This window comes from Schistocerca cancellata, chromosome 3, assembly GCF_023864275.1.
Source record: "Schistocerca cancellata isolate TAMUIC-IGC-003103 chromosome 3, iqSchCanc2.1, whole genome shotgun sequence".
NCBI lineage: Eukaryota > Metazoa > Arthropoda > Insecta > Orthoptera > Acrididae > Schistocerca > Schistocerca cancellata.
This window is the reverse complement of record NC_064628.1, coordinates 714,275,294-714,380,987: the sequence shown is the minus strand read 5'-3', so window position 1 is coordinate 714,380,987 and position 105,694 is coordinate 714,275,294. Positions and strand designations below refer to the sequence as shown.

Here is a 105,694-nt window from a genome sequence, read left to right as displayed (position 1 = left end):
TACCTTGTAAGTGGATTAAGGATGAAAAAGACCCACCACAGTTTAACAACGAAATTTGGAAAATGCTGAGAAATCAGAGACTGTTGCACTCCCAATGCAAAAGAGAACACTCACATAATGACATGCAAAGGTTAGCAGAGATTCATAGGTCTTTGAAAAGATCTATGCTTGAAGCATACAACAAATACCATTGTCATACCTTAGCAAAAGATCTGGAAGAGAATCTGAGAAAATTCTGGTTCTATGTAGAATCACTAAGCAGGTCTAAGGCTTCCACTCAGTCCCTCATTGACCAGTCTGATGTAGCAGTTGAAATTGAAGTTTTAAATTTCGCATTCAAGAAATCATTCGTGCAGGTGAATCGTACAAACATACCACCATTTTACTATTGGAGAGACTCCAGTATGGATGACACAGTAATAATCATCCCTGGTGTAGAGAAACACTTAAAAGGTTTGAAAGAAAATCAGTCAGCTGGTCTGAACAGAATCCCAATTCAATTTGACAAAGAGTACTCTACAGCAGTGGCCCCTTACCTAGCTTGCATTTATTGTGAATCTCTCGACCAGTGCAAAGGCCTTGGAAAAAAGTGCAGGTTATTTCTGCATATAAGAATGGTATAAGAACGGACCCGGAAAATTACAGAGCAATATCACTAACTTCGGTTTGTGGCAGAAACCTTGAACATATTCTCAGTATGAATAGACAGTAAAACTTGATCAAAAAAGAAAGTGTAAAACTCAGAGCTCAGGCCAAATCGTACAAATATTTCAGTACCAGCGCATTCAGTACACTTTTATACGCTGATTTTTTGTATGAGGCGGAACACGTATAATGTGTTATAATAATTCTCTGTTAAAGAATAGTTTTACCTGGCAAGCCAAACATTCCAGTGAAATTCACTGTCTGCAATATGTTCTGCAAGTTTAAGTTAACTTGTAACACTTTAAGTGACAACATGATGTCAAACAAAAGGTATGCATTGCTAACACTTGACGAAAAGATTAAGCTAATCAAGACAAGTGAAAGAGACAAACTCTCAGTACATGAAATAATGTTGCATTTCATGTGTAGGAAAACTATGGGATGAATGGCAGAAAGGGAACAGGCAATTGAAAAGAAGGGTGAAGAAGATGGAACATGAAGAAACTAATGAAATAGTGTGGGAATGGTTCATAAGTGCATGGTCAAAAAACTTACCTTAGTCTGGACCCATGTTGTAGCATGAGGTTCCAAAAGTCACTAAAGAGCTCGGGAATATGGAATTTAAGGAATCCACAGGATGACAGAACAATTTCAAAGCTAGGCACAACATCATGTGGAATGAAATGTCTGGGGAAGTAAGGAGAGATGGTGCCTTTCTTCAGGAAGCATGCAATCTGGTCAACATGGTATCGATCATGTTCAAGTGATTCCTAGTGTGCTCCCTAGGTCTTTTTAGTATGAATTCAGTGGAAAGACAGAGCTGCAGAATAAATATACAAAGTGTGGCTATAAACTAATGAACTGATGCTGTCAAGGAGTAAGAACACAAGCATCAAAGACATAAGACCAATAGCTTTGAAGTGTGAAGCCCTTTCAGTCAAATGTGGCACCTCTGGTGCCTGCAGACAAATCAGTGTGACTGTGTCCTCTGTTTGTTGAAGAATTGTTATTTTGTTTTGCTGGAAAAATGATAAGTGTGATAATAGAACAATGAATTGTCATGAAGTTGCACATGAAAGTTGGAAGAACTGCTACTAAAATAAGTATATGGCTAAAACTGTTTATCATGTACACAAGTTTTTGGATGATTCAGACATTTCTAAGATGGCTGAGAAGACGTTGAAGATGACTCACATATGTAACACTCTTCAACATTGAAAACAGATGAAAATATTTAAAAAGTAGGTAATGTAATTTGATCTGACTTTCATTTGAGTATTTCATATACTTCTGAAACTGTAGAAATCGACAAATAATGTGTATGGCTACTTTTAAATAACCAGTTTAATGTGAGAATAGCGTGTGCAAAACTGGTGCTGAAAATTGTCATGATCAAACAAAAAGAAGCTTGTGAAAATGTTTGTACTGATACTTTGAATACTATTGAAAATTGTCCTAATTTCTTGGAAAGGGTGATTACATGTGACAAATCTTGGTTTTTCACTTACAATCCAGAAACTGAGTGCCAGTCCATCTACTGGAAAGGTCAAACTTTACCAAGAGCAAACAAAGCTGGAATGAGCAAATAAGAGTGATGATGATTCCTTTTTTTATTTATATTCATGGAACTGTGTATCTTCAGTGGTTTCCTGAAGGTCAAACTATTAACCAGCATTACTATCTTGAGATTCTTGCTCAACTCTGTGAGAAAAAAAAAAAAAAAAATACCCAACTTGTGGAAGAACAAGTCAAGAGTTCTACATCAAGACTAAATACCAGCTCATACCACATTGTCTCTTAAGAGGTTTCTAGCAAAGTATAGCATCCCAGTCTTAGATCACCCACCCTATTCACCAGACCAAGCACCATGTGACTTTTATCTATTCCCCAATGTTCAGTTTGCATTAAAATGAACAAAGTTTCAGTCCATTGAAGCAGTGAAAGAAGAAGGAGCTCACAAAGGAAGACTTTCAATGCTGTTCCCACTGAAGCGGTGAAAGAAGAAGGAGCTCACAAAGGAAGACTTTCGACGCTGTTTCCATCAATGGAAAATTTGCATGGTGCATCTTAGGTATAAAAGAGGGGAGTATATTGAAGGTGATAATAACTAAATATGTACATTTTTTAAAATAAAAAATTTTACAGCAATAGTCCCATTATTTTAAATCCACACCTTGTAAGTACTGTTGAAACAGCTATTGGTGAAACAAAATATTGCAGTTTGAACTAAGCCATAGATATTAAAGAAAACGCATTTAGTGTCTTCCACCAGAACAAGAGAAGCCTCATTAATTAAAAAAGGATGTAATTCCCACAAACACACAGGAAAAGGAAACAGCAGACAGAATTTCATCAGACATGGAAATCACTGGTATTGAACAGATTCATACTGGTGGATAAAAGCTAATATTATGCTACAGCAGACTCAGTAAAAAGAAAGGGAGAGTAGTTTCACATGCAAAAATGGAGTTAAGTTCCATGATCTTATGGTTAATGAATTTTGTGTAGAATGTCTCTTAGTATGCTGTGCTACAACAGCAGAGCAGGAAACACACAGGCTTCCAGTAACTCTATAGGACACCAGCAGGAAGCACCTTACAGGTTATGAAACTTCACTAGTACTGGTCGATGGCAGCTAGAGTTGTTGTTGTCCTGCTTTGCATTAATTATTTGCCATTATCATGAAAAAATTCCCAGTGATTATTGAACAACATAGTGCAACAGCCATTGACAATTTATTTGGCAATGAAGGAATGACTGAATGTTTTCAAACACAACAATCTGCAGTGATTTTGATATAAAATCAATAGATAAATGGTTTATCTCACCTAGATAGTCCAAAGTTTAAAATGCAAAATGGTGACCAGTTAGGTACAGATCATAGAAGAAAAGTATTGTATTGTAAATAATGATCCAATGTCAGATTTAAACAGAAATTCTGAGAAGATTGTAGAGATAAATTTATAAAGCAGCCAGTTAGATTAAATACTTAACTCTTTCTTAAACATCTTCCTTCAGCACTTTGTCTTGTTTTTGCCTAAATCAAACAAGGGTAAAGTACAACAGAAGCAAGGACAATGGCTGGATAAATTCTGGGGTTAAGTATTTGGTACTAGGAAGAGAGAAGTCTACCTAAGTCACAGACCAAGCTGTGGTCAACAGTTGAAACTCAGTTACCACTTTCATTGTAAAATCCTCCAGGCTATTATTAAAAAAGTTAAACATATGCATTATACTCAACAAAATGAAATGCTCCAAGAATAAGACATAAGCATTTTGGTATGTTATTAAACAAAAAACAAACAAAAATTACAATCCAATTGAAACTAACTCTGAGAGAAATGGTGACATTTTCAAAACAATCGCCTTTGAATTCAATTACCATTTCCTCACAATGGCAGCAGATATTTCAGCCACTAATAAACAACCAAATACAGATGCACTAGATTCTTTTATGAAGACACCACCTACTGACATTAGTTTGAAAAATGCAGCTCTAAGAAGATTACAAAGCTCATCACGTTACTAGTCATTCTCTGGGGTATGATACTGTTTCTACAAAGATATTAAAATCTTGTGGTGAATTGCTGCAATTATGCTTATGCTATCTTTGTAATCAATCAATGATGAGGGCATATACTTCACATCTCCAAGATTTTCAGACTCGTTTGAGAAATAGGCTATATTGCAGAATACTAATTCATTTAGATGAGCAGAACTTGTTTGGTTTTCTTACAGAATTCTCCACAGAGAAAGCAATACAACATCTCACAAATGTAGAGTTAAAAAGAAAAATATAGCACTAATAGCATCCCTCTTGCATGGATGGAGTTTAGTTTATTTTAATTATTTGCATGTTCTATGGACCATAATGGTAACCTGTCACTATGAAGTGAAACAAGTCAGTTTCACAATTATAATACACTTTCTCAGTGAAAAATATGCCAACATGCTGGCCATTTACATCATTGTCTTAAGCAACCTTTTTTCCTCTATAAAGTGATATATACTTAGCTATTTCCAATCTCTCTCTCTCTCTCTCTCTCTCTCTCTCTCTCTCTCTCTCTCTCTCTCTCTCTTTGTCTCTCTTAAAAAACACATACAGAATATTATTATGTACACAGGATGTTGTGACTCGCCGATTATTCAAAGTGCCGCCGCGCAATTACGCACGTCCACTACGTGCGGCGCTGTCTGCCAGCCACGCAGCAGCTGCGCCACCTAAGCGGCCAGCCGAGCAGCGGCTGCTAGACTGAGACTCAGTGTTTAATCGAATGCCGACTTGTACACAGGTCAACTTACTCAGTGACTTATATGTGTTGTTGTCCGAAATATGTGTTAAATTTGAAGATATAAAAATTGGCGACGAGGTAGTGGATTTTTCCTTTTCACCGTTGACTCACAGGGTTCCATGGCTACTGTCGAGCAGCTCTTGCAAAATCTCCTTGAACAGCAAACGCTTCTAACGACGGCGATTCGCGATCAGCATACGCTTCTAACGACGGCGATTCGCGATCAGCAAATGCTTCTAACAACGGCGATTCGCGATTTCGGCGCGGCATCAAATGCGGGGCGTTTCTTGTCGTTGGCTGTACCTCCTTTTCCACCTTACGACGAGACGGCGGAAGACTGGTCTGATTATGAAAAACGTCTTCGACAGCACTTCTTGGCATTTCATATCACGGACGAACAACCATGTAAGTCTCTGTTCCTTTCTTGGATTTTACCTCAAATGTATCGGTTGTTGTCACAATTGGCTCCTTTGAAGGATCCTGTGTCTTTATCCTTTGCTGAAATGTGCTCCCTTCTGTCTGTCTATTTTCAAAAGCAAACGCATGTGGTAGCCTCTCGTGTTGCCTTTTATCGTTGTCAAAAACAACCAAATCAGTCCTATCGCGCTTGGGCTGCTGAACTTCACGGCCTCAGTCGAAAGTGTCAATTTGTTACTGACGTTCACAAAGAATCCTATGTCGATTCCATGGTACGGGATGCTATTATCCGGTCGGCGCCTGACAAAGAAGTTCGGCAATGTGCCCTTCAGTTGGCGAATCCGACTCTAGATGAAGTTCTCTCCATTGCGCAGTCTTTTGAAATTTCTCGTGCCGCTGGGGCGCAAATAGAAGCGTGGGGTGACGTCAGGGAAATACAACCTCTGTGCGCTGTTGACGACGCGTGCGGCGTGTCCCCGCCGGCCGACGTGGCCGCAGTGCGCTCCCACGTGCAGCCTCGGCCTAGCCGTAAACAACCCACTAAGAAACTGCAGCAACATCCCCGGCAACTTCCTTCATGCCCGCGGTGTTTTACGAAACATTCACGCGAGGATTGTCCCCAACGTTGGGCTGTGTGTCACACTTGCAAAAAGAAAGGTCATGTGTCTTCCGTTTGTAAATCCGACCGCATACATGATGTTCATGAACATGACGCTGATTCTGATTCTGTGTTGTCTGCCAATTGCACTTCTTCCCTTTCAGGGAAGTTATTCCTCACTGTCCAAATCCTTGGTCGAGATGTTCGCATGCAAGTGGATACAGGTTCTGCTGCCACTATACTTAATTCTCAGGCGTATCTTCAGCTGTGTTCTCCACTCCTGTCCCCTGTCACTCGGCAATTACGGACGTACAATAAACAGAAGATTTCTCTCTTGGGACAGTTTAATGCTGAGGTATCTTACAAATCCGTCATTCGCACTGTTCCCATATTTGTGGTCGACCAGAGTACTGCAGAAAATCTTTTTGGTTTCGATGCCTTTCGCGTCTTTGGGTTCTCCATAGATGACTCTGTCAATATTGTCTCTGACGCTATTCCTTATGCTCAACTGGACTCCTTGTCGACGACATTTTCGTCCCTTTTTTCTCCTGGGTTAGGCCGTGCAAACGACTTTGAAGCTCATATCACGCTCAAACCCACTGCTCGGCCTAAGTTTTTTCGGGCCCGGCCCATTCCTGTGGCCCTTCGTGATCGGGTAAAACGGGAGTTGGATCGTCTCACTGCTTAAGGGGTCTTGCTTCCTGTCACTTCCAGTGAGTGGTCCTCTCCTGTCGTTGTAGTTGCTAAGCCCAATGGTGATATTCGTCTCTGTGGCGATATCAAAGCCACTGTAAATGCTCAATGCCTCATCGACACTTACCCTATACCCCGTCCTGAAGAACTGTTCACTAAACTCGCTGGAGGCCAGTATTTTTCTAAAATTGACCTGTCAGAAGCTTATCATCAACTTCCTCTCGACACTGCTTCCCGGCAGTTTCTGGTCCTTAACACGCCTTTCGGCCTCTATCAATACCAACGCTTGCCATTCGGGGTTGCTAGCGCCCCTGCTCTCTTTCAGCGATTCTTGGAACAATTATTGCTCCCTGTCCCGGGGTGTATCAATTACATGGACGACATTGTTGTCACTGGCTCCACCACTGAAGAACATCTTCAAAATCTCCGCGCACTTTTTAATGTCTTGCAGACTGCCGGTCTTAAGTGTAATCTTCAGAAATCACAATTTTTTCAGGCATCTATCACGTACTTGGGGTTTCAACGCTCTCGGGATGGTATTCGTCCGCTTCAACACACAGTTGCTGCGATCGATGCCCTTCCTCGCCCTACATCTGTTGAGGAACTGCAGGCTTTCTTGGGGAAAATAGCATACTATCACAAGTTTTTACCGTCTGCGGCGTCGGTGGCTCAGCCGTTGCATCGCCTGTTGCATAAAAACGTGCCTTTTCACTGGTCCGCGTCATGTGACGCGGCTTTCCAGAAATTAAAGGCTATGCTGAAACAGGCCCCGTGCCTGGCTACTTATCGACCTGGCCACCATCTTGTTCTTGCCACAGACGCCTCTCAATATGGGGTCGGTGCAGTCCTTGCGCACCGTTTTTCTGACGGTTTGGAACAACCCATCGCTTATGCCTCCAAAACACTCACGGATGCCCAACAAAAGTATTCTCAAATTGAGAAAGAAGCTTTGGCCATCATTTATGCTCTTCATAAGTTTGGTGTTTTTTCTCTATGGCTCAAAATTTCATCTTGTTACGGATCACAAACCGCTTGTTTCCTTGTTTCATCCATCAACATCACTTCCCGACAAGGCTGCACACCGCCTCCAGCGTTGGGCTCTTTACTTGTCCCATTTCTATTATGAGATTCACTTCCGGCCAACAGCTCAACATGCGAATGCTGATGCTTTGTCTCGCCTTCCCATGGGTCCTGATCAGGCATTCGATAGGGACGAACTTTTGTGTTTCCACCTGGATGTTGCCGAGCAGCGGGTTGTGGACGGGTTCCCCATCACTGGGGACAGGCTGGCGGCTGCTACGGGTTCTGACCCTACCCTGTCCCGGGTTTTACACTGTATTCAGAAGGGTTGGCCAGATCGTCCGTCTACTAAGACTTCTGATCCGTTGCGGAACTACTACACTTTGCGCTACCGCCTCACGGCTAGGGATGGTGTTATCCTCCTCTCCACTGACAATGCTTCGCCGCGTGTTGTGGTACCTGCGTCTTTGCGTGCTTCGGTATTGCGTCTCCTTCACCAGGGGCACCGGGGTGTGTCTCGCACAAAATCTCTGGCACGCCGTCATGTGTACTGGCCTGGCATCGACTCTGACATCGCACACATGGTCGCTGCCTGCCGCTGCCCCGAAGTCATCTTTGTCACCGTGGCCTTCGCCTGAGAAGCCCTGGGAGCGCATTCATGCTGACTTTGCGGGACCCTTTATAGGTACTTATTGGCTCCTCGTAATTGACGCCTATTCTAACTTTCCTTTCATTGTCCGTTGCACGTCGCCTACCACCGCGGCAACCACCAGTGCTCTGGCCCGCATTTTTTCTTTGGAAGGCCTCCCCTCTACTCTTGTTACTGATAATGGTCCGCAATTTGCCTCTTCCGACTTTGCGGATTTTTGTGCTCGTCACGGCGTTACGCATGTCACAGCCCCGCCGTTCCATCTACAATCCAACGGTGAGGCTGAACGACTGGTCCGCACATTTAAGGCTCAGATGCGGAAACTTCTGACTTCCTCTGCTGCTGATGACGTGCTTCTCCAGTTCCTGGCGTCTTACCATTTCACCCCCATGAGCAATCACAGCCCGGCTGAGCTCTTACATGGCCGACAGCCCCGCACGCTACTTCATCTTCTGCGGCCTCCCACCTCACGGCCGCGGGTGCCTTCACTTGGCCGGTTCACCGCCGATGACCTCGTCTGGGTGCGGCGATATGGCAGGCGGCCAAAATGGAGCCCGGGCTGCATCTTATGACACCGTGGCAGACGCCTGTATGAAATCCAGACGGACACGGGCGTTGCAGTGCGTCATTCGGACCAGCTTCGGCCTCGGGTGCCAGCAACGCCTGTTCCGAATGCCGCCACACCACCTTTGGCTCTACCTGATGCTCGGGATCTTGGCATCTCTCAATACTCACAATGCAGCCCTCTCACCGTCATTGCGATGCCAGCACCAGAACGGACGCCATCAGGAAACGTGCCCATGCAGGAACCGGAGGACCGTCCTCTGTCAGAGTACATCTACTCTCCTCCTCCTCCAACAGACGCCGACACATCGCCCATGTCTCCTGTCATATCAACTGGACTTGCCGCAACGGGCAGATTGGTGCAGGGGGCCCCAGCAGATTCAACCCCTACGTCTCCTGTCATCTCAACCCGTTATCATCGGGGACACTTCCGTCCGTACGGGAAGCCTCCTCCTCGAGACTTTATGGCGAGTCAAACAACGCCTATGGACGTTAGCCATCTCCAGGACACCTCCATCAAGACCAGTGCAACAATTTCAAAGGGGGGAAAAGTGTTGTGACTCGCCGATTATTCAAAGTGCTGCCGCGCAATTACGCACGTCCTCTACGTGCGGCGCTGTCTACCAGCCACGCAGCAGCTGCGCCACCTAAGCGGCCAGCCGAGCAGCGGCCGCTAGACTGAGACTCAGTGTTTAATTGAATGCCGACTTGTACACAGGTCAACTTACTCAGTGACTTATATGTGTTGTTGTCCGAAATATGTGTTAAATTTGAAAATATAAAACAGGAATTTGTACAAGACATAGAAGGAGTTATGAAGGACATACAATTTCAGTTTGTGTTTGAAGTCAACTTGACTATCTGTTACATTGTAGACAACAGTGGTCAAAGATTTTGTGTGTGGTTTTGTATGCAAGAAACGAAATGAAAGACCTAGTGATCTTACTCAATAGAAGGCTACATGAGCTCAGAAGCTCAAACAATGATCATTTTCCTGTTCCACATCGCCATGACTTGCCAATCTGGTCATGTGTAAATCAAGAAGTGTGTTGACATAAGCTGCATAGGAGAAAGATTCCACACATCCCATGGCTTACATGTCAAGAGACACAGATCCCAGAAGTTGTAAACAGCAAATTGAATGTGCAGTGTCAGGCTACAGAGGCCATCCCTCTCATGAACAAAAATAATGAATACTTGGGAGAATCAACCGCAAAATGCCAGGTCAGTGAAACAATACATCGACAGGACAAGAGTGATGTTTTTTTAGTACAATAAAACTTTCCACCAGTGCAACACCAGATGGAAGTGTGTGTGTTTCATATGTGTCTCAAACAGACTTCAGTCCACACAAGAATAATTTATCACTTTTGCATTATAATGTACAGGATTTAGAAAACAAAACAGATGCTTTTGAATTATTTATCAAGGGACTATCTTCACATGTGGTAATAGTTCCAGAACATCAGAAAACAGTGGAATACATTCAATATTGCAAATTAGAAGGCTACAACGTATCTACATGCTACTGTAGAACACATGATAAAGGTGGCGGTGTTGCCATCTACTCAAGAAAATTTAAGCCCAGAAGTGGTATGGGGGAACAACTTCTGTGTTGAGAGATTTCAAAATGCCAATTCTTAAAATCACATTTTTCACTGTTCCTTTCTATGTCATAGGTGTATATAGACCCCCCCCCCCCCCCCCCCCCCCCCTGTGGAAATTTTGATGCTCTTCTGAAATCATTTGATGGGTTTTAAGAAAATTAATGCCAGGTTGTGGAAGTGTAAATCTTGTCATACTGGGAGATCTCAACATCAACACTTTACCTGATGGTCAGGAAAACAAACATTTTACAGATTGTATCCTGTCTTATGGGGCTAAAGATCTTCTTGGACTGGTACCCACCAGAATAGCTAACACACATACACACATAGTAGTTCAGTTGATCATGTTATCACAAATTATGACCACATCATCTCAACAGACATCATAAATGGTCCCTTCTCAGATCATTTAGGCCAAACAGTACTGCTAAAATGTAATACCAAATTGAAAATAATGTAATCTATCATATTATTATTTCTTTTCTCTTTTTTCCTCCATATAAAGAAACTGAAAAATTGAAGAGCTTATATACAGGGTGGTCCATTGATCATGACCAGGCCAAATATCTCACAGAATAAGCATCAAACAAAAAAACTACAAAGAACAAAACTTGTCTAGCTTGAAGGGGGGGGAACCAGATGGCGCTATGGTTGGCCTGCTAGATGGCTCTATCATAGGTCAAATGGATATCAACTGTGTTTTTCTAAATAGGAACCCCCATTTTTTATTACATATTCATGTAGTACGTAAAGAAATATGAATGTTTTAGTTGGACCACTTTTTTCGCTTTGTGATAGATGGCACTGTAATAGTCACAAACATATGACTCACAATTTTAGACGAACAGTTGGTAACAGGTAGGTTTTTTAAATTAAAATAATAAACATTTTATTTTGGTTGTTCCAATGTGATACATGTACCTTTGTGAACTTATAATTTCTGAGAATGCATGCTGTTACAGCGTGATTGCCTGTAAATACCACATTAATGCAATAAATGCTCAAAATGATGTCCGTCAACCTCAATGCATTTGGCAATACGTGTAATGACATTCCTCTCAAGTGCATGTAGTTCGCCTTCCGTAATGTTCGCACACGCATTGACAATCCACTGACGCATGTTGTCAGGCGTTGTCGGTGGATTACGATAGCATATATCCTTCAACTTTCCCCACAGGAAGAAATCCGGGGACATTAGATCTGGTGAACGTGCAGGCCATGGTATGGTGCTTCGACGACCAGTCCACCTGTCATGAAGTATGCTATTCAATACTGCTTCAACCGCATGCCAGCTACATGCCGGACATCCATCATGTTGGAAGTACATCGCCATTCTGTCATGCAGTGAAACATCTTATAGTAACATCGGTAGAACATTACGTAGGAAATCAGCATACATTGCACCATTTAGATCGCCATTGATAAAGTGGGGCCAATTATCCTACCTCCCATAATGCCACACCATACATTAACCCGCCAACGCTGCTGATGTTCCACTTGTCACAGCCATCATGGATTTTCCGTTGCCCAATAGTGCATATTATGCCAGTTTATGCTACCGCTGTTGGTGAATGACGCTTCATCGCTAAATAGAACACATGCAAAAAACCTGTCATAATCCCGTAATTTCTCTTGTGCCCAGTGGCAGAACTGTACATGACGTTCAAAGTCGTCGCCATGCAATTCCTGGTGCATAGAAATATGGTACGGGTGCAATCGATGTTGATGTAGCATTCTCAAAACCGACGTTTTTGAGATTCACAATTCTCACGGACTGTGTCTGCTACCGATGTGCGGATGTGGCTGAACACTTCCTGTTTCCTTAAATAACGTAAATATCTGGTGAACAGTCCAAACACTTGGATGATGTCATCCAGGATACTGAGCAGCATACATAGCACACGCCCATTGGGCATTTTGATCACAATAGCCATACATCAACACCATATTGACCCTTTCCGCAATTAGTAAATGGTCCATTTTAACATGGGTAATGCATCACGAAGCAAATACCGTCCACACTGGCAGAATGTTATGTGATATCACATACTTATACGTTTGTGACTATTACAGTGCCATCTATTACAAAGCGGAAAAAGTCATCCAACTAAAACATTCATATTTCTTTATGTACTGCATGAATATGTAATAAAAATGAGGGTTCCTATTTTAAAACATGCAGTTGATATCCTTTTGACCTATGGCAGCGCCATCTAGCGGGCCAACCATAATGCCCATCTGGTTTCCCCCTTCAAGCTAGACAAGTTTCGTTCTTTGTAGTTTTTTGTTTGACACTTATTTCATGAGATATTTGGCCCGGTCACAATCAATGGACCACCCTGTATATATGTGCACTTCAATTTTTTAATTTCTTTATATTCATCTGTTCATCTCTATAACGACTGCGGGCAGATGCGTTGTGAGTTCCGCCGAGTCAGTATTGTTAAAAAAAAAAAAAAAATTGTTTGTCTCTATAAGTGGTAGCGGGCAGACGTACGATGAGTTCTGCCACATTAATATTGTTCAAATATGAGTATTGTAATCGGACATTAAAGAAGTATTAAAAATGTTATTTGGGAGACGACGTTTATTAAAAAAAAAAACATCTGTTCATCATTCCGCGATGCTCTGAGAATCCTGCATCAAGAGGATTGAAGCAAACAAGAGGAATCTGTGTGAGCAGTGGAGGGGTGATTGTTATAACCAGCTCTATGCACAATAGCAATAATGAGAAGTATGTAAATTTAAATGGCGAATGTTGATCTTAAATGTATTGAATATTGATGGTCTGTTGATATTAGTGTCAGTTCACTCAGGATATGTGTACCTCCCAATTTCTTTCAATCATTCTTTCAAAATTTACCTTTTCATTATTTAAACAGCAGTTTTTAATCAGTTTCCAATATATATATATATATATATATATATATATATATATATATATATATATATATATATATATATATTTTACATTTTATTTCCCCCTGTCAATATTCAATGGTGACCATTCAAAGGGCGGCACTGAGTGGAATATGAACAGACCTTTCAATTGTTGAGATAAAAATTTTTTGAGATAAATGATCCATTTTTTTTCATTACAAGAAACTAATGATGCCTTTGTTGCATTTGTTATATGTCCATGAGACTGGGACTATTAACAACTTGAAGGAGCAAATTAAAATTAAATTCTGCCTACAAATGAGACGTGCTGGGAATGTGGATTTTGCGGTTAATGTAGGAAGCTGCTACACTGTATGCTTATATGGTTGTGCTTGGCGCCATCTCTCTCATGGTAGATAATTTCTTTTCCTTCCAATTAATATCCTTCACGGAAAGTGCATTTCTATAGGAAAGAAGAAAATTTGTGTAAATTCAACATGAATGTGCAAAATAATTCATTCAAATTCTGTAAGACTGTATCACAGAATAATCAGGTTCATTAATGAATATGCATATTAAACTGCTTTAATTGAAAAGTACCAATACAAACAAAATTTCATTTTTGAAAGTCTTTTCTTTTCACAATTTTGTTAAACACTATTCACAATGGAGTCAAAGGAAATGGTCATTGTTGAAAACTCAGTACAAAATGCAATATGCCAAGATGTCGGAAATCCAAGCTTGGCAACAGTTGAAAGTAACATGCCAACTCGTAAACTGTCTGATGTCTACCAAAACAACCAGGTTGGCATCCCATTATTAAAAAATGATGACACTGGTAATATAACTAATCGTGATGTCACTTTTATGATGCTCGATGAGACAATTTCTCAGGTCTCAGCAGGAAACATTTTTTCAAATAGTGAAATTAAAGAGCGCGACAGTGAAAATTCCTTGATTATTTGCTCACAACATTGGGAATGCAAGCTCAGGAAACAGTTCACAAAAGCAATGCAAATACTAGTGAGACACACACTTTGACACAGCTCATGCAACTAATAACACAACAGTTTGCACAGCAAAATCAGGCATTTAACGATTTCAAGAATAGTTCAGTCAACAGTTCAGTGAGGTGAGAAAAACTATACACACTGAATTATCTGACATATTATTCAGTAAGTTCACAGAGCTTGGTAAGCAACTAAAACAAGAAATAATTACTGACATATCCCGCAATATAAATATGCTAATGGAAAAGGCAACATCCATAGCCTATAAACAGGAACAACTTGTAGGTGAGTTACAAAACCTTAGTGAAGCATATTCTCAAATACAGGAGACGCAATCCCAAGTGGATGCATCGGTAAAAAATGTGATGAACACAGCCAGCGAGCTGCAAGACATATGGAAAAACCTACCTACAGAAATACAAAAGTTAAGTCTAAGAGCAGATCAGTTAAGTTTAGCATCAGAATTTGCCAAAAAAACAGAGAGATCAGTTATGTGCAGATGAAAAGGAAATAACTGAAAAGGCTGAAGATGGGATGCTCGATAAGGACAGCACCCTTGCTGAAAAGGTAGTGTCAGAATACAAAATTTATGTAGATGCTGTATAAGAAGCTCTAAAAGAGAAAGAAAGTCAACTTCTAGCTAAAATAGACATGGGTTTAAAGGAAGCACAGGAAAGATTACGAGGTAGTGTTACTAAAACTACTGACATTCCAAAACAACATATGACAGAAAACAAACTTATGCTTTTAGAGACGGTAGATATCTTCACTAGTTACCCCCAACATGGGGTTAGCTCTTCGAAGGAAAATAGCGAAGGTTGCACAATGCACCAACACTTGCCGCCAGCTGCACCTGTTGAGCAAGCGCAGTTGCCATACCCTACCCCCCAAGCGAACATAAACATACCTGTCACTGACAGCACAGCATTACTTTCAGATGAGAGATTACTTAGACATTGACAATTCCCAATATTTACTTCTGAAGGGAAAAGAACACACCCTGTGGTCTTTATCAGAGCATTTCAAAACGTTTTACCTTGCACCTGGACCGAAGCCCAGAAAATTAGATTTGTTGTTGGATACACACAGGGTGACATTCTGCTATACGGTATGGACATGGCAGAATGCTGCCACTATTATGAACAGTTTGAGAGAGCGTTTCTGGATAAGTATTGGTCTGAGGCCATACAAGAGAGGCTCAGACATTAAGTATTCAACCCAGCTCCATTCAACAGCAAGTATGGAAGCTTAAGGGGCTATTTTTAAAAATGTTTGAATAAAACCAGATGCTGGATGAACCCGGTATCTCAAGTAGACATGCTCAAAATTTTAAAGAGCCATTTTCCTGCCCACATTAGGGAAAAACTCATTACCATCCCGGAACACGACACTGAATACTTTCTATCTGTACTGAACTCAATAGATTTACTATACAAAGAGAGACCAATACAACTGAAGCCTGTTAATACTCCAATGGTGATGCAGAGATTTACAGACCAACAAGCAAACAATCGATTCATAGTACAACACAGATGGCAACCTTACCCCACACAGACCTATGGTAATGGTAACGGTAACCACAACAGCAATGGAGAAAGCCATAAATACAAAGGTGGATATAAAATAAATGGGCAAAAATTTAGCAAGAAACAATTGCAATGGGTCAGTAGCGTATGGCCAGCCTGTACAATATGTGCAGACACAAGCTACGAGCAATAATCAGCCAATCGCTTGCAAATGCACAACAATAACAGGCAACCGAATAACCCACAGACGGCAGAATTTGGCCAGTAAAGTAACACACATATGTCGAATAACATGCAGAGGCAAAGAGAATTTCAGTTCAGAGCCTCTCTGGACACTAATTGATGTAAAACTCCAATGGTCTACATAGTGGAAGTAATGCCCAACCTAGAGATCAATGCCACCGCGACACCGGAAAACTTAAACCAGTCATGGTAGGCTCCCGTTCTGTGACCTTGGGGGGTGGGGGGAGGGGGGGGGGGGGGGGGGGCGGGGAGCGGGGGCACGAGCTTGATCAACACTTGTTTTGTCAGGTATGATCAAGGTTGATATACCCTATAAGTTGTATATATGAATAATAATATTAGATTTAGGATGCTGGAAAATCACATTCCAGAATTTATGTTGTTAGTTGATAAGGAAAATTTTGTTTATGTTTTTTTTTTCTTTTTCTTATATGTGAAATGTTTTAATGATAAGATAACTGGATGAAATAAGGAAGAATGTTACTTTTATGTGTCTAGATACGATGATACTTTAAACACAATGCTTCACCTTGCATGTAGCCTAGTTGTAAATGAATAAACGAACTTGTGAAACTCACAGTAGTGCGCAATGCACTACACAACTTGCCGTGACGTTGATGATGACAGAGCGACGCAATGCATGCACATTGAGGAGAAAGCTAGTCAACAAACCGCAGGCGTGTGTGCGCCAGACACAACTGAAAGTGTTGGAGCACCCAAAACAAACAAACCCTATGAGCTACAGCCTGCACTAACATTTTTAAAGCCTATTGCATAAACTGGGACATAGAAAATTCAAGGCGAATCTATACTACAACTACAACTATCTACAAAATACATACAAACGAGGATAAGCTAAGAGATTAGTATATACACAGAAAAGAATCCTAAACTATGAACATAGTTATGTTACTGTGTACATTATATCTATATATTTACAAATTTAAGTATTAAACGTACACACACTAATAGTAATTAAGAGACCAGAAAACCCTTGCTGCAGGTAAACAAGCAAGTACAATATGAGTGGCCAACTGAATAAGAGGTTGCACCACATTCATAACACACTTTATCTTTTAGATTTACAAGGTATGTAAAGATGCACACATGACATTAAATGAATTTATGATAACATGACTGCACACTGAAGTAAATGAATACATGGTTGAATATATGAAAGAGGTATTAGTGACCATCGAGCCACTATACACTTATCTATGAAGATTTAGTTTTAAGTTAGTATTAAGTTTTTTCTTCCAGGAAACAATGCATCGACACGTCCTAAAGTGAAGAAAGATAACTGCTTGTCGAGTGTTAGGTACCACATAAACATAAGAAAGAGCAGCACCACTAGTAAATTTAGTTGTAAATTTATGATATGAACGAATGTGATAGCGTGAAAATATGTGTAGAAGAATACAGTTGCAGTACATTGCATATTACAATGCTGAACTAAAGTGGAGCGCTAACAAATAATCAAGGGGTCGAAACCTAACTACTGGGAGCATCAACTACTCATGAAAGCATCAAACACCTGATTTACACGGAACTTTTTCTGCACGTTTGTTACTTAAACACTATTTTACGCTCATTGTACATAACATATAGTATTGATGATACAACTCTGTGTACCTCAGCATACGAAATGGTTATTGTTTATATGATGAACATAACAAGTAAATATTGATGTGCACTTTAAACACTGAATAAGTATTCGATAGTATTGGTATCATCAGGTTTGCATTGTGTTTATAAACAACAAACTGTTTTGTTATTAGGAACACAGTTAAGACCAGCAAGTGAGATAACTGAGCACATAAATCCCTTTCCCTGAAATTTACTCAACCATGTAGTGTGTAGATTCTTCCAGGAGAATGCTAGCAAGGCGAGGCCATGAGTAGTTATTTAAGCAGCGCATAGAATCTGTTGTAGCATCTACTGTTTGCTTCTTTAATTCTTTGAACTCGATAAATATGCTCCAACAAGAAGTCACTGTAAATTTAAATGAAATTTATGTCAATTTATGCCTTAAAGTTAAAAAAGAATCTATTATTCTATGGATGTTATGTAAAGAATATGAAACCAAATGGGAGTAAAAATTGTACTCATATAACTGGAATTGAACAATGTAACAAAATTATAATTTAACACAATGTACTAAAACAAAATGACAATCAGACTGCAATGTATATAAGTAGCAAAAATGGAATGTCAGCAAATGAATAGGATCAGTTTATTCTCGTAGTTGTATCTTTTTGTTATGCGTAAGTATGTGGAAAGGACAATATAGAAATTTTGTGTACTGCAACAGTATGAAAGCGCAAATAATAATAATAATAATAATAATAATAAAGATTTTATTGTCTTTAGGCCATTACAGCAATTGACAATGTCAAATGAAGTTACAATTTATAATACAGTGTGATAAGGTATTGACTACTGAAATATTTTAGCTTATATTACAATAAATGTACAGTGGGTCATCTGTTGGATTATTGCATTTTACAGTTGAAGAATTCATTGATATCATAGAACGGGTGGGCAATAAACCATTCATGCAGTCTTTCTTTGAATGTATGTTCAGGAAGATCCTGTATGGTATGTGGCAGCTTATTAAATAGTTTGTGCCCTGTGACTTCATAGCTATTTATTGATTTTGATAGTCTGTGGTAAGGCGTGTATACGTGTTTGATGCTTCTTGTGTTGTAACAATGTACATTTTCTCTACGTTTCACATCTTGTAGGTTCTTCTTCGTAAAGATTAAGACATTGTATACATAGAGGTTTATTACAGTCATAATTTTTTGTTTGGTAAATAAGGATTTGCAGTGAGCCTTATGTGAAGAACTTGTAATTATCCTAATGGCTTTCTTCTGCAATAATAGGATGTCATGTATATGACTACAGTTACCCCACAAGATAATGCCATAGGATATTATACTTTGGAAAAATGCAAAAAAAGATGATCTGATGTATGTTTCAGGTACACAATTTCTGAGTTGTCTTAATAAATAAATTACTCTAGATAGCTTACTACTAATATAGTTTACGTGTTGGCCCCAGGATAACTTTTCGTCTAAATAAACTCCCAGGAATTTAACAGAACTAGGGTCATCAGATAGTGGCTTTTCTCTTAGACTGAAGATTATCTGCTGAGTTTTATTTTCATTTAGCAGGAAACCATTTGCTCTGAACCAATATGCTGCAACAGTGAGTGTATTTTCAGCACAGGTTTTAAGATCATTAAGATTGTAACTGCTATGAAGAAAAGTCGTATCATCTGCATACAATACAGTGGTGGATCTAATAAACGAGGGGGGGTCATTGATCATTATCAGAAACAGGAAGGGCCCCAGTACAGATCCCTGAGGCACACCTACTTTAACATTTTCTATGTTTGACATTTCCTTACCAACACAAACTACCTGTTTATGGTTGTTGAGGTAAGCTTTTAATAGTCTGAGACTGTTTCCTTTGACGCCGTAGAATTCTAGTTTCCCTAGTAGTGGTGTGTGCTCAACACAGTCGAAGGCCTTGCTTAGGTCACACAATGAGACCTGAGCAAAGCCTTTGTTCTCAAAAACTTTGAGGATGTAACTGACTACCATGTTGATTGCATCAATGGTTGACAGATTCTTCCTAAACCCGTATTGTGTAGCATTAATTATTCCTAGATTCTCAAAGTGAGATGATAATTGTTGGTACATGATGCATTCTATTACCTTGGAGAATGCGGGTACTATTGAAATAGGCCTGTAACTAGATGGAGAGTCTTTATCTCCCTTTTTGTATACTGGGACAACCCTAGACAGTTTTAACTCATCAGGAAAATATCCCTCAAGTAAGCACTTGTTTATGCAATGGGTTAAAGGGTACAGAATGCAATCACACACTTTTTTTAGCAGGTTGCATGATATGCCATATATATCTACGCTATAAGATGATTTCAGTTGTTTTATGACCCCTTGTACATATCTAGGCGTTACTTCGGAGAAGGTTAGCATGCTTGTATTTAGTGACTGTCTTACCCCAATTTTGGGAGAGTAACTCAGATGGACTAATGTCTGGTTTGATAATTGTGTCTCCTATTTCTTTCACTGAATTAATAAAAAACTCATTGAGTGTTTGTGGTGGGATATTAATTTTGTCTTTTTTAGTATCTGTGGCAGCACTGTTAATTACTTTCCAAGCAGTTTTGCATTTATTGGTGGAATTATGTATGCTGTTGGCATTGTAGGTTTTTTTGGCTTGCAGGATGGCTTTTTTGTATTCATTCCTGCATTCCACATAGGCTGATTTGGCACAGTCAGACTTCATACTATTGTATATGTTGTACAGTAACAAAACTTGTTTCTTTAGATCTGTCAGCTGTTTAGTGTACCATATATTTTGTCTGTTTTGAGATCTGGATTTGTGGCTGCTGTCCATTATTTTGATTTTCTTTATGGGAATAATATAGTTAAATAGGGTCAAGAATGCATTAAAAAATCTATCAAATATTATTTTGGCTGGCAGGTCATTATTTGAAGTGTAATGTCGATCGACACTACAATGGCCAAACCAGTCTCTGTCAGCAAGGGAATTATGAAATGTGTTAATTTTATTCTCAGTTACGGGTCTGGTAATCACAACTGTTGGGACAGGTCTGTTTGCATTGCTCCTATTGATAGGAATTTTACTTGCATAATTTAGAGATACGGAGTCATGGTAAGAGAATGGGAACACTACAACTTCGCATGTGTTTTCAGTGGTCTTGAAGTTTACAAAGATGTTATCTAAACATGCTTTGTTTCTTGTGGGCCTGTTATTAACATGATGTAAATTGTATTGTCTTAGTAAGTTTTCCAGATCTGCAACACTACCCTTACATTTAGTAACATCAAAATCAGCATTCTAAACACCTCCTATTGCAATATCATAGTGTAGCCATTTAATATTACTTAATTCACTCAATAGCATGTCCATTTTTTCTAAAAATATGTTAATGCTTCCCTTTGGTGATCTGTACATGGATACTACTATTAGCTTATGACTATTAATGATTATACCCGTAACTTCAAAGTGCTGTTCATCACACAAGGAATTTAGGTCTAGTTTGGTTATTGTACAATTGAGTGACTGGTTGGAATAAATTGCCACACCACCTCTAATGTGCTTTTTCCTACAGTAGCTATTTACTATACTAAAATTGTCAAATTTGGCAACTGCAAGTTCATTCTCATTAGCCCAGTGTTCACTCAGACAAAAAATATCAAAAAACATATGAAACCTGCCTGCAAAGTGATAACTGTGTGTGTGAAATATGTGGGTGTGCGCATGATGAGCTAAAGATGACAATACTTCATGCAACATGAATTTTCTGTGTTCATTTGTTCGCCTCTATAACTGATAGTGGGCAGACGTGTTGCGAGTTACGCTGAGTTAGTATTGTTAAAAAAAATCTGTTTGTCTCTATAAGTGGTAGCGAGCAAATGTATGAAGAATTTCGGCACATTAATATTGTTCAAAAATGTTTATTCTAATCAGACATTAAAGAAGTACTATATATGTTATTTGGGAGATGAAGTTAAGAATCCTGCATCAAGAGGATTGAAGCAAACAGGAGGAAATTAAGTGAGCAGTGGAGGGGCGATTGTCATAAGCATCTCTATGCACAATGGCGATAATGAGAAGTACATAAATTTAAATGGTGAATTTTGATCTTAAATGTATTGAATATTGAAGGTCTGTTGATAATAGTGCCAGTTAAAGTTCACTCAGGATGTGTGCACCTTACAATTTCTTTTAATCATTCTTTTCAAATTTATCTTTTCATTATTTGAGCAGCAATTTTTAATCAGTTTCCAATATATATACATTACATTTTATCCCCCACCCCCCTCCCCCCACCAATATTCACCAAGAAAAATGTACAACAACAGGTGAATACTACTGCAAACAACGTTGCTACACCAAGACATAGTTTAAGCCAGGAATCATGGGAATCAGTTATTACTACCATTGGGGTCAACAATAAATGGAACATGTTCACAGAAATTCTGACTGAGCACTTAAACAGAGCCATGCCATTAAAAAAAGTGAGTAACCAGAAAAATCAACCATTAAAACACAAAACCTGTGACATTAGATTTTAAAACAAAAGATCTGAAAGAAAAAATGGAAAACATATATAGCTTACACAGACTGACTAACTCAGAGTCACATAAAGAAGTCTACAAGCATTACAAATATAAGGAGATTAAAAGCAGAAGGAATCAGCCAACAGGTATGAGGTTCAGATAATGTTTCAAAGACTTGCTGGTCAAATGCGAATAAAATCAGAAAAAATGAAACAGAAAGAAACTAAAATTAGTAATGTACAATTAACTGCAAATAATGATGATATCTCTGATCCCCTTCTAGTCAGCAATATTTTTAATGAACACTTCATAGATACTGTCAAAAATTTGTCTCTATGGGATAGGGCATACAGCACACATTTGAGTCCAGCAACAACAGCAAGCACATATGACATTCTGCAGCTTATTGATAGCCACAGAAACAAAAAAAATCAGCAGGATTATATGAAATTTCTCCATATCTATTGAAGAAATCCAAACATGGACTAATGAAACCGCTGGTTCATCTAATAAACTGTGTTCTCCAAGACAGTGTGTTCCCTGACATGTTGAAACTGGTTGTAGTTAAACCAATACACAAAAAGGGGGAAATAAAGCATGTACAGAACTACAGACCCATTCAGCAAACTAATAGAGAAAACAACATTTTAAAAAGTCCTGGAACATTAAAACAATGCTAACATATTAGGTGATTGCCAGCATGGTTTCAGAAAAGGTTAGAGTACCATTTCAGCAACAGTACACTTTTTCCATCATGTACTTGAAAAAATAAATGAAAAACCCCAAGCAGCTGTAGTATTCCTGGACCTCTGAAGGGCTTTTGATAGAGTACATTATGACATGCTCTTACCAAAAACGGTGGAGTGGTGTCACAGGAAACCTAATGCAATTGCTAGAAATACATTTAAAGGGTAAACAGCAGTGCATGGAGAGTATATACTCTAATGGAGTAATACTGGAGAGAAGGAGGTCAATTATAAGAAATATTCATTTTAGTGTTCCTCAGGGGTCCATTTTATATCCAGTCCTTTTCCTATGCTATGTACATGATTTCCCAAGTTCTCTTGACAGTAAGCAATTGATCACTATGTATGCAGATGATACATCTGGTGTCTGCTGTGCAGACAGTGAGCCCATCCTAGATGAAAAGATACATAACTTTATTAAAAAGGCAAGAGCTCACTTTGAAAGAGACAACCTAAAAGTAAACATTACTCATTTTAAACCAAGTGGTCCAAACAGACAAAATACTGTGATTGATGAAATTCTACCAAAAGCCTGGATTGTAAATTCTTTGGTTTATGCACAGAAGATTGACTTTCATGGAAGGAGCAAGCTGATTATGTCTGTAAAAAAATAACACTCAGTCTGTATGTATTATGGAGATGATTAAAAAAATAAAGGGCTGTGATTGACTGTTGGTAGCAAACTTCATAAGGGAATGAATGTATTGCAAGACTGTTGTCATTATGGCCAACTGTTTAAAGAGCTGTGTACTAGTGTCTCTAAAGGGGATATCACATATTATTCCCGGAACACACTTCTTTGCAACAAATACCTTTTTTCATCAATGAGGTGTTACCACACTATATGTCATCAGACACTAGTGAATAAAAATAGGAAAGTCAACTTTTACGTGGAGTAAAATAAGACAGCTACTCTACAGTGGACAGATGAGTGGAGCATAGAAACACATAACATAAAAGCAAACAATATTCACACTAGCTTTCAAGTTCTTGCTTTTTTTAATAGCTAAAGTAATACATTCGTATACACAATGCACAGGCACCAAAACAAACACACCCTCAGCCATGGTGAGACTGATTATTGATAGCAATTGCCTGGGCTGATACAGGTCCTTCCCTATAAGGAGGGGTAGTGGGATAGAGTGAGGCAGGCCTTTCAACAGATGCTTCAGTGACTACATAGCAAAATGAATGGAGTTAAGAGGGTAAGGTATATACGAGATCTAGAGAGAGGGAAGGAGGGTAGAGTGGAGTGGGGGTAAAGGAAAGGAAGGTGGAGACGAAGAGAGAAACAGGGAAAAAGAGAGAGAGAGGGGGGGAGTATGTGAATAAGTGTACTTTTACTACAGTGCATTTGGGAAGTAGTTGTGCAGTTGACTATGAACTATGGATGTCAATTAAGTGGAAAGTTCAAAACAAAGCTGGAAGAACACACGCGTGCAGAAGTGTTTCTTCATAGATATACAATTGTTTTTTAATTAGTTCTGCTGTTGTGCGAGTTTTAACTGTTTGCTTCAGCTGATGAAACCTGTTGAATGTGATTTGTAGTGTTTAGAAGTTCATTTTTTTTTAAGAAATTTTGATGCTTTCAACTGAGGAAAGTATTTTTCTTGTTGAACATTTGTTCTGACATGGCATTATATACACATAACTAGTGCAGGAGGCACTCAGTGAAAAATTCCTGAAAACAACTGTATATCATGACACTGCAATTTGCCGACTCACTGAAAAATGTCAAGAGACAGGCTCATTGTTTTCTATTTAAGAGTTAGGCCCTGTTTTTGCTATTTGACAGACAGGCTCAATGTTTGGTGCTGAAAAAATTGTAAGTCCACCTAAGCTAAATGAACAGAGATTGTTAGATACTTCTGACTATGCAGCAGAGACCAGTAAATTCACTGCACAAGTTGGAACAAAAAAGTTATTAGGCTTGCAACTGTGCATAAAGTAGTTAAGCAAACACTGAAACTGTTACAGAATAAAGTGACAGCAGTGCAAGACCTGAAATATGCAGATCAAGAGAGACTCTGTTACTGCAAATGGTTTACATCTTTTATTGAGAGGAATACACTGATAATCTTCATATCACCTACACAGCTGAGACCCGGTTGCACATCTTCGGTCATCTTAGCACATGGTTATGGTTAATGGAGAGTCCTTGTGTTGTGTTTGTATATTTATTGATCCATTCAATCATTCAATGTACAGAACTGTACAACACGATACGGGGCAAGTCAAACAGATGATATGAGAACATATATAGACATAGCATATATTACTTACATATTCATAATAATACCAGAGTAAAAAAAGTTCAAATAATAATGCTGGTCATAATCAAACAGCAAATGTTCATAAGGGACAATAGATTATTTCTAATTAAACAGTTTGGTTTTGAAACATCATAAAAATATTTAATTTAATTTATGATAGATCACATTTAAGAAAGTCTTATATGCTGTAGAAGCAATGCTTTGCTAAGAATGCTCTTAAGGTTTTATTTTTTTTTTTAAATTTTTATTTTGTTGATTCTTGAATGCTTTTTGCATCTTTCAGGAGAGGGTTGTAGATTCTGATTCTCATACATTTAGCACTATTGTTACACAGTTTGGTAGACTAGGGAACTATCTTTTTAGCTCATTCTTCATTGAGTGGAGCATAAAACAAACTTTGCTTGGCCTGGAACTAATCATGTCAATGCGGTTTTTCCATGTGAATGTATCAGTGATGTCAATCCCTAAGAATTTTATTTCATTGTTGTGGTTAAAATGTCATTGCATGTTCAGAAAACTAGAGTGTGGGTAGCAATATACAGGCGGCACATTATTGAATGTTCATTTTTTGAAGAAACCATGAACAGTGAACATTATTATTTAATGATCAATTAATCCATTGGTCAGCTAAAGGAAGACAAAATCAACTACTCATGGTTTCATGAAAATTACACCACTGCATGCACAGCTAACAATGCTGTGTGTCTTCCAGAAGAGTTTTTGGCAAATCTGTCATTCAAAAAACCTCTGGCCTACTCACTCACTGGACTATAATGCACCAGACTTTTTTCTTTGGAGAGTGGTAAAACCTGCGGTGTATTACAATTAGCCATGAACACTTTCTGACTTAAAAACTGAAATAACTGTATACATGAGCAGCATATCACAATCAGATCAGCAGAAAGTGTTTTCCAATAAAATTAAGCAGCTTTAGACTTGCATATCTCCCATGGATATCACTTCCAACATACGTTGTAACTGCACAGCTACTTACCGTACACCCTGTAGAAAAAGAACAAAAGCTTGAAAGTTAGTGTGACTAATGTTTGCTGGTATGTGTTTCTGTGATCCACACATCACTCCGCTGCAGGTGAGTGTTTGTCTTTCACTTATTTCCAATAAAGTTGACTTTTTGACATTTCCATGACCAAAATCTGGTATTACCTGTAACACAAAAGTTGTGGAGTCAAAGCATTTAAAATCTGTAAAATATGGTTGTAGCATCAGTTTCTTGTCACTATAAAAATGAAATAACCTAAAACTTTCTGTTTTATCTATTGGCTTACCCTCATACTTTACTTTTTAATAGTATGGTCAGACATTATGGAGTACAGAATTGCATGTTTTATTTTAGTTCAGTGATAGTGTATTTTCAGAGAATGAATTGTTAATTTTCAAGAGAATTTTCTTCTTGTTGTCAAGTATTGAAGTTTCACCATTGGACTTGATTGAAATACTTGCATTATCAGCAAAGAGTCTATTTCTCTCTGTAATATTTGGTGGTGCATAATTCATATACAATAAGAACATCAGATACAATACAATCCCCATGGCACAATTGTAGTGATCATTCATCAATCTTTAGGTGCTGTTTCATAGAGTAATCTCCCTGTATTTCTCAATATCACACACACTGCAATCTTTTAGTTAGATAGCACGAAAACCAGTTACCAACGAGCTCTCTTATATCACAATATTTGAACTGCTCTAAGACAACACTATGTTCTCCACAGTCCAACGCATTTCACAAGCCACAGAAAATAGTAGTTGGCACTGTATTCTCATTTAAATTTTGTATAATCAGATGTGTGAATTGAAAAATAGATCTCTAGTATTATTAGTGACAAAAACCATTAGGGAGAAGATGTATTGACACAAAAGTGTAATGATCCCGATGCCCCTGAAGAGGGTTTTGCAAGTAATTCAGGTAGCACATCTCTAAATGAGTGTTACTCATTGATATTTCACTCTTTGAGGAAATATGCTTCATTCATTGACTGATTAAAAAGGTAACTCAAAGGGTTTGCTTAAAATCAGGATAAGATTTCAGTACTTGGTTGAAATATCATCATATTCAGAAGAGTGACTTTTTGAGATTTCTCTAATAGACGAGTTTGAAATATCGTTGTTTGTTGGTGGAATATGACATGCCTACCTAAATAAATCTAATGGATCTTTTTTCTATTGCGATGAATTACCTCTTGCATATGAATAGTGTTCTTTTCCTTACCAACCCCTACTGTGCTCCAGCAATATGTGATGGACCTTGTATCCTCTTGTGTAGTTGCAGTGCTGGGAAGAGAACTCATGTCATCTGTCTAAACTACCGAGGGAATCAGAAAGTTTCTTGTAATAACTGCTTTATTTAACAAAACACTTTTACAAGTAAATTGGTTCTGTAATATTCTACACATAGATTGACAGATTGGCCGCATACTCAAATCTCCACTCAACATCACAGATAGTTTTATTCGAGTTCTCTCTTGTCAATAACATAATAACCATTCAATTGTTTGTTTTCTTCTTTAGATTTCTGTCTTACACCATCCTTTATTCTGACAGTAGCAAAGCACAGCCAAGCCATCTGTCCAAAACACAGGAAACCGTCTCCAGCAGATATGGATGCCCATCTTCCGCTTTGTCTTCTCAACACCACGCATTTGCTTCTCTTTACCTCCAGGTGGTGCCCATGTCAGACAAAAATGTGCACTGTGGAAGGTTCCCCAGCTCAATAACTAGATAAATGGCATGGTTGTATCACATGAACATCTTGCACTGGATTAAGAGTATATGGGTGGAACATGATATTACAAAAATCGGGATGTTGTACCTCATTATCATTCAGTTTTCTTCCCCCCTACATTTTCAGTTATGATACTGTTACAAACTGTCATTGACTTTAATAGTTGGTCAATTTTTTGTGCATAGATTTGCTTTTTTATGACACATTGACTGTAGTGCACTCGTAAGACTGAGTTGGAGCTAGTCCTATGCATTAAATGTGTGTCCCATCTTCTCACAATAGACTTTGATCCCCAAGTTGATCACAGTTTCCCTAAGCTCCCACTGTAAATCTTCCATATACCCTTTTAAAGGGAAACTGAATGCAAAAATGTTATAAGAAATTTAGGAAAAAATTGAATATCTTGTCTACTGTGTACCCTTGGCAAATTTCTTCTAACTGTTCTCCCAGTAAATTCTTTGCTGACTGAGTCAGCATTATTCTGTGTAACTGTACTTCTCCCTTCTCAGATAAATCTGATACTTTTTTTTATTTATTTCCTTTTCTATAGATCCAGATAGTGAATGAATCACAAGGATGTGGAAGTGTCAAATTATACATGTTCAGAACTGTTTTGTGTTCTTGTGTTGTAAATATGTTATTTGCTATTGTCTTTGTAAAGAGAAACAAGTGATTTCTCCACTACTTTGATGTCCGACTCCAGCTGCTTGAGAGAGCTGGGCAGAGATGCTCATATTTTGTTTCTTACCTATCTACAGCATGGCTGTTACAAAATGTCATTAGAACACACAAATAAAATACTTTCGTTTCTGTTGCTACATGAGCCTGTTACATCATATATTCACAATACAGTCCAAAGGAAATAAGTAAATAATTCTTTATCACAAACAGACTGATGACAACTACCTAAATCCAAATGAAAGTTGCCAAAATAGGAAGCCTTGATGGTATCTACTTTAATAATTGAACCAATAACCCATAGTGCAATTATTGCTCAGTTATGTCTTCTACGAAGATGAAGAATACAGGTTGACCAGTTACATTTGTATCTATATAAGCACCCAGTAATTTTGTATCCTCAACTTCTTGTATTGTTTGATCTCTATACTTGTTATTTTCTTCAAGACCTGTTTCTGTTGAATGGAACCTCCATATAATTGGTTTTACCTGCATTGAGTGAGAGACCGTTTGATTAAAAGCAATTTAAGATTTCAGTTAAAACTTTGTTCACAGTTTGTTCAAGATTGTTATCTGACAGTTCATGAATAAGAACTGTAGTATAATACGTGAAAATTTAAATTTACTCTTTGTCTCAAAACACAGAGGGAAATACAAAACACCAGTGGATCTAAAACGGAGCCTTGTGGCACACTGCAACTTAAGGTGCCCCACTTAGATGAGGCAGGTTCTCCTAATGAGCTGTTCAGCATTACAGTCTGCTTTCAATCTTTTAGTTATGGCTGAAGCCAAAAACTGACAGTAACCCCTAAACCATAACAATCTGCCGTTTTCAAAAGAATTTGATGGTTTATGCAGTTATATGCTTTCGAGAGATCACAAAAAATACTTACTGGAGACATTTTTTTTTGTTTATGATTCCCAAAACTTAATTATTAAAAAGAGAGTATTGCTTGTTCAGTACATAGACCAGCATGAAACCCAAACTGTCTTTTGTTGAGAATATTGTGGAAGTTGAGATGATTGACACTCAATCTGTGCATGAGTTTTTCGAGGATTTTGAAAAATATAGTTAAAAGCGAGATTGAGAGATAGTTTCTGACATTACTTTCATCACTTTTTTAAAAGTGAGGTGTCACCACAGTCAGTTTCGGTGTATCAGGGGCAATTCTTTCTTGCAGAGATGTACTGAATATGTGCATAAGACAGCGTTTATATATTTATAACAATATTTTACAAGAAATATTAACAGACATTTTAATTTAATCACTTAATTAAATTTCAATGTCAATTACTGTAGCATGAGGTAAGGAAACCTGTGCAGTTCTGTTGTTACTAGCTTTTTGTATATGAGCCACTGCTTCATCCATGGGTCATATAGTTTGCCTTTACTGCTACAGTCAAAAAATCTTTGTTCAAGATTTCTGCAACCATTTCAGGTTGCGTTATTGCTTTACAGTACTATGACTGTGTTCAATTTCTATGCATGTCATGTTCCCTGTTTTCCTCCAGTTTTCCTCTTTGTCACATTCCAAATGCTTTTTACTTTGTTTTCTGAGTTCTAAATTTCAGTTTTTGTGCACATACTCTTAGGCTTATTTATTACTTTTTTTATTGAGCTACAGTACAGTTTGCAGTGATGCTATTTCTTTGGGTCATTACACTTTGAGATACCATATTCTTTACTCAGCAGGATATTTTTAATCCTGCAGTGAGCCATGTCTTCTTGTCATTGCCCATGTCATTGTTTCTAATTATTATTATTATTATTATTATTATTATTACTAATTTGGGAAAGGTGGCTTCAACCAGCAGATTAAAGAAAGAACATGAATCCATTTAAGAATGTACTATACTTTTTATTTGCAGCTGTTTCATAGAAAACTGGACTCCAGTCTCTCTCTTGCAGTCTGTAGTTGAAATTTCTAAGTGTCTCATCATTTATTTATTGCCGTAAAAGATTTCCAAAAATGTCGGTGTGCATAAGCAATTGATCATCATGGTCAGAAAGGTCATTAACAACCGAGGTATACTGATATTGTTTACTCTTGACTTGTCTATAAAATTAAACATATTCCCAATCAGATTTTGAAAGTTATAAGTAACTCTAGACAGAAAAATCTACTGCTACCATAAAGGTAAAAGATGCTAGTAGGTATTCTAAATCTACCGTACTAGAGCTTTCATTTAGAAAATTTACATTACAATAATCTGAAATAATTAAGTTCTTGGAATTTGAGGGTAGATGGGATAAAAGTGAATGTAACTGCCTCAGACACATTCATATTCCCTGTAAGGTGCTAACACTACAACTAACAAGTCATTCATAGTACATAATCTCTACTCCACATTTCAGAATATTGTTCCATACTATGACTCTTTTAATCTAATGCACTGTATGATTTCCCACCCCTCTCCCCTTACATAAATTACCAATCACCTTCAGATCAGATTAGATTCATATTGAGGAAACCCCAAACATCATAAAACATGTCATAAAAACAAATACGTCTATGTACCTTCCACAGATCCCTTGTGAATTGGTCATCGTGGATGTGGAATAAGTACAAAAAACCTTAAAACATATTTTGATTTAAAAGGAAACTCCATGTTATATTGTTTTCACTTAAAAGGTAATAAATAACATGTCACAAAACATGTAATGTTCAACACGCTTGGGTGCATACTATAATTCTTAGGCTAGCATCACCAATGCATCATCCAATGGAAAATTCAGTTTAGAACATTTACTTACAATTATAACATTATTGCATTGAATTTTTACACAAATCAGATGGTATTAATATTTGCATTATTTGATATTATAAGTAAAATATAAATATCAGTTGGTTCTACTAAGAAATTCATCTATGGAGTAGAATGACATGGCCACCAATAAGTCCTTTAGGCCCCTTTTAAACTGAGCTATATTAGTAGTTAAACTTTTTATTGCCACTGCAGGATGTTCATGAATTCAAACCATAAATAACTCTTTTTACACATTTTTGCACCCAAAAACTGTTAGTTTCAATTGATGAGTTACACCCCGCCCCCCAAAAAAACCACATATGGCTTTATAGAATGAAAGCAAGCACAGTATTCCAGCTTTTTCGTTTTTAAATCACCTATGTCTGACAACATTTGCATTGCACACTTGCACACAGAGCTTTGTTTAGGTACTTCAGCAGTTCTATGGTATGCACCTCACAATTGAATTTATTACGCTTAATCCCAGGATTTTAAAAATGTCAACTTCTTCTAGTTACTTAGTTTCTTGTTCCACAGACAATTCTGCACAACAAATCATAATGGTGGAATAAGTCATTTTAGATTCACATTACAAATTAGTTTGTAAACATGGCTACGTGCTGAAACTCTTATTTGTCAGCATATAATGGAAAATCCAGGATGGAATAATGCCAATATTATGAAAAAGGTAGATTGCTACTCGCCATATAGTGGAGATGCTGAGTCACAGACAAGCACAACAAAAAACCGGTAAACAAGTTTTGGCCAAAAGGCCTCCTCCTGAATTAGGCAACACGTGTGTAGACACATTCACGCGAACACAACTCTCACACACAGGACCACTGTCTCTGGATGTCAAGCCCACACAGCAAGAAGCAACAGACCACAATGGGAAAAACAGTCTGGGTGGTGGGAGTAAGGAGGAGGCTAGGGTGGGTGGGTAGTGTAGAGGTGCAGGATGGTAAAGTGGTGCTTGTTGTGGCATACAGTGGCAATTTTGGGAGAGGGTAGGGCAACTAGATCTTTAGACGGAGAGCTGAGGAGAATAGAGTCTGAATGTGGAGTTTTGTCATTTTCTTCCATAAGTCATGCATTTAAAATGGTGCCTAATGTTGTTTTACCTGACCAGTTTAGGTGCATGCTGCAATTGGTAAACAACTCTCAACCAAAATTACTTATATGTATAACACCAGTATTGCTAAAGTGCTTTAAGTCTTTGTTAATTTGAAGTTCATTTGTGAGATAGCCTCATATTCTCAGTACTGTGGGATCAAGTTGAGGTTCTTTGGAATATTCCTTGGAGTGTTGAAGTGCCAAAAATTTTTCAAGTGTTTGTATGGGGATGCTTTATTGCTACCATTTAACCATCACAATCAGATGCTTAACTGACTATGGTTTTTACATTTATCTGATGGATTTAGAAGTAAATTATCAGATATTGTGATGGTTACAGTCTGAGAGAAACCAAAAGCTTCTCAAGTTCTGCGTATAACAATTACAATTCACAAATTTGTTTGCAGGAGTAGCTACCATGCAAGTTTTTGTAACAAGTTGTTATATATTTTGCTAATATGTACAGAATTACTTACACAATAACATTTTGAAATTCTCCTTGCTATTGCCCAATTACCAATGTGAAAAACTAGTTCATGCAAAATCGTAGAAATTATTTATATTGAATAATCAGTTAGCTTGAAGCCATATAACATGATGATCAGATTAAATCATATAGCCTATGCCAACCAATGCTGCATGGGCAGAAAGTCAATTAATGCTTGTACATGCCTCAGTTACATTGGAATGTGTGTTGTTATAATTACGTTGAGTCACTGATGATAGCGGCACTGTTAGCTGAAATCTAGATCTGCAATAAAAAAATGACAGATGATATTACAAACAACACTGACCATCTTTCTGTCCTGGGTTACATCATGGTTATGGGCCACAACCAGGCCCACGGAGTATGACGTAATGGCACATGGATTACAGATAGACTGTTAGCAATTAAACATTGTATTTCATGAAGCATTCACAATCATTTGATATAGTTTCTCCTCTCTGCTAATGTTTTATTGTAGTTTCCCATCCCAAAAGTTCCTTAATCGTACAAGGGTTCACAAAAAACAATTTCTAGCGAAGCACAACCGTATATTTTCAGGCCAAAAATAATACTGTTAAATGTGAAAGACAAATCCTTACACCATTTACACAGTTATGCAATTTGTGTACTTTCAACCAAATAGTAGAGATTTAATGCCACATAATCTATTACACAACTACACATTAAACACTAAACGTGACTTACCTCGAGGTTCAAGTAAAATATCAAAGGTTAAATTATCATCATACTGGCAGAAAACAAATGCTGTAATTCATGAATACAAATTTAATAACAAAATAAACAGTTCATGTTACATGATATCTGCATGGATCAGTATGTGTATAATGAAATTTGCAAATGGAGCATATCATAGTTTTTTGTGCTGCTTTTTTAAAAAGACAATGCCTGCAAAACAAATGCTTACAAGACAAAATGTATAGAAGCTGGATTCCATCACAATCACTGCATGCAGTTTTTGTACGTTTCGCAGGCTTATCACAATTTACAAATGATGGACGATTCGCTAATGCTAACTTCACAGCCACATTTAATTTTGATTCCAAAATCTCATCAAATGACACACTTCCTTTTCCTTCCCCCTTCTTCTGTCCCTCCTCATTATTTTTCTGTGTTTTTAAAAAATTTTCGCTGCAAATGGTGATAGATGTGTTGTTGGTAGGCCTATCAGTTTTATCATGTTTGCTGCTATCAGATTTTTCAGAACAGACCTTAAAGGTGGAATCATTAGAACTGGTTGGTAAATAAACAGCAGCAGTGTTGATTGCTGAAACTGCAACAGTGTCCTTGTTAGTAACTGCACATGCACTTTGACTTAAACTGTGTGTCTCCCGTCTTCCACTGGTACGAGCTACTGTAAATAGTTCCTGGCAATGTGCATTATCTATAAGAAATTTGTCAATTCTTGCTTTTAATGCTGGAGCTAAAACTGGATGACTGTTATTGGAAAACAGTTTTCCAGTGAAAGGGTCACTTGGTGGGCGGCCCCATCTGGCTTCATGCATTTCATGCTTTTCTAGTGTGCTTTGATCCACAACTTTTCCACTTGGTAAAATCATTGGAACACTCATTATGTCTAACGTAATTGCGTCCTTAAAATCGTCTGGTATGACTAATCCACTTGCGTCTGCAGGGACTGCGTGATGTTTTTCACCTTGTAATTTGCACAAATTCACACAACTTCCTGAAATTTCGGTACGTTTCCTGTCTGTCCGTTTGCTATACAATTTCCTGACTGTTTCTTTTGTCGACTGACTACACGAACCGCTGACCGTTCCCCACACTTCAATGCGTCCCAATGCTGCAAGAGTTGAGTTATACGTTTTATAGATCTTGATTTTCAAGCAGTCTGAATTGGAAAGTGCGTTCTGTTTGTTTATCAAAGGATGTTTAACAAACTGCGCTGGAACTGATAATTCATTATCACGACAGTCCCTTCTAAAAAACACTATGCCAGGTTCTACGCCGAAGCTGCGCTTTCCTGTTGTGACAAATTCATCGACTCCTTTTCCATAGCTGTCTTTTATCTCTATTTCAAACCCACACGACTTTTGGTTGCCGACTGTCGGCCATATACAAATATGACTCAAATTAATTTTGCATATGAACTGCAAAGTTATTTCAACCGGTGGTTTTACAGCATTATAAACCATAAAGCCTCTTCGCCTTTCCTGTGCATCTGATGATGTTAAATTAGTTACTTCATAACCTTCACTGCATATTGCATTGCAGGAAACATCTGGTAACAGTGACGGATCGGTAAAGTTATACATTTGCCACACATTCGCAATAACAGAATACACATGTCAACTGAACGCCTTCACTTGACAGGTGCTACGGCTAGACTCAACAGTCAACACTGATCGCACGCGAAAGATCTCTGGAAATTCGATCATTCTTGACGTAAATATTTTACTTCGATAAAGACGAAGGTGAGTGTATTATCTACTGATACCCTTGTTTTGGATTTAACTTCTCAGGCAAAAACGGGTTAAGATGTTTGTTATAGCATAGACTGTGATAATACTGTGAGTACGGCGGTAATCGTAAATATTTGAATGCAAGTGCAGAAAAAAGATAATGTGTTCTCAGTGTAGTATGCTGCGGTTTAGTGGTGTGAGATCTTCAAGTGCTTCCATTTAACAAAGAAACATACAAAACTTTTGACAGTGAAAACATGAATCCGTTTGTAGTGCGCCAAGCATCGGCTTTACGTAGATTGTGGCATGGAATCGTGCCTATTTATGTCAAGCAGGAATTTGTATGTTGTGTTAAAATTTATAGCGTGAGCAGCGCATCATTATATAGTACAGACATGAAAACATTAAGTGCAACTGGTTCTCCAGATATACAAAAGAAAGAAAAAATCAGCAAAGCTATGAAAGCATACTTGGAAAGAGCTCGAAAACATGATGAGTTCATGAAACAACAAGAACACGAATTTAAATTAGGTAAACGGCATTTGGCTAACATGATGGGCGAAGATCCGGATACATTTACACAAGAGGACATTGATAATGCTATTCAGTATCTGTTTCCATCAGGATTATTCGACCCAAAAGCAAGACCCATTATGAAACCTCCAGAAGAAGTTTTTCCTCAGAAAAAAGCAGCGGAGTTTGACGAAACTGGACGTCCGTATCACTTTATGTTCTATACTGGAAAGCCAAATTATTTTGGTTTGCTCCATGATATTGTAAGCAATCTGGATTACTTGAATAAACACGAGGACAGGATGATACGTAAACATTTTAAACCAGAAAGTGATCAAGCTTTGGACGTTACAGGAACAGAGTGGCTGCCGAAAGAGAGCCTAGAAAAACTGCTTGTTGAACGTTTACATGACACAGAATATAACAGTTTATTACTTGCAATGGATAGACTACTAAAACATCCATACTCATTTCTAAAAAAGGACTTTATTCTCCAGTATCGAAAACCATTGATAATGCAGACAAGGAATTATGAAATACCGAAACCCGAATTAGGTGAAGATGGAAAGCAGTTTGTAACTGTTAAACAGTGCTTACGCAAATCTGCAAGAGGTGAAGTCACGATAAGATATCCAGGTGAAGGGAAGTTTCAGGTGAATGGTTGCGATATTAATTATTTCAGACTGACCCAAGAACGCGAACAGCTTCTTTTCCCCCTTATTTTCACTGGAATGCTTAATAAAGTGGACGTAGAAGCTGTTGTAACTGGAGGAGGACCTTCTGGACAGGCAGGAGCAATAAGATGGGGCATAGCATGGGGGCTACGCAGTTTTGTAGATGAAGAAATGCTAGAAAAAATGCGTTTAGCTGGACTGTTAACAAGGGACTACAGGCGTCGTGAAAGGAAGAAACCTGGCCAAGAAAAGGCTAGGAAAAAGTTTACATGGAAGAAGAGATGAATAAAATTTCAATTTGTGTGCACTTATTTATTTTCAGATTATTTGTGTGTGACAACCATACATAAAGTTTATGAAATCATATAAAGTAGAATCGATTGTAATAAAGCACTGTTGGTCACAATTATCACTGCAATTGAATCTTCCAACTTTTTCTGTCCACTATTTTTTATTGTTTTGCCAGATATTGAGACATCGTGAAATGTGGATGTAGTGGACTGTTGTAAATTTTGTTTAATTAAATTAACAACACTCCATATTACTAGGCCTAACCTTTTTATATGCTTTATATAGTTCTGGTTTAGAGTTCATTACATGACCATTCATTAACTGTAATTTGGACTAGGTAAAACTGGAAAATCATGTGATTGAGCATTGAAATTTTTTATGCTGAATAATTTTAGTCTAATAGGCCTCCACATTTATTTTTATTTCGTGTCATTATATAGAATAATTTTTATAGTGCATTCCAGTCTCAGTGGTTCAGAGGGAGAAAGATACTTTCCTCTATCTTATGTTACATTACCTGTTGTCATTCCATAGTCTGGTTATTTCCACTCCATCTTTAATTTTGACATTATATGCGCTTGTATAGGTCTGGACAACTGAATGTAATACAGAAAGATCATTACTAAAATGCATGTCCTGCTTCACATGCCGTGATGAAATAACATTACTACAGAGTGAAGCAATGCTTGAAGTAATCACCATATAATAGCAAGCAATTAGCTTTGAACACAGTATATATTATTGTTTGCTTTGAGATAATTGTGTGAGTAATATTGTGTAATTTCAACATTACTACCAATTTGAAAAATCAAGCTTAAGCCCTATATAGAAACTAAATTTGTCTATGGAAAATCTAAGATGGAATGTGAAAACATGTATGCATACATATGTGAATGCATTATTATTACTCATGAGATAAAGGAGATTTTTATGTAGTAGTAGTAGTAGTAGTATATTCATCCAGAGACAATGTACATTGCATGGATTTCGTCAAAAAATACATAGTATATATATACACACACACATATAGGGTGAACAATACTATACAAAATACAGATGTGCATAGTAGACTACATAACATCAGACCACATTGAAATAGCATGTACAACTTTGATTATTTACATTGATGTATGAGAAAGACTTTTTACATGGAATACACAGTTGATATTTAGTCTAGCACTTTTGTACATATTATAGATCATAGCAACAGTCAGATAAAAATTTCTATTGGCGCAGAGTACATAAATATAATTGTTTAGTATGAAGCTATTCCAGGTATTCTTTCACACTATAATAGCAGTTGGTAATTAAAAATTTGAATACTGCTTCTTTAAATGAAGACAATTTTTTTATTTCTTTTATCTTTACCGGTAGTTTGTTATACAATCTGCTTCCTTGTATGTTTGTTTGTTTCTGTGCCAAAGCCGTGTTAACTCTTTTTATATGAATGTCATTGCACTTTCTTGTGTTGTAAGTGTGTAGATCCGAGTTGGATTGGAAATTGTTAATATTTCTTTTTACATTAATTACGCTTTTCTGTATATAGAAGCACGGTGGGGGTAGAATATTCAGCTGTTTAAATAATTGCTTTAAAGGAGTTAGCCTTGAACTGTTGGTAATTATTCTAACAGCTCGTTTTTGTAGAGTGAAGATGGTTTTGAGATTTTTCTTACTATGACCCCAGAAGGTGAGGCCATAGGTAATAGCAGAATGTATATAAACAAAGTAAACAGCTCTGCTACATTCCCTAATACATACAAAGCTAATAACATGTAAAGCAAAGCAAGCAGAGCTTAACTTATGCGAGAGATACAGGATATGGGATTTCCAGTCTAAATTTTCGTCTATATGTACACCTAAGAATTTTGTGGTAGCAACTCTCACAATTTCTTTATTTTGTATTCTGAGATCTAGATCAGAGTGTGACTTTGCTTTCCTGTAATGGATATAATTAGTTTTAGAGATATTTATGGTTAATTTGTTCACTTCAAACCAATTTTGCAAATATTCTATAACTCGGGTTGCAGATGTTGGCAATACCTGGTTTAAGTCAGTTACCACAATGTTTGTGTCATCTGCAGACAGGGTTATATGAGTAACATTTACTGGAATCTTGATATCATTTATGTAAAGAAGAAATAGGAGAGGTCCTAGAACACTCCCCTGCGGTACCCCAATTGGCACAGTCTGAATATCCGATCTGTAAACAATACTTTGGTTTTTGCTGTTTGTTGTTGCAATTTCTACTACCTGTTTCCTATTATGGAGATATGACTGAAACCACTTTTTGGCTACTCCTCGTATACCGACATATTCTAATTTGTCTAGCAGGATATCATGTTGGACAGTATCAAATGCCTTTGAGAGGTCCAAATTTATTCGTATTGTACTGTTGTTCTTATCTAGCCCCGTTACAATATTTTCAATGAATTGGGTGATGGCTGACTCTGTACTCATTCCTTTGCGAAAGCCGTGTTGGTTTACAGACAATAGATTGAATTTCCGTATTTGTGAAAATATTGTCTAAAAGAGAAGATGACAGTTCTGTTATTCTGGTGGCATCTGTAAAGAGTGGTTTCATGTGGAAGCTGCTGATTATACTCAAAAGCTGTCTTTTTTCATCACTTTCAATTAGCAGGTTAATATTAAAATCTACACATAAAAATAATTTCACTTCATTAGTATAAAAAGTGTTTAGTGGTGCTTCTATTTTTTTGAAGAATATGTTTTTGTCACCCAGTGGAGATCTATATATTGTAATGACAACTAGTTTTTCATTCTTCTTCTCAGTTTTTAACTCTGTGGCACATGATTCAAAATGTTTTTCTATATTTATATGGTCCAATTCTGTTTTCACTTTGAACTGCAGTCCTACTCTAGAGTAAATGCATACCCCACCATTTTTAAAAACACTTCGGCAATAATGTGATGCTAAATTAAACTTGCTTATATTTATGAGACTTAATTCACTAGCCTTGCACGAGTGTTCCGATAAACAAATACAAGAGACATCAGCAAGATTATTTAAAGCTACTTCTAGATCTAGTACTTCGTTTCTGAGTCATTGAATATTCTGACACATTATCCTGACTGTTTTGCAAGTATTTTTTCTTTTGTCATTACCTGGTAATGTGCTGCTTTTTCCATAGTAGTTGTGACTTACCTGCAAATTTTCTTGCTGATTTGTCACAATCTTTTCCTTTTCTTTGTCTGAAGCCATAAAAAATCCTTATTTAATGATGTAGATGTACCTTGTCTTTGACTCCTCCCTAGGCAGTGTTGTGTTGCTGCAACTGTTGTTGATGGTTTTGTTGCTGCTGCTACTGTTGTTAGTTCAGTTGCTGCTGCTGTTTCTGTGGCTGGAGGTGATGGTGGTGGTAGTGGTAGTGGTTGTGGTGGTGGTGGTGCTGACAGGATTCTTCGTGCTGTTGCTGCCTTTGATTCTTTTATTGGCACTATTACTGTTGATGGTGGATCTGTTGTTGAAGTATCTGTTGGTTTTGCTATTGTTTCTGCCGAAGGTTTAGTTGCAGTTACTGATTGTGGTTTGACCATTTGTGGTAATTTTACTGCTGCTAATGGTGATGATTTTGTTGTTGCTGTTGCTTCTGTTGTTGTTGCTACTTGTGATGAACCTGCTGTTATTGATTTTTGTGGTGTTACTGTTACTGTCGTTGATGGTGCTGCAGGTGTTTGCTGGTGCCTTTTTATTTCATCCAATACTTTTTGTGCTACAATTTTCTTCCCTAGGCCATTCAAGTGAAGGCCATGAGAAGTGTGGAATCTCCGACCAATGCCACTAATATCAACAACACAAACATTTTCGAATTGACTGCATATACTGGAAAAACTCTCATTAGCAGCACTAATCTCTTTGTTCACACAAGACCAGCGTGGCAGATCATAGTGATGTGGAATGTTGACAAAGAGAATGTTTGTATGAGACAAAAGAGCCAGATGCTTTTTCAATTCTGAGCAGGCTTTAGAGGTTTTATTTTTATATACATCGTTAGAGCCACCAAACAAAGCTACAACGTCTTTTGAAGGCAACTTGATAATTTCATCTGTGTAAACATTCTTAATTACCTCCGAAAGGGAAGCCCCAGGCTTGACATAACTCATAGATTTCACAACTGATGCCTCATTAACAAGAGAGGCTATTCCGCGCCCATGGCTATCAGCTAGAATGTGCAGTTTTCCCATGTGATTATGTACTTTTTGCTGTGACCTAGGCATATGTTGACATGAATTGCACGTAGGCCTATTCAGGGGAGGAGCAATGTCTGAAACATGTACCTGCGTATTTTCAGATATATTTTCTGAAGCACTATCATCACTTATTTCACTTAGCACTTCGTATCTGTTTCGTAATTGAATAGGTGGGTTTAGTCTGGCCCTGTAGACATTGGTATCATATTTCCTTTCTGACAATGAATTTTTGTGTGTTTTCGGCGACGGATCAACTTTTGCACACCAAGAACGGAACTTTGTTTCACATACGCCATTACTGCCTACTCTCCCGTACTTTTTACACAAGTTATGACTTATATTTTTGCTACTATAGTTAATGGTTCCTGAGTGGAGTTCACTGTGTGATTTATTTACGCCCGTTGTGTTCAGCTGCGGGGATTTGTTGCACTCGTGTTGTAAAACGCGTATCTCTTCCACTAACACTGCAATGATATTGTTTGTGTAATCCATCTTATTAAGTTTTTGCACAGGATCTTCTCTGCTACATTTTGCGCAGAACCAAATCTTACGTTTAGGATTTACGTTAACACATGAATAATGAAACACAGTTTTACATATCGTGCACATTACACCTTTAACCGCACGTTTCTTGCAGTGGCAGGGATCCGAACTTAATAATACACTTGTTTCCTCGAAAGACGATGTAGATGCTCCACATGTGTAATTCTCCTTATTACTTCTTGTGGTTCCACAGATTTTTTCTGCGACTTTCTTTATTACGTAGCATGGCATGCACAAGTTTTCACAATACACACTGACTATACTGCACGATAAACACTTTTCCTCGTTATTTTTACACTTTTTTCCGGACTTTACACACTCGCGATCCCCACTCGGCGCCATGTTGTATAATGGATATTTCTCAACGATGGAGGCTGATTGAAATAATTGGCTTATTATACTGATTTTGTGCTCCACTGACCATGTATTAAGTTCCCTACCCTGTTCAGTTATGGCAAGGAGGATTTTATTTTGATTACTTTACAGATCGTATTGTCACCAGTTTTGACCCATGGGTCAGAATGTTGGACCTGGACAAAGAAAGAGTGTAGAATACAAGTAACAGAGATGTGCTTTCTACTAAGGATCTTGGGAAAGACGAGAAGGGACAGGATAAAAATGGAACAATACATAACACGCTTCAGATCAATCCTATGAAAGAAACTATTCAGAGAAACAGGCTGAAATGATTTTGGCACATTAAAAGAATGGGAAAAAAAGACTACAAAGAAGGGCCCTAGAATGGACAGAATATGGAAAAAAACTGATAGAAGAAGATGGAGAAACCAAGTGAAGGATAAGGTGAATCTGAGAAGACTACAAGGGGAGGAAATGCTGAGTGATGGACTGCAGGAGTAAAGAAAAAGTTTGAAGAACTTTGTGGGCAACCTGCATTAGCAGAAACATTTTAAGGAGAAGTTACAGATTTCAGTTCACTATAAAAATGACCCATTGAGTTGCAGACAGGCATAACAGAAAGGCTGTTACACATTATAGCTCTCAACCAAAGCTTTCTTCAGAAAAAAAAACACACACACATTCACACAAGCAAGCATACCTTCCACACACACATGACTGCTACCACCAGCAGCTACCAATGGATGGGGTCGGGCACTAATGACCGAAGCAGTTTTGCGCCCTAAAACCACAAAAAAAAAAAAAAAAGCTACCAATGGAAAGCGACTTTCACGTGAATAGCAATCTGTAATGGGGTGGGAAAGGGGGAGGGATGGCAGGGTATGGGTGGGGGAAAGAAGAGTACTGTCTGGTGAGATGTGCAGGGACTAGAGACTATTAGGCACAGTGTCGGGGGGGGGGGGGGGGGGGTGCATTCTTCCATTTCAAACATATTTTAGAGGACATAGCCTGTAAAATTACTTATTTATAAAACCCACTATGACAATTTCGGCCATTTACAGTGGTAACAACTGCTCTAGTTTGAACGGACACAATTATTTGAAAACTATGTAGCTAATTACACTTAGAATGGTCTTTGTTGTAGACTCAAAGTACGTTTGGTATTTCATACCTAAAGTTCCATTGCTATGCAAGGTGTTGCTCCCACATAGCAACTCTTCTTAATGGTAGATTATGTTCTCTCATGTGATATTTGTTTTCCAGTTGTAGTCCACCACTCCCCCAACTCCTGTATCACTGTGAGCTCTGAACATCTTTTACCATAGCTATAATGTGGTGCATCTCATAACACCAGTTGAGTGTAAGTTGACAGCCACAACCTTATAGCTTTCTCTACAGTGTAACCCATTTAACACCTTGAATAAAAATATGAAATTACTTGAATATGTCTGCCTGAAAGCAATACTTTGTCACTTATGGAATGGCTTGGGCTTGCTGTAGTGGTGTTAACCAGGACAAGCAGCAGAGACTACAACACTGAATGATGTTAGTCCTATTTCATGGATACTACGGCGGCTGATACCTACATCTACATGGATATTCTGCAAATCACATTTATGTGCCTGGCAGAGGGTTCATCGAACCACCTTCACAATAATTATCTACTATTCCAAACTCGTACAGTGTGCAGAAAAAACTAACATCTATCTCTTTCTGTGCGAGCTCTGATTTCCCTCACTTTATTATAATTTCTCCCTATGTAGGTCAGTGTCCAACAACATACTTTCGCATTTGGAGGAGAAAGTTGGTGATTGAAATTTCGTGAGAAGATTCCACTGCAACCAAAAATGCCTTTGTTTTAATGATGTCCACCCCAAATCCTGCACTATTTCAGTGACATTCTCTTCCCTATTTCGTGATAATATAAAATATGCTGCCCTTTTTTGAACTTTCTCAATGTACTCCAGCAATCCTATCTGATAAGGATCCAACACCGTGCAGCAGTATTCTAAAAGAGGACTGACAAGTGTAGTGTAGACAGCCTCTTTAGTAGGTCTGTTACATTTTCTAAGTGTCCTACCAAAAAGACGCAGTCTTTGATTAGCCTTCACCACAACATTTTCTGTGTGTTCCTTCCAGTTTAAGTTGTTCGTAATTGTAATTCCTCAGTATTTAGTCTAATTTACGGTTTTTAGATTTGACTGGTTTATCATGTAACCGAAGTTTAACAGATTCTTTTTAGCACTCATGTGGATGACCTCACAATTTTTTGTGGTTTAGGGTATATTGCTAGTTGTTGCACCATACAGATATCTTTTCTAAATCTTCTGATGACTACTAAACAATAGACAACAGCGTCATCTGCAAACAACCTAAGGTGGCTGCTCAAGTTGTCTCCTAAATTGTTAATATAGATAAGGAACAGCAAAGGGCTTGGAACACTACCTTGGGGTATGCCAGAACCACTTTTGTTTTACTTGATGACATTATGTCAATTATTACAAATTAATGGGATTACAGTTGTAATTCTGATTATGAAAAATTACATAAAACATTAAATTTAGTAGTTTCTGTGAAGATACTCTTCAATGGTGGTGAAGTATTGTCCAACAGATAGTACTTTAACTCAGCCTTGAACTTTACCGCATTATCTATATGACATTTAATGTGCTTTGGAAACTTGTTGACAAATTTTCCACCATATGGGGAAATTCTAGATGCAAGACAGAAAAAATTTCTGAGAGGTTCTCTTCTGCAGTCAGAAAATGCTTTAATTAGTTTGTGAAAGAGTAGCAGAAGCTTTTGTTGAGTGATCTGGTGAAATGCCCGTAGTCGTAGGTACATACAATCAAGCCATCTTTGTTGATTGACTGTGCCAGTAAGTGTTATCAAATACATAATGTGGCATTGGATTCAGCAGTGTTTCCTTGTTGTGGAATTTGGAAATACTACTACTAATGTTGATTCATTCATATACCTACCCGCCCATCATGTTTCCTGCATCTCATTGAGGAAGAAAACCTTAAGGAATGTGGAATGACTCGAGGTGTACATTGACAAGAAAGAAGGAAATAATATAAACTTAACCTGTTTTCTGTATAAATTGTAGAAGGAGCAGCTAATGAAATATGTTTTTAATTTTCTTTTGAATTCATAGGGAATCCCAATGTCTTACTTTGTTGGATGGGAGGTTGTTGGATATCTTTCCACGAGAGTACACGACTCCCTTTTGAACCCTAGACAAAGAGACAAGAGTCCACATAAAATAAATTTTTTTGCCTTGCATTTGTTGTCATGGTGTAGATTACACTTTAGCAGAAACTTATTTTTAAACTGGAGTGCACTTACAGTGTACCAGACTCTTCCGCTGCATGCCGCCATTGGCAGTTTGTTTCTGTTGGTTGTAGCGAATCGGATGGTAGTATACAGAAGCCAATGAGAGTAGCTGGATCTAATGATTTCTTTTGGCAGAGTATGCAAATTTATTTGTGTCTGATATGGAGAGTAGGGAGAAAACTAAATGTGCTAACTGACCTATAATTTAGCCCGAGACGTATGTTTGGTTGGAAGGTGACAAGTTGGTTGTGAGCTGGCGAAGCCAATGAATTCCATGATACAAATATGGTCACTGTAATAGACTGAATGTAGCATAACCTGAGGTATAATGTTTGTCATTGCAGTAATCTAGTTTTATGTCTTTTTGCTGATTATGCCAAAAATTCTGCCAATGTGGTTAAATTGTAACCCAACAGAAGGAAATACCAGCTAACTTTATTTACAAACTGTAGGAAATTAAAACGATCATTCTGATTGTCTTCTGACAATTGACTCACAATTTGTCGTGTTTTCTTCCCATCATTCATTGTGCCAGCAGTTGCCAACAACAGCTTGCAATGGAAACCCCATAGTACACCTTAAGTTCACTTTTACCAATTTTTGTTTTTCGGCAAAGATCCTTTAAAAGGCTTCTATAACAATGAAAGTAACCAGTTATTTATAAGATAATGTAAATGGATAGATAAAAACTACTCATCAAGCAGCAGCAGAGAAACACACACACAAAAGGATTTAACTTTTACAAGTTTTAGGAGGGGAAGGAAGAGGGTTGAACTGTACCTCTTGCCCTTTCCCTAAACCTCTCTAGCCCTCCTTCACCCCTCTTCCTTCTCCTCCAACTCTTCTGCCAGGAGGATGAGCCACTGGCTCTGAAAGTTTGTAAAAGTTAAATCCTTTTGTGTGTGCGTGTTACCCTGCTGCCACATAGTGAGTAGATTTTTTTATCTATCCATTTACATTCAAAAGGCTTCTGGAAGATGTACAGGTATCTACTTCATAATATTCTTACTGCTGAACAAACACTTTATTTACTTTAGGTGCACTATCTCAGAAGATAATTCCATAAGACAACAGAGAGAAAATATGCTAGTAAACTCAGATTCTTGTCTTTAGGTCAGCATAATGAGATATGCTTTAGGGGCATAAGACACTTAACTGAGCCTCTTGTTGAGTTTATCTGCTGCTATCCATCTGGTCCCCCAAGGAATTTTAAACTATGAATATCATTTAAGTAGTGTATGATCTTTAATGTCTACTTCTATTGCCAACAGATCATCATTGCTAGCTGGAAATTATATAGTATGAGTGCTTGCAAGATTTAGACGTGGAAATTGTTATCTGTGAACCATTTGTAGCTGTGTTCAGTTACCATCTGCTATTGAGATTGAGTGTGGGATATTGATTAGTATACTTGTGTCATCACCAAAATTACAGTTTTTGAACTGCCTTTTAAAGTAATTAAACAATGGAAAATCCAGTAATTGGAATATTACTGAAGTAGATTAAAAACAAATGAGTTAAATATCCCCCCTTGTGGCACTTCACATGTTATTTTTCCTCATTGTGAGGTTAGTTTCATGTCTGTAATACAGTCTGTGAATGCGACCCTCTGCTCTCTGTTGTGCAAGTAGGACTACACCCATGCAAGAGGGGTACCGCAACACTTCAGTTAGGCAAACAGACTTTTGTAATTCACACAATCAAAGACTTTCACAGGGTCACAGAATACAAGGTTACTTGAAGTCAGAAGGGGACTGTCAGTGATTGAGAGACACATGTATAATAAGTTACTTTTTAAATACTTAAGGGGTAAAGGGACCACTCACTGAAAAGCAGAAGTTTTGAATCACCAATGGGTACACATGAAAGAAATTGGAAACTCAACCCCTAATGCAATAGGGAATGAAAATTTTTAAGGCTTACACAGAGCATGATAATTAGTGCCAGCACTCTTTAGCTTTAAAAATTAATCTCTATGTATAAAAGGCAGTGTCCTGACTGACTGACTGACTCATCAGTGCCCACTAAGCATAGAAACTTGAAATTTGTAGAAGGTGTGGGAGGGATTTTTCTACATTCCAACTCTAAGGGGGTGAAATAGGGGATGAGATTTTTTATGAAAATATTTTATTATGAAATCATTTTTAAAACTGTATAAAAGTTATTATGGAAAAATTTCATTTTTGAAGATAAATCAATGAAAATTTGTATTTGACTTTTCTGTTAGAAATAAAACATATGTATGTCACTGGTTTTGGAAGTACAATCCCTGAGGGGATAAATAGTGTTATATTCATTCACTGACTCTCTCTGCCCAGCCCAAACTGCTAAGGATAGAAACTCAAAATTTGGATATGACACTGTTGGCATCGTTTAAGAAGGGCTTGTCCAAAATTCCCCTCCTAAGGGGGTGAAAAAGGAGATGAAAGGCTTTTTGAAAGTCTGTTGCTGTTAAGGGAAATTTGAAGATTGAACTGCAAAAACTGGTATTTGGTTTCTCAGTCGGAAAATAAAAAATACGTATTTCAGCATTTTGGAGATTTAACCACTAAGGGGGTAAAACAGTGGTGAAAGTTTTTTTGAAAATAAGTAATTACAAAAGGATTTTAAGGCTACACCTATGGCACTGGTATTTGACTTCTTGGTTAGAAATTAAAAAAATGTGTTTTTCTGGAATCTCAACCCCTAAGATAGTGTAATAGGGAATGAAAATTTTTAAGAAAATATTTCTTTACATAAAAAAAACTAAAGCTAAATTTGTTTATAGATGACTCAGTGCTTCTGCAGTTCATGACTGATCGCTTTTACTCCAGAAGTGTTTATATTCTGCCAGAACTTCCCTTGTATATTCATAACTTGTTTTTATACTGGCTTGAGACATGATAAATATTGTTTTAAAGGTGTTAGAACAGAGTAGAGTCTACTGACCTCAGAACATTTAACATATTATTGATGTAAATATTTATTTGTAATGCTGAGAGATGTGGTAAATAAAATGTTATGACATTTACATCAGTGACTCATTGTTACATACAATGTGAAAATTATATATGCAGGAATCTTTTAACCATTGATTTGTTAAAACTTAGTATGAAAGCAATTAGTTGGAACTGCATGTCACGTAAATCTGCTTCCTCACACTCTTACATGGAGTAGTATGCTTTTGCATTAAAATACTCTGCAAAAACAATTTTTAATATACTGTTGCGAACAGAATGGGAAGCTTTTGGAAGACTATTGAAAAATCTGTTGAGTGTAAAACTGTAATTATTAGTAAGGATACCATATAAACCTGTAATTGTTTCTTTAGTTACACACAGTGTTACGAAAATTGTTCATCTTGTGTGTGCATCAGTTTATGGTTATTGATGAACTGCCTGTGTATCAGATAGTTATAAAACACTGCATCAAAGTGAAAGTGAACTATGTTGATGTGCCAATTACACTGATGTGGGATGCAAAATGTAATTTTGTGTGCATCACACAACAACATAAGACTGCAGTGATTCTGTGTATGAATTTAAATAATGCTGAAACAGCTACCATAGATCTATTTTTATAGTCTGTAAACCACTGTGAATTATATGGCAGAGAGTACATCACATTGCACCATTTATTAGTGGCTTTCACATGTTCTATTCACATATGGAGAACAGGAAGAATAGTTGCTTAAATGGCTGTATTCATGCTGTAATTACTTTAATCTTGTCTTCACAATCCCCATGAGAGTGATATGCAGGGAATTGTAATATATTCCTATATTCATTACTTAAAGTTGGTTCTAGAAACTTTTTAAGTAGGTTTTTGCAGAACAGTTTGCATCTATCTTATAACATCGCACAGTTAAGTTATTTCAGCCTCTTCATGACTCTCTCCCATGGGTCAGACAAACCTGTAATGATTCGTGCTGCCATTTGCATCCATTCAATACCTCCTGTTAGTCATATTTGTTAAGGGGCCCCTCACACTTGCCGTAAGAATTTTCATTATTCTCCATGCACATCATATGAGGGTGTACTGTCTTATACAAAGAAAAGAACAGAAAAGTTTGTGAAATATCTATAACAACAGAACTCAGGTAAAGTTAATTCATCATTTTCTGGTTACTTGTATTGGTCAGATGTTAATGATGGTCACTGAGTAAGATCTGTGATGTCCCTGAGGATAACCAGCAGTACTGAAATCTAAATGAGATTCATTGCCTAGGCTAGAAATTTGTCCAGAAAATGACAGAAACCACCTGTGTCGCTGTAAAATCATTCTTTCCCATGCTTCAAATAATTTACTGTTTAACACTAAACTTCAGCACAGATGCTGGTTTCTTTATGAGAAGCATGAGGTAACAAGGAGGAATCACATTCACGCCAACAAGGTAGTGAAGTGCTGATGAAAGTTCTGAGGTGCAGGCATTGGGAGACAGGATCCAGATCACCTGCTAATGTGCTGTGAAGCATTCACTGCAACATTATTTTTTGCTATCAATTTATGAAGTCTTTTTACATTATTTCTGCCAACTTAGTGATAGTTTTTCACATAGTATTTATTTTCTCTCCCTAGACCATAGGATACCAGATGAATCAACATGTCACACAGACATAAATGACTCATATATGTATTTTAGATGATTTTTATAAAAAAGTTTACATCATAATTTTCAGTCTATCAGATACGCAGCATATACATTCATATTCAACATCAGCATATGGTGCTTACATACAATGTCATTGACTCCCCATGTAGCTTCCAAGCTGTGCCAACTGATATATGGGAAAAATATATTAAAAAAAAAGATGCTGGTACACACACACACACACACACACACACACACACAAGCAGACATTCTGCTTGGTACTGAGGCATGTAGAAATTAGAGGAAATAAACTAGCAGATATGGAATGTCATGTGACCACAGTAATATCTACAGTAGCACAATATTTACATTCCTCTACAGTCATTAATATCACTTTTCAGTCACAGGATCTTATGTCATTGAGAAGAGTGGCCAGAAGAATGGGAGAATAAATGGCAGGTGGTAAAGTCAGCTACTTAGCCTTGATATAGCTTCTTCCAGCTGCTGAGGTCATATGAAAGTGTGCCTGGATTGCATACTGCCTTCTGATAGATGAATTTCTTCTGTGGCAAGAGTGTGGCAGTGCTTGTAACATATGGGCAATTTTTGTTTCTTTTATTCCATGTAATTAAAACATTCAGTTCCACAAAGAAAAAAATCACCTGCTAAAATATGTGTTCAATAAAACTCACAGTAGATCAATGAAAGCTCTATTTATTAGATCAATATAAGCTCTTAGTCTATTTGCATGCCAGGTCTTACACTATTTTAAAGTCAAATTAAGCTAACATGTCATTTTCAGTCAGTAGCTGTACCTAAATGTGAAGCTTCATGTGCATTAGTCTGTGCGACAAACTATTCGTGCTTACTATTGAATGTCGGTTTATATTTATACAACAATTATTTAAATTAAACTTAACATTTGATCAATAATTTATATAACCGTAAACAAACTGAAAAACAATCACTTACACAAAGCTGTTTCCAATTGCTGTTCACTTCACTCACCCATACAAGTATCGAAATTTTAGTATTAAAAATAGGTACCATCTACATGCCTTGTCATTAAATTAACTATCCATAGAAACAACATATTACTTTAAAACTCACAAATAAACTAAAAAATACTGTGAAAATATGGTTCCTATACTTTGCCCAGATATTCCAATAAATCCAAATAATATTAATTTCCATTTTGTTGAGATAACAGACAATATTTATTCTACGTATTTGGTGCTATCGACATAATTATTTTGCAATTTAAATGGTTTTTTTCTGTTGAGCATTCTGTTGTTATGTTCTTGTAAATTACTGTAACTGAATGATTGAGTGAATCAATAAGGATACAATACAAAACTAGCTTACACAATGCAGTTCATCACTATAGTTAAACTACTTTTTCATTATTGACGTGACCTCACTCTTCACCAACATCCCACATATACACAGTCTCTCAGTCCTTGAACACTAGTTCTCCCAAAACCCACTTGAAAGTCTTCCTAAAACTCATTTATTGTCACCAAGACAAATTCATCCATAACTGTACCTACGTCACCTTCAAGGGCAATACCTAAAAATGAATCTAGGGAATCAGGATCACCCGTATTGTGGTAAAGATATCTCTCGACACCCAAAAGCTAGGCCCTTTGGCTTAGTATAGATCTGTTGGTTACACCTTTATGATCTGAACTCATGGTAAAGAACTCCTCCACTTTCTGCATCAGCTTAACTTCTCCTCTTAACTCAGTTTCACATGGTCCTTTGTCAAATCCAAAGCTACCTTTCTTAACATTGACCTATTCCTTATTGAAGCACATATTCAAATCTTAGTCCATATAAAACCAACCAATAATCAACTGTACCTCAATTTCAACAGCTGCCACCCCTTCCACATCAAACATTCCTTTTCCCGCAGCCTAGGAATCTGATAAGTGTATCTGTTCTGACAGTGAGCCCCTAGGGTGCCAATAACCTCGCTATTGAGTGCCTGTAAAATCACGCACACACACTTGAGTCCCTTAACACCTGAACAACAAGCTCTCCCAGGCTTTCATCAACCTGTCATTACCCCACAGATCTTGTCCACAGACAAATCTCCTGGGTTGTCTCCTTCTGACAAATATAGCTGCCACTTCCAAACAACTGAGAAGCACCCCCTTGTCACCCATGACTTATCAGGTCACAAATGCCTCAATACATTACTATGTCAAGGCTATTATTTCTTTAAGTTAAGCCCTGAAATGAGATAATCTGTCCATTGCTTCCTTCACACACTATACACAGTCATTCTCCTAACTTTTGCAATAACCTTGGCAAACTGTATGAGATTCCCAGACCGTTACCACTACCCCGAGGTCCCTACCTTTATGATTAGTCATGCTGTGAAGGATATGTTGCAAGGATAACTCCCATCTATGTAGTTCAGAAAAGCTACTGCAGGAGGGAATTATTCAGATGGCATGGGTTGTGTGAAGCAGCCACTCAAATCGAGAATGTTGTGCTCAACAACATTATTGTCACAGGGTAGTCAACTCTCTTCTCTATCAAAGTTTGTTAGTGACCTATTATTTGGGTTGGCTGTAGACTGGTTGTCATGCCCACATAAACTGCTGTGCAGAAATTGCAACTGATTTGATATACGGCTTGGCTGCTGTTACAGATATCCCTCCCTGTGATTGGATAGGATAAGCCTGTGAATCAGATCTTGCACCTGGGTCTTCCACAGGGATATGGCAATGTAGCAAGGGATTGTGTGTGGTGTAGTGAAGGACAAGAATATTGAGTAGGTTGGGTGGGCAACAGAATACCAGTTTAGAAGGACTGGGGAGGCCAAGAGCAGAGTTAGCTATACAGTGGTGAAAAAACGTGCTGCTGAGCACAATGTGCTTGATTTCAATGGCTGCTTTACAACTGTGTCATTTAGATCCTTTCGGCACATACCCTCTTCTCCACAGTCTCCCTTTCCTCTGTTCTGCCGTCTCCCAATCCACTTGTCATCGTCGTCATGGACCACCTGAACTAACCAGAGCTGATGTGTTGTATTCCTACCGTATGAACTTGCTGTCTCCCTTCGAGCCATACACCACACTCCTCCAACCCTTCTTCCCACTCCACATCATCTTTATCCCCTTACGCACTCTACCTGATACAAGCACTAACCACAGTGTACCAGTAGAACTGCACTCCTGTCATGGTGTATTCATCTGGCACAATATAGCTGTCTTAGAGGTGTGTGTGTGTGTGGGGGGGGGGGGGGGTTGATCCCTCTCAGCCTGGGGGTCTGAGTGCCCTGCCACTCCTTCCCAAATCTATCCCTTTTTCTTCCAAGAGGTAGGAACTAACAGTTCCAAAAGCTAGGAACAGCTCATTCACTTTTATCTTCTAAAGTTAAGTCGTTCTCTAGTAGCTATTTCTTGTTGCTGTGGTCTGAAGATTAGTTTAAGGCAGCTCTCCACACTATCCGATCTTATGCAAGCTTCTTCATCTCTGAATAACTACTGCAGGGTACATCCATTTTAACCTGCTTCTTTATTCCTGCTTAGGTCTCCCTCTACAACTTTTACCCTCCAAACTTCCCCCAGTTACCAAACTGGCTATTCCTAGATGCCTAAGGGCTTGTTCTATCAACTGATACCGTTGTGTAGTGATGGTGTCTTTTTTTTTTTTTTTTTTTTTCCCAGTTCAATTTAGTACCCCTCATTGATTATTTGATCTACCCACCTAATCTTCAGCATTCTTCTATAGCACTACATTTAAAAAGCTTCTATTCTCTGCTTGTCTGAACTGCTTCTCGTCCACATTTCACTTCTATACAAGCCTACACTCCAAACAAATACCTTCAGAAAAGACTTCCTAACACATAAATTTGTGTTAGATGCTAACAAATTTCTCTTTTTCAAAAATGCTTTTCTTGCTAAAGCCAGTCGGCATTAGATGTCCACTTCAGCCAAAATAGCAAAACTCGTGTATTACTTTTATTTCCTCATTTCCTAATGTAATTCCATCAATATCACTCAATTTAATTCCACTACATTCTGTGACCCTCGTTTTACTTTTGTTGATATTCAGAACACTATCCATTCTTTCAGCTGTGCTTCACAGTCCTTTGCTGTCTCTGACAGAATTACGGTCATTGGCAAACTTCAAAATTTTATTTCTTCTCCCTTTCCAAATTTCTTCTTGGTTTCTTTTACTGCTTGTTCAAGGGACAGATTGAATAACATCAGGGATAGGCAGTTACCCTGTTTTACTTTTGAATACATTACGGGAAAGGCAGTGATCAATGTCTTACAAATATTTACTATTAAAAACAGTCTTGATCATGATTTATTTATCAAGGTGACCGGTTTCGACCACTGCTGTGGTCATCTTCAGACCATTGAGCAGGAATCACTGATTCTCCAACAGAAAGAGGTTCCTACTCAATGGTCTGAAGATGACCACAGTAGTGGTCGAAACTGGTCACCTTGATAAATAAATCGTGATCAAGACTGTTTTTAATAGTAAATGTTACCCTGTTTCATTCCCTTCTCAACTACTGCTTCCCCTTCAAGTCCTCCAATTTTTATAACTGCAATGTAGTTTCAGTACAAGTTGTAAATAACTGTTCATTCCTTGTCTTTTATCCCTGCTTGTAAGGTTACTGACCTGGGCTTTTCCTTGGTAGTAGTTCTGCTGTTCCTTCAGTTTTTTGTTACAATTTGTTTTAGAAACTAGTTTATTAAACAACAAACACAACACTGAACTATTTGCAGTCCTTTCACATTTATTGCCATTAGTAAAATAGTGATGATCAACTTGCAGTCAATAGTTTTAACAGTTTATATATAATGGGTCAGCACCTACACTATGAATGTTTTGACAGACTGGCAACATGTTTACAATACTCTCAACAGTCAGGCTCTGTCTATCAAATAGCTTGATGTTAATTTTAGTTACACCTCATTGCTCATATTGTATTATTGACTACAGATAATAACAGTACTTCTTGGAGGTTGATAGTGACACAGAGATGTTGGCAATTTAACTATTAGGTGGGGACTGATCCACAGAATAATTCTAAATTTTGACTGATAAGACTGTGAGAGATGTTATTAAGTTGACTACATAATGTAGACTCGCCACCAACAACACAGAGATGTTGACTTTCGATGGTTAAACGAGAATTGTTCTGTATGCTTATAGACAAGCATAAGAATAAAAATCAGAATCTGATATTACACATTAATAAACATGATGAAAGATAGCAAACTCTGAAAACAATGAAAACAAGCAAAAGAGCAAATTGGTTCAGCTATGACCTGTATTACCAGAAAAAAGACAAAATTATAGGCACTGTTTCATGCAAATTAATTTTTAATTCCTTAGGGATTCCCTGAGCTTGCCAAAAGTTGCTAAAAATGAAGTTTACAAATCTAATAATTAACAAACTACAAACTCTTTTAATAGAAGTCAGCATTTTTGAAGTCACTAAAATTTTACCTACAAAGCTATTGCACTCAGTGTTGGAAATAAGGATTATTTAAGAACCCAATGTTCTGGAACATAAGAATGTGAATTATGAATAATTTTTGAATTTGGAAACTTTCAGAAGAAGTAAGATGTTTATGAAGAAATGCAGAATGGGTACTTTTAAATGAGCTGTATCAGTTTGCAAAAAAACATCTATTGGCTCACTACAAATTTAGCTCCACAAATATTTGACAAATCTTAAATTATCAGTATTTCTTTATGTAAATCATTTCAGGTACAATGGGCCCACCTTGCTGTGTTAAAATATTAAAAATTTCAAAGAATCAATATTTGAAATATTACCAGTTGTGTCCTTTTGCTTGACTTGTATTTTATTATCAAGAAGCACAATGTAAGGACGCTGTAACAATTTATATCCTTCATGGAATACCAACAAAAATCACTCTTATATCTAGACATGTTATCAAAATTAGGCTGTTTAACAAAATGTTTGTTATGCTTCCCCTTAGAATACAACCTAATGAGGGCCTCTGAGTTGTAGATCTTGTCAATTAAATGTAAGTTATGTTCCTAGCATTACTGCCCTTGTCATGCAAATTGGTTTAAGGACACTATCACGTAATATTTTTATCTCTGTTAAACAAACTCTTATTTCTACTTCAAATAACATGTTTGAATTTCAAACTGCCATTCCAAAATTTATAATTTTGATATGTAGCAGCACAATATAAAAGGCATATACTCTGCTTTTTAAATAAATGAAGCACTCCTGGAAAGCAGTGAAGATAATGTAATACTAGGTACAAAAGGCTTGTTTAAACCTGAAATTGATAGCAGTGAGATTCTGGTGGAAAATTTAAATGTGTATCAAAAGGATAGGCAAATGGGAAATGGAGGTGATGTCATGGTAGTCAAGAAAGTCAAATCCACCAAGAAGAAATTGAAGCTGCATGTGAGATGCAGACTCTATAGGAAATGATAAATGGAACCTTCTATCACCCACCAGACTCGTCTCCTGATGTAATCAAAAACCTCAGACAAAGCCTCAGTTCATTTGCATGTTAAGTTCCGCAATCGTACTGTAATCATTGGTGAAGACTTTAATCATCTAACAATTAACTGGGAAAATTACAGTTTTGTTAGTGGTAGGCACGATAAGTCATCCTGTGAAACATTACATGAAGAAAATATTTTGGGTGTAATGGTAACAAATAGATCTCACCTCTTTGAGGATGTCCACATTGAAAGTGGTATTAGTGACCATGACGAGATTGTGGCAAGAATTATTACCAAAGCACAAAGGACTGTAGTGATTCATCCCATTCAATGAATAAGAGGTATCACGTCCTTAAGTACATACATCAGAGAAAAGATGTTTGTGACTGAGAGTAGTCGATAAGTGGTGAGCACCCCACTGTTGGGAGGTGTTTAAACTGTAGCTGCTGATACCAAAGCAACCGATCCAGTGACCGTACAGATGTGGGTATCAATCAGATGACCCTGCCTGCTGAGATATAAATAGGAGTTGTGAGGTAACGGGTGAGTTGTGGCACCCTAAAAATATTCTAAGTTAGGGGTTGGCGTGGCCGCACGGACCGCTTGGCAAGCCGCGGCTCATTAGCAATCGCGTGGTGCCAAACAGTAGCCGGAGCAAGTGGGGTAGCCCCAGTGTGTGATCCAGGCCGACCACGTGTCTGGGAATTTCATGTTGACAGTGTGTCAAGGAAGGTGCTTTGTGTTGATGAAGGATATTTGCCTGCCGGGAGTGCCAAAGATGGTGAACTTTGTGAAACCATAATGGCAGATATCTTTATTAGTTTAAAGTTTAGTATCTGACTGTAAATTATACAAATAACAGCCAGCAACGAATTTCCAAAGCTAAACGGTTCATCCGTTTTGGCGATCGACATGTCTTTAGAAAGCTATTAGTGTAAACATAAATTGATATGAATTACAGGGAAGTAACTTGAATAGTACATGAATTATTTTATTGGAGATCAAAGTGGCCTATTACCGTTGATCGCGTCAGGCCATAAGTATTCTACAGTTACATGAAAAAATGGTAGCAGATATGCTTATAAATATATTTATTTGTCTATGTCTTTGTTTATATCCGATATATACTATTCATGAAGAAATTGGTCAAATATGTACTGTGTTTTAGAAACCACAGAAACATTAGGCTACTGGCCTACTTTTGTTTCTATTCCTTTGATATTTGTTTATTTAATTTGTTTATGTATTTAATAATATGTGTTAGAGCACATTTATGGTCCAGCAGTAGGAATATTTATTTACTTTCTAGTTATTTAAATGTAAATCCAGTGTTTCGTATGTGTTTCAATATGTTTGTGAGTGTGCGTTGGCTTGGGGACATGGCAGGAGTGTTCTAGCCAATCAAAGCGCTTGTTACTATGGTAGGTGACTACCAAAGTCAATGGGGAGACTGTATGGAAGTGGGGAAGGAGAATCGGGTCGCAGAGGACATGGGGATGTGCTGGATGGGAAGGCGCGACGGACGGTAGCAGGAAATACTTGGAGAGTGAAGAACAGTTTGCACGTGGTCGCGGGAGATAAAAATATTTCGTAGTGCCGACTTGTGCACTTGTGAGATTTCCGTGGCTTCTGCAGTGAAGACCTAGTATGCATTTAGAAGTGAATATCTCACGAGCTATGTTGCTGCTCATAACTAATTACATGAAGTAGGAATCTATTGTTATCCAGTTATTCAACTTGCATTCTATTTAATTGCTGGACCATCAACAGCAATAAGTGTTTTGCAGTAATAAACGGTATTCTTAAAGGTACTTCTGCTGTCATACTCATCATTTAAAGTCGTTAAAAATAGTACCTGCAGATTTTATTTAATTGCAATCTTTCATTTATAAATCTCTATGTTACATTCAAAGATCCCAATTGCCGAGTGATAGGAACCTTTGACCATTCAATTCATGTGTATATTCATATTGTATACTGTAGACTCAGCAGTATTTGGCTTGTAATGAAGCCCGCAGAGTTCCACAGAGCAGATGGTGCGGAACAGAGAGCTCCATGAAATCTAAAAGCATGAAATGCCAAAGAAATGTATTGTCATTGTTAATTATCAAGTTGAACATCAGATATGCTATGTACATAGTGCAGAGAGGCAGTATACGTGTTGATAGCTGTCGTCATCTATCATGCATTGCGTGGAATTTTAAAGATAATGTAAGAAGGTGAATTGAATCTCACCTCTTATTTACGTGGAGGGTGAATGAGAATGAGAAATTAATTTCCAGCATCTTTATCTGCAGAGCCTGTAAGGAGGCCAAGTCTGAGTCAAGATGGTGGAAGAAGGCACATGGATTCAGGGCACAGACTAGCTGGACCCTGATTAATAATGTGTAACAGTGGCTGAATATTCAGAAAGCAACATACATTGCATATAAAAGAAGTGTTCAGGAGGGAGATTTTTAAGTGTTTGGTGCGTGAGGTCAAGTACAACAAACCACCACACAGCATATGCCAGCATGAAACAGTTCACGTGCTGACCTTAGCAGCTAAAATACAGGTAATGTGTAACAAAAAAGCCAAATCTCAAAATTTTGTAAGAAAAGGCCAAGGAGAAAATGCATTGCCAAGGGCAACAGGAATAAAACAAAAGGCATTTATACAGTACAGATGAAAAACTGAATCAGAAACAAATAGTAAAATTGAGTGAAAAATGAAAAAATCTGTTAGGGAGAAATCAACCAGTATTCACCTAACAACGGTACGCAGTCTACAAGCAGTTGTCAAAAGATTGCAATGCATGTGCATCACCACATTGCAGCCTACACGCAGTTTGTCAGCAGCACGCAATCATCTGCAGATTGCAAACCACACGTGCAGCATGTTGGCAGCACATAGCCATGAGAAGCCAGCAGTCCATCAACACCACCCATTATAAAGTTAATGGTGAGCTGTGCTTGCAACCAATTTAAAGAGTTGTATGTGTAGAATGCAATTGATTTTAAAATCGAAAATATCAATATAGACGATAAACATGTTGAGATGAGAAGTAAAATATTAGTTTATGCCTGTCATCACAAGAAAGGTGACCACACCAGGAGAAAAGAAATTGGAAAAATTCAATGAATTTACTAAGCAGATACAAAATCAATTTAAAAATATTAATTCTAAAATACAGTCATCCAAAGAGAAGATACTTAATAGTAATAATGACAGATTTGACCAATTTGATGAGAAACTTGAGCATTTGGAAGAGCATTTGGCAAATACACTAGATCATAAATTGAATGTTTTTAAAAACGAAATTGAAATGCTTCAACAATGCAACCTTGTACATAACAAAATTCAAGGACATATTAGGGAAATTCATACCGATGTAGATAGTTTGTAAGAATTTGCAGTAAAGGAGTGCAAACTTGTAAAGCATCGCCAGATGCACAAAATCCTATTGAACTTTTAGAGCAAAGGAGTGAGAATGGAGATTCTGTTTCTTCACATGATATCTTCATGGGTTTGGAGGAGAAAGTACAGGCCTTAGTAGGTCAAAAATCTCAAGAGAGTGCACAAACTTTAAGTAGTTTACACCATTCCAAGGATGAAATAACTCATCCAGATAATGAATTTAAATGACTGTGGGATGAGTTGGCTAAAATAAGACAAGAAGTCACAGAATGTCAGTGTAGAGGGAAATTTTTAGATAAAAATACTTTATTAGAAGAACTACAATTACTCAACTGCGTGAACCTATACAAACAGTTCCCAAATCTTAAACCTGACAGAGACGTATACCCAACATACTTCTTCCAGGTTTTTTCAAGATCTTTACCTCAAAAATGGGAGGATTCTTGGAAAAAAGATTTTGCATTAAGTTATCTAGTAGAGGATGCTACTGAGTGGTGGAATGCTCACTCAAAAGAATTTACTTCACGCAAGAATTTTCAAGAAGAATTCAGATGTAAATACCGGTGACAAATGATGCAAGAAAAATTTGCTTTAGAATTACTCATTCCAAAGAACTACAGTAGTTCATGGGAAAGTTTTAAAAAGTATACTGAGTGGTATTTTATATGATCTAAATATTTAGACAACCCACAGGATGAAGTTCATTTATCCAAAGTACTTGTGAGATGGCTACCTTATTATGTATGTAAAGAAATTTTGTACCAAAGTTCAGCTGTTGTAAATGAGTTGTCATCATTTGTGGAAAATCTATATTCCATAAATAATACAAAGAATAGTCCAAATCAGGAAGATACGAATCATGAAAATATCAGGTTTAAAAGTTTAAGTTTCAAAAGGAAAGAGAAGTAAAAATAACTGCCAGGTGACCAAATGTCTGGAAGGAACGTCAAAAAACCAACTGCATGACGCAAAAAATATGGACACACAAATGTTTAATAATCATAATGACAAGAAGGAAGGGACTATGATTGTACAACCCTTCTTGTAAATATAAACAGTTTTAGGGATAGAAAACGAGAAGTACTAAGGTACTTAAAAAATAATAGTAATGAAGCTATGTGATGCACTTTGTGGGAGTTCATGGGTAAGTTACTCCAGAGAAAGGAACTTATATCAGGTTCAGATAGACCCAATGAAGGGAGGACCCCAACTGTTTTATAGGAAGAGGTACATCACGATACCAAGCGTACGAAGTTAAAGGAAAGAGCACTTAATCCCTGGGAGGGCAGTGTTGAGAAATGTTATGAGTATTATTATTTGCATAAGGGTAGAGAATCTGGACGAGAGAGCATGTCCTCCAGACTGATTAAATAAAAATTATTAAAGTTAAGTAATTTACCTTTTTCTGAGGACACAATGTAATCTCAGAGTGCTCTGACAATTGATCCTAGAATTTAGATAATATTTACCTTCTCTAAGAAAAAAAGAGAGTTTTGTGATAAGGTATAATGAAATGTGTATTAATGGTGAAACCAAAGAAGCAATCAAATCTCTTTATGTAACACTTGTGTATAAATTAAAGTTAAATGTATAGTCATGACATCTTTTCTCTCAGTGGAGGGATATATAGTGATACATCCCATTCCTTGAAAGAGAGGTATCATGTCTTTAAATACGTATGTCAGAAAAAGATGTTCATGGCTGAGTGTAGTCAATAGTGGTGAGCACCAGACTGTTGGGAGGAGTTTTAAATTGTAGGTGCTGATACCAGAGCTAACAAACCAGTGACAGTACAAAAGTGGGTAGCAATCAGGTGATCCTACCTGCTTAGGTGGAGATAGAGTTTCTATGGAGCAGGCAGTTCAGAACAGAGAGCTCCGTGAAATCTAAGAACATGAAGTGTCAAAGATAATAAATGTATTGTAATTGTTAATTAATGAGTTGAATATCAAATCTGCTACCTACGTATTACAGAGAGGCAGCATACAAGTCAGTAGCTGTCCTCATTTGACATGCAAAGATGTATAATTTTGAAGATAATATATGAAGGTGAATTGAATCTCACTTCTTATTTATGAATTGGAATGAATGAGATTGAGAAGTTAATTTTCAGATGCAATATCTGCAGTCTGTAAGGAGGTGAAGTCTGAGCCAAGTTGGAGGAAGAAGGCACACGGATTCAGGGCACGGACTAGCTGGACCCTCATTAATAATACTTAACAGTTACCAAATATTCAGTAAGCAACATTCATTGTATACAAAAGGAGTGTTCAAGTGCCGACTTCTTTAAGTGTTTGGTGGATGAGGTGAAGTATAACAAACCATCACACAACAGAACCCAACCTGAAACACTTTAAGACAACTGAAACAGGCAGAAAGATATACATGTTCAGTAAACTAGATAAAAAAATCTGTTGTGTCATACGTCAATGGGAAACTTGAAATTTTAAGCACAGGGCAGGAGCATGTAGAGGTTAAAGGAGTAGTTGACCATGCACTGGATAGGTATGTATCCAGTAGAACAGTTCATAATAGGAGGCAACCTTCATGGTATGCAATCACTGTAAAGAAACTTCTAAAGAAACAGAGATTACTGCAAAACAGGTGTAAAACAAAGTGTAAGGTTTCAGACAGAGAGATGCTGAACAAAACTCATTTGACTGTCAAGAGAGCAATGTGTGATGTCTTAATGACTACTGTAGCAGAATGTTGTCAAATGATATTTCACAAAACCTAAAGAAATTCTGATTGTATGTAAAGGCTGTTAGTGGTACCGGTACCAAAGTTAGTGTCCAGTCCCTAACGAATGAGATAGGAACTGGAAGTGAGGGTATTGAAGCAAAAGCTGAAATGCTTAACTCTATTTTCAAACATTTCTTTATGAATGAAAACCCAGGAAAACTGCCCCAGTGTAATCCTTGCACCATTGAAAATATGTGTGAAACAAGTATTAGGGTCAGTGGTGTGGAGAAATTGCTGAAATCATTAAAATTGAACAAAGGTTCTGGGCCCGATGGAATCCCTGTCAGATTCTATGCTGAATTTGTGGCTGAGATACCCCCTCTTTTAGCTATAATCTACTGAAGATCCCTCAAACATAAAACCATCCCCAGTACTTGGAAAAAATGCATAGGTCACACCCATCTACAAGAAGGGTAACACAAATGATTCACAAAACTACTGTCCAATATCTTTGTTGTAGAATCTTGGAACATATTCTGAGCTCAAACATAACGGGGTATCTTGAACAGAATGACCTCCTCAATGCCAACCAGAATGGATTCCGAAAACATTTATCATGTGAAGCCCAACTCATACTTTTCTCACAACATACTGAAAACTTTGGATCAAGGCAGTCAGGTAGATCCATTATTTTTTGATTTCTGAAAAGTATTTGACTCGGTACCATATGTACACTTATTATCAAAACTTTGATCATAGTGGGATATCAAGTGAAATTTATGATTGGATTAAGGACTTTTTGTAAGAGGACATAGCATGTTACCTTGGATGGAGGCTCATCGTCAGGTATAAAAGTAACTTCAGGTGTGCCCCATGGAAGTGTGTTGGGACCCTTGCTGTTCATGTTGTATATTAATGAATTTGCTGACAATAGCAGCACCAGAATTTTTGCATATGATGAAGTTATCTAGAATGAAGTAATGTCTGAGAGAAGCTGCATAAATATTCAGTCAGATCTTGATAAGATTAGAAAGTGGTGCAAAGATTGGCAACTTACTTTAAATGTTCATAAATATAAAATGGTGCACTTCAGAAAATGAAAAAAAAAAATAGTATTCTATGACTATAACATCAGTGATTCACAGCTGGAACCTGCCAACTCATACAAATACTCGAGGGTTACACACATTGTAGGGATATGTGTGTAAAGCAGGTGGTAGATTTTGGTTTATTGGTAGAATACTGAGGAAGTGCAATCAATCTACAAAGGAGATTGCTTACAAATCACTCATGTGACTGATTCTAAAATGTTGCTCAGGTGTGTAGGACCCATACAAAACAAGACTAACAGGGGATACTGAATGTATTCAGAGAAGGGCAGCATGAATGGTCACATGTTTGTTTGGCCCATGGGAGAGTGGCACAGAGATACTGAAGGAACTGAGCTGGAAGACTCGTGAAGAGAGATGTAAACTATCCTGAGAAAGTATACTACTTAAGTTTCAAGATTTGGCTTTAACTGATGACTAGGAATATATTACAACCCCGTATGTATTTCTCACATAGGTAAGATTAGAATAATTATTGCATGCACACAGGCATTCAGTAAGTCATTCTTCCCAAGCTCCATACATGAATGTAATGGGAAGAAACCATAATAACTGGTACAATGGGGTGTACATTCTGCCATGTACTTCACAGTGATCTGTAGAGTATGGATGTAGATGTAAATTTAGATGTAGAAATGTGTTCTTCTTGTCTGTCCCATTGTTTTGGGATACTTTCTGTGGTGTTTAATTGTTGAAAACTTTCAAAATTATTGCTTAGCGATGTTTGCATTATATGGAGTGTCACACAAGATATGCCTATTTTATTTTGTGACTGTTCAAGATACTGAATTGAGGTTTCATGCATATAATAGTACTCAGAATTGGGCCCAATTTTGTTACATGGTTAATACTCTGATATCACCCAAAATATGTTTAATGGAATGTTGCACTTTTGTGACAGGATTAGAAACTCTTGTTATAATTCTTGTTGATGTTGGGGTTTAAACTTTTCATAAAAGTTTTCGAGGCCAAAATTGAGAGGTAACACAGCCAGAATCCATTATTGTGGTATAAACAATGCTAAGTTAAATTACCATCCCAGGCCCCATCATTATATGTTGCAAGAAGATTAGCCAATGCTACCAAGATAAAAGTCTAATTTTTCAAGATAGAGATAGGGGTCAACTAGAATTTTTTTATGCATACCAATATACTAACTGTTAGTCAGTGAGATGGTGAGTAGGAAAGTTACTTTAAATAGGTGGATGCCTTCATGTTTAAGAGAATAGTGTTTGTAGAAAAACCTGCATTTTCCTCATGTAGTTCACTATTTAAACTTGCATTGTGGCTTTCTGCAGCATGCTTGGAATGAATGAAAGAGACATTTTGTCTGTCTGTTCTCCACAAAAAAGCATCTGGTCCATGGAGAAAATGTATATTATTTAATCTGTCATGTCCAGAGTGGCTGAAAGATTCATAAAGGATTGAGATAGTTTCATAGAGTATTGGTTGTGTCAGATAAGTGTGGCTACAAATACTGTCTGAAATTGTAATTAAATGGAATACACGGGTTAATGAACTAAACATATTACAATTATTTGGTGACTATCCATCACTGAAGAAATAAATACTTATCTCAACAGACCATAATTTAATGCTTTACTTCAGTAGCTGTTCAAACTGTTTTCCATAATTTGCAACTGCTGTTTGAGGAACAGATGAACAGAGAAGAGGACATCAATAGATGATATAGTGGTGCATGCTGCAGCAATTTGTTGGCACCAATTGTCTGGCATAATTGTGGCTCCACAGCTGTTGCTGCTGTACCTGATCAAGCCAGCAGGATTTTCTGATACCCAATTTGCTATTATTAAGTTTTTATTACTGTGATTGGTAAACATTACTTCACTGGTAAAGAGCATATGTTTGAAAAAGATAGCATCATCTGTCAAGTATGACAGAGTATACTGAAAAAATTCTGTACAATATTCCAGATCGAAACATATGTCAGTGCATGATGTGAATGTCACTCTTCTGACTGATCCTACATACATCCCGTGCCACCTTGTGGGTTCATAAGTGCTTTAGCCATAGCAGCTTTATTGTGTGCTCCATCAGTTACAGTACTCTTACTTTTTGACCGATGACCTTGCAGTTTGGTCCCTTTCCCCCCTTTTTAAACCAACCAACTAATCTTACTTTTCCTCTGGTATTCAAACTGGCAGTTCACACTAGTGTTCTGAAATACATGCAGTTGCCTGGTGCATTGAATACTGATCATTAGGGTAGGTACCCCCATACAATCTGTTCTGACAGTATTCCTTTAACATTCATCTTATCCAAGTAGTATACAAAATTTTTCCTCAGTGGTGTACATGACTGCATGCAAGAAATGCTGAAGCAGACATGAGCTGTCATATGATAGTAGGCCCAGCAGTACACAACAAATTTTCTGCTATTAAGCAGTCAAAAGGTTTCAATACAACTACAGAGCCTGGTATGAAAGGACTGCTAAGCAGTGGTTATGCTGCCATGGAAGATACCACCCTTTGGGTCTCTCAATGTAGCATATTTCTAAGATACTTGTACAAAAAAATGTCATTGTCAGAATTAACAAGTGTCATATCAGTGTACTTGTCTTTAGAAGAGGTGTCAAATACCATTTAAAAAATTACAGTCCCATTTGAAAAACAATGTTTGCTTCAGTAGTTAATAGTATTAACCACACAACAAAATTACAGCATTTGCCAAACACCTTGTTTCTCTATCTTGAAATGTTAATGAAATAACAGGGTGTTACAGAATTAATTTTTAACTCTTTAGCAAATTGTGCACTGATTTCAAACTTTCTGGGAGATTAAAAGTGTGTGGTGGACTGAGACTCAAACTCAGGACCTTCCTTTCATGGGCAAGTGCTCTACTGACTGAGCTACCCAAACATGGCTCATGGCCCATCTGCAAAGCTTTTCTTCTGGCATTACCACATCTCATACCTTCCAAATCTCATAGAAGTTCTCCCATGAAACTTACAGGACTAGCACTCCAGGAAGAAAAGATATTGCAGGGAAGTGGCTTAGCCATAGGATGTTCTCAGAATGAAATGTTTACTCTGTGGCTGCATGTGTGTTGATATGAAACTACATGTATGACTCGGTCAGTTAAGTACTTACTCCTGAAAGGCAAAGATTCCGAGTCTGAGTACCAGTCCAGCACAAAGTTTTAATCTGCCAGCAAGTTTCATATCAGCACACACTCCACTGCAGAGTAAAAATGTCATTCTATAAACATCCCCCAGGGTATGCTTAAGCCATATCTCTTAATATCCTTTTTCCCATGAGTGCTGGTACTAAAAGTTTCACAGGAGAACTTCTGTGAGGTCTGGAAGGTAGGAGATGAGATACTATCAGAAGTAAAGCTGTAAGGATGGGTCATGAGAAATGCTGGGGCAGCTGTCAGTAGAGTACTTGCCTGCAAAAGGCAAAGATCCTGAGTTTGAGTTTCAGTCCAGCACACAGTTTTAATCTGTCACGAATTTTCAATATGGCATTACATCTAACACAATTCACCCATATAATTATATTGAAATGGAAAGGATAAAACTTTTAATAGTTTTCATGTAAACTATGAAATTTTGTGAGATATTTTATTACCCGACCTGTATACAACAACCACTTCATGTTTGCCACTTCTGAATTACACCAGTTTCTCTGCCTGAATACAGAATAAAAACAGCAGCAGTTACGTTGGGCAAAACGGAAGTCACAAACACCAACTCTGAGTATTTTGTGTTAACTGTAATTTATACTGTGTAGAAGAAGAAGAATCTATCCCCTCCTGAATAATATATGACTACAATATTAAATTGATTTTTTTTTTCAAGTTAGCGTAACTATATTACTTACACCAATGAAGTGACATATCTCTCTTGGTTTTGCCAGATTACTTTCCCTGTTTGTAACACCTTTGTGCATTTTATGATACTCAATTGCCTTTCCTACAACAGTTATATCAAAATGTGTAAAGGGTAGGATCAATACTTTTTAAAAGTATGGAATAAAATAAATATCGTATGTAATTTTAGTACATGCAAAAACACAGTACCAAGTAAATGTTGTTGACTATTAACTTATTCTTTCTATAATGGATTTCTTTTGTTTCCTTTTTTTTTAGTTGGTCAACAGTGTGTTTTTGCTTAAAGAGAAGAACTTCACATTTCTTCTTAAAGAGCAGAGCTTCATGATTTCTGCTTAATGCAGAAAATTGTTACAATTAAAAGAAAAGGTAAAGTGAACAATATTTTCTTTACTTTTCTATATATGGATGAACATGACACTGATGGTAACAAAGCATGGCGGGAATGGTACAGAAAAAAACACAAACTTGAAACTGAAAAGAGACAGTTAGCAAAAGAACAAAGAGAAAAGGAGAGGAAGAGCAGGGAAGAGGACCAAATAAAGAAAGAGAAACGGTGCAAAGAAACTTGGATTACATGGTTACAAAAAAAGGAAGCAGCTAAAAAACAAGAAAAAATTAAAAAGGAGTTGCAGAACTCTTTATCAGTTGTGAGGCATTCAAAGGATCCCTTAGAACAACAAAAGAAAGTAGACACTTGGATGGAACAAAAGTTAGCAGCCGCTAAGAGAAGTACCCGTAAGTTATTCTGAGATTAATACTGATTTAAACATAATAATTTGGTTGCTATGACAATTTAAGCATGTATGGAAAAATAAGTTTAAAAATGGTAAAAGATTCTTTACATGTATGTGTATGTGTAATGTGACCTGTTTTTTCTTAATAATACTACTTCTGTTGAATCAGTATGTTAGAGTTTTAGCTGGTTAACCTCAGAATGTATTGATAAGCTGGATACTGTCCCATGCTGATTACTTTACGATTCCATGCAGCTTGTTGATTCTTATAACTTTGGTTGATGTGAACAGAGATATAAAAATTATATTTATCAACATGAACATCAATACTAAAGGTGGGTAATGAGGAAGACCAGATGCTGGATAAGAAATTCAAGCAATTCCTTCTACAAAGAAAGTCATTAGCTGTGTGATCTGGACTGAACAGTGGATGCACTGAAGTTTCTCTGTTAGTTTTGTTTGTTATCTTCAGTTAGCATTTTTGGCATCCATCATCCATACACAGTAACTGATAACTCACCTTATCTGAAATCATTTAAGGCAGAATAGTTCTGGACACTTCTGTATATCGTTCATGGTGTTTCTTTGTCAATGATATACTTGTGCAGCCCATGATCTTGTGCAAGCCTTTTTCTGCTTGGTACCCATTGTGGGACTTTTCATGTCTTGGTGTCATAAGTGTAGCTGTCTCTTGTAAGTGACTGTTGAGTGTGTATAGTCTGATCTATATTGTTGTTGTAGTTGATGATGACTATGATGACAGAGGGGAGAAGATGAAATGTGGTACCATGGGATTGTCAAGCTTAACATCCTCTCCAACGAAAATGATTGTCATCAAGTGTTACACATCCTCACTCCATCACATTGCTGAACAATTTGGAATTTAATCCACTACTTTGATACATAGTAGGGTGAGCAGGAACAGATGCCACTACCTCTCCTCTCTTTGCTGGTCAAATCTTAGAGATCAAAATTTCTTCTTTCATCGAGATTAAAACAGGCTACCACCAGGTTGAAAGTCACTGCATAAGTGTACATTAGAGACTCAGCTGTGTGGGTTCCTTTCTCCACAATAATTGCACTAAGCTCAATATTCTCACCCATAATTTTTGTTCAGGGACCTCTTTTTCGTTATCTCCAGTTCACAATTCTTTCCCAGTTCAGCAATTTTATTGGTAAATTATGTTGATGTTCAGTTGCTCTCATTGCAAGTTCACTTACATTTATATGTCATTAAACTCATATTTGTACTTTTTTTCTAGCTTCACTAACATTACAGTCAACTTCAGTGACACATTCTGCATAATTTCTGATAATAATTATTCACTACGCATTATAAAACTTAAATATTATTAAACATTGTAGAAAGTTCTGGTAGAATGTAAATACTTTTGAGTTACAGAAGACCACTCACCAAAAAGCAAAACCATTGAGTTGTCAACAGGCAAACACAAAAAGAAAGAAAAGTGCTAGTTTTTAGACTAATCATTTTTTGAGCTGGAATAAAATACACACAGAAAACATTCTAATATAGGCCCTTACATGGTATTAGCAGGATAAACAGTGCCAGTGCTGCATTTTGGCAGGTGGGGTAGGTTGTGGTGCGCATTGTGTCAGGTATCAATGCCCCACTACCCGTCTTATCGTTCCTTTTTTGACGACTCTCTCGACCACCAATTCGGGTTGTATGTATCTGCCCTGCTACGCCCTGGAGTTCGCTTTTGTCACCTCCTTCAGCAACCTGATTTTCCACTCCCTGCAACCTTTAGAGTGGGTGAGAGCCAAACACCACCTTGGTTCCAGGCTCAGGTTCGCGTTCACCTTGACCTCAACTCGCTCCTACAGGAGGTTACCCCAGCTTCGGTATACCGCTCGCGGTTTGTCGAACTTCGTTCGAAGTTCCTTAATATGATGTTCATTTATACAGATGGCTCTAAGCCCAATGCCGGTGTCAGGTGTTCTTTTATTGTCGGGGCACACAGTTTCAAATACCGGCTCCGTGGCCATTGTTCAGTCTTCACAGCTGAGCTATTTGCCCTCTATCAGGCTGTTCTTTACATCTGCCACCACCAATACTCTGCTTATGTCATCTGCTCTGATTGCCTGAGCGCCATCCAGAGCCTCAGTGATCCGTATCTGGTTCACCCTTTCATGCACCGGATCCAACGCTCTCTTCAGCAGCTGGCGGACCACAGTTCTCTGGTTACCTTTATGTGGGTTCCTGGCCATGTCAGTATCCCTGGGAATAAAGCTGCAGATGCCACAGCCAAGGCTGCGGTCCTCCAGCCTTGGACAGCTTCTTGTTGTGTGCCTTCATCTGATTTTAGCAGGGTCATTTGTCAGCACATTTTATCGCTGTGGCATGCCGATTGGTCTACACTGTCTGAAAACAAGCTTCGGGCCTTGAAACCTCTCCCCACGACTTGGACGATCTCTTCACACCCTTCTTGGTGGGAGGAGGTCGTTTTGGCCTGGTTACGGATTGGACACTGCCGGTTCAGCCACCGCCATCTGCTGACGACTGCGCCGGCACCGTTCTGCCCATGTGGACAATTGCTGACGGTACGCCACATTTTAATGTCCTGTCCAAATTTTAATACACTGTGCATTGATCTTGGCCTGCCATGTACTCTGCATGAAATTTTAATAGATGACCCAGGAGCAGCTGCTCGCGTTCTTCATTTTATCCACTTGACAAACCTGTCTAAGGACATTTGATTATGCTGTTTTCTTTTAATCCCTTGCCTGTTAATGTGCCTTTTATAGTGTTGTCCTTCTTAGTTGCTGTTTTAATATTGTGCCTCGCAGTGCATTCATAATTTAGTCTGGGCGCCAATGACCACTGTAGTTGTGCGCCCTAAAACAGCAAAAAAAAAAAAAAGTGTCAGGTGGAATGGGGGGGAGGGGAGGAGGGGAGGGATGAGAGGCAGGGAGAGCGACTGGGGGTTGGTGGCTAGCAGCTTGGAATGAAGAAGCCCGTTTGCCAGCTAGGAATGTGGAAGGGAGAAGTGGCAGGTACATGAGTTAGGAATGCATGGTTTGCAGAGCCAGTAGGGAGGGAATGGTGCACACTGAAGGTGACAACATGGGTATGTGAATTTGGAGGGAGTGGCATGGCAGAGGAATCAGAAACTATTGGGTGTAGGTGTGGGGACAGTGGTTTATTGAAGACTGCAAACAGAATGATTATGGTGGTGAAGGTTGTGTTGCAAGGATAATTCCCATTTGCATAATTCAAAGAAGATGGTGGTAGAGGAAAGGATCCATATGGTCCAGGTTGTGAAGCAGCCATTGAGGTTGAGTATGTTATGCTCAGCTGCATGTAGTGCCACCAGGTGGTCAACTTTGTTCTTGGCAGCAGTTTGGTGGTGGCCATTCATTCTGGTGGACTGCTAGTTGATAGCCATACCAACATAGAAAGCTGTACAGTGTTTACAGCAGAGTTTATATATGACATGGCTGCTTTCACAGGTGGCCCAGATTCTGACGGGTATCAAAAGCCTGTGAGAGGGTTTGAGTAGGAAGTACTGGGTGGGGGGTTGGGCAGGTCTTGCACGTTGGTGAGACCAAGTTGGATGTAAGGAGTTCCTAGAAGGTGACCAGGTGGAAGTTAGGTGGGAGGGGAGTATGGTCATGGTTGGATGTGATATGAGCTGGAAGAGGCAAGGTTCAATGCTGGGATGAGACTGGCTTTGGTTGGAGGGACTGGTGGCAAAGTGATGTTTCTACTGTAGGGATTGGGAGGAGAGTAGGCCTTTAACTGTCTAACATGGTTAAACTTGGGTGTGGGACTCAAGATGAGATCTTTGGATAGGTGTGAAACATCTGTGGGACTGACATTTTTGGTGGAATAGTTACCAACAGTGTGTTGGTTTTGCTTGTGTTCTAGACTCTGTGGAGTGTTTGGAAGGAAGCATGTAGTAAAGTGAAAAGGTCAGCTGAGTTGGGTTGACTGCTATGAGGGGTAGATGAGGGGGTTCACTGATTAGTATGGGTGTTGATGGAGAAGTGCGAGGTTTCAGTTTCAGAGATGTGGTGTATGTAGTAAGGATTGCATGGAAACAATATCTTACAGTGGAGGTAGAGGTGGATCTGGAATTCTAGTGCAATTGAGAGGCATTTCTGCAGTACCAGGTTTGTGGGGGATAGGGACTGACAGAATCTGAAAAGATGAAGGTCATTGTGAAAGGAGGGGTGGCATCCAGAGAAGGGAATTTTTATAGTTAGGCCACTGGAAGGGACGTTCCATGGTTTAAGCAGAATTAAGTGTACACAAGGTGGGACTGGATTTTAGCCAGTGAAAGGGACACTTTTCTGAAACAGTGCAGTTAGTTGGAGCAGAGGTCCACTGAGGGTGCGATGGTTTTACAGAAATAGAAAATGAATCAGGAAATGTACAAGTGAAAGCATTAAGTGGTTATAAGGGAAACTGGATAACAGAATGTGAGTTAACCTTTTTACCAAAAACTTCAGTCCCAAAGAATGTTCAGTACTGTCGAAAGTCCTCACCTGCAGCCCCTCAACAAAGTTTGGCTAAGTTGGACTTGTCAAAGACATACTCCCTTTCTTCCAGTCCTACAGTGGGAACATTTCTTTGCCATCCCTCCCTCCAACCAGAGCTACCCAATACCAACACTGTACCTTCCCTCTCCCAGCTCATACCACCATCCAACTGTGGTCCTCCCTCCCTCCCCCCTACCACCTAGCTACCCCTTGCTTACCTCCAAATTGCTTCATCACCATTCCCCATGCCCATTCCTAAGAATACTAACCTCTCCGGAGAAGAAATGAGTCATACATAACCTGAAAACAATCCTATCTCATCGTCTTCCTCGTAGCCAAAGGCTCCTCCACTGTGATGATGAATTGCAGTGACTACCTGAGAGATGGTGTCTGCCAACCATAGTGATCTCATCCTAGAAGTACATCATCATCTCTAATCCCTTCTAAAATCCATGGACCCTTCCCAGACCCTCTCCCCTGAGACTATCCCCCTCCTCACCCCAACAACACTCTGCACATCAACATTCTACATGGTCCCCAAAATCCACAAACCTAAAGGTGGCATTCCTATGCTGCATTTGATGCATGTGGCAGCCGTTGTGCATCTGACATAGAGCGGCTGATGCATAGCTGGCGGTTCTTGTAGAGCAGCGGCTGCACAGTGTTTAGTTGGTTTGCTGCATCTGTGCCGAAAGGATGAGTGAGCGCGATTTGTTGTTTTATCTCATGTTAGAAGACATTGAAGATGAAGAAATTCAGCGTTAGCTATGTGGGGGGAATGCTGAAAAACATCCGATTTACCTCACAAGAACTGAGGAAGGCTGTTTTGAACAACTCATCAATCAGCACTTGTTAAAAAATGACCAGAAATTTAGAGAGTATTTCAGGTTGAACAGTTTAACTATATTCTCAATCTCATCAAATAAGATATCAGGAAGGATTCATCTCTCAGATATCCATACCCTATAACACCAGATGAAAACCTAGCTTTAACATTGAGGTATGTACAATAAAATTTTTTATGTGTTATTGCTTTATTAATAATGCACACAGTGCAAAAAATGAAAATAGCACAATACAAAAATAAGAAATTAATACTTATCGCAACATTATATGTGTTTATAAGCTGGCGTTTTGGTCTCTGTGTTGTCAGATGGTGTGATGGCAGTGTTATCCACACTTGATGTTGTTGGAGTTGTTGAGTATGAGAAAGTATTCGAAGATGAAAGATGCAAGGCACACGGAAGAGTAGTATTCAAATGAACTGTGATTCTCCAAATCAATAAGCATCTGCAAGAATCTCAATTTGGCTTCATTGATAAAATTATGATTCAATTTTTTTACGCTGTGGGCGATACTTTTAAAAAATAAATCAATATCATCATCACGCTTTTGTTGAGCTAGTCTTTTCATTAAGGTTTCTCTCTTGGCCCGCCGAGAATTCATCAACTCCATGATTTTTTCATTTTGTTGTGACCTTTTCCTGGATGGTCTGAACGACGCGATGTTTTCCACGTCTTCGGAGAAAATTTCTTTTTCTGACAAAGTTGGCAATGTCTGGCACACCTATCTGTTACTCAGTTCACCATCATATTGTAGGCATTGATTTCATCTGCCTCAACATTGGATGTACTTCTGTGAAATATATTACAAAAATACAGGTAATTCAGTGTCAATAATAAAATGAAACAGAATAAAAAATAACATAAACAGGCAAATTGTATGGCAACTTACATTCGCTTGTGATCCATTTTGTTTAAAAATGTTAATATATCAGCCAGTGGCCATTTATTTCCTTTACTGGAAGCAGAACTTCCAGTACTTTTTCCTTTTCTCTGCCTTTTTTGATGTGTGTCTATTATATTCCTCCATTTTTTGTTTTGCAGTCTTCAACTATAAAACACAATACAGTCAAATAATTATGTACATTAATATTTGTTAGATGTAAAAATAATAATAATTTTTAAAGTTACTCCTATCTTATTTTTATTTTGTTTTTAGGTTTATGGCGACAGGGGAAACATTCAGTTCACTGGCATTTGCATTCAGAATATCTCCTTCTTACATCGGTAAAATCATACAAGTTGTGCAGCCAATCCTTTTGCCACTGATGTCATTTGACCACTAGGAATCAAAATGTAAGGAATTTGAAGAAAAATGGCAATTTCTTAACTGTGTTGATGCCACTGACAGAAAAAGTGCAAATTTTTTGCCCTGCACTGTCAGGCTCATTCTATTACAACAACAAACATTTTTTTCTTTACCGTCTTTCGTGCTGTGGTTGACGCGAACTACAAATTCATTTTCATTGATGTCGGGTCATATGGTAAAGGTGACAGTGGAATTTTTGATAAAAGTAATATCGGGAAAATGTTTTCAAGTGGTAAGATGTTTCCTCTGAAGCCAGAAACGACTGATAATTTGATTATTGTTGCTTGCTGTTTATACGATTTACTTAGAGATGCATTCTTAGAGAAAAATAACGAGCCTCATTTTGAATTAAACAGAAGTAAACCACTACCTACAGAAAATCTTGGACTATTAGCAAGGAGTGGCGGTTATGCACATGGTGATGGATTTTCTGTGCGAGATTCATTTACAGAATACTTCAACAACCATGCAGGTGCAGGGATAACACCTTGGCAAAGTGATCCTGTTAACAGAACTCAGTAGGCTTTGAACTCCCTACCGTCACTGAATAATCTTTAAAAATTTGCATGCACATTATAATAAATTGAACTTTTATAACATACATCAGGTTTTGGTATTGACTTTGTGTACACTTCATTATTATAAGAATAACTGAATATTATGTGGGACGATGCTGCTTATTCTTGTTTATTAGAATATGCATTATTTGCCTGACAACTAAGTAATAAACATTATGAATAAATACAAAGTATGCAGTACTTTTCTTACTTGTTCTTTCCACGAATTCTGCTATCTCTCTCCAAGCACTATCCTTCACAATTTGGTCCTTTTATACTGGTAATGGTGCATCATATATACAAGGAAATTTAGAAACCATTTCTACCAGTTTCTCATCTTCCACCACTGTGAAGAGTACTTTTCCCTCGGACATGCTGTCGTGTTCTCTTTTGTGGCTGCATCTAGACTGCTCTCAGACCAGCTGGGCCACAGCCACAGATGGCAGCTGTACATACACTGATAATGTTACTCAGTTTTGCCCCTAAGCCTTTTAATTTATTTTCAAAATGGTCTTTTACAGACTCCATTTTCTTATGTAGTTCTGTAAGATTTGTATTAATCACACCAATTTCTCTATTAGTTTTGTACATTTTTAAATTTAAACTGCTAATCTCATTCTTACTACACATGTTTTCATGCATTTCCTTCATAACCTGCAGATCAGTAACTTAATTTCCTTATTTCTTGACTTCTCTTACTTTCCCTATTTTCCATCACATGATTGTAGTCTAATGTTAACATGTTACACCAATTTGAAACTGTTTGCTTCTTTATTTACACTAAGTGAGCAGTGGGGAATGCCCTAGACATTTAGTCTGTAATTTGGCTGTCATGAAATTCGTTGTATAAAGTTAAGAATAGCCCTGATGTAAATCCACTGTCATCTTCAGGTTAACTTTTTATTTCTACTTTATATTCATCTATTCCCCCATTATCTCCCTAACAACACCATTTTCTTCATGTTCATTCACAATTGTTGTTTCCTGTCCATCACCACTTAAAATACTCTCTTTAATTTCACTGTCACACATTTATACGAATAAGTAACAATGCTCAAACACAATCTCAATTCACATGGATAATTTTCTAAACCAGTGTTGGCTGCTGTTGTGCCATCTGGTAATTACAACAAGTCATAATCTGTATGTTGTTTCTGATCACTTTGTTGTTTACATCCGCTCCACACTAATCCGCTGCTGTTATGTATGATGTGATATCGGCTAAGCCCAGTCACTGATATGTTGTTGTCCAAGATGGCCTCATGGACCCTTCATGCAATACAGCACTCCCTTTACTCAAACTTATCCCTTACAATGGCACTTCTATGCATAATTTGAAACAGTTAAAATTTCACTGTTCCAAAAACCAATCATGCACCATCCTATCCTTCACCGTTACTGTCCATTCTAACCACTTTGACTATTAAGTCTTGTAATCACCATCACTGTCTACTGTTTCGCATGCTTAATTATCAGATCACTCACTTTGCCACATGTCTCGTAAGTTCATAATCTCACTTTATTACAGTGCCTTTGCAATGTGTTCCCAAACTGTGGGGCACCAAATGTAGCTTACCCATTTTTCTGCACAGTTAACTTTCATAGTAGTGCCTCCATGATAACTGCCTGAAAAGTTGGTGCTGGAAACAGTCCACTACCATTAATGAAGTCCACACCAAAAATTGCAGTTCACACACCTTAACTGCACTTGAATGCTGAATGAACTTCTGTTTCTGTCCAATTCAAGTCCCATCTACTTTAACCATACACCGATAAATCAATAACTACATACCCACATGCTACACTCAGCTGATGTCCTACAATATGGCCTGAGTTCAGTAACCTAAACATAACATACTTAATCACAGTTATTCACAGGCAGCAAGTAAATCCTTAACACAGTCACATTATAAGCCACTGTTTACACTGTCCTTCAAAGCAGATAACTTTTATGAAGCGAGGCAGTCACTATGTTCTGAGGAGCCAAATGTTATGCCCTCATTGCAAATGACAAATGGGTAAAGGTGGACAAAGGGATCTGTCAGTAGGAATCTGGACAGGCAACTACAAGTGTAGTTGATACAAGTACACTTTAAATAAATGTATTGTACTCAACTTATGGGTGAGGAAATGCTACACTGTTGCCAACTTGTGGCAGGTGTTGCTAGCTATAAGCTAGCCACACATGTGAGTGTCTATGTACACTGAATGCTTGCTGGTGGAGCTAACTACCAACAACTCATTGTAATTTTTGGCACCATATAGTGACACAGACGTACTCTTGACCACAAGTAATCTTGATTTAGAAAACTGGTACACAGGTGGCCACTGCTTATAACCAGCTCTGGCAGCATAAATAGGCTACGATACTACAGTAACCATATCAAAATGAATAAAATCTGTAGAGTAGATATCAGTCTCTAAAACAACATGGTTCATGACCTAGCTCCATTGTCACAATTGGTGATAACCATTAGCACAGTCCATGGAAATAATTACACATTCACAATCCAACTAATCATTAAACACTCACTAACTTTTATTGACTAAACTCTCAACTGCAAAATCCAGATGAAATACAGTACATTTTCCAACTTTTTATCTGTACTAAACTGGCTGTGATATATTCCATCATAATGATAGTCATAGATGTTGCTCCATTCAAAAGTGACTGCAGATTGACTGAACATGGCTTCCAATGTGCCTCTTTTATAAGTTTAAAATGATTAAAACTGAAGTTGTCTATTGTTGTTTGCCATATTTTTACAAATAACAATTAAAGATTTACATTTCTAAATAATAATGGAGGTTCATTTGAACATGAACTTTTAGATACAGTAATAATTTCTTTTAAACTGGCGGATTAATTTGTCTAAATATGCAGTTCTACTTCAGTAACAATGTTTTATCTCAGAATGTTAGTTACTGCAAAATTAAATGAGTGTAGGTGCTGCTAGCATATTTTTGTTGCCGATTGAATACTTTACTTATTTCTACAGCCTTTTTATCTACCTCATCAAGAAGTGAGTAATCATGTATGAACAATAATGAAATTTTAAATCATTGATATTTTTTAATCAGCACAGGATTCAGCCAAACTAATTATACTAATGGATTCAGAAGGTAACTCATAATAAAGTTAAGTTGTACAAGCCCAGGGTCAGTATTTGAGATTTTTAGATACTGTGCTTGTGCCGTATAAATGACAGTACTCAAGATGTCAAAAACTTCACAAAATAATAATAATAATAATAATAATAATAATAATTTTTGGTGCAGGGACACATAGACGGAAATAATCCACCTGATTTGTCAGATGTTAGCAAAGTAACATTACTTGATGAAACTTGGACAATACATAGAAAGTACTACTACAGTATAATACAGAAGGTAACACACAGAGATCACTGCAATTCATGATGGTCCTCTGGACATTAAAAATGGTGAGACATAGTTCTTATAGTTCTGAATAGAGTGTGTGATCGCCACAGATGGCAATGGGTGCTCTGCAATGTGTACCCAGGCTGGTCACAAGATTGGTAATGAGTTCTTGTAGTAGGCTATTCCATTCCTCCACAAGTCCAGTTGGCAGCTGCTGGCTTGTTGTTGGGGCATGTGGATGTGCTGCATTATATCTATCCAATGCATTCCACAGGTGGTTGATGCAATTTAATTCAGAAATGGGCAGTCCATTTGCCGAATATCCTCTCATTCCAAGAGAGTACTGTTCCATTCAGTCACACGCTGTCATCCCTAAAAATAAAGTTAGGGCTGAATGCACTCTTGAAAAGAAGCATATGAGGAAGGAGCACAGTGTCAGTTGATTGATGAGTGTACTAGGTTCTAAGGTTTGGAGGTTAGAATGTCCATGCTACATTATGCCTCCCCACTCAGTATCACCTGGACCACCAAAACGATCATGTTTGAAAATCTTACTGGATTCACTACATGTCCTCATCTCCTGTCATATGAGGATTTGTCCTGCATTGCTGAACATGATCATTTTGGTTGTTATGGTGTGGGGAGGCATAGTGTTGCATGTGTACTGACCTCTAAATCTTTGAACACTGCACACTCGTCAGTCAACACTGTTGTGACACTGTACTTCTTCCTGATGTGCATTTTTACAGGGGTGAATTCAGCCCTAACTTCATTTTTATGGATGACAATGTGTGATGACATTGAAAAGCACTATCTTGGAGATGGAGGACATTCAGCAAATGGACTGGCCTGGCCTGCCTGTTCACCTGACTTAAGCCCCATTGAGCATGTGTCGGATGCATTGGGCAGGCATATTGCAGCACATCCACTTGCACCAACTACCATGCAATAGTTGTCAACAGCACTAGTGGAGGAATGGAATGCCCTACCACAAGAACTGCTTACCAACCTTGTGGCCAACATTGGTGAACATGGCAGGGCATGCATTGCCATTTATGGTTATCACACATTCTGTTAAGAATCACGTCTCACCTTCATGGATCACAGTGATTCCTTTGTAATTACTGTTTTTGAATAAAAGTGTTATGTCTATTCATCTCATTGGTGAAAGCTAAAGTAGAATTTATGAATACTTCACTTTTAGGAAAAACATGCAGTAGCACATCAAAAAACCAATTTCAGTGACTCTGTACTTCTTGTGCTGATTTTAAAAAATAATTATAATAAAGTTATAATTTAATGGTCATGGGCACAGAACAGCATACACAATGAACTTGAAGTCAAGGTTCTGAGAATGGTTTGAAACTGAACAAGAATTGGTGAATACAATAAATGGAAGGAATTACAACTGAATGAGGCATGCTGAAGCTGGAATGAGGTACAAGTGACCACTCTGAAATGAATGAGTCTGACTGAATGAGACCATGACAGGAACAAAGAATGATGGAACTTCAAGGAGGAAGAAGACTGATGTGGGAACAGGACTGAATGGTTAATGACTGTTCCTTAGAAGCCCTTCCATGGCCCATTTGTTCAACTTATTGAAACATTCCTTTGGAGCCACTCCTTTTTGAATGACTACTTCAGTTACCCACAAGATTTGGCATTTGACCCACTTCTGTTTCTATGCTACATAAATAATGTGTCTGTGACATTAGAGGACGCTTCAAAATTTGTCATGTTTGTAGATGAACAATTATTTTGATAAACACACCTCTAAATGACACAGCTAGAAGCTTACAACTGGTTCACAGGTAACATCTTAACCTTTAGTCTTATAAAAACTCATAATATGCCATTCCAAACACGTAAAAATGACTCGCATGCACCAGAAGCAGATATCAATTCTCACAAACTGAAGGAGGCTCCATGTGCGAAGTCTTGGGCAACCAGGTGGTATTTACTCTGTCCCCTGTTTCTCTTATCTAATGTGGATCTCATACAAACTGACAGCATTCCAGAATGAGCAGTACAAGTGTTTTGTAAAGAGTCACTCTGCAGAGAAACTGTAATTCCTGGGTATCTTCCAACTGAAATGTAATGCTTGCTTTACCTGTAACTGAATTTGTGTGATTGTTCAGTTTCATAAACTATACATTGTTATTTCCAGACATTTGCATAAAGTTCTTTTCATCTGTTCCATTACCCTCAGTTGTCTTGCTTTTGAAACAGTGCCCCATTGCTGAACATTAATGGAAGTCCAAGCATGTTGAATAGGTTCCCAGTGAGTTACTGCCCCAAACTCTTCTTAAGTAAAAAAAAAACCCTAGTATGCTGTCTTGGACAGTGAGTGTTCTTCACAGACGAGGATATCATCCAGAGTGGCGCAGTTAAGAGTGATAGTACAGCTTTTGTTCTCTGTGTACATAAATGATCTGATGGATGGGGTGAGTAGCAATCTATGACTGTTTGCTAATGGCAGTGTAGTGTGCAGGAAATTTTCATCACTGAGTAGCTAGACAAGGCTACAGCATGACTCGGACAGATTGGTTTGATGAATGGCATCTTGCTCTAAATATAAGTTAATACAGATGAGTAAAGATAAACAATCCTGTGATGTTCAAACATAGTACATGTGGTGTGTCGCTTGTCTCAGTCACAATGATTAAGTATTTAGGTGTAATGTTGCAAAGCAGTATTAAATGGTTTGAACAGGTAAGGTCGGTAGCAGGGAAGGTGAATGGCAGACCTTGATTTATTGGGAAAATTTTAGGTAAGTGTTGCTAGTTTTTAAAGGAAGTCATTGTTTGGGATCCCCATCAAGTAAGATTAAGAACCACTTTGAAGCAATTCAGAGTAATATCACTAGATTTTTTTACTGGTAGGCTCAATCGGCAAATGAGTGTTACAGAGGTGCTTCAAGTGGAAGGCCCTGGAGGGAAGATGACATTAATTTTGTGAAACACTGTTGAGAAAATTTAGAGTGTAGGCATTTACAGCTGATTGCAGATTGATTCTACTGCTGTTGACATACATTTTGTGTAATGTCCACAAAGACAAAATAAGAGAAATTAGGGCTCCTATGGAGGCACATATACAGTTGTTTTTCCCTGAATCCATTTGCAAGTGAAACAGGAAAAGGAATGACTAGTACTGGTACAAGGTACCCTCCACCATGCACCACATGTTGGTTTGTGGAGTATGTATGTTACATGTCAATGTAGAACATGTGGAAAAGTAAGATCTTTACAACACCAAGTTTCCTAGGTGAACTATGATTTAAAAATGCTAATATCTACACAAATTACTGATTAACCATGTTTAAGTTGTTTAAAATGCCACCACTCATAAAATATGCCTAGATCACTTTTTTATGAAAGAAATTTACATAAGAAGTTATCTGAATGTCCTGGGAATCACATAATAAACAACTCAATTGCACAAGCAGTGTTATTAACATGGCTTCATAAACATTCAATGATATTCAAAGACCTTTTAAACATTTCAGAAGGCAAAAATAGTATGTATTAATACAGTATTTTGGAGTGAAGCAAAGGAGTAAATCCCAAAATTTTCACTTTAAGCTTAATAATGTTCACTTGTGCTGTCCAACACTCTGAAGCCAGAAATTAACATCCAACATTAGGGCCTACTGCTGAAGAAAATGTTGTCATGCTATGACAATGCACATCTACACACCACCAGCTGCATCATTAAAATATATTACTACAGAGCTTTGTAGTGCTGCATCAGCCTACCTTCATCTCACTCCTTCCAACTATCATCTTTATATAGATGGCTATCAAATTCAATGATTTCCTGTGGACAACAAAGGATGAGAAGTGGGGCAGAAATGGACTCATGATCAACAAAATCACTTTATTCCCGACAGGAATACACAATATTCTGGACCAAGGCCACTGAGATTTTCTGCTGCCTCCTAAATCAACCAGGTTTTTGTATGTCCACCCTTTTGGCTGGAAGTCTCGGGGACCACGGCCATTCACTATTGTAAGAAAATGAAACAACTACAATCTGGCAACACTGTAATGACTAATGTCAGCACATATTAGTCATCCTGTACAGCTGGTGCAGTGGATAGAGTTTTGCATTAGCATGTAGGTCAAGGGTTCGATCCTGGGTTGGGGCACATTTTTTTTTATTTGCTAACTTCATTCTGACATTTCATACTGTAATATACACTGTTTCTTAAATCCCATGTGTCCTAAATTTACAACATTTTGTAATGCTGAACATAACAAATATGTGATTAGACAAATAAGAAATAGACAGTTGAAACAAATGACCCATCATAGGACAGAATAATTACAAAAACAATACCAATTTTGAGATGCTAAACGTGATACACAGTACAATAACACAACATCTACTTGCCATTTATATTAGATGTAATTTGAGTGCAGTGACAATAATAATGTCCATATTAATGACCTCATGACCTTCACACAGAATACATTGTCCTCAGAACAACAGATGCTCAAAGTGACCTCCCTGCACGTCCAAACATTGCACAACCTGCTGTATTATACAGTTCTGGACCCATCACAGCAAAGCTGCATCCACAGTAACAAGAGCACCATGAACAGCTGCTACTAATTCTTCCACATTCGTCGGCGGAGTAGAGTACATGTGCTCCTTCAGGTGTACCCACAGGAAGAAATCCAGTGGATTTAGGTCAGGTGAACATAGTGGCCATACAACTGAACCTCCACATCTGAGCCATTTCTCTGGAAATGTTCTGTCCAAATACTGTCACTCATTAATTCCTGAGTGTGGAGGTGTTCCATCTTGTTGGAACCATATCCTCTGCCAAACATGTAGTGGAACATCTTCCAGTGCATCAGACAGTTTGAGAGAAATGCATGATACCTTCATGCAGTCAACTGGTCAGGCAACATGTGGGGGCCCAAACACCTGTTGGCCAATATTCAGTCCAGATGCTAATACAAAAGCAAACTTGATATCCACGGTCGCGGGTGACATGCAGGTTAACCTCACACCAATGGTGGGCATTGTGCATATTGAAGACACCCTCACGAGTGAATGCTGCTTCATCCGACCATATTACAGTGTTCACGAATTCATCATTGGCTTCCTGTTGTTGTTGGAACCATTCACAGAATTGCATCCACTGATGACTATCTGCAGGATGCAGGTGTTACATGAAAGCATAATGATAGATGTGAGCCCATGCTCGTGCAGCACGTTAATGACTGTGCGTTGCGAGACACGCTGATGCCTCGCTATGCTATGTGTACTTTGCTGATGTTCTTGGTTTATGACCTCCAGAATAGCTTCCTCACTAGCTGTAGTATGGCAAGTCCATGGGTGACCTCTGCCATACAATGGTGGAAGGAGAGAACCTGACTCCCGAAGGCACAGCTCCAGACGATGAAACACATTTTTATCTGTATGGTGTTGACGAGGATATCTAGCAGCATATTCATCAGTGGCAATACCAGCCTGGTTATCAGATTCACTGAGGACCAGAAGAATATCCACATATTCATCATTTGTGTATGCCATATGTCTGCCGTACTGGTTTAGAGGTTTACAATGAGAAAATTCAATACATGTATACATTGGAGTCTGTCATGGGCGCATTACTCCACTTGTAACCAGTCCCTGTCTGGTGGACAGTGCATTCAGCATAAACACGCCATCAGTCCTGCGTGCTGTTCCACCTAATGCACATTACCCCTCTGACAGATATTGTTCTGCATGGTTCATCCCAACACCATTGAGTGTGAAATTTTCAGTTGCAAATTACACTGTTTACCTAATGGTAAGAGACATGATGTTTCCACAATCCCATCACTAGAATAACAATAATAATAATAATAATAATAATGCATTGAGATACGTACTATACAGAATGTGGATAACAGACTCAGTGTTGAAAGATGTAATTAGTGGGATCATGGTGATAACACATACAAATAGTAACCGAGTTTGGACATTATTTGCAAAGCATGTTGCTAGTCCTACTAGCAATGCAAGACCCTAACAAAATTTAATGGACCTGAATGAGGCAAGAATAATAGTTGGTACTAATCTACGGGATCATTGGAGGATGGTACAAAGAAAACAGGTTTCGCATCTAGCAGATGAAGTAGTACGAATAAATTCACACTCATGATGTGGAAAGGGCTTCTTTCAAAGTTGACCAATCTTCCATTTCTATGAGTGTAGTATGTAAGTGCAAATGTTTTCTAGAGGACCTGCTGCAATCGCTATTGACAATTAAGATGTCAGATACCGTACCACCTGGACTACATTTACCAGATAAAAAACATATGCCTCAACCCAGGATCGAACCATTGACTTCCTGCATGCTAACCCAAAACTCTATCCACTGCATCAACTGTACAGCACGAATGATATGTGCTGACAAAGGTAGTTACCATACATGCCATTACCTTGTTGCCAAATTGCCACTCTTTACTGTCCTTTTTCTGCTGGATGTACCCGCTGTACGAAATTTTGTGAGATACATTTTTTTTATTGCTGGCATGTGAGGAGTCGCGCTGTGAAGCCCGAGTGCTCAAATTTCACTTCATCCTGTATATGCTGCATCAGTGGCCAACATAACTGGTTTATGCAGACTATCTGCGTCAGTTGGCAGTTGATGGTTGGTGTGCTGACATCATTGTTACAGATAGTCTGCGTAAACCAGTTATGTTGGCCACTGATGCAGAGTATATATGGTTCGTGATAACCCCTTCAGCATCAACCAAGGCCAGAATATGACACATGTGAGTGCCAAAACCAGTAGCTACACAATAAATAAGATCATAAGGACAGCTGTAGATGTTTTATTTTTTTCACAACAAATCAACTGAATGGTGGGGTAGGTCCTTTCAAAGAGCATGTTTGATCTCTTTATCTATGCTCACTATCTAATGAGATCATCATCGATGAGACTTTAAACCCTAATCTTCATTGGATCATGACACTGAAAAAGTTACAGACTGTGCAACAGGGGAAAGAAATAATATACTTTTTAAACCCTGCTTCCTGTGTAGATAAATTGAAAGAAGTAAGTCAAAGTAATTTTTGACTTGCCCTCAAACTTTTCGTTGTAAGATGTTGTTGTTGTGGTCTTCAGTCCTGAGACTGGTTTGATGCAGCTCTCCATGCTACTCTATCCTGTGCAAGCTTCTTTATCTCCCAGTACCTACTGCAACCTACATCTTTCTGAATCTGCTTAGTGTATTCATCTCTTGGTCTCCCCCCTACGATTTTTACCCTCCACGCTGCCCTCCAATACTAAATTGGTGATCCCTTGATGCCTCAGAACATGTCCTACCAACAGATCCCTTCTTCTGGTCAAGTTGTGCCACAAACTTCTCTTCTCCCCAATCCTATTCAACACTTCCTCATTAGTTATGTGATCTACCCATCTAATCTTCAGCATTCTTCTGTAGCACCACATTTCGAAAGCTTCTATTCTCTTCTTGTCCAAACTATTTACCGTCCATGTTTCACTTCCATACATGGCTACACTCCATACAAATACTTTAAGAAATGACTTCCTGACACTTAAATCTATACTCGATGTTAACAAATTTCTCTTCTTTAGAAACGCTTTCCTTGCCATTGCCAGTCTACATTTTATATCCTCTCTACTTCGACCATCATCAGTTATTTTGCTCCCCAAATAGCAAAACTCCTTTACTACTTTAAGTGTCTCATTTCCTAATCTAATTGTAAGATAGAATACAAAAATTTTGATAGAAATTAGCAGACATACGAAATGTTACAGTAATTAAGAGTGTTTTATACAACAGTATCACAACACGAGAAAGCCGAACAAGAAAAGAGGCAGCAACAGGAAATGATTCTGCACAAGGAAAAATGTAAAAAGGCCTTTGAAGAATGGAAGAAGCAGAAAGCTAATTTCAAGAGACCAGCATCTTGCATTACAACAAACAGAGGTATGTTCCTATCATTGTGCAAAATTTGTACTAAAGGAAGCCGGCAGGCCGTCAGAGGATGATACTAGTGGCGACATCAAGCCAGCAATCGGTACATGTGCAGAATCCAGCAGTGTGCACCAGTTGGAGTATGTTATGCATCCACCAACTGGGAAACAGCCAATAACAAAGCTGTAGTCACTTGCATTGTCAGGATTTAAGACCACATTCTGGCTGCAGCTGGCAGTTTATCCACCTGGTGAAGACTGATGTCCATCTCCAAAGTCATCACTGTTGTCGCCGTCCTGTCTGCCACTCACCACTATTGCCATCCACTTTTGACATTGCACTTCTGGGGACAGGTCCTGCACAACACAACACTTTTGGATTTCAAGGAGTTTTTATTGGTGACTATCAAACTCAGACCAATTTTCATATCCCGTGCTGGACATGATCTTTAACTCAGAATCAAGACAGGACATATTACATACCAGGGTAGTGATTTTGCCTTCCCCCCACACCACCAAGTGTTTTTTTTAGTTTCCTGCTATGAACAGACAAATTTTGTTCTTTGGACATAGACACTTCAAGAAGAAGTTAACCTTTTGTTGAATTTTCAGAAGATTTTTGTTTCCTTTTTCAAATCATACATCAGATCTGTTTTGTTCAAAGTCACAATCCAGCAGTGTTTTGTGTTAATAAATGTGTTAAGTGACATTGCTTCCTGCTCTCCATTTTTGGGAGACTTTTCATTTTGCACATGCATGAACAATATAATTTTGAATAACTGTGTTTCAGACACAAAAAAAAAGTTTTCAAAATTCAGTGTCTTCTATAATACTTAATAAGCTCAGAACTAAGAGCTATGAACTATCATTCACATTAGACCATCTCATAGAAAGCGTATCTTTAAGCTAAATTAATATCCTTAAAATATTTAACAATATAACACATGTGCAAATACAAAGTTCCCTTCCCGTGTGGCTTGCAGACGGTCAACTGTCAACACGTTACAGAGGGCACACCACAGCATAAGATTCAATAGCTCAGACTCTTTTGTACATAACAATATTCAAAGTAATTCCAAATAGAATTTTCTTTTTCTTTTTTTCACAATGGCTTTTCATTAAAAATTCTAATTACTGTTTTATCTGCTAATTAACTTATTATATGTAGAATATCAATGGATGTTAGAATAATTTTGATAGTTATATGTAAAATTGTGAGGTATTCTTTCTAGCATAAAATCAATCAATCATTTATAATTAAAATATTCAGATAACTTATAAACGTGGGTGAATTTATTTATGAAAGTTTGTTGCTTCTAAGTTTCTTGGATTATATTTGCTAAAACAGTATTTTAAAGCGTTAATTGTTTTTCAGAACAAAGAACTCCGTACTATATTTTACACATGAATGTAATTAGTAAAATTTTCTAGGCAAAAATTTAGTTTGCAATGTTACAATCTGTTTTTATGCAATGGGACAACATCTAGAAACATGGTGGTAGGCTCCATGTTGTTCCCACACAAGGAAATACGTAAAGGAACATGGATAGCACCAGGTGGAAATGCAACAAATCAAATCAACCTTGTACTAATTGATGCAAGGCACAAGTCAGTTTAACTGGATGTAAGGAGTTTAAGAAGTCCAAATACAGACATGGATTTCCTAATTTTGGCATGGGTGAGGGCAAGAATACCTAACGTAGTAAAAGGAAAATGGTGCAGGACACAGAAATATAATGTCACAATTCTTGAATCAGAGGAGGCAAGGGAATGATACCAGGAGAGAATAATAAAGGCCCTTGGAAACGCTGGCAAATGTAACATCATCAATGGAAAAAGATAAAAAAAAAAAGACAGTGGAGACAGCAGCATGCGAGATACTTGGGAACAATATAACAAAAATGAAACAGTAACAAAAAAAACAAAAAAAAAATGAAGCATGCAGAATGACATTACAACCACATTGTACCAGGAGGATAATAAAAGAATATAAATAGAAATGGAGACTTGAGAAAAGGACCCATCAAAGGAAAAAGAGAGATTGGATGAAGGCAAATATTGACGAAATGGAGATTGTGAAAAGTGCAAAAAAGACAAGCAAATTTTATAGAGAAGTGAACAATGCATAGAAAACTTTCAGGGGTAGAACAAGTTTGATAAAAGCTGAGGATGATTAAATTATAAGCAAAGAGGAGGAGATAAGTGTGACGTGGCATTGGTACTTTGATAACTCCTTAATCCAAGACCAGTTTACCAAGGAACCTAACAGAAATATATGAGGAAGAGGACACAGATATCATCATGAAACCACCTAATTTAGAAGAGGGGAGAACTGCAATGAAGAAATTAAAGAACAGTAAGGGGGCAAGAATGGACAGCATTCTGAATCTAATATGGGAAGAAGAGGAAATGCCTCAGAATGGGAAGAGGGAATTATAGGTCCTATATATAAGAAATTAGACCAGGTGGAATGCGGTAACAATAGAGGGATCACACTGCTTAATCTGGGATACCTAATCCTCTCTTAACATACTATACAACTGACTCCTTCCAATAATGCAGAGGGAAATGTGGTCATACAAATGTTTATTTATACCCAGTAATTCAACTATCAACTTGATATTTACCATCAAACAAATTCTGGAAAAAACAAAGGAATTTTGGATCAGAACACATTATCTGTTTATTGATTTTAAATCAGCGTACGATTATGTAGATAGAGAGCAACTCTATCAAGCTCTAGGTGAATTGAGTATTCCAAAAAAATTGACAAGGATAGTAAGAATGACGATGAAAGGAATGCAAGATAGCATAAAAACTGGAGGAATGTTGTCCAGTACTTTGGAAATTAAGAAAGGGTTTATGGCAAGGTGATGTGCTGGCATGTCTCCTATTCAACACTACCTTGGAGAAGGTGATAAGAGAAGCAAATATCTTGAATGAGGAAATGATGTTTCATAAATCTGGACAGATACTGGCCTATGTAGATGACATCGGCAAAGTAGCAAGAACTCTGACGGCAATGGAAGAGAGATTCACCATACTTGAACATGTCAGCAGGAATGTAAGACTAAATATCAATGAGGAGAAAACAAAATACCTAGCTGCTGGGAAAGTGCACAGGGAGAACATGCAAGCTGAAATAGAGATGAGCAGTTGTACCTTTGAAAGATTTGACCATTTTAAGTACTTGGGCTTGAGTGTAACCAGCCTAAATGATACCTCATGTGAAATAAAGCAGAGACTAATTCCAGTCTATAAAGTTTATTTCACCTTAATAAAGCTTCTATCTTCAAGGCTCCTGGCTAGAACCACTAAACTAACCATCTATAAACCACTGGTCAGGCCATTGCTCAAATATTCCTCTGAAACCTGGGTCTGACAGCAAAGGATGCTGAATCACTGGATGCATTTGAGAGAAGGATACTCAGGAGAATCATCAGCACAATTTGTGAAAGGGAAAGATTAAGGAGGAGGTACAATAATCAGTTGTATGCCATCTACAAAGCTCAGACTGTTAGAAGAATTGTGAAGTCATCCAGGCTGAAGTGGGCTGGACATGTTGCATAAATGAATGATACAGAAATACCAAAAAAGATTTTAGGATGTGGTCAAACGAAAACTAGATGGGAGGATAGAGTAATAGAAGGCCTTCAGAAGATGGGCTATAGGAACTGGAAATTGCTAGCACAGGACCAGGATAAATGGATGTAGATAACTGAAGAGGCAAGGGCTCATTTTGAGTTGTAGAGCCACAGAAGAAGAAGGTGCTTCACAAAATGAATCCTACAACATCAAAGAATCACAGTTACAGTCCGGTAACTCATGCAAGTAGTTGGGTGTATCACCTGGGGATATGAATTGGAATGAGCACATAGGCTCAATCGTGGGCAAAGAAGGTGGGCAAAGCAGGTGGTACACTTGGTTTATTGACATAATACAGGGAAATGTGATCAGTCTGTGAAGGAGGCTGCTTACAAATCACTCACATGCCCAATCCTAGAATACTGCTCTAATATGTCGGGCCCATACCACTATTGTTTTTTACAGTGGTTCATGGTCATCGAAGTTAATTTTGTGACTCAAGCATTTGCCTAAGCCTAACAGGAGATATTGAATGTATACAAAGAAGGGTGGCACAAATGGTCTCAGTTTTTTTATTATTATTTTTTTTTTTTTTTATCTACGGGAGAGTGTCACAGAGATGCTGAAGAAACTGAACTGTAAGACTCTTTAACATGGATGTAAACCATCCCAAGACAGCCTAGTTACAAAGTTTCAAGAACTGACTTTAAATGATGACTCTAGGAATATATTAAAACCCCCTACATATTGCTCCCATAGTAACTGTGAAGACAAGATTGGATTAATTACAGCACAGACAGAGGTACTTAAACAGTTATTCTTCCCAGACACTACACATGAGTGGAACGGGAAAAAATCCTAATAACCGGTACAGTAGGACAGACCCTCTGCCATGCACTTCACAGTGGTTTTCAGAGTAGAAACTATCTTATTTCTAATAAGCCTAAGCAGAAAAAATTACTTCTTTCTATATGTTTATCCTGGCTGTGGACCCAGTTGTAAAAAAGTAAATATATAGACTGTCATAATTTTTTATTTTTTATATATTTATATTCATCCATGGACAATATAAATTGTGTACATGTTATCAGTGTGTGTGTGTGTGTGTGTGTGTGTGTGTGTGTGTGTGTGTGTGTGTGCGCGCGCGTGTGTGTGCCTTAAATACACTTTAGCAAAATTTGTACACACATCTAAATACATAAAAATACATACATACAATATTTACATCATTATGTAACATGTTAGTATAGTTTATGCCACTATTCTTTTGTGGGGTGGATCTTTATCACAACAGGTAATTTTTTCCAAGATGAACATTTACCTAGATGGGTAACATGTTATTTATGGTCATTCTCAAAAGTGATATAACTGTTTTTCCATAGCTAGGTGTTTTTTTCAAATATGCATATTTTTAAATAGTTTAAAAATTCATAATCACATACATAAAATAGTTCTTGAATAATGATAAATATCTCACAGTTTATGTTACTACTGCTTTGTACAGTGGGTCTTGAGTAATGTTAAATATTTATATAGTTTATTTCACTATTGTTTTTACAGTAGATCATGGCCATTAAAGTTAATTTTGTGACTCAAGCATTTGTCTAAATAATTTGCATGTCAGTTCAAGTAATTTTCAACAATTTAACTCTGATTTAATAAAAAGGTTTTTATAGTTTTGCTAAAGACATGGTGTTCATTTTTTTGTGTAGAAACCTTATATAAATTTATTTTATTATGTAGAAGACTATTTTCTGTGTTAACTATATTTTTCCTGCTGAGATGAAGCTGTTAGCTATATCTGGTCCCATATTGTATTGACTTTTTTGTTGGATACTGGTTAATGTTTGTAAATTATTTTCACATAGAATGTTAAGGCATCTCAGACTTTTAAACACATGAGTGCAGTGATCTCCCTGCTAGTTTTTGTTATGATTTGTATCATCCTTTTTTTGCAACTTGAAAATCTATTAGATGTTCTGACCACTATGTCACAACTAATTATCAAATGAAAACATAAAAAAGTGTATTGTTCTTGGATGTGAGCTGATACATACTAAAATCATTACCCAGAGCTGTTGGAAATTGATTTTCCAGTATTTTTATTTCAGATTTTATTAAGTACAATGTGTACATGGTATTAATTAGTTGACTAAATTTATTATCATTTGGATATTGAGATAGTGACAGTGTTCTTTCTTTACCCTCAATGATGTTATGTAATATGCTTGGCCCACCTAAGCTGTGCATCATTAGACATGCCTAGAAATTTTGTGATTGATATACATTCTATTAGTTTCTGCTACTTTGAAAAGGGTGGAAGTAATAATATGTGTCTATAATTTTCTGACAGATAAATTTTCAAATCTCAGCTGCATATGAACATTGCATGTAATGGCAATAAGTGAAAATTTGAGCAGGACTGGGACTAAAACTTAGATGCTCTGCTTCTCTAGAGTGGTTGCCTTTATCACCTTGGCCAAAGCACACCTCCCATCCAGACTAAATTCCCATATGCTGCATACTACAGATGTAGTGTCCTCCATCCATTATTCCCTGTTTGCTTGCAGCTATTCAGCTGAGTCCCACAAGGGTTCAGACGAGTGATTGCTTCACACAGAAGATATTTCACTCTTAAGGCACATATATGAACACGTTTATATGTGTACTATAATTTTCTGTTTTCTGCATCACCTTCCTTAGGAAGAGGCACAACTTTTGCATGGTTTTAATCTGAGAATCGACCTATGATGAAAATGATAATGAAAGGTTAATTTATAATGTGCACTAGTAGGTCTTTTATATGGCCCATATAATCCATTAACAAGCACATAGGCACCTCACTCAAACTTGCTGAGGTTTTATTTTGTTAGATTATGGACAACATTGCAAAGTTCTTCAATTGTGGTGGGTTGCAATAACATTGAGATAGGCGTGTAGTTCACTGTTCCTATGGGCTGCTTTTCAGAGTTCTGTTATAACTTAGTAGCTACATTGCTGAAGTATTTATTTACTAATTTTGCAAGAGTATCTCAGTCATGTGTTGCGCTTAAGTTGTGTGTCTGCAGGTTTTGGTTTATTGTGGTTCATGGTCTGTCTGGTATCATTCCAGGCTGCTTTGATTTTGTGTTCAGAATTGTGTATAATTAACTCATTTTGAGTTTTTTCAACTATTAATGTTTTCTTATTTATTTTTGGTCCAATGTTTGAGTGTAAATGAAAACAAGACTTTCTATAAATTACACAATGGATTTTTGTCCAGATTTTCATAGCCAAATAGAGATAGAAATGGACAGATGGGATGTCGAGTTGAGCAGCATGAGGTCTACCTTTGCAAAATAATACTTGGTTGAAAATCATCATCATCATCATCATCATCATCATTAGGATTTCCTTCTAGCAAGCTGGGTAGGAACTTCGTGAATGATATGCCTCCATTGGTTTCTGTCCTGGTATAGCTTTTCCCTCTCCACTACATTCCATGTTACTCCTCTTCTCTTCAAATCTTCCTTAACCTGGTCTGTTCATCTCTTTCTAGGCAACCCAATTGGTCTTCTTCCTGGTACCTCCATCTCCAAATACTGGTGTGGAGTTGGAGTCGGGTGCATTTGCTTCACATCATCGAACCACTTCAACCTCAAAGCTCTCCTCTGTAGTCAATGTCACGTGCAGGTCTGTCCTTACATAATCATTCTTGACTCTGTCTCTCCTCGTTTCTTGTAGAGCTGACCTAAGGAATTTCATTTTACATGCTTGTATTTGACACTCTTCTCTCTTATTTATTACACAGGCCTCTAGACTGTACATGATTGGCAGGAGATACATGGTCTGTATGGCTCTTTGAGGGACTTCCTTGTCCCACATTAGATTTCATACTTGGTGGACGAAACTAGATCCTTTTGTTATTCTGTTTAAGACTTCTAGTTTGGAACTTTCATCACGTGATATGATGCTACCCTGATAATTGAAGCTTTTCACACATTCAACCTTCTCCCCCTCCAGTATGAGGTGACAAGGTGTGGGTGTCCTGCTCATCTTCATTGCCACTGTCTTGTTCCTACTCACAGTTAACTTGAATTTTTTAAATTTTGTGTTCCAGTAATCTAGTCTCCTCTGAACCTCCTTTTCCATCACTCCCCAAATGGTGATGTCATTAACAAAAACAAAAGCATTGAGTTCTTCTTCCTTGATTTCTTTCATGATTGTGTCCATAAGTGTAATGAGGAGACCTAACTGCCTTGCTGAACACCTCTCTTTGGCCGGCCGGGGTGGCCGAGCGGGTCTAGGCGCTACAGTCTGGAACTGTGTGACCGCTACGGTCGCAGGTTCAAATCCTGCCTCGGGCATGGATGTGTGTGATGTCCTTAGGTTAGATAGGTTTAAGTAGTTCTAAGTCCTAAGGGGACTGATGACCTCAGAAGTTAAGTCCCATAGTGCTCAGAGCCGACCTCTCTTTGTCTTTAACCATTTTGATTCCTCCACCTCCTACTTGTACACTGCTCTCACAACCATCATACAGCATCTGGACTTTTGTAATTAATGAATCAGGAACATTATGTTTTCTCAAGCATTCCCATATTTTATCCCTTGGTACACACTGTCATATGCTTTTTCCAAATCCACAAATACTGCTATCAAGTCCTTTCCTTTTTCCCAATATTTCTCCATTAACTGACAGAGGGAGAAAATGACATTTATTTTTCCCCTATTACTTCTGAACCCATGCCATTGTTTCTCTAATAGGTGTTCTAGAATTTTCCACAATCTTTTTTCTATTACCTTTTCCATTATTTTAAAGCATTGTGATAACAGTGTGATTCCTCGGTAGTTGGTGCATTTTTTTCTACTACCTTTCTTGAACAATGGTTTTATAATTTCTTTTTTCCATTCATCTGGCATTTCGTTTTCTTTCCATATCACCCCCAGTACCCAGTGTAACCATTGTATTCCATGGATTCCTGTGGCTTTAATCATGTCAGCTGTTAGCTCATCTACTCCAGCCACCTTCTCACTTTTCATATGTTTCAGGGAATTTTCAGTTTCTAACCAAGAGATTGGATCCTGCTCTTCCACTAATTCAGTGGCTTCATTGTCACTTTCTTGTGCACCTTCCCCATTCAGTAAGATTTCAAAATAATTCTTCATCTCTTCTCTGATACCTTCCATGTCCCTGATAATATCCCCATTCTTTGTTTCAATAGCTTTTATGTCTTCTCTATCAGATCTTTTACTTTTCAATAACTTATATAGCAGTTTTTGGTTCCCTTTGCTATCTTTCTCTAGTATCTGGGTGAATATTTTCCAACACTTCTCCTTTTCTTCTTTCACAATTCTCTTTGCTTGGAGTTTCTTTTGTCGATATTCCTTCTCCTCTGTTGTCACCTCGTGTTCATCTTTTGGTACCAGCCCCTGGTTCTGATTTCTTTTTTCAAACTCCATGTTTTTTTGCCATATTACGTTTTTTAATTGCATGTTTTACTCTATCGTTTCACCAACTCATTTCTTTGTCTTTCACTTTACCCTTTGTTGTGCCGCATATCTGCACAGCACTGTTACCTATTGATTTTTTAAATAGATTCCACTCTTCCTCTACACTACCCCTTGCAGTTTTTGTGGTACTAGATTTTGAAAACTTTTCTTATTTTCTTCTTCTTTCAACTTCCACTCCTTAATTTTTAGCATACTTTGTACAACATTCAAACTTTTCATCTTATAATTTAGATCTGCTACTTGTAACCTGTGGTCGCTATCCTAGTGCTCACTTGGTATGACTTTAGTGTCCCTTACTTTTCCTCCAATTAATTAGTCAATTAATATATAGTCTATAACTGTCTTAGATTTGCCATATCTTGTTTCTTGAAGAATGTATTCTTCACTAAAAGATGATTCCTTATACACAGATTTAGAATTTCTTCTTCCTCAACATTTCGTCTTCCATATCCAAAAGGGCCCATCACCTCCTCATATCCATTTCTATCCGTGCCAATCTGAGCATTCAGATCCCTAATTATCATAATGTTATCTTCTCTTACTCGGTCTTCCAATTCTTCAAGGAATTTCATTTTTTCTTCCTCACTGTACCCTAGCTGAGGTGCGTACACTTGGGAGTATAGTAAAACTATTTTTTCCCAAGTTCACTCTGGCTGTAATTATCCTTCACTTACAAAGCTCACGTCTGTAACTGGGTCAATGTCTTTGTGAAACACAAACCCCACTCCATTTTTTGCCTCTTTATTGTGACCCTGCCAGTATAATTTGTACCCACCTTTCAGCAATTTCGAGTTTTTTCCCTTCCACTTGGTCTCACTCAACCCAAAGATATTAATCTTTCTCCTCTCCATCATGTCTACAATCTCTTCAGTCTTTCCTCTTAACTTGTTTTTGTCTTTTTGCATTAGGCTTAGCAGGCCAACAGATGAGAAAAAGTTGTCATTGCTTTCAATCAAAGAACGAACCTAATGTAGACAGCAGTTCTTGTTCCCCTGGAAAGAATGACAGCTCTTGACAGCCTGTAGAAAAAACCAAGGAAGGTACACTAAATAAGAACAGGAAACTAGAACCCAACAAAAAGACAAAAATAAGATGAGAGTGGTAATATTAAATGTAATAACCCTGCTTGAAAATAATAAGTGTAATTAATTAAAAGTCAATAATTATTTATTAGAGGGAAAACTGAAATATTTCATAAACAGATGGTGAATGTAAATGAATTATCAAAAAGTTCATCTCATCAAGGCCTAACTACACTCCTGGAAATGGAAAAAAGAACACATTGACACCGGTGTGTCAGACCCACCATACTTGCTCCGGACACTGCGAGAGGGCTGTACAAGCAATGATCACACGCATGGCACAGCGGACACACCAGGAACCGCGGTGTTGGCCGTCGAATGGCGCTAGCTGCGCAGCATTTGTGCACCGCCGCCGTCAGTGTCAGCCAGTTTGCCGTGGCATACGGAGCTCCTTCGCAGTCTTTAACACTGGTAGCATGCCGCGACAGCGTGGACGTGAACTGTATGTGCAGTTGACAGACTTTGAGCGAGGGCGTATAGTGGGCATGCGGGAGGCCGGGTGGACGTACCGCCGAATTGCTCAACACGTGGGGCGTGAGGTCTCCACAGTACATCGATGTTGTCGCCAGTGGTCGGCGGAAGGTGCATGTGCCCGTCGACCTGGGACCGGACTGCAGCAACGCACGGATGCACGCCAAGACCGTAGGATCCTACGCAGTGCCGTAGGGGACCGCACCGCCACTTCCCAGCAAATTAGGGACACTGTTGCTCCTGGGGTATCGGCGAGGACCATTCGCAACCGTCTCCATGAAGCTGGGCTACGGTCCCGCACACCGTTAGGCCGTCTTCCGCTCACGCCCCAACATCGTGCAGCCCGCCTCCAGTGGTGTCGCGACAGGCGTGAATGGAGGGACGAATGGAGATGTGTCGTCTTCAGCGATGAGAGTCGCTTCTGCCTTGGTGCCAATGATGGTCGTATGCGTGTTTGGCGCCGTGCAGGTGAGCGCCACAATCAGGACTGCATACGACCGAGGCACACAGGGCCAACACCCGGCATCATGGTGTGGGGAGCGATCTCCTACACTGGCCGTATACCACTGGTGATCGTCGAGGGGACACTGAATAGTGCACGGTACATCCAAACCGTCATCGAACCCATCGTTCTACCATTCCTAGACCGGCAAGGGAACTTGCTGTTCCAACAGGGCAATGCACGTCCGCATGTATCCCGTGCCACCCAACGTGCTCTAGAAGGTGTAAGTCAACTACCCTGGCCAGCAAGATCTCCGGATCTGTCCCCCATTGAGCATGTTTGGGACTGGATGAAGCGTCGTCTCACGCGGTCTGCACGTCCAGCACGAACGCTGGTCCAACTGAGGCGCCAGGTGGAAATGGCATGGCAAGCCGTTCCACAGGACTACATCCAGCATCTCTACGATCGTCTCCATGGGAGAATAGCAGCCTGCATTGCTGCGAAAGGTGGATATACACTGTACTAGTGCCGACATTGTGGATGCTCTGTTGCCTGTGTCTATGTGCCTATGGTTCTGTCAGTGTGATCATGTGATGTATCTGACCCCAGGAATGTGTCAATAAAGTTTCCCCTTCCTGGGACAATGAATTCACGGTGTTCTTATTTCAATTTCCAGGAGTGTATTTTGTGCATAAAAAATTACATTGCTATAGAACTGGTGGAATTCTTTCTTTCGTGTTGAAAAACATAAAATAAGTATCAAATTACAGCATGAATTGAAATTTAGCTACTTTCTCTTGAAAACTTTTACTGTCAATAATAGTAGCTTAGTGATAAATATTTAAATATATTTCATACTTACCGAAAAAAAACTTGAAAATAAGAGAAACCTGAAAAAAAATAAGTCAACTGTTTTGCAAAATGATTTGTCTAAAAATAAGTAATAAAATAGATTAGGGAAACATTTTAGGCACTTTCTTTGTTGTGTATGATTTTCAGCATCATTCAAAGGTGTGCCAAATGTTTCTCTAATCTGTTTTATTACTTACTATTAGACTAATAATTTCACAAAACATTTGACTACTTTTTGAAAATTTTTCTTGCTTTATATGTTAGATAGAAGTTTAGGAATTCTGAGTCTGGGTGGTTGTTTCTTTTTGTGTTGTTGGAATGTTTTATAGAGTTTCAAAGTATTTTCTTATCCCTTAGGTCACCCAGTTATTTATTTGTTTTGTCCAGTGAAATTAATAGCTTTGGAAACTTTTCTCAAATCTGAATTTAAATACTGAGATGCACTTTGAGAACTTCTTATTCATGCTGGTTTCTAAGAGCACTTATTTCTGTGTTTCATTGCTTAAATGTGTAGCAAATTACAATCTTCCCATCCCTTGAGAAAGTCCTCTTCTGTGTTAGCTTTTAGTTGTATTCTGTACAGCTATGTTCAGTTTAGAATCTGGCAGGAGCAGCAAAAAGAGCCATGTTTTTTACATTTGAATTGAAACATTTTTTTGTGTCGGTTGGTATATGATCAATGACTGATGCAATTACTTGTTTATCTTTATGGCAGTGTGAATCTTTGGTAGTATTCTATACCTGTCTAGTGCTATTGCCACTGTTTTATTATTCCCCTTTTTGATCTAGGTGACATTGTCATTCCCTTCTTTTCTTTTGCAGTCACATTTATAGATGTAGGTGACTGTGATGTTGATCTTGTTGCTACCAATACTGCCCTTTTTGGAGCTGTTGTTACTGTTGTTGAAACAATATTGGCAGTTCATCTGGTCATTGGTTGCTTCTTCAGTCTGTTAAAATGTAAGCCATGCACTATATGAAACCTGTAAGCAACTAACATTTCTGAAATGACTGCAAATATCTGACCAATTTTTACCAGCCACTGTGATTTCTTTGTTTGCACAGAACCATTGTGGTACAATGCAGCTCTATGGTATGTAGCAGATTAAGACATTTCTGTTTTAGTTGGGTGAGGCATCTAAGATTCATTTTTACACGTCATTTTACTCCTTTTTAAACTAAAAAGATTATTTGTTTAATAACTCCGGCTAGTCCCTTTTCATGGCTGTATGGTAACACTGATATTCTATTTACTTTATTTACAACTTTGGCCCAGTACTGTTTTGAGGTTTTTTCCACTGGTTAATTAACACATTTTTATCACTCAGTAATTGAATTCTGTAGTATGTGAAACCGAAAAACTTACACATTTTTTGCCTTATTGCTATATGATTCATTGTTGCAGTTTCTGTTTGATTGCTTGTATTCATTATATACATATTTTGACACCTCTTCTAAAAGCACTCTAATACTTCCATCTGTATGACCTGTTTCCTTAAGTTTTTAACCTAGATTATCGAATTTTGTTTCAAATTAATCAAGGGTACACGAGTAGGCCTTTGGCTCTGAATGCCCATGTTGATGATGTTTCATTGAATGGTTCACACACTGACACTTGTTGATGGCCCACCACTGAAAACGGCAGCAGTTTGGGGAAGGATTGCACTTCTGTCATGTCAAACGATTCCTTCAGTCATCGTTGATCCCGTTCTTGTAGGATCTTTTTCCAGCTGCAGCGATGTCAGAGATTTCATGTTTTACCAGATGCCTGATATTCACGGTACACTCGTGAAATGGTCATACAGTAAAATCCCCACTTCATCATTACTTCGGAGATGGTGTGTCTCATCACTCATGCACTGATTATAATACCATGTTCAAACTCACTTAAATCTAGATAACTTGCCATTGTAGCAGCAGTAACTGATCTAACAACTGAGCCAGACACTTGTCTTACAAAGGCATTGCTGACTGTGGTGCCATATCCTGTCTGTTTACATATCTCTGTATTGGAATACGATGGAAAATCCAGTACGGAATGTAACAATATTAGAAATGGAAAGTTGCCACTCACCATATAGCAGAGATGCCGAGTCAGACATAGGTACAAGAAAAAGACTGTCACTAATAAAGCTTTCAGCCCATTAGGCCTTCATCAAAAATAGACCACACACACACAAACAAACAAACATGACTGCAGTCTCTGGCAACTGCAGCCACACTGCGAGCAGCAGCACCAGTGCAAGATGGGAGTGGTGACTGGGTGGGAGTAAGGAGGAGGCTGGTGTGGGGATGGTGAGGGATAGTAGGGTAGGGGTGGCAAACAGTGCAGTGCTCTGGGGAGTGCAGAGAGAATAAGCACTGAGAAGATAGGACAGTTACGTGCAGTCAGGAGGTTAGAAAGAGGGGCAGAAAAGAATAAAAATAAAAAGACTGGGTGCGATGGTGGAATGAGGGCTGTATATTGCTGGAGTGGGAACGGGGAGGACAATGACTAACAAAGGTTGAGGCTTGGAGGGTTACAGGAACGTAGAATATTGCTGGGGAAGTTCCCATATGCACAATTCAGAAAAGCTGGTGTTGGTGAGAAGGATCCATATGGCACAGGCTGTGAAGCAGTCATTGAAATGAAGATTGTCATGTTAGGCAGCATCTTCAGCAACTGGGTAGTCCACTTGTTTCTTGACCGTAATTTATCAGTGGCCCTTCAAGCGGACAGACAGCTTATTGGTCATCATGCCCGCATAGAATGTAGCACAGTGGTTGCAGCTTAGCTTGCAGATCACATGACTAGTTTCACAGATAGCCCTGCCTTTTATGGCATAGGTGATGTTTGTGCCCAGACTGGAGTAGGCAGTGGTGGGAGGATGTTTGAGATAGGTCATGCATTTAGGTTTATTACAGGGGTATGAGCCATGTGTGTGTGTGTGTGTGTGTGTGTGTGTCATCTTACAGTCTTTTTGTTGTGCCTATCTGCGACTCAGTATATCTGCTATATGGTGAGTGGCAACTTTACCTTTATTGTTGTATTTGAATATGCATGCCTATACCAGTGTCTTTGGCACTTCAGTGTATAACACTTCATTACACACACAGTCTTTAAATAGATGCCAACATTTGTGCTAGAGGATCACTTTTACTCATTATTTATACTTTTATTTTCGCAACATACACATTCCTAAACTACATTTGGTCCTATCTTATCTTTTTGTTGGCTGATTTGTTTAACTTCACTTTTACATTGCAAAGTAATCCCTGCTATTTCCAGGCAATGTGTTAATTTTGCATGTTTTCATCCAGTATCAGATTAGCACAGTTTTCTTTCTCAGAATCACTTATTTCATGACCTAATATAATTTTATGATACTTTGTAAATACGAAATTTCTTCAATGATTTCTTCATTTCTGTATTCTGTGTGCACATCACCAGATTTAGGCACTGAAACATTAATCATGTAGTCGCTGTAATTTCTCTAATGTTTTTATTTTTTACAGTGTATTTTGTATTTATGTTGACATCAAGGGTTTTTGTTGGACCTAAGAACATCCATAACAAATTCAGTGATTAAGAACCCAGGATGACATAAATATTTGTATGACAACAGGTTGCAACTCACCAGAGCATTGAGCAGCAGTACTTAGGGTATCTGGTGAAAACTTCTTTTGTTTACATGTTCATTTATGTTTTGGTAACTACCTGTAGGCTACTTTTATTTATTTTGCTTTCTGTTCCATAGTGTGCCTATCTTCCCTTTTGCAATACGAACTGTCATAAGTACAGGGCTATTACAAATGATTGAAGCGATTTCATAAATTCACTGTAGCTCCATTCATTGACATATGTTCACGACACACTACAGATACGTAGAAAAACTCATAAAGTTTTGTTCGGCTGAAGCCGCACTTCAGGTTTCTGCCGCCAGAGCGCTCGAGAGCTCAGTGAGACAAAATGGCGACAGGAGCTGAGAAACGTATGTCATGCTTGAAATGCACTCACATCAGTCAGTCATAACAGTGCAACGACACTTCAGGACGAAGTTCAACAAAGATCCACCAACTGCTAACTCCATTCGGCGATGGTATGTGCAGTTTAAAGCTTCTGGATGCCTCTGTAAGTGGAAATCAACGGGTCGGCCTGCAGTGAGCGAAGAAACGGTTGAACGCGTGTGGGCAAGTTTCACGCGTAGCCTGCGGAAGTCAATGAATAAAGCAAGCAGGGAGCTAAACGCACCACAACCGATGGTCAACAGAATGGTGCTCCACCGCACTTCCATCATGATGTTCGGTATTTCTTAAACAGGAAATTGGAAAACCGATGGATCGTTCGTGGTGGAGATCATGATCAACAATTCATGTCATGGCCTCCACGCTCTCCCGACTTAACTCCATGCGATTTCTTTCTGTGGGGTTATGTGAAAGATTCAGTGTTTAAACCTCCTCTACCAAGAAACGTGCCAGAACTGCAAGCTCGCATCAACAATGCTTTCGAACTCATTGATGGGAAAATGCTGCGCCGAGTGTGGGAGGAACTTGATTATCCGCTTTATGTCTGCCGAATCACTAAAGGGGTACATATCGGACATTTGTGAATGCCTAAAAAAACTTTTTGAGTTTTTGTATGTGTGTGCAAAGCATTGTGAAAATATCTCAAATAATAAAGTTATTGTAGAGCTGTGAAATCGCTTCAATCATTTGTAATAACCCTGTATATTTCCATGATTTTTCTGTAGGGCAACTAGACTTGCCTGCTTGTGAACTGCGAAAGTCATTGCTGTAGACATATTTTTGTACTTGTCTAACGATTACCACTTTGTAAAAATATTGGTGAAGTATTTCCTTCATTATCACTTCATCTCTCTTTCCTGATTATCCTACAGATGTTTTTCAACAACTAATCTCCCATGCTCTGAGTCATCCAAAGTTAATGAAATTTTTATTTTTTTCCAATGCCAGTACCTGTTTCTCAAAAGGTTCTGTAAAAGCTCATTGTAGCTATTACCACTTATACTTCAAATTTCCTTTTTCCATTCCAAATAAAATGGAAAAGGCATATCATGCTCAAAAAGCTTCTGCAATTGTCAGTCTTTCAATAACAGGTATATGCTCAATATCATATCTGCTGTGGTTCCCCCAGAGTCTGGCACATGTCTACAGATTATCTCACTTGTTTTATATATGGCATACAGTAAGGTATTAGGTGCCTATATAGATACTTGTGAATTACCTTCATGGATGAATTAATCCATATAGTAGCGTTGCATAGCTCACTTTTATTCTGTGAATTCTTTAGTTACAATACTTTGAGATATTCTAAGGGAATTTGTAGTGAGCCAATATATTTTTAAACTTCTGTAAGAAATATTTTATGAATTTGGGGAACAATCAATGAATTGCAATTTGGTAGGCTTGAAAAAAGGAAACATGGTTGCAACTCATGCAGTGCATATTGTTTTTCTACATGTTTCTGTCAGTACCACTGCGCTTCGTTCTATCTTAGCAGTATGGATGTTACTTTTCTCTCTCATACAATTTATAATAAACGCGTGACTCACGCAGGACATTATAATCCTCAGTAAAAATTACTTTGTTGCTAAGAACATGAAATTAAATTCAATTAATTGCCTTTGAACAGAATTGTGTGTGTTTACCTTCATATTATTTGATGTTATAATTAATTTTAATTACTTCTAGTTTTCATATTATAGAATGTGTTGAATTCATAGTACCAATATTTTTTTCTTTTAAAGTTCGGTTCTTTTCCTTTACAGATAAGTATGAGTACACAGGTTATCAGCATCCACAACCTTGGCAAGACTGAATGAAAGACCTTCCCCATCAGCTTTTGTATGTTTAAATGCAATAAAGTACCTGTACTTAAAAATTTATGTGTAAATCATAAATTTTCTACAGAGCTAACTACTACTTCAAAAGCAGTTCATATAATGGCAATGAGATCTGGATTCTTTTGCAAATATGAATTGTCATGGCAAAGGCTGATTGGCGTGTACAGAGACGGCGCCTTCGTCAGTGCTTGTATCTCGGTCACGATTCATGCAGATGGTCAGAGAAAATAATCCTAATGTTACTTCAATTCACTGTGTTATACACCGTCAAGCCTTGGCAACTAAAACACTTCCAAATGAAGTCAACGACGTCTTAAAATTAAGCATCAAAATTGGGAATCATATTAAAATAGAGTGCTTTAAATACCCGTCTTTTTACGGCCATTTGTGAAGATTTGGGAACTTAACATAAAAGACTGCTACTTCATACGGAAGTACGCTGGCTCTCAAAAGAAAATGTGTTAGTTAAATTATTTGAACTTGAAGTGATTCGATTTTTGGAAATTCAAAACAAAACTGAATTGTGTATGGAACTCCGAAAGCAAAGTGTTCAAGTTGTGTTAACTACAGTGTTAGACTGTGGTGTTGACTTACGTGTCAGATATTTTCGATTCATTGAACTCACTGAATTTGAAAGTGCAAGGTGGAAACTCGAACATAATTTATCCCTGGGATGCTATCGCTATGTATACTGATAAACTGCTACTTTGGGAATGGTAAATTGTAACCTGCTTTCCCATATTGTTTGGAATCCTGGAAGAAGCACTCTTTACAGAGGTGTTGAAGAAGACAGATACTACGAATAAAATATCAAATCATCTGTAGCAGCTGACTAATGAATTCTAAGTGCTACTTTCCTAGCTCATGTGATAATAACATTTACAGACTGGCAACAGATATTTTTCACATTGCATACACTTGTGTCCAAAATTAAAGGAACAAACGGAAATTTTGCAAGGTTGCATTCATTTTGCCTCAAAACAGTATAAAAAGGTGATTAGTAAAGTAGAAACAGTGTAAATAATACAGAACATAAACAACTGCAATATGCATAATAGTAGACAAAAATGTTAATTTTTTCAACGTAATGGATTTGCACACACATTTGCACTACTGGTTAATGTGATCAGTATGGGATGTGACCACCTCTGTCAGCAATACGGGCC

At 38.0% G+C, this 105,694-nt stretch overlaps 3 protein-coding genes across 3 annotated transcripts; 2 read left to right on the top strand and 1 right to left on the bottom strand.

The window, feature by feature from the left end:
• Positions 1-32,785: 32,785 nt before the first annotated feature.
• On the bottom strand, positions 32,786-35,440 carry LOC126175712 (RING finger protein 37). Its single transcript, XM_049922645.1, has one exon. The coding sequence runs from the start codon at positions 35,340-35,342 to the stop codon at positions 33,858-33,860; it is 1,485 nt and encodes a 494-aa protein (XP_049778602.1). The 5' UTR covers positions 35,343-35,440; the 3' UTR covers positions 32,786-33,857.
• On the top strand, positions 35,377-104,577 carry LOC126175716 (uncharacterized). The gene is made up of 4 exons (XM_049922648.1): positions 35,377-35,501; positions 67,748-68,227; positions 86,630-86,776; positions 104,454-104,577. Exons 2-4 carry the CDS (start codon positions 67,828-67,830, stop codon positions 104,501-104,503), a joined length of 597 nt encoding a protein of 198 aa, XP_049778605.1. The 5' UTR covers positions 35,377-35,501; positions 67,748-67,827; the 3' UTR covers positions 104,504-104,577.
• On the top strand, positions 35,556-37,085 carry LOC126175713 (28S ribosomal protein S9, mitochondrial). Its single transcript, XM_049922646.1, has one exon. The coding sequence runs from the start codon at positions 35,747-35,749 to the stop codon at positions 36,959-36,961; it is 1,215 nt and encodes a 404-aa protein (XP_049778603.1). The 5' UTR covers positions 35,556-35,746; the 3' UTR covers positions 36,962-37,085.
• Positions 104,578-105,694: the final 1,117 nt, after the last annotated feature.

Coding starts and splice junctions, on each gene's coding strand:
- LOC126175712 (XM_049922645.1), bottom strand. CDS start 35,342: ATGTATAACTTTACCGATCCGTCACTGTTACCAGATGTTTCCTGCAAT.
- LOC126175713 (XM_049922646.1), top strand. CDS start 35,747: ATGAATCCGTTTGTAGTGCGCCAAGCATCGGCTTTACGTAGATTGTGG.
- LOC126175716 (XM_049922648.1), top strand. CDS start 67,828: ATGCAGAAAATTGTTACAATTAAAAGAAAAGGTAAAGTGAACAATATT. Junction 68,228..86,629: donor AGCCGCTAAGAGAAGTACCC/GTAAGTTATTCT, acceptor TTTATACAACAG/TATCACAACACGAGAAAGCC. Junction 86,777..104,453: donor TTGCATTACAACAAACAGAG/GTATGTTCCTAT, acceptor TTTCCTTTACAG/ATAAGTATGAGTACACAGGT.